The sequence below is a fragment of the Puma concolor genome, chromosome B1, assembly GCF_028749965.1.
Source record: "Puma concolor isolate L17-30 chromosome B1, mPumCon1.1.hap2, whole genome shotgun sequence".
NCBI lineage: Eukaryota > Metazoa > Chordata > Mammalia > Carnivora > Felidae > Puma > Puma concolor.
The window spans coordinates 206,868,081-207,006,312 of record NC_141670.1 but is presented as its reverse complement, the minus strand read 5'-3'; the positions used below and the strand labels follow the sequence as shown (position 1 = coordinate 207,006,312).

The window sequence follows — 138,232 nt, the reverse complement described above, 5'->3', positions numbered from 1 at the left end:
AGGCTTCTGAGCACTAGTCACACAGCTCAGCCTGAAACCCACCCAGAGCCCGGCAGTGTGCGCCCCCACCTGACCGCCCCGCCCTCCTCTCCTCTGCACAGAGTACCAGCAACGGGTCTGCGCCCAAGTCTGGATCTGCTCTAACGTCCGTCCGTGGCCCTCGAGAACCATGGCGAATGTTCTTCTGTCCAAAACCACAAAAGCCCCAGAGGCAGGTTCTTCAGAGCAGGGGACACGGAGGGTCTCTGTGCTGCTCCCCACACCCGGACACTGAGGCTGAGAGCCGGTGGCCACGTTCATGTTGATCTTCCGGAGACGTCGTGCTGTTTCTAGACGCCCGAGCATTTGTGTCTTGCAGACAAACCACCACCACTGTCAGGGCGGCTGCTGGTTTGGGGAAGAACCCCTCCCTCCCTCTCACTCTTCTTTCTTTCTTTCTGGAAACCTTTGCTGAACACGTGTCCTGGGCCAGGCCCGAGCTGGGCCCTGGGGTCCCGGAGAGGCCACAGAAGGCCCATCCTTCTCTGGCTGGCCACCCTTAGGAGAGCTCAGCTGGTCCAGGCAGCCCTGGGCGCTGTCCCGGTAGGGGGAAGCGTCTGTACCTGACCCTGACCCTGACCCAGAGGCAAAAGCTGGGCCAGTCGCCAGACCCCTCAGCCAGAGAGGAGACTCAAGACGGTCAGCGTCCAGACGAAGCAAAGAGGGTGGGCAGGGTTCGCAGGGCCAGAAGGCATTGGGAGGGCTTCCTGGAGGAGGCAGACCGGAGCTGGTTAGGTGGCAGATTCAGAGGGCTTCCTGACAAAGGGAGACATGTTTTCCGGGGCCCAGGGTCAACAGTGACTGCGCACCCCTCGTGTCCAGGGGCAGTTCTGGGTCCTGGGATTGTGCTCTGTGGTTGGGTAGCTAGGAGTCCAGTGAGGAGAGAAACAACTAGACCAGCGGAGTGATACCTTCGAAGTGAAACCACCTGAGGGAGTGACTCCCTGCGAAGAGAGATTAAGGGGGAAGGGCTGTTGGAAAATGCAATCACAGAGGGCTTCCTGGAGGAGGAGGCAGCAGAGGCCAAAACTAACACGAGCACTAAGGAAGGCAGCACAGTCTTGCTCAGAGCCGTGGGCACAGGATGTGCACTGAGCTGCACACGGCTGCACAGTCCACTCTGGGGGTCCTCACCCGGATCCATGCCCTCAGTGAGGGGGGGGGGCAGCCACAGCAGGTGTCCCCAGTCCTCCCTTTCAGGCAACGGACAGCTGGTTATTGGGCCTCAGCGTCCCTGCCCCGTCTTCCAGGGGCCCTCATCCAGGAGGGCTGCCCCCCTCCCCAGCCTCCCTGCTGCCTTGGAGTGACCCCTCAGGGCCCACAGCTGTTCCCACGCCATCAGGACCCCTCCCCAGCCCTGCCCCTGCCCCAGGACCAGCGAGGCTGGCACACAACGGGTGCCCGATGTTTGCACTCCAAAGGAGTGACGATCGGTGAGGAGATGCTCCTGTAGTTAAAATGCCACTGAGGGTTTGGGGTTTGTTGGAAGACCCTCGTTCATGGAAACGCCCCACTGAGGCAGCCACGGTCTGGCAGGCACGGTGTCCTGCGGGCGGGACCGGAGCTCACCGCGGCACCCGGGGTGGCGGCACCAGGCTGCCAGTCCAGTGGGCAGGGCGGATGCCGTGTTCGCCGCTCACGCTAGCTTCCACCCCGGGCACCTGACCTTGGCCCCAGAGAGTCGCTTCCCCAAGGTCGCGCCCTGCCCGAGCAGCCACACCCGGCTACGAGTCCCTGAGGGCTGCAAAGGGCCCTTGTCCCCGGGGCGGGGGGACCTGCAGCCTCTACGGAGACCCCGTTACCACCCCGCTCTCGCCTCGCCGCCCCTACCTCCATCACCGCCACCACGGATGTCGAGCCCCAGAGCCTCCCTGGTGAGCATCCCACACGCTCACCCCGTCTCAGACTCCCACCAGGCTCCAGGCTGTCACGGGAGAGGCCGCAGCAGGAACGGGCTCCCTGACAGCAACGGGCACCAGGATCCCGAATAACAGAGGCCAGAGGGGCCCTCGGGAGCCCTCGGAGTGAGGCGGGAGCGAGCCACAGTGATGGGCAAGTTTGGGGGCACAAGCTGCTGGCAGAGGGCTCCGGAGAGGCTGTCGGAACACGGGGTCCCCGGGGGACACAAGGGTGTTGTTCAGCGCGTGCAATCACGATGAATCAAGGCTGGGCGGCCAGGAGGCCGGCGACCCCTCCGGTAAAGGCCAGGGTCCCTTGCACGGTGTCTGGACCTGAGACGTCCTTCGGGTGTGACCAGTGGCTAAGGGGAGGCCGGTCCCCGGGAGGAAGGGTCTCCACACTGCGGCTAAAGCGTCCTAAACCCCATCCCTCCTACAGCCCCTCGGGAAACCACACACCGGGCAGCACGCGGACACAAAGTGCAGGTGGTACGGTCACCACGGTGCCTGTGGAGCAAGTGACACGTGGGGCCGGACGAACACTGGTCCCCGCAGGCCGCAGGGCTTGCCCCCCGCCCGCCGCCCCGTGTGCGTGCGTCCCGCTCGGGCAGCTGATTCCTCCCCGTCCGACTCGCTGGCAGGATGTCGGCAGCAGAGGGGGCCACGAGCTGCTTCCTGGGCCGGCGGGACGGCCGCCGTCAGCGTGACGCAAAGCGCAGGACGAGGACGACACAGCCCGTGCACGGGTCCCTCTGGCCCTCTCAGGTAAAAGCAAACCGCTTCCCCCGCTGCCGGTTAAACGGGGGGCCTGACGGGGACCACCACCCAGGTCCTTTGTGCCTGGGGGAGGCGCACGTCTCTGCAGCTCCCCAGGGATGCGGTCCTGCCTTGGTTTACCGCCTTGGTGGGGAGGGGGGGCCGCAGGGGCCTCTGCTTAGTGCCCCCGCCACTGCCCTTGCCCCATGGGCACAGCCCCCGGGGGCGTTCTGCCAGTCGTGACCGTCTTTTCCGGTCGTGCGCCGAGAACTGGGGCCACAGACCACCTGTGAGGGGCCCGGCCTGCCCACAACTTTGCGGGTGGGCCAGGTGGCACCTGTGGTTGCTGGGGACCAGCGGCAGCTCCGAGTGGACATCTGTCATCTACGCCCCCCGCCGCCAGAGGTCTGGGGATGCTTCCTTCCTTCTGCGCGGTCACCGGGGAGCGGCCCCATGTCCCTGGTGGAAAGCTCGGAGGAAGGAGGGCGCCCCCGTGGCCCTGTGGGGGCCTCCTCCTCGGGCCGACGCCACCTCCCGGCGGGCCTGGGGCTCCGGCCCGTGGGCTACAGCAGGCTTCCGGCTGGCTGGCCTAGTGTTTCCTCGCTCTCCCCAGCCAGCACGCCTCCAGCAGGCCACCCGCGCCTCGTTCCGAGCTCCTCTGCAGGAAGTCCCTGCCACTGGCCGTGGCCGACGTGCCCACCTGCCTCTGACGTGCGGTCGGCGGCCTGGCCTCCGCATCCTGGGGTCCCATCACCCCCACTGAAACCAGAGAGGGCGCCGCAGTAGCCCCGGGCCCACACGCTGGCGGTCCCTGCACCCTCCCTGCTTCTGTTCAGGACAGGTAGGACTTCCCTGAGCGCGTCTCGGGGTCACAGGCCTCCAGCGGCCTCCTGAGCTTCCTTGGGACCACACCCGAGTGCAAGACGCTCCCACCCCGGCAGCTGCCTTCACGGGACTCAGACCAGGCTGTGGCCCAGCAGCTTCCCAGCGCCGCCCGGCGCGGGGTCGTGAGAGGAGGCAGTCGGCCTGCCCTGAGGACCGAGGTGGGAGTGGGGTCCGCGGGGCCCACAGGGAGGCCGGGCCCCCGCAGGGAAGGCAGCCAGAGGACCTAACCGTTAGAGCCTAGGGCTCCAGAGATGCTGGGCTGGTCGGCCAAGGCACGACCGTTAATCAGAGGGCAGGGCTTGGTAGGAGGGCCCGGGACCCCCCAAACGTGGAGGGGACAGTGGATGTGGTTCTGCAGACCCCCTGAGCCCCTGGGCTTACAGACGCAGCCCACAGAAGCTGCGCTCACAGGAGCTGGCGCTCGTGGTGTTGAATACCAGGCAGAGGCCGTCCCCGCCCCCCCTGCTGCAAGAGATCCCTCGGGGGGTGTCTGGTCTTCCAGCGGCCAGGACCCAGGACCCAGGACCCAGGACCAGAGCCTGCGCTAAGTCCCAGCTGGGAGGTCAGGCCCGGGAGGGGCCCGAAGGCCCTCGAGGAGGGCTGCCCTTGGGACTGGATCAGTAGGCCCTTTGCTCAAGGGACCAGACTGGGGGAGCAAAAACGCGTTGACCTGGGGCTCTTTCTTGGTGAGGGACTTAACATCGCGGCGAGGACCCAGGGGATGGGACAGACTTGCCACAAGAGTGGCTCTCAGGAGCCTGGACGAGCGACGGTCAACTCAGCAAAGTGGCAATGCCCGGGTGTCCCGGGCGATGGCTGAGGAAGGGGTGAAGACGTACCGTGTGGATCCAGAGACCGCCAGGATCCCGCCCACAGGAGGCCCGGGGCACAGCCTGTCACTGTGGCTGGGTCGTTGGGAATGTGGGGGAGGGGACCAACAGCAGGAGAAGGGGGAAGGGCAGGGTGTCCCCGGCAGGGGGAGGGAAAGGGGAGGACGGACAGAACAGTTTCGTGGGTTCTGTGCAGGGGGTCCTGCGTGCCCCCCATGGGCGCCACACTCACCCCTCCGTGTTTGGTCCGAGGCGAGCCGAACAGCGCCCAGCAAGCTCTCTGGACGGATTCTTTCATTCCATCCACACTTGCCCCGGACACCCGTGTCTACCTCCTGCCGCGACGCAGGCCGGGAAGCGAGGCCCAGGGAGCAAGCTCGTGGCCGCAGGGGCGGGATCCCATCTGGTGACCTTTGTGCCACGCTGCCCCATGACCTCTGCACTGGCGGTCTGTGGGATCACATCAGATGTCGCGGTGGGCCGTCAGCTTGCAGCCGGGAGCGCGGACCCCTGGGCCAAGTCAGCTGCACCGTTTTGCTGGCCCTGGGGCGGACCCCGCTCGCTTCCACAGCCTGCTGCCGGGTTGCCGTCGGAGGACCCCGCGGCCGGGCCGGGGCCCTCCCCTCCTGACATCCTGGCACAGACTTGGAACAGCGCAGTTATCAAACTTTTGCTTTTCTGGCACGCGGACTTGTTTTGGCTGGAGTCCTCTGGTTGCGGGAGGCGAACCTGCCGTTCGCCGTCTCTCAGGTTCATGCCTCCCATCCACTTTGCGTTAGGAGCCCTCGTCCTTTTCAAGCTGACCTTCAGCGGTTTCCTGTAGTACAGCCTATGAAGCCCTCGCTATGTTCAGACGTTGCAAATGTCGTCTGTTAGCCTGGCGCCCACGTGCTAACACGGTCTATTGAATCCTTTATGGGGCAGATCCTTCGTTCCATCACTTTCACACCTTATGATTTTTTATTTTGGAGTCTTAGGAGGTCTGTCCTATGCAAGGCGTCCTATTAGCCTACAGTTTTACTGTCTACATTTAGGTTTCCCTTCGTGTATGGTGTGAGGTAGGGAATCCTACTTTCTGTTTTCCGCAAAGCCTGTTTTCCCCATATTATTTGTTCCAGTTCCTACTTTTTTTAAGTAGGCTCTATGCCCAGCATGGGGCTTGAACTGACGACCCCGAGATCAGGAATCACATGCTTCCAGACCGAGCTGACTGGGGGCCCCTCCAGCAGATGCATTACAAGCTGTCCCATCATGTAGCAGCTTAAGGCAAGCGTCTTCTTTTGCCCACGTTTTTGAGTTTTGGGAATTGGGGAAGGGCTCTGCAGGATGTGTCTCTTAGGGGCTCTCACGCAGTCACTCAGCTGGGGCACAAGGCCAGGCTGGCCACTCACGTGGCTGTCTGTGCATTGTTGAGGGTAGACAGACTTCTTGCCTCATGCCTGGCTGGCCTCAGAGAGGGTGTCCCGAGAGAACCAGGCAGGGGCCACATGGTCTCCTCTGACCTAGCCCAGGACGTCTGTACCTCATTTATCTCATCCTGTTGATTACAAGCAAGTGACAAAGATCAGTCCAGGTTCAAGAGGAGGAGACATAGACACCACCTCTTAGTGGGGGGATGTCAAAGTATTGCAGACCTGCTTTGAAAAAATACTATTCATTTAGGGGCACCTGGGCGGCTCAGTAGGTTAAGCATCTGACTTTGGCTCAGGTCATGATCTCGCGGTTCTGTGAGCTCGAGCCCCACATGGGGCTCTCTGCTGTCAATGTGGAGCCTGCTTTCGATCCTCAGTCTCCTCTCTGCCCCTTCCTACTCACATATGGTCTCTCTCTCTCAAAAATAAACACTAAAAGATAAAATGAAATAAAAAATCCTCTTTCCAAAGATTTCCTATATCACCTCTCTGGTATGTCAAGTGGGCACAGATACATGGATTTGTTTGGGGAAATCTGTATTTAGGATTTTGTTTGTTTATTTGTTTGTTTGTTTGTATTTATCTGTTCCAGTGCCGCTGCCATTGGGTTTTTCTCCCTGTGTCTTGGGGGCATATTTTAATAACCGTAGGGAAGTCTACGCTCCGTTAATTCTTGCTTTTCAAAAATGTCTAAGAGGTTCTCTAATCCATTACATTTTTCAAAACCTTTGATTTAAATCCTATTGAATGGATGGGTTAACTCGGGGAACACCGGCATCTTTACGATGCGAAGCCAGCCGTCCACAAACACAATATAGCTTTTGTTTCTCTCATGCCTTTTTGGTGAACGTGAGGCTTCCAATTTTCTGCACAAGGACCTGTGCACTCTTCATGAGGTTAACGCCTAGGTGCTTTATTGTTTTCATGTCGTTGTAGTGGTTCCTTGCTGTTTATATTTTCCACCCATACGTAGCTGGTTCAGAGGAGCTCTGTAAGATAATCATGGTGGTTTTACAAATATGGCCCCAGATACTTTGATACTCTTCCCCTCAAGAAGCGGAGGCTGATCCCCCCGCGTCTGATTGTCAGTGGTACTTAGCGATTCACTTAAGACTAGAATATGGTGGACGTGGCCGACGACCTCTGAGAGCAGGTCACAGAGGCACTGTAGCACCCACCCTCAGGTCACCCACTTTGGGGAAGGCTGGCTGCCATGTCATTTAGATGCTCACATAGCCATATGGACAGGTCAACACGGTCAGGAAGCGAAAGTTCCTGCCAAGGCCGGCAGAGCTAAGGACTTCCAATGGGTGAGCCATCCCGGAAAGGCGTGCTCCAGCCCCAGTCAAGCCTTCAGATGATGCGGCCGCAGCAACGTTTGGTCTCCTCTTTGTGACGGTCTCGGAACCGGAACCACCCAACTAGGCTGCCGCCAGGTCCCTGACCCCCAGAAGTCATGAGACTTTGATGTTTACCGTTTTAAGCTGCTGAGTTTTGTGGCGATTTGTTACACCGCCGTGGACAATGTGTCACGTCTGCTGGCTTGGCTATGGGCTCTCACCGGTTCCAGTGACCTACTGTGGGTTCTGTTGGATTTTCTATGTGGTAATCATATCGCCTGCACCTAATAGGGTTTTTTCCTCCCTTTCCAAGCAAATAGCCTCCTGTTTTTCTTATTTCATTCTTCTTGGTGACTAGTTCAAGTCATAGAAATGTTAAGTCCTTATCACATGTATGTGTATATATATGAGAGATTCACATTTTTTTAAAGTTCATTTATTTTAGAGAGAGAGAGCGACGGCGTGAGCAGGAGAGGGAGACACAGCATCCAAAACAGGCTCCAGGCTCTGAACTGTCAGCACAGAGCCCGAGACGCGGGGCTCAAACCCACAAACTGTGCGATCACGACCTGATCCGAAGTCGGATGCTCAACCCACTGAGCCACCCAGGCGGCCCTATAAGAGATTTATTATAGGGAATTGTCTCACGTAATTACGGAAACTGAGAGGTCCCGAGACCTGCAGTCGGCAAGCTGGAGACCCAGGAGAACCAGCGTATCGCTCTGGTCCAGGCCTTGAGGTCTGAGGACCAGGACGGCCAACTCTGGACAGCTCCAAGGTATGACAGGTTTCTAGTTTGAGTCTGAAGGCCAGAAAAGACCGATGTCCCAGCCCAGACAGTCAGGCAGGAGGGGTTTCCGCTTACTCAGCCTTCTTGTTCTACTCAGGCATTCAACTGATTGGCTGAGGCCCACCCACACTGGAGGAGGTGGGCGCGGGAGGGGACACAGTCTGCTTTACCCAGCCCACAGATGCAAATGTGAATCTCTTCCAGAAAAGCCCTCAGAGACACACCCACAATAACGTTCGGTCAGATGTCTGGGTCCCCCATGGCCCAGTCAGGTTGACACGTGTAATTAACCATCACAGTGATCAAGTTCTCTTTTTGGGGGGGGGTGGTGGGGGAGAATCTATTCAGATTATCACATGATTCTTCTCCTTTACTTCATTCAAGAAGTAAATCACATTGACAGATTTTCTGATTTTGAGCCATCTTCACATTTCCGGAATAAGCCCATTTGATATATTTGATATACTTTTTCAAATAAAAAATATTTTTTTAAATACATACTTGTGGTTGATATTACTCTATTTATGATCTTTTTTACTGAAAGGGCTATGATTGTCTTTTTTTTTCCCCCCTGATTCTGGAATGAGGGTATTGCTAACCCATAACATGAGCTGAGAGACTTTTCCGTCGTCTATCCTCTGGAAGAGTTTGCATAAGAAATAATTTATCTTTCTTGAAAGTTAATGAGGAATTATTCATTTCCCATTTCAGGTTCTTTAATGGATTTGGGTCTATTGAAGTCTTCTATTTATTTCGGTGTCGATTTTGGTATTTTTTATTTTTCCAGAAATTTACCCATTTTACCTAGGTTTCCTGATTTTCGCTAGGTGTATGTATAGCCATTCATAATTTGCCTTTAAAATTGTTTCAGGGGCGCCTGGGTGGCGCAGTCGGTTAAGCGTCCGACTTCAGCCAGGTCACGATCTCGCGGTCCGGGAGTTCGAGCCCCGCGTCAGGCTCTGGGCTGATGGCTCAGAGCCTGGAGCCTGTTTCCGATTCTGTGTCTCCCTCTCTCTCTGCCCCTCCCCCGTTCATGCTCTGTCTCTCTCTGTCCCAAAAATAAATAAACGTTGAAAAAAAATTTAAAAAAAAAAATAAATAAAATTGTTTCAATTATTTTCCACTTTCCGTTCTGCGTTTACTTGATTTGCTTCTTCTCTTTTTGTCATTGGACTTGCCAGGAGTCAGTTTTATTATATTTACAGAGACCAGTTTTAGCTGTAAATCTTTTCTAGCTTTTTAATGTTAAAGATGTTCTCTAGCTCGCTGATTTCTGCTCTGTCTTCTTATTTACATACGTTCTTTAGTTGTTTTTAAAGCCTCTTAAGCTGGATGCTCAGCTCACTTCCTTTCGATCTTATTCTATTTTCTGATAAACATATTTAAAACCATAATTTTTCCGTAGGTACTGCTCTAAGTATATTCCACAACTCTTGACGTGTGCTGCTTTAAATATTTATAATTACAAGGGGCGCCTGGGTGGCGCAGTCGGTTAAGCGTCCGACTTCAGCTAGGTCACGATCTCGCGGTCCGTGAGTTCGAGCCCCGCGTCGGGCTCTGGGCTAATGGCTCGGAGCCTGGAGCCTGTTTCCGATTCTGTGTCTCCCTCTCTCTCTGCCCCTCCCCCATTCATGCTCTGTCTCTCTCTGTCCCAAAAATAAATAAAAACGTTGAAAAAAAAATTTTTTTTAAATAAATATTTATAATTACTTTATGATTTTTCTCTTAACCCAAAGGTTATTTAGTACTTGGGTTTTTTCCTTCTCAGACAGCTAGAGTCATTATCTTTCACTATACTCTTGTTATTTATTTCTTTACATGACTGTCAGAGAATACATTCAGTATTATGCTGATTCTTTGAAACTCACTGCATTTTCTTTTGAGGCTGTAGTGAGCAGTCTGACTCCAGTTTTTGATGTCTGATGCCGACAGTTTTTAAGAATAAGAACTGGTTTTGGGGTGCCAGGGTGGCTCAGTCGGTTGAGCGTCCAACTTCAGCTCAACTTCAGCTCGGGTCATGATCTTGCAGTTCGTGGGTTCGAGCCCCGCGTCGGGCTCTGTGCTGACGGCTGGGAGCCTGGAGCCCGCTTCGGATTCTGTGTCTCCCTCCCTCTCTCTGCCCCTTCCATGCTCACACTCTGTGGTTCTCTCCCTCAAAAACAAACATTTAAAAAATTACAGAAAAAGATTATATCATTCAGCGCATGTATGTGTATGATCATTATATCTTCTTGACCTGTCGTTCCTTTGAATCAATGTCTCATATTCTTCTTCGTTCCTTATGATATTTTTGGCCTTAACTCTATGTTGTCTGACATTAGAATTGCTATTCCAAATTCCTTTCTGTATCTTTTTTCCATCTATCAATTTTCTTTCTTTCTTTCTTTCTTTCTTTCTTTCTTTCTTTCTTTCTTTCTTTCTTTCTTTCTTCTCTTTCTTCTTCTCTTTCTTTTTCTCTTTCTTTCTTCCTACTTTATAACTCTCTGTATTTTCTGAAATTTCATAACCAGCATGTATTACTTTGTAATTAAGTTATTACCGCTTGTCAAATAAAAAATGGAGCGGCTCCTGGGTGGCTCAGTCAGTTAGTTGAACATCCAACTCTTGATTTCGGCTCAGGTCACGGTCTCGTGAGATCAAACCCCTTGCTGGGCTCTGTGCTGGGAGTGCAGAGCCTGCCCGGGATCCTCTCTTTCTGCCTCTCTCCGCCCCTCCCCTGCTCGTGCTCTCTCTGTCTAAAATAAATAACCTTTAAAAATTTTTTATTATTTTTTTTTATTTTTTTTTCAACGTTTATTTATTTTTGGGACAGAGAGAGACAGAGCATGAACGGGGGAGGGGCAGAGAGAGAGGGAGACACAGAATCGGAAACAGGCTCCAGGCTCTGAGCCATCAGCCCAGAGCCCGACGCGGGGCTCGAACTCACGGACCGCAAGATCGTGACCTGGCTGAAGTCGGACGCTTAACCGACTGCGCCACCCAGGCGCCCCTAAAAAATTTTTAAAGATTAGGGGCACCTGGGTGGCTCAGTTGGTTAAGCATCTGACTTTTGATTTCAGCTCAGGTCATGATCTCAAGGTCCTGGGATCGAGCCCCACATTGGATTCACCTTTGGAGCAGGAAGCCTGCCTAGGATTCTTTCCATCCCTCTCTTTCTGCCTCTCTCTCTCTCTCTCTGTCAAAATAAACAAACATTAAAATAAATAAATAAATAATTGGAAAATAAGAAACGGAAAGAAACAACCCGAGAGCACTGTGTTGTTTGTGCTTTTTCACACGGATGCCCCGGGAGGGAAGCCCGCTATTGAAGAAAACCGCGGTCTCCTCTCGCGAGACTCGGACGCTGTCGTGCGCCGGGTGTGGCCTGGTTGTGAGGACGCGGCCTTCAGAGCCTGCCGGGGCGGCCTTGACGGGAGCTGCGCCATCCAATGACAGAAATGCATCTACGTGCTAAACCTCAACACTGAGAAACTTTCAAAGCCGGAGTTTGACAGACATCGGGTCCTTTCAAGACGCCAGGTCAGCACGTGGCACAGATGTTTCCCCGCCCACCTTCAGTTGACACGGGCCCCACATCCACGGGTGGCTTAGTCACAGCACCTGGATGCCCAGGCGGCAGCTGTGGGCTCTGGGGAACGACGGGGACCGCCCACCTGCCCACCTGCTCTGGCCCAGGGCCACCCGGGGGCTCCTCGGAGTGTAGCAGGCCCGCATCGCCGTGTCTGGTGGGATGGCTGCTGGCGGCCGCGTGGCCACCCGCGGGCCACGTTTCACGTGCTACCGACGCTGCTCCGGTCTGGACAAGTTTGCAGTAACGGCCCTTCGACCCGCATCCAGAAGACGTCCCTGGCTGTCTTTCCGGAGGGGCCCCGACGTCTGGGATCCGCTTTCTGAAGGACAAGTGGCTTTCGACGCCGTCACTGCTGCTGCTCGGGGCTGCCTTCCACCTTTGTGCCTGCTCTGTCGCCTTCTGAGCCCTTCCCTTTAAAACGCGTCCCATGAGCAAACTCTTGGGTCTCGGCTACGCCGTGCCTCTCCTCGGATCCCTGGGTCTCACTCAGCTATGTTTATGGCACTCGGTCCATTAAGGCTGATTTATGCCGTCCAGCATGGTTTCAAATTCCCGTACGTGGTTTATTGTTTGCCCTTCTCCTCTCCTGCTTCCCCGGGGCCGCGAGGACCCTGCCTCTGCCCGCTCTCCACTCAGGCCAGCCCCTCTCTGGACACATGGGCCTCGGCCCGCAGGGCCTTTCGTCCGCCTGGAAAAGCCCGCCCTCCCCGCCCTCGCCAGGGACGGGGAGGCGAGAGAGCACACCCCGCGACACGGTTCCTGCCCGGAACGCCAGCCGGGATGGGGGAGCTGCAGGGGTGGGCGGCCGCCGTCCGTGTCCCCCCGCAGCTGCGCAGCCGAGGGCCTCCGTCCGTATCCTGGTGACGGAGCGAGCGAGCGAGCGGGTGGTTCCGCAGTCACGCTGGGCACACGGGCGGCTCTAAGGCCCTGCCCTCCCGACGGCACCTGCCAGCTGCGGGTCCGGGGTCCATCCCTGGTGGGAACAGCGTGAGCCCCTCCCCCTGCAGACGTGGTCGGGGAGGGGTCTCCACAGGAGAAGGAACCCACGTCCCTGGACCGGCACCGCAGCAGGGTGTGCAGGGGCCCCGCTTGTTGGCGAGTGGGGACACCCGGCCCACCTCTGCCCGGCAGCCTGCCCCCGGGGCACAGAGCGGAAGAGAGGACTGCAGGAAGAGGGTTTGGTGGGGAAGCACGTGCTCAGGCCCGAAGCACTCGGTTGCCCCGGCCGCGGGCGCGGGCCCAGCACCACCCCTGGATGACAAATGCGTTTGCTGTGTTTAACGGGAGACGCTGCAGAGATCATTTCTATTTGTTTGTGTGGGGTTCGGTCCGCGCCGTGTGCGTGCGTATTAACGCAGCTCTCTGAGGGAGATAAACGGGAGGCTGAGCCCTGAAGCCACACGATACCATCGAGCTCCGCAGGGAAAAAATGCCGCTTAATAATCTCGGGAAGCTTTTCTAAATTAAGACCAAACAGATGACCCGTGGCATATCGCCTGCATCAGCCACGTCCAGCGGGCTGCTCCCGTCCGTCTCCGCGGACTCAGAGGGAAGACAAGACAGCCCCACGTCTCAGCCCCCACGTGGCCCAGGACGTGTCCGGCTGGAGCGCGGGGCCTGCCCACCACCCCCTCCCCGCCCTCGCCCCCCGCCCCAGGAATTTGCCGGAGGGGAGGGTCCCGAGCAGGCCTGTCCCCGCCTGGAGTCCCCGCCCCCGGCCCGTCCGCCTGCCAGCCTGCCAGTTCTCTCTGTCGTGATGCTCACTCGGGGCTGGTCCTCAGGAGGCTCCGGGGCCACTTGGAAACTTCCAGGGGCCGTGGCGGTCCCCCCACCCCAGCACCTGCTCCCCTGGCCCTGTGCTAGGCCATGTTCCCGCGCCCCTGGACCCAGCTCCGCAAGTGAGATCGGGCCGGCTGCAGGCCCCAGACAGTGTGGAAGCCATATGGAGCTGACTGGCGGGTGTGTGACAGCCATAGGTCGTCAGGAGTGCCCGGGGGTGGAGCTCCATTGGGGGTCTGGGGGGTCCCTGGCTGAGGTCAGGCTGCTGCCCGGGGCACTGGGCCTCGGGGCAGAATCCAGGCTCGGGGTCGGTGCCCCTGTGCCAGGCAGGCCCTTGGGTCGGTCTCTGCTCCGGGGTGCCCACGGGCATGCCGGTGTCACCGTCTGCCTCTCGGGGTGCCCCGGAGCCCCGACACACCTGCCTGTCTGTGCCCCCGACTTCACGGCGCCCCATGGGTGCCATCTCCTCTTTCAGGCTCCATGAGCTTCGGACCCCAAAGCCAGGACACTCCCCTCTTCAGCTTCCCGGGCTTCCCAGGCACTGTCCCGGCTCAGAGCCAGCAGGTGCCGCAGCGGGACTGACGCTGCGCCCGCGCACACTCCCCCTGCCGGCTTTCGGCGTGGCGGTGGCAAAGTGGGAACGCAGCCCGGGGCCTCTGCTGGGGTGTCACTGAGTGCCCTGCCCGCCCAGCCCGGGGCCTCAAGGCGAGGTCGTGGCCTGAGGCACAGCTTGGCGGGCCCCCAACCTGCGCCCCCCCGGTGCACACAAAGGGTAGAATATTAGGCGGCTGGGGTCAGGGGACACACAAAGAGAAGGCCCCAAAGCCCAGCCCCCCTCTCGCCCCAGGGGTCAGGCCACTGCCCTTGCTCTCCCAGGCCCTGGCCGGCCTCTGGCCTCGTGGAAGCGGCTCTTGGGGCAGGTTTGGGTATCGAGGTCCTTTCTTCCTTCCACCCCCGACGGGAGCCTGGTGGACCATTCGTTGTCCCACAGGCGCCATCTTGGGTTGGCACGAGGGGAAGGTTCTGGGGAACCAAGGACAGTCCACTCGCTGCCCACAGCCCAAAGTCCTGGGAGCACCTGAATGGGCACGGGCACCCGTGGGGCGGAGGGGCATCACCGAGGGCTCTCACAGCTGGGCGAGGTGGGCGGGGCCACTACCGCCCCATCCTGGCTGTCACAACATCGTGGCCGCCTCTGTGTCTCACAGGGGTTCCTGTGCCAGCGAGAGGCCCCACCTGGACCGGCCAGAGCAGGGAGGGGGTCGGGGGCCATGGGATCCCCTCCCCTGGTGCCTGGGCACGGAGCCCCATCAGCCCCACCTCTGCCCCAAGGGTGCCCCCAGGCAGGCGGCCCTCACGGGTGGAGCCCGGCCACTGGCACCAGGCCCGGCCTTTCCGGGAAGAGACTCAGAACAGCTCGATACCCCATCCTCCGAAGCGCCCATCGCCCTAACGCGAAGTCCTGACGGATTCTGGGCGCAGACCCCAAAGGCTGCCACACGCCTGCCCCGGGACACCGTGGAGGCTCAGGCGTCTGCCACAAGAGGGCACAGAGGTGACCTTCCTCACGGGACAGGTGGCCGTGAGCAGAGAAGCAGGTACTGGGTCAGCGGCCAGTGGTGCTGGGCCCATCCCACCTGGGTCAGCTCCCACTGAGGCCTCGTGCCATTCAGGGGTCGGTGGGCACTTTGCAGCCCGCAACTTCAGGGCTCAGCAGGGGCACCCGCCCGCCCACCTGCCCGTCAGCACGGCCTCCTCGCCCACCCCAGGGACGGAAGCTGGTCGCGTGGCCAAGAGCTGGCACCTGCGGCCGGGCCAGGCGGGGGTGGGGGCCTGCACGGCGGCTGGGGAGGCCACACAGCCCCCCCCCCCCCCGTGCAAGTCTCCACGGCGTGGGCGAGCTGGGGCCCCGGGGCTGCCCCTTGCCACCACACCCCACGCCCCGGCCTGGCTCCCCCTCGGTAGATCAATAGCTTTGGAAATCTGAAGAGAGCCCAAACAAAGAAGTAGGCTTGTAAGTACCCGGCTTGTATCAGCTGATAAATGGGCCCCTCTTTAAGGGACTTATCTCTTTAGGGCTCGCGGGATGAGGGATGGCGTCATTTGTCCTGTTGGCTCGTCTGGACCAGCCGAGCCGGATCTATTTAAAAGATAGTGCGATACTGTCGACAGCAATAGACAGGGTAATTGCAGAGCGACTGCCGGGGTATAAATTACACGGCTCTAAGTGGCGGAGTGGCCGCGGGAGAGTGGAGAAGTCCCTGACAATTTACTTGTCCCTCTGCCCCGCTGCCTGCTTATCACGGGCCAGCAGAAGAAACGCACTCCGGGTGAAAAAATTAAGTATTGATCAAATTAACAGTTTTTACTGATCTTTTTAAGGGAGGGAAGGAGCACAACAATTAAATTGAGAACACAAACGACGGGTCCGGATAACTCCTGACCCCAGCGTGGCAGAGTCTTCGACACCAACAAGCAGGAGATACGGTCTCGGCAGACCGCCGTCCACTCAAAATTTACGGACAGAGAGCTCCCAGCCGGCGATCGCGCGGTCACGCTGCAGCCGCGGGTCGGGGCGGCCGTGGGGCGGCCCCCGCCTGTCCCCCAAAGACCAGCCGAGCCACATCCTGAGCCCCTCCCGGGCGGAGTCCCTCGTCCCCCACCCACCCCGGTTAAGGAGCCGGCAGCTGGGGACCCCTGCCGCAAGGCTGCAGAGGTGGGTAGGCAGACAAACGCAGGGGCCACAGCTCGCGGCACAGCCTGGAAGGCTTCCTGGACGCAGAGGTGGGCAGCCGGCCTAGAGGGGCAGACGGATGTTGTGGAGGGTGAGGGGAGGGAGGAAGGGGCTCAGCAGCCCTCGGGGGGCCCCGGGGGGCCCGTCATGGGTCAGAGGCTGACCACACCGCCTGCCAGACGGAGGGGCACATGGGGAGCGGGGGAGGGGCGGGTAGTGGAGACCGCTATGATCCTAACAGCTACTACTTCGGGGCTTTGTCTCTTTCTCCTCTCAAACTTCCCAAAATGCGGGCCTGTGACACCACAGTTCCGACCGGGGTTTCAGATCCGGAGGCTCACACCTGCTTCATAAGCGAGCACTGTGCTGTCAGGCCTCCTTCCTTCCCCTCACCAGCTTCGGGTGAGGGACGCCCTGCCCAGCAGCACCCTCGGGGCACAGACGGGGCTTGTCCCCAGGGCAGAAGTGCCAGTGGGGCCACAGAACCCAGAACCGCTGGGGTCAGAGGGCAGGATAGGACACGTGGGGACCCGGGGGCCACAGAGAGACGGGAAGACGGACACAGGGCACCTCTGTTCGCCGAAGGCCGAGGACAGGGTGTGCGGGGACAGCAGGCCCCAGCCACCAGCCCTCCTGGGCCAGGTGCAGGGGCCCTGGGTCTGTCTTTCCTCTGGTCGGTCGGCCCAGACCACCACACAGCTGCCCCCTCCCTGGGGCCTTTGAAACGACGCACGTATTAAGTGGCCATTGGGCAGGGAAGGGAAACGGCCCACCGGGGTAAACTCGTGCCATTGAACCCACAAGGCTGCTCAGGGCCCACCCGAGAACGTGGTCCCCACTCAACCCAGCCAGACCAGGAAGAGCCAAAAGGCCTCTCAGCGGGGCCCGGCTGTGATCTGCTCAGGCCCTTTGTCTCCTCCTCTCCCTTGACCCCTTGAAGGACAGCCCCAACCCAGCACCCGGGCTGCTCCTCTGGGCCACCCAGATCCTGATGGGGGCCCCTCAGGACTGGGTGGGGCCCTCGGGTCACCATCAGGCCAGGCTGAGCACAGGACGGATGAGGGACAGAAGAGGGTGGCTGTCAGGCCTGAGGGGGCGTGTGGGGTCCCTGCCTCCAAGCCAAGCTAAGGACCCACACAGTGACAGCGGCACAAGGGGAGGGAAGACACCGATGGCTCAGGGCCACCGCAGGCTACACCAGACAGACGTACCCTTGGGCTGCCTGGTGAGGGGTGCGGCAGCGCCCCCAGGCTGGAGTCAGACCCTCGCCCGCCACCCAGCTCCTCCCTTCGGTCATCCAGGCTGTGGCAGGCCCTTCCTGTCCCATAGGAAGGTGTGGCACGGGGCGTGTCCCCCCCTCAGCCTTGCAGGGCTGAGCCCTCTCCACGCCGCACGCCCAGCCAGCCGCTCCCCCAGCTGGTCTGTATCACCCTCGCCAGGCCTCCCGCACTGGGAAAGGGTCCGGGACACACCCCCCCCCGACACACGGGAGGAGGCAGACGCTAGTGGGGGCGGGAAGGGGAGCCCCAAAGTCCCTTCCCTGTGGATCACAGCTGTGATCCCTGTGGGTAGTGCCCGAGCTCCCACCGGGCCACGCGCGGGCCGCAGCCACGGAGTCTCACACAGAAGCCGAGTGGAGGAAGATCTCCCTCCGTCGGGTGCTGGGTGCCGGGTTCCAGGTGCCGGGTGCTGGCAGGCGGGGCCCCCCTGCATCTTTCCATCTTCAGTTTTTATTACACCTGCTGTACAACTTGTTTCTTGTTTTCTAAAACTTGTTTTTTGGGGCGCCTGGGTGGCGCAGTCGGTTAAGCGTCCGACTTCGGCCAGGTCACAATCTTGTGGTCCGTGAGTTCGAGCCCCGCGTCGGGCTCTGGGCTGATGGCTCAGAGCCTGGAGGCTGTTTCTGATTCTGTGTCTCCCTCTCTCTCTGCCCCTGCCCCGTTCATGCTCTGTCTCTCTCTGTCTCAAAAATAAATAAAAAACGTTAAAAAAATTAAAAAAAAAAAAAAGGACAGAGATGGACGCAGAGACCGGCCACTCAGGGGCCGGGAAAGGCTTGTGTTGGGAGCCATGCCCACAGCCGTCACCCCACTTTAATGAGGCTCAGACAGGAGACACCCCCACCACCCCCCCCGTAGTCTTGGGTGGGCCCGGCAGCTCCCCTGAGCACACCCCGCAGGCCCTGGAGGTCCAGCCCCCCCTGGTGACACCAGCAGGCCGTCTGGGTCCTGTTGGGGTGTGGCTCTTGCCCCCCGCCCCTCCGCAGGGTCTCCCCACCACTGCCCCAGGGGTAGAGCAGCTTCCAAACGTCACTGCGGCCTCGGCTGAAACAGGCCGACCGATCAAACCTGGCCGGGGCCCTCCGCCAGCTCCCAAGCGCTGCCCCGTAAGAGCCCGTCTGTCCCCTCCACAGGCCCCACCCCAAACACTAGCAGATGGGACCGGCTCTGTCCCCATGGCCAGGCAGAGGCCTGGAGGCCCTCGTGTGGTGGCGACCCACCAGGCGCTGCCCCCCCCCAGACTCCCACCTGCCCGCCGACCTGACCCCTGGCCCCTTTCTCAGAACTGACCACACACAAACCGTGCCGTGCCCTCAGAGGGGGCAAGTCAGGGGAAGAGGCAGAAACGGCCGAACGTCCTTGGGGGCCGTCAACCCTCCGGGACATTTGCTCCTTGCAGAATGCAGTCCTCGAGTTTCAGAGGTGACGCGGCCGCGTGTGCCCGCCCGTCCCCGACAAAGGTGAGGGTGTTGGTGGAACGGGGGGAGTCGTGGCCGGCCCCCCGGCCTGGGTCCCCTGAGCCCTGGGACTGCGCCCCCCGGGCTCAGGCCACGGGCTCTGGGACACCGGTGCCGTGACTGTCACGCTGCGCCCACGGACGACGGCTGGAAGGGTCACGGGGGGCGGCGGTGTTTGAGGAACGTGGGCGATTCCTTCCCCGGCGCAGAGGGGCGGCGGGGGGCCCGGACCCCCCCCCCCCGCCCTGGCCCAGCCGCTCAGATCTCCTGTCCTCACACCTGAGGCCGGTCTGGAGCAAAGCACCCCCAAACCAGGAGGGCGAGAACAGAAACCTGGAAAAACACGGAGCGAGGGGAGGGAGGGAGGCGCGGAAGGCGCCCTCGCGAGCGGCACGTCTCTCCGAGACAATTTTTAAGCGTGAAGAGTCCCTGCTGCCGGATCCTTCTGGAATGCCCCCTTCCTGCTCGGGTGCCTTTTCTCTGCATAGTAATGTGTCTTCAAAAAAACAAGAGCCGCTGATATATGTTACAAGGAGTGTATCTCTTTCACCGAGACAGAACATTTTAATTCCCCGACACCTTTTAGTGATTGCTTCAATTTCCGAAGATTTTGATAAAATCGTGCGGTTTAAGAGGCTGGGGACGGAGCGCCCGGCGCGGGCAGAGCGTAATGAAATGCTCCCGCCTCGTACTCTTCATGACACAGCCCAGCTCCGGGGGCTAATAAACGCCGCGTGATAAATGTTGGAGCCACGATTGTAAAAATATACTTGTAATTGAGTTAATATGCCTTAAAATACTGCCCATCAGTTATCTTTCTCTCTCCTCTCTGCGGCGTGCGCAGGGGTGCGTGTGGGTGCGGCGCTGCCTCTCCGTCCCACCCCCGTCCTGCTTCCCTCCACCCCTTCCCTGCCTGGCAGACCCTCCACGTCTGTGACCAGATCATCTGGGGGCGCTGGAGGAGGCGCTGGAGGGCAGAGGCCGCCCCAAGCCCCGCCTGGCGCTCTGTGCGAGCCAGAGGGGTGGCAGGGGACAGGTGTCCTCAGGCGGGAGAGCTGGGTGCACAGTGGGGTCTGGGGAGAGGGCCTCCCTCACTCAGCCCCGACTCTGGGCTGTCCCAGAGACAGGCCCCGGGTGCCGACCAGCAAGGTGGTGGTGAGGTGGGGTGGGAGGGGCAGCCCAGGAGAGGGCAGGGCCGTGTGCCCGGAAGGCCTGGGCTCTGCCCCAGAGCAGGGCGAAGGGAGACACTGAGGCTGAACTGAGGGGCTGGGATGGGACCCCAGTGACCCCATGGAGGGCTACCAGGCCCAGCCCAGGCCTTCCACCTCCCTCGTTGCCTGCTCCTGTGTGCAGAGGTGAGTCACGAGACAGCGTTGTGTTCTCTACAGCAGCGGACAGCCAGGGTCTCGCCCTCCGAGTTCCCAGTGCCCAGACCACGGCCTGGCCCTGTCAGTGTCCTAAGCACGTTTGTGGGCTCACTGATCGGGTGGGCAGGGGGACGGACGGATGAAAGGGCAGATGGGTGGATAGATGGGTGGATGGACTGATGGATGGATAGACGAATGGATGAACGGATGGGCAGATGAACAGACAGCCTGATGTATGGATAGTGGAGGGAGGGAAGCAGGGGCTGGATGGACAGATGAACAGATAGAAGGATGGATGGAAGGATGGATGGACAGATGGGTGGGTGGATGGATGGACATGTGGACAGATGGGCAGACGAATAAGCAGATGGGCAGATGGATGGATGGATGGATGGACATATGGACAGATGGGCAGACGAATAAGCAGATGGGCAGATGGATGGACAGTGGGGGAGGGAAGAAGGAAGGGGGGATGGATGGACACATCTGGGTGGGTGGCGCCGGTGGAAAGGATGCTGGATGTCTATCGTGGAGCACTGCAGAGTGCCTAGGGTCGACCCGGATCCATGGGCTAGGTTGGGAGCTACTCTGCAGAGGCCAGAGCGTTGAGGACCTCTTGTTCAGACCAGGAGGGGACTCCCCACACTCCGGAGCAGGGGCCCCAGTTTCTCCCGGTCCCTGCGGCCAATGCTCATAGCTCACCCCCTCCTTGCTCCTGGCTGACCCCCTGCCCGCCACCCCTGAGGAAGCAGACACGTGAGTCCCCCAAATGGGGTGGGGGCTGGCAGGGACCGACAGGGCACCAAGGGGAGACCGGAGGCTCAAGGCCAGCTTTGTGGGGAAGGGGCCCCCTGGCCAGTGGAGCAGGTGGAGAGGAGGGGCCGCGGCTTCCACGGAGGAGACCAGGGGAGTGGGAGTGGTCGGCAGAGCCAGACCCCAGCGGTCTCAGCTTGCCCCTGGCCCCACTAAGGTACTTGGAATCTTCTGGTAGCTCTACTCCTGAAGAATGGGCCAGCCCGTGGGAGCCCACTGCCCGGACTGTTCCCTGGGCCACGGACCAGGACAAGCACGTGGCTTGGCCCCTTTCACGGGCCAGGAGGCGGGGGCCAAGCGAGGAACTCTGTCGTGAGGGCCGGGCAGGCGGAGGCCAGCGGAGCTGCCAGGCTCGCCCAGGCCCGGGCGTGTTGTATGGTGAAAAATTATTGTGCAGATGGCAGGGTATTTTGGAAGGATGATTCCGCTCCCCCTCTGCGGGGACCGGCGTGGTGCCCGCAGCTCGGCCCTGCCCGGAGGCCACACTCCCCCCACCCCAGCCCCCACACACCACAGACAGACAGACAGACAGACACGCACACACGCACCGCCCTGCCCGCTCCGTGCAGGGCCCTGGCTCCGCCCCACCGCGCACCCCCAGCTGCTCTCAGCTGCCGTCACCCAGGCCTCCCCACCCCCCATGGGCGCACGACCACCCCCACCCCTACCCCGTGCCTGGGGCCCCGCCTCCCGCCCACACACTCACCCAGCTGGGAAGCCCCATGACTTCCCCCTTTTCAGCTAATTTTGTGGAGCCCCACGGCCTCCAACGGTTTCTCCCAGAAGGAGATGAGTTTCACGTGGCCACTGGAGCTGCAGGAGCCGGATGGGGTGTTGAGGGCGGGGGTGGGGGGGAGGGCAGCCGCAGGGAGCCCAGCCGGGCGTGCGTGGGGCCCGCGCTCCGCCTCCTCAACCCCGGCCATTGGGCCCGCGAGGCCACACCGTCCACAAGACCCGCCATCGCAGCCCTCCTGCTCCGGGGACACATGACACCCGGGGCTGCCAGGGTGTGTGCGCTCCCGCGGAGGACGCCAGCCAGCACCATGCTGGGCTTCCTCAAGCTGCCACTCTGGGGCAGGTGGGCAGGCGGGCAGAAGGGCAGGGTCCCTCCAGGCTTGAAGGAGCAAGAGGCTGCAGCCGGGCTGGCCCCAAGCGCATCTGGAAGGCGGTGCCCAGGAGAGTGGCAGTCTCCCCAGTGGCTCCCTGTGTGGGTCCTGGGAGGCCCAGGTCACGGGGGGCAGTCCGAGGGTGAGGCAGAGGACCGGGAGGTACGGCCACCCCCCAGGTCACCCGGGACCTGTAGGCAGAACTCACATCTCGGGTTGGCTTCCCCGCTGCTGACCCCCCAGGGACAGATCACAGACCGCCAGGCACCAGGCAGCCCGGGTGGCTGAGAGTGACTCTCCCTCACTCTGGGGACCAGGCTCAGTCACTGCCATTCAGGGCCGATGTCGATGGCGGGGCCTGGTGGCTGGGGCTGCACTGATCACCTGCTAACCTGGGGCTAAGGGTTGGCACGGTGGGGGTGACCCCCCGAGGTGAGGGGGCAGGCCGGCCCCTGATGTTGGGAGAGCCCCTCTCCTGGGGCTGGGGGAGCCTGCCCTCTGCCAGGGGGGTGGGAGGGGGTCTCTGCAGCAGCTGCGTGTGCACCCAGGTGCCCACGGAGGCAGACCATCATGTGAACAGGTGGGCACAGCAGCCCCCAGGCCAGAAGGAGCCAAAAGCACCACACGGGGCGGGGGGGGGGGGGGGCAGATAGGCCAAGAGAGGAATAGCCCTCAACACCTGTGTCCTCCGCTTGCGCCCCAACCCCGGCATCGAGTCCCAGACGGCTCCCTGCCCTGTGCACACCATCCGGTGCCCCCTGCCCCAGGCAGCCCTCGGGGACAAGTGTGCACGGGGAGCAGACCGCTGCGTCTTCCACTCCGAGCGCTGTGGACCGAGGTGCCTGGCGCCGCCACCGCTCGCTGCCAGCCCCGCCCCCGGCCCCACCTGCTGTGTCACCCCACTGCCCTTGCCCCAGGGCCACCGCGGCTGCGGCATCTTCCTGCCCTCTAAGCATCTGCACGCGTTGCCCTAAGCCGTCTCCAGAGTAGGTGGCCTATGAGGACAGACGGACGGATCCCTCAGGCTCAGGCCATGCAGGGCATTGGACATCAGGGACTCCAGGACCCAGCCCTGTCCTTGGGGGCCCATGGCCTGGAGGGAGGTGGAAAGGGGGCGTGAAGCTCCCACACCAGCAGGTGGGCACCCCAAAGGCCCCAGAGACGCCCCAGTGCCACACTGCCACACTTGGGCACAGCAAAGCAAGGGTCACCTGGTCTCGGGGCCGCCTGTCCTCTGGGACCGAGACATTCCCCGCCCCCCCACCCACCCACCCACCAGGCTTCACTGTGGGGCTTTCAGCCCAGCCCTACGGCTGCCGCTGCCACTGGGCCTCAGCTAAACGTGGCGGGAGGAGCTCCACGGTCCCTCGGAGCCCCAGGCCCCCGATCCCACCCTCAGCCCCCGATCGCATCCGGGGCTGGTCCAAGGCCAGTCTGCAGCCCCACGGGCCGGCCTGCCTGGGAGGGGGGCCAGGGCGGGGTGCATAATTGGATAATTCCATCTTAAGAGACCAGGCACGGGAAGGGCCAAGCTGGGGCTCCGGCTCCCCGAATTGCCTCTAAATGAAAGTCTGTTCAGGTTGGGGGGCGGCGCAGGGTGTCGGGCTGGGCGGGGGTGCGACCCGCCCGCAGGGGGCGATGGCCTCGCTGTCAGTTCCCAGGCCTGGAAGGAGACGACGGGCCGGGGCTCTGGCCCACACAAAGGCTGCGGCAAATGAAACCGTGTTTGCCTGCTTATGTGCAGCGATGGAACTTTAAATGAATCGCTGACCTTTCTGGAATGACAGGTGACCCGAGCCATATCTGAGGTGGGTATCGAAAATTGCTGCTGCTGCCCGAAAATAAACAATAAGAGAGCAAATGTGGTTTGAAAAAATTGACTCACTTCAACACTGGGGGGAGAGAGTGAATTATTTCAGGCCATCGCTCAGAGCCCTCAGCTCTGCCCTCCCCCCAGACGGCAGCAAGGCCAGCCTGGGAGGAGACCCCGTGTAGGGCATCAGCCCCCGTCCCCAGGGCTCGTGGCCGGTCCCGCGTGGGAAGGATGGGTCGGAGGGAGGGGACATCGTGCCACCCTGCGTCCCGAGGAGACGGCCCATCCTCCCGGCTGGTTCCACCACCAGCCACCTTCCCAGGGCTCCCCGTTACAGGAGCGGGCTCTGAGGGCAGAGGTCCGCTGGGAGCCCAGCACTGGGGGACTAGCAGGGGGCCCGGGACCATGAGGAACCTCTCCGGCTTCACTTTCCTTGACTAAGACACAGGTGACAGTGTGTGGGCTGCTCAGGGCAGTAAGCTCGAGGCCAAGGTGCCCCTTTGTGACAGGTCTGCGTCACACGCTGGAACGGCACCCTCCGGGCCAGCAACAGCAACGGAGGGCTGAGGACGCCCCCTCTGCAGGTGAGCAAAGGCCTCCTAGAGGTCAGGCGTCCTGGGCGCGTGGGCAGCAGGCAGCGCTGGGCTAACCAAGCCCATCATCAGAGCGGCCAAGGCCGAGGCCACTGCTGTGCTGGGTGCCCAGACCGTGGGCCGGCCAGGCCTCCACCTGGGCAGGCGGGAGCCTGAGGCCACTCGGGCCCCGGGAGGGCCCCAGCAGGAGCGCAGCACAGCACTGGGTGACCCCGTGGCTCCCCTGCCCCACACCTTCCCAGAGAGAGGCCCGGTTCCCCGGATCAGCCCCAGATCTGGCCCCCGAGCAGTCCGGTCGGCTTTCCTGGAGCAGGTCCACCACCTCCCAAGGGTCCCTGATCCTGGGGCTATGGCTCCCACAATAGGAGGACCCCCTACTCTGGGCAGCCCGTGTCACCTGCACGTGACCTCTGACATTGCCCCCGAAGCCCCCACCTGACCCTGGCACCGCCTCCCCTGCTTCCACCCCACACCCATTCCCCAAGAGGAGACCTCTCCCCTCAGGGGACTGGCTCTGACATGCCACCGCCGAACCCGATGGCCCTGTCGAGGGGGCCACCACTCCCAACTAGGCCTGAATGCAGGACTCGACGTTGGGGGGTCCCTTGGGGGCTCAGTGGAGGGAACCAGTCCCCTAGAGCCTGTGGACGCCCAGAGGTCATCCCACACCCTTCCTGCGGGGTCTGCCAAAGCGACAGCCGAGTGTGGGCCCGCCCTGTCCTGCAGCCTGGTCCCACTGGCGGCCCTCACTCGGGGGCCTCTGCAGGGACGGGCCTCCACTGTGAAGCCCCTCCACACGCGGCTGCCTCCGGGGACTGTATAAACCAGAGACCGCGGCCGGCCAGCTCCCCACGACCCCAAGTGCCTGGACCTCGGTGAGCGGCCGCCCACCGCCCACTGCGCCAGTTTCCGTGGCCACTGACCGTGTGGCTGGGCCCACAGGGCATGTACCTCCCTTCTGCGTCCTTCACCCCGGAGACCCTCGGAGCTCCCCCACGTGAGGTCTGCCGAGGCCGGCCGGCCCGCCCCTGTGCTTCCTGAGTACAGAGCAGCTCCCCACCCCCCGCCCCCCGCCCCCCACCCAGGTCCCAGGCCTGGCTTTGGGAGTCCTGAGGGTGGGGCCCCCACCCCACTGCAGTAGGCCCGGCCCAACACGTCAGGGCCAGCTTGCGGAGCCGTGACATCCAGACCACCAGGCAGGCACCCCACCCGCCCTGCTGTCCACCAGCAGTGCCCACACGGCTGGCACCCTATGGGTTGGGGGTCATGACCACAAAGGGCTTGGCAGACGCTGTGGCCACGTCAAAATGTGGCCAAGAGGGGCTCTCAGAAGAAAAGATTAAAGCAAATTTAAAGAGAAGGAAGATGGGGCCCTGGGTGGCTCAGTCAGTTAAGGATCCGACTCTCGATTCTGGCTCAGGTCACGATCTCCCGGTTTACGGGATCGAGACACATCGGGATCTGCACCGAGCCTGTGCGGGATCCTCTCCCTTTCCCTCTGCCCCTCCCCTGCTTGCAGTCACTCTCTGTCTACAATAAAAAGAGAGAAAAGGGAGAGATGTCACAAACTTGGGCCTCCTAGGGAGTGAGGCCTCCAGGACAGAAGTTGCTGGCTGTGCAGCGTGGACAGTGAGCAACACCCCAGCCTCCACGCTCGCTTCAGCGGCAGGGCGACGGGGCGAGGAGGCCCCACCCACCATCCAGCGCACACGCTCCGGCTCTGAGCGGCATCCAGTAGTGCCACCACCTCTGCCTCCCGCCAGGAATGCCCCCCGGCTGCGGTGAGGACCCCCATGGGAGCCCCCCCCCATGCCCAGGGCCAGCAGAACCCAGGAATGACCCCCCAACTGCGGTCAGGACCCCCATGGGACCCCCCCCCATGCCCAGGGCCAGCAAAACCCAGGAATGACCCCCCGGCTGCGGTCAGGACCCCCATGGGACCCCCCCCCATGCCCGGGGCCAGCAGACGACCCCACGGAGTGGCCACGGCACCCTTCCTATCCAGACATTGGGGTGGGGGCAGTAGCCCTTGGGAAGGCCTTGGGGAGATCCAGAACCCCTGAGCACCTCCTTGGGCCACTTCAAGCTGCTTCATTCTGCTTATATCCCAAGGCTCCATGCAGAGGGCACCTGGGTGGGTTTTTTGGAATGGGAAAGGGGCCTGGGGGGCCTGGGGTTGCTGGTAGAGTAGGGTCCCCTGGAAGTGGGGGCCTGCGTTGTCATGAGCTTTCTGGGAGCAGAAGGCTCTGAATCCACACAGATGGGGACATGGTCACTGCAGGGCTAAGGACAGAGTGGGAGGAGGGAGCAAGGTCGGGTTGTGGGGGACGGTGACAGCCTGCAGGGGAGAAGCAGCACCCCAAGGTCAGCACATCCCCACCGGACACCACGCCCCACCCCACCTGCTCCCGACAGCATTGGAGCCATCTACACGGCCCCCAGCCTCTGCCCCCCACATCTGCAGCTGAGTCTCCGCCCCTCACACAGGCCTCGGCTCCCTCTCAGCTGCAAGGGCGCCACATTCCATCTCTCCTGCTCCCCGCGTGTGTAGACACTGACGCCCCAGGTGCCGTCCTGGCACCTCCTCTTCTCTGTCTACACTCGCTCTTTGGCGTTCCATTACCTACTGCAGCAAATCCAACCACTCCAACAGCTAGCGGCCAACACCACAATTTACGGTGCCCGCAGAGCCGCGGTCAGGACCTCGGACAAGACCCAGCAGGGCTGGCGGGCCTCTCTCCAGACTCTGAGCCTCGGAAAGGGTCAGCGTCTGGGCCTGACCGGAAGGCTGGGACCACACCACCTGCAGGGTCTTCTCCCACGTCTGCGGCTGGGACCTCAGGGCAGGGCCAGCCAGAATCCCAACCTCCCCCCAGACTGGGGCCGGGTCCCAGGAGCGCTGTCCCAAGAGAAACGGGAGCAGTCTGGCCCTCACTGACCTTGGAAGTCACTCTGCTTCCAGGGTCGGGAACATGGGCCCACCTCCGGGGCGGTGGGGGGTCAAGACCCACGGAATGATAGCGCGTCGCAAAGCACCCGGTTTGCCCTCTGGTCACAGTTCCCACACACCACGCAAACTCCCCTCGCCCCAGACCCCCAGGGCCTCACCCCACTACCGCCACAGGTCAGGCTCTGGACCCACAGCGTTTCAACTCACATGTCCAGGAAGGGGTTGGGCTCTTTGCGGCGGCCTGAGCAGCTCCTGGGTCCTTCTTGACAAGAAGGCTGCCACGCACAGCCAGAATCTGGCGGGGTGTCTGGTGGGGCACACGGCGGGCACCTGACGGGGGAGGCACCTGGCACACAGCTTACATGGGACCCGCTCCTTCCGAAGAGTCTCCATGGCTCTCCGGACCCTGGTCAGCCCTCTCATGGGCCCTCCTGTTTCTTAAAATTCCGCCTGTGTTAGCTACTGAAGGGTTTCTCACCTTGTTTCCGCCCGTCAGAGTTCAGGGGCCAGGAACGGTCTTCGTTTTGTGGCATCCCTGCCCTTTTTACCCCAAACTGGAAGAGCTTTCTCCTCTCTGAGCAGCTTTATTGAGGTATCTGGTACCCCCTGGGCTCCTGGTTCCCCCTCCCAGACGGCTCCTCCCAGCCTCCTCCCAAAGTGACTGCCCCCCTCCAGCGTCCTCAGCCAGAGACCCGAGTGCCCTGTTCCCTCCCGCCTCCGCGGTCCGCACAGTGGTTCCCAGGGAGGGGGCGGCCTCCACCCTGCTCGGGCCGCTGGCACAGAAGCTGGGTCCACGCGTTCACACGCGGTCACGCGCTCACGCTCTAAAACGCAGCTTTGTTGAGATGAAATTCACACACCATGCGATTCACCCACTTAGACTATACAATCCATTGGTTTCTGGTATATTTCATTATTATTTCTTAATTGTGTTTAATATATTATATATATTTCACCACTGTAACCGCTTTCACGTGGGCAGCTCCGTGGCATTGGGCACATTCGCAGTGGTGAACATCCCCAGCCTCCACCTCCAGAACTCTCTCATCTTCCCAGGGGACACTCTGCTCCATGAAACACTAGCTCCCCGTCTCCCCTGCCCCCAGCCTCTGACCCCCACCATCCACCGTCTGTCTCTATGATCTGCGTCCCCCACGGGCCTCCTGTGAGTGGAATCATCCGGTGCTTGTCCCCTCGCGACCGGCTTATTTCACGGAGCACAATGTCCTCTAGGTCCATCCGTGTGGTGGCAGGCGGCAGGACGTCCTTCCCGTTCGAGGCCGAGGAACATTCCGCCGTGTGGACGGACCACGTTTTCTCACCCGCACGTCTGTCGACGGACTCTGGGTTCTTGCTTGTCTTAGCTGTTGTGAACAGTGCTGTGAACGTGGGGTGCACACACCTCTTGGAGACCCTGCTCTCAGTTCTTCTGGGCTCACACCTGGGCCAGACGTGGGCTTACTGGATGGCAGGGGGAGGCGGGCGTGGGCTTGCTGGGTCACAGGGGGCGGCAGGTGTGGGCTTACTGGATAGCAGGGAGACTCTCTGTTTGATTTGGGGGGGGACCCGCCACATTGTTTTCCATGGCGGCGGCACCAGTTTACGTCCCCACCGACAGAGCGCGGGCTCCCAGTTTCCCCACACCCTCTCCAAGGCCCGTGGACCCGCTTTTCGGAGGGCCGTCTCCCCCGGGGTGTGACGTGGGGTCTCCTGGTTCTGCTCTGCATTATTGTGGAAATGTTAATAGCTAGACAGCAGTAGTGTCCCTGCGTGTCCCCACGCCCTGGGACAGGATCAGTGCCAGCACCTGGTCTGTCGGGGCCCGCCCAGGCCCAGGCTACCTGCAGTGCCCTCCCCCACACACACCTGGTTCCATCTGCCTGTGCCTCGGGGAACAGTTCTAAGAACTAAGGAGACTTCTACCGTGACCACAGTGTGCCATCCGCTGAAACGACCGCCTCTAAATCTCCAGTGTGGTCTCCCGGTGCCTCCTGGTGTTCTCCTGACGCCTGGTTTGCTCACAGCAGGACCTCAGTGAGCCCGACGCCACCCCCCATGCCACGGGAGACTGAGTCCAACCAAGCACCCGCCTGACACCCTCCCTGCACCCGGAGAACAAAATCCCAGAATCCCCAGTGCCCCCGCCCGTCCTACCCTGAATTGTGTGGTGCTGCGGCATCCGGGGTCCCGGCCCCCTCCCCGCAGAGTGCCTGGAGGGCAGGGTCAGGGGACACTGGATAGTGCAAGGTCAGAACCCACCAATACCCCGGCAGGGCCCTGGCCTCAGAGCGACACACAGTCGGTCCTCAGTAAAGGCCCAGTGTTCCTTGAAAGGTTCCAAACCTCTGAGCACCACAGGCTTGGGTGTGGCCAGTCTGCCAGGGGGAGTTGGGATAGCCCCCGGACAGGTGGACAGGGACACAGGGAGGCCCTTGAACCTGGTGTGGGGGGAGGGGGTGTAGCTGGGGGAGGAGGCCGTTAGGGACCTGCGGGCAGGGTGGCGCCTCATGGAGCCCCGATGGGATGCTGCCCCTCCTTCTCCACTGCCCTCCTGCTTCCCAGGGGCCAGAAGAGGTGGGGCCGGGGCCCCAGAACCTCGGGCCCCTGCCCAGCTGGCAGTGCCACCCACGAGGCACCCCGAGCCCAGCCTCCTCCCGGCACTCACCTGGTCAGATAGGAGGGCTGAGTGTGGGCAGGGCCCAGCGCTCTGAGCTCCTCGTGGGCGCCCGTCGGCCTCTACGGAGGCTGGGACGTTTATCACCCGCTGTCCTTCACCGGCCCCCTGCTCCTCGCCTGAGGGAGAGCCATTTGGACCTGCCCAAGCTGAACAATACAATATTTCTGTTGAGCTGTGAAGTTGATTAATAATTTGGAAATGAAATCAATATGGGCTCTGCTTCTCATTCCTGGCGTGTCCCCGTGCACAGGGACGCCGCCGAGGCAGCTGGCCTGCTCAGACGAGGGCCACCGGGCAGGGTGGGGGCAGCACGGGCCCGGACTCACACTCGCCTCGAGTTCAGGGCAGAGCCCTCTTCACCTCGGAGAAGGGCGGCTCTCCAGCCTTGGCGACAGGAAGCCCCCACCTGAGGGCCTGGCAGGGGCCCTGTCCCCTCCCCCCTCAGCTCACGGGAAGGCCCCGACCGTGCCCACGCAGGCGTCTCCAGGAGCCCGAGTTTCCACTGAGGCCACTGAGGTGGGTGCTCCGGCCACACCCCCCTGGGGCTCCCCTGAGCCTGAGCTCACCTGTGACCCCGGAGGGTCGCTGCTGACCTCCCCGCACGATCCCCACTGCAGCACTCAGGCTGCCCTGCGTCCGACTTGCTCCTCCCCTGCCCGGGACCCCCCTGCAGGGCCACCGCACCCCACCCACCGGCACACAGCCGTACGGTGCTGCTCCCCAGAGCCCCCCACGCCTCAATCCACCTGCCAGCTCTCAACTGGGGGTCCTAGTCGGGCAGGGTTAGGGTTCATCTCAGGGCACAGAGGAAGCAAACAGCTGAGGGATGGGTGAACAAATGAATGAACGATGGAACGAACGAATAAATGAATGAACCAACAAGTAAGATACACCCAGTGCCATGCTGAGGCCGGGTCCTGGATGAGCACAGGGAGTGCTGGCAGGGGGGAATGGGGAGGAGGCCCAGATGCAGTGGGGCAGGTCATGGGATGGGGGAGAGAGAAGCATCCTGAGGGCCCCTCCTGCCCCAGGGTTGGTACGTTGGGGGCCAGTGCACCTGGCCCAGAGTTGCGGCCCTCAGCTGCCCCCCAAGCCATCTACCTGGCCGCGTCGTGCCCAGCAGTAAGGGCAGGGAAGCCCAGCACCCCTGCCTGTAACGTGTCCCAGGCCCTGGTGCCCTGGGACCATCCTTCCTGCGGCCCCGAGGGTCCAGCGTGGCCCCTCTCCGGGACAGTTATGTGGGGGCAGGGGCCTCCACCAGGGCTGTCACATGCCCAGTCACCGTGGGCACTGCCCCTGCCCCCTAATGATGCTGCTGAGAATGGCCCGGCCTCTCCTGCCCACTCCAGCTGCAAGGCACTAGCCCAGACCTCGTGGCTTTGATCCCTGTCTGATGACCTCGGGTGGGTCTTAGAGGCCCCAGCCACCTTGCCTAGGAAACAGGGCACAGGACAGGGCCCCGGGCCACCTGGGGCTTCCCACTCGGTGCGGGCCAGGCACACGGGCAGCACACGACGTAGGCAGTCGTTTCCTTCCTCGCCCTCGCGTCACTTGCTCAGCCTGGGCCGGGGGTCCAGCCCCTGGACCCCTGGAGACCCTCCCGCTGACAGACCCCAGTCTGATGCCTTGATATCTGCAGTTCGTCTGCCTCCTCATCTGTCCCAGAGACCAGCCCTCGGACCCAGGCCCCGGCCATGGAGGGCGGCTCTGGCCTGGCCCGAAATGCCCTTTAACCAGCTCCCAGGGTGCAGCCGACAGGGCCTCTCCTGGGCACCGCAGGCTCAAGAGAGGACAAGCAACTTTGCCAGCCGGACAGTCTCTGCCCCAGGCTGGGCCCCGAGAGACACAGCCAGACGCCCACCGGGCCGGGCTGCACCTGTCAGCTGCAGGGCCGGGCCTCCGTGGAAGCCCGGCTCCCGAGCCCCGGGGTCTCGTCCGCTCAGCGGACAACGGGCCGGCCCCGAGGTCAGCCTGAGATTCTCGGCGGGCCCCCTGCCGCCGGGCGGGCCGCAGCACAAGCACAGCGGCCGATGACCCTGTCCGAGCGCCGCATCCGCCGGCCGGCAGCGCCCCGAGAGCCAAAGTCCCTTGACCCGCGCCGGGCGGGGGGGCCGGTTTTATAGGAGCCATTGACCGGCAGCATTGATCCCCGAGAATGTATCGCACAAATCATTTTGCACTAAACTGCGGAATCGATGGAGAAATCTCCCGGAAAATTTATATTAAAAGTCTCTGTTTGCCTAAATGAGTTCCCTGTGCCCCATATTGAATATTTGGCTGATGAATTGAATGGGTTTAAATTTGAACATTGCAGACCCATTAAAGAATGAATTCTTAAATCAAACCCTGCCATTTATGATTGAAATAGGATTTCCTCTGTGATGGGCCAGCCGCTACATAAATCAGCTGTGCGTTTTACACCGAACCATAAACAAGATATAATTCTTTTAATACACAACAGGTGCCTTAAATCTTTTGATGCATCTTGTATTTACCTGAAGTTGGGATTGCTGTATTTACACCAAGTCCCGTGGGGGCCTCTGATGGTGAAGGGGACAGCGGCCGTGCCCGGGGGATCCCGCCCGAGGACCTTCCAGAGAAGCCCGTGGGGGGCCAGGTGAGGCCACGCCCAGCGTCCACCTGTGCCCACAGCCGGGGCCCCTCCGACACCCGTGAACCGGCACACGCACGTGCTCACACGTGCCACGCACAGGCCACACGTGCACACACACGCAGCCCTTGTGCGTGCACACAAGGGAACGGACACAAGCACACACAGGCTAGTGGGTTTGAGTGTGCTGCAGTGACCTGTGTGTGTGTGCACACATTTGTGCAGGCGAGTATGTGCATGAACACGCTGTGTGCACACACGGAGTAGACCCACAAGTACACGCTCACACACACACACGCCCGTACCATTCTGTACGGATGCGGGCACACGCTCGGTCGCTCCAGCACGCCCACACATGTGTGTTCACACCCTCAAACGCACACTCAGGCCCACACACACGCGGCAGATGGCAGGGCACGGGTACCTGCCCAGCTACACCAGTTCACTAACACACAGTGCACACGCACACGCCCCCGCCAGTGGCTCTCGCTCCCCAGGGACCGAGGGTCTGAGCAGTGGCAGGAGCAGGGCCAGCCCCACGTCGTGCGTGGTCCCCTTCCGGGGCCGCGGGCTCCACCCCCACCGGACCTGGGCTTCCGGGGGCTGAGAGAAGCCTCCCCATCGAGGTACCCAGCTACCCCCCTGCCCACGCGGGCAGGACGTACGCACAGGTGCCCCCCGGGTCCCCGTCCCCCCCCTCAAGCCAACGTGTCCTCTGGCAAGAGCTCGGCCGGGCACCAGGAACCTCCAAGTCATTAGAGAAGCCAGCTGGGCGCCCAGGAGAGCTTCCTGGGGGAGGCGATGCCAGCAGCAAGCCTGGAGGATGAGAGGGCTCCCTCCCTTGGCTTGGGGGCCAGAGAGGGGCTCCAGTCCAGCAGGGCACATCTCTCTTTCTCCGTCCTTGGCCTCTCCAGCCGGCCACCTCTGCAGACTCAGTGTCCCCCCCCCCCAACACCCAGGCCTCCCGCTGGTGGGGGCTCACATTCAGGCAAATGCGCTCAGTGGCCCCAGCACCCCCACCACCAGCGCACCCAGCCCAGGCTGATTCTCCACCCCAAGCCAGCTAGGCCGAGCCCGGCCCTCTCCGAGCCCCCGATGCAGGCATCCTCCCCGCGCTCCTGTTCTCACGCTTCTCACGGCACCCCACGGCCGCCCGCCCCAGCCGGCCTCCCACATCCCCTCCACGTAACCCAGAGCAAGTACTCAAAACGCCATCCAGAAAATGCATCAAAGTGGGTGACTTGAAAAGTCCAGCATCCCCCACGCCAGGCCCCAGAGCCAGCCAGCCCCAGGCTTCTCAAGCCGTTCCGACTCCCCTGCCTGCCGTAAGCCGTTCCAGAAAACACAGAGAAGTCCGCACCCTGGCTCACAAGGCGGGGATGACGCTGATGCCAAGGTAAAGCACATGCAGACAGCACGGAAGAGAGATTCAGAACCCGGACGAGAAAATGCAGATACGTGTGTATACACGTACAGGTGTGCGTGCACAGAGGTACACGTGTGCACAAGTACAGATCCACGCATTTTAAGTGAAATGCTTCTAACTGTGTCCTAAGTGACCCCGTGGCCAAGTAGGGGGCGCTTCAGAAAACACGTCCGCGTCTTCAGCTCCACCGAGAGCCTAAGGGAGAGAAACCACATGATCATCTCAAAAAATGAGAAGAGTGTACGTGCTAACTAGCCACCTCTGGTGTTTTGCTTTTTAATCTCTCAAACACGAGGAATGAAGGGTGATCGGATCATCGCATGGAGAACGACAGAGCCGTATTCATAGCTCGGACCACACGTAGGCTGAGGCCACATCAGCAAGTTTTGGAAACTGGTAAGAAAAAGTTGGAGGGGCACCTGGGTGGCTCAGTCGGTTAAGCGTCCGACTTCGGCTCAGGTCATGATCTCGTGATCCGTGAGTTCGAGCCCCGCGTCGGGCCCTGTGCTGACAGCTCAGAGCCTGGAGCCTGCTTCGGATGCTGTGTCTCCCTCTCTCTCTGACCCTCCCCTGCTCATGCTCTGTCTTTCTCTGTCTCAAAAATAAATAAAAACATTTAAAAAAAAAAAAAGAAAAAGAAAAAGTTGGAAAACAGAACAGAGTAAGTGAGCGGGGGATTTGCAGAGGGAGGCTGACCTCTCCATGAAGAGGTCGACCCCGACAGGAATCGGATTCATGCAAAATCAGACACACTCACTGCTCAGATGCCAGCGCTGGCAGAGTCCCCTGGCCAGGGACCGGGGACCCGGGGTGTGGGCGGACCTCGTGCCGGGGCCCACGTGGCCGGGCTCCCAGGTACCACGGGCAGGCTCATCCTGTGTGGGTCGGTGGCCGCAGGAGGGATGAGAGGGGGACAGAAGATGCACCCAGAACGGCACAGGAGACAGAGCCACACTGGGTCGCAGCTGGAAGGCCGCGGAAGGTAGGCAGGGTGGCCCAATGCCGCGGGTAAGCGCAGAACGTGCAGTCCGTTGGTGGCGTCCGCGGCCGCCGGGCTCCGTCAACGCGGGAACACCGGCTCCCGGGGAAACGCAGGGTCGGCTCCCTGGGAGCGTCGGGTCACGTTTTCATCCGCGGCTCAGCACGGAGCCGTGTTCGGTGCGGACTTCCGTCTGAAGACACTTTATCTAACACGTGGTCGACCCGTTCACACAGAGTCCCCACGCCGGCGTCAGCGGACCTCGCGCCCCGACGGAGCCCGCCTGACACGGGGTCTCCTCCGCGGGCACATCTCGGCCTCTGGGGGGACTTGAGCGGCACGCGGCGGGGGCGGGGAGGGGAGCCGTGTCAAGCCGTGGAGTCACCAACAGAAAGCACAAAACTGCGGGAGACGTCGCGCCAGACGGACAGCAAAAAGGACCCGTGTTTACAGCGTGAGCCCAAGCGAGGAGACGGGGCGTGGCCTCCTGCCGCCTCCGTCCGGGACGGGACATGCCTGTCCCGACACTGATTCCTCGCTGCTCTGTGCGGTCCCCGGATGACCGGGAAAGCGCCGGCAGGGTTAGTCGTGGGGTTACCAATGAGCGTCCGCGGGCAGGTGAATCTGTGTCAGTTGCACGCACGGAAACATTACCAGGCGCTGGAGCAGGAGCCGCGCGCGTAGAGGCACCGACCACATCTGCGGCCTGGGGGGAGGAGCGGGAAGGGGGTACCGGCGGAGATGCTCGGGGGACACCGGGCCGGTTGTTCTGACAGACACCAGCTGGCCTTGACTTCACCGGCCGCCTACCCTCCCCGGGGCGCCGGGCCACCCCGCGGGGCGGCAGGGACAGCCTCAGCCACACGCGTCCCGTCTAGCCACGGCCCGCGGCCAAACTTGGTCACGTGGCTGTGAGGCGGGCCACAGGCTCGCTCCGGGAGTCCTGTTATGAAAAGCAAGGAGGAGATGGTTCCCGGAGGACGACGAGCCACAGCAAATCCAAACGAAATGTGAAACGACAAACGGGCGATGTGCCAGGTGGGGCCTCACGGGCCGGCGCGGGTGTGGGAGCCCAGCCCGACAGGTGCGCGCCCAGGTCGCAGGGCGAGGGGGGCACCTGCAGGAGTTGGCTCCGTCATTCAAAGGCGGTTCGTTATCGTCCTCATTTGTTTAAGTTAATACCCAAATTTAAGGCCAGAGCATGTGAGTTTTGATGTGTAATGTTCTCGATATCATTATTTTCTGAATTGCCCTTAATGGTTGGGCTTTTGTTTCCTGTTTGAATCAATGGTGATTTAAGGAATAAAGAAAGAGATTAAATTTTTAGCTGGCTGTGAGGCTGTTTAGTTGGTTTGGCTTTCGTTATTGATTCTTAGCGTTATTATATTGTAGCCGGAGAATATAAATGGTGTCACTTCTGTTTGAGGAATTCATTGAGATTTTCTTTGTGGGCCGTCAGATACTGCTTTTCAATTAAGGTTCCTTAAATGCTGAAAATGAAGGTGTTCTGGATGCGCAGCGTGAAGCTTGGTACATATGAACACACATTAAATTAGCTCTGAGCGATTTTACTCAGATCCTACACACACACGGGTTCCCATACACCTGATCAGGCCAAGGGCACCACAAGTGTATCCCTGCGGCGGCTCCTCTGCTGTTGGAAGCACCGTTCCTTCAAATGCTTTGATGCCATATTGTTCGTCACCTAGAAGTTTATGCCTCTGATCTCTTCATTGTGGATTTTACCTCCGGTCAATAGAAATTTACCTTTTCTCCAATTTAAAGCTTCTACCTTTAATTACACTCAGCCTGCGGACCTTCTTAAATGCCCACACACCCCTCCGTCCAGCATGAGGCGTTGAACGCCTGTCCCTTGAGTGTGGGCTGGACGTGGTGGCCCGCGGAGGGTGGGACAAGTGATGGTGCAGGACGCAGGCGCTGAGCCCCCCCCACCCCCACCCCAGAGAGACCACGAGTGGAGGAACAGCCACGCGAGCCAGGCATCCTGGCTGCGGACCCCGGCCCCGGCTGGGCCCTCAGATGACGTAGCCCTAGCGGACAGCTTCCCGGCCACCCGGCGCGAGACCCCAGCCGGAGCCCCCAGTTAAGCTGTTCCCAAATTCGTGGCCCCAGACAGTGTGAGAGAATCTACGTTTACTTTCTGAGCTGCTGAGTTTGGGGCTAACTTGCCGCGTGGCAAAGGATGAGTAGCTCCCCTCTCCGTTCGGCTCCGTGTTTACCCGCTTGTTCGTACCCCGTGAGTGCAGTTTTGTCTCCGGCACGCACGTCAGGTCCCCAGCAGGAGGCAGAGGCCACCCCAGCCCCAACGGGGAGGCTGGAGCGAGGGAGCGGGCACCGGCCCAGGCTGTGTCCCGCACAGACCCGGACACAGACACCGCCGTTACGTTTTCACGGGTGTTCAACTCATCACGCCCGCTGCCCTGCCGTGTGAACTCGTCCTCGCCCGCGGTCGAGACATGTGCTTGTCGCGCTTCTGTACCTCAGGAGCCAGGTTCTTCCTGCTTCCTGTTCTCCCCACCTCTGCCTTTGGCCTAAGAGTTAGATTTTCCTTGCTTTTTTCTCATTAGCAATTTTATTTTATTTTATTTTTATGTTTATTTTGAGAGAGAGAGAGAGAGAGAAAGAGAGAGAGCAAGCTGGAGAGGGGTAGAGAGAGAGAAGGAGAGACAGAATCCCAGGCAGGCTCCACACCGTCAGCACGGACCCTGACGTGGGGCTCAAACTCACGAACTGTGGGATCGTGACCCGAGCCGAAATCAAGAGTCGGACGCTTAACCAACCGAGCCACCCAGGCGCCCCTCTCGTTAGCGATTTTAGAAGTGAACACGCATCCTGGGTTTTAAACTTATGTGTGGTCACATGTGCATTAAAAACATGACCTTGGACGCCATTTCTCCTTTTGTCAGCTATCTTTATTTTGATCCATCTTCCAGGAGGACACCTTTAAGTAATTTCTAAAGGAAGGGGACATGGTGGGCTATTCTCAGTCCTTTCATACTTGAGAGTGTATTTCAATATCTTTACACGTTACGGGAATGATTAGATCATAATCTTGTTTCAAAATCTTATCGCTTATTCACTGATGAAATTATTGTTCATGTGGAAAACCCTGGCCTGGCAGGAAGCCTGTGGGACGGCCTGGCACTCACACCTTACGTCCCTTCTCAGTGTGCACTGGACGTTGTGACTCACGTCGGATGGACAGAACCACGTGGGTGATGGGCATCACTGGGGGGATTCAGCCATGAAAGAATCCCCACCCCGCTCCCCTCTCTCTTGGGCCACTCGCCTGGGGCCGCAGCTGCCACGTCAGGGGGTGGGGGGGGTCGCCAGGGGGTGAGTTTGGAAGTGGATCCCCACCCACCCCGCTGGAGCCATCAGATGAGACCGTGGCCCCAGCCAACAGCGTGAGGACAGCCTTGAGCCAGAGACCCCCAGTGAAGCCACACATGGGCCACTGACGCTCAGAAACGGAGATCGTAAACAGCTATTGTTTTAAGCGAATAACTTCTGAGGGTGATTTGTGAAGCAGCAATAAATAACTAACATACCGAGCAACCCACAACACAACTACTAGAACTGACAAATGGCTTTAGCGACATCACAAGAAACAAGGTCAATACACAGAATTCAATTCTACTTCTAGAAGCTGGTAGTTAACAATTAGAAGATGAATTTTTAAAAATCTGTTTAAATGAGCACCAAAAATAAAACGCATGGAGAGAAGTCCAATGAAATATGAGCGAGACCTCACACAGACCCTGAGAAATCACAGAAGGCAGCTAAGCAGAGACACAAACCGTGGCCAGGGGTTGGAAAACTCAACCGCATTGGGACAGAAGCTCTCCCCCAAACTGTATGTAGATTTAACACAGTCCCAATCAAAATACTAACAGCCTTTTTTGGTAAAACTTGCTGAGTCAAATGGGATTGCAGAAAGACTAGAATGGCCTAAGATTTCTGGCAGAAAGGAAAAGGCCGGAAGGCTTCCACCACCTGATTCCAAGTCTTCCTGTGAAGCCACGGTCATCGAGGCCACGTGACGGGGGCGAGACAGGGCAACAGAGACAGGCCCCGTACGCACGCCACCAATTCACTTCTGATGGGACACCAGGGCTCCTTCACGGGGGGCCTTTTCCAAAAATGGCCCTGGGACAGCAGGTGAGTGTGTAACGTAACCCACGACAGACCCCAAATTAATCACAGATCCAAACCTAAAAGCCAAAACTATCAATCTTCTGGGAAAAAGCCACGGGAGACTGTCTCCATGAGTTTGGGGTCATTTACATGTTTATCTAAATGATCTGGAGCATGTCCCTTCACGGCACCATTCAGGCTACCAGGCCAGCGGGTGGCCTCCTGGCTTCGCCCGTGGCGACGCAGTCCTCAACTTGTCCTTCACACTCAGGCTCCCTGTGGCCATCAGAGCGCCGGTGCACGGCGGAGGGAGGCCGCAGGCCCACAGAGTCCTGCACACGTGGGGACTGGGCTGCTGGCAAGGGAGCACCTGGGCCGAGGCTGGGCCCCAGGGCAGAGACCCCGGACCTTTCGAGCCCCACCCCAGCTCCACACCCTGCATGACCAAAGAACATGCCCGCCCCCCAGTGCCCACTTCAGGGAGGCCCCTGACAGGTGACCCAGGAGAGAGGCCCTGCTGGCTGGGGATCCAGGGGCTGGGATATGTGGGGAGAGGGGTTGGGGTGTGGGGAGAGGGCAGGGGGGCGGGTGTGGGGAGAGGGGCTGGGATATGTGCAGAGAGGGTCTGGGGTGTGGGGAGAGGGTCTGGGGTGTGGGGAGAGGGCGGGGGGTGGGAAGAGGGACTGGGGTGTGGGGAGAGGGGCTGGGGTGTGCGGAGAGGGCGGGGGGTGGGAAGAGGGACTGGGGTGTGGGGAGAAGGCTGGGGTGTGGGGAGAGGGGCTGGGGTGTGCGGAGAGGGCGGGGGGTGGGAAGAGGGACTGGGGTGTGGGGAGAAGGCTGGGGTGTGGGGAGAGGGGCTGGGGTGTGGGGAGAGGGGCTGGGGTGTGGGGAGAGGGCAGGGGGCTGTGGGGAGAGGGCAGGGATGTGGGGAGAGGGCGGGGGGTGGGAAGAGGGACTGGGGTGTGGGGAGAGGGGCTGGGGTGTGGGGAGAGGGCGGGGGGTGGGAAAAGGGACTGGGGTGTGGGGAGAAGGCTGGGGTGTGGGGAGAGGGGCTGGGGTGTGGGGAAAGGGCAGGGGGCTGTGGGGAGAGGGCAGGGATGTGGGGAAAGGGCTGGGGTGTGGGGAGAGGGCAGGGGCGTGTGGGGAGAGGGCAGGGATGTGGGGAGAGGGTGGGGGGTGGGAAGAGGGACTGGGGTGTGGGGAGAGGACGGGCGCTGTTGGGGCGGTGGTGAGGCGGAGGAAAGGCTGCTTGGTGGCTTTGGGGTAGGCTGGCCAGCTGCTAGACGGTCACCAAACCTCCCTTGCCCCTGGCACGGAGCGGCCTTGCTGTCAGGTGTGGACAGGAGAACGCGCCAGAACCACCAGGCAGCCCGGAACCGGCCGGGCACAACCCACCCGCCCCCCGTGTCCCGCCGTGGGCCGACCCTGGCTTGACAATGGAAGGAACCGGGTCCCTGACCAGCAGCGGCCTCGCTGGGCTAAGCAGAGACACCCCCGGGCTGTGGGGCCCCGGGGGCTCAGGGACTCCCTGCAGCAGCTGGGAAGTGGACCTTAATGGGTCCGGTACGTAAGCGGGTTCCTGCATTCAGACACCCCGACCTGAGCTGCTGGGTCCGGGTGGGGGCACCGGAAGGGAGACCCTGGGGGTCAGCAGGGGCGGTAACTGGGGACCCTCGGCGGCAGATGGCCCGGGAGCCACGAAGCAGCCGCAAGGGCGGGGGGCTGAGCCCCTCGCCCTCCTAGAGGCCACCCCTGGGCTCCGGCCCCTTCTAAGTAAACAACTCACGAAGCTGGGGAGGGGCGCTGTCCCGCCTGCCCCCCACCCCCGGACGAGCAGCAGTGAGCGACTTTCCCGGAGTGCCGTCAGGCGGGTGGAGAGCATCCCCCTTCCCAGGGCCTCGCCCGCCCTCGCCTCCCCCCACACGGGGAGCGGGTGGAGTGAGGGAGGGGGAGAGCGCCGGGCAGGGCTGGACCCAGGGGTGGGCTGCCCGCGCCTGGCGGGGCCGAGACCCCTGGCACCACTGGAGGGCACAGTGCCTGCAGGGCCCCGACAGTGGGGGCCGGCGCCACGGCTGTCTGACCCTCCCACGGTGGTCCCGGCCTTCATGCGACACAGGGCCTGCCTCGTCTGGGACGCGCCACTTGCCGCTTCCTGGTCGTCAGCCCTGCCCGCCGCCGCCTGCCTTCGGGCTCTGTCCCAGGACCGCCTCCCCGGGCCCCCCGCAGCCATCAGCCCACCAGGCACCAGTGTCTCACCTGCTGGGACCTCCCACGGGCAGGGAGGGCGTGGAGGGCGGCCTCAGCTGGCGTGGGGAGTCCCTCTGAGCCACGCCGGCCTCACCCCGTGGTCTCCCTCAGCCACCTCGTGTTCACATTTTGTCCTGCGTCTCCACGTTTCCCGACGTTATGTTAAAAACCCGGGGACGCCTCGTAAGGCGTCGCTTCATTTTCTCTTGATAGGTGGCTCCCAGTGTTCTTGGCCGCGGCCGGGGAACGAAATGAACCCTCCTTTCACAGAGCCTCCCACAGGCCCCGCCCCGAGCTGGGTCCACTCTGAGCCTCACCCTGTTTCCACACAGGGCATTTCTCCTCGGTTTCTGCCTCGGTTGGGAACGGTGCCGGCTGATAGCCCACCAAAAACACCACCAACAAAAGTGGCTTCGGTAGGACACAGGTTCATCTCTCAAGGAGACAAGAGTTGGAGGTGGCCACACCCGGGCCGTTCTGGGCCCCACAGTCATCGGAGACACAGGCGCCTCTGTCTTCCTGCCCCACCTCCTTGCACGTGGCCTTCTGCCTCGAGTTCGCCTCCTGGTTCAAACAGCTGCCAGAGCCCCAGCCATCACACCTCTGCTCAGGAAGCAGGAAAGAAGAAATGCAAAGGGTAGGGGTGCTTTTCCACTTGTAAGGAGCTTCCCCCAAAGTTCCACCCGACACTTGCACTCACGTCGGCCAGAAGTCACATGGCCACACCCAGCTACCAGGAAGATTCGGGAATGCGGTTCTGGGAGGGTATCTGGCTTGATCCTGACAAGCAAGGACCCCAGCAGCCGCACGTCTGCTCCCCACTCAGCACAGGGCAAGGACAGGGGCTGGGATGAGCCCCACAGGGTCCCCACCACAGAGCCAGCAGCAGCCGCGCCCCGGGGGGCTTGGGCGGGCCCCCCAGCCCTCACCCCCGCTGACCCACGGCCCCACCCTCTCTGGCACCGAGACCGCAGCAGGGCCCAACGACTGGGGCAGACGTCAGGTCTTGCACAGTCTCTGTCGGGGCACCCGCGGCCGATGGCCTGTCGGCCCCACGGTTTTCAGCACCCCTGCAGCGGGCTCCGGATACAGGCCACCCTCGGGTCACACTGTCTGGCCCGTGTGACGATCGAAGCTCAGGCCTGGACACCTGGGCTGGAGACAGATGTGGTTGGACTGGCCCCTTGAGCGCCCCCCCCCCCCCCCGCCGGGCCCTCCAGGGGTGGACCCCCTACCTTTTCCCTGGGGCCTCCCCACCCCCCCCACTCCCTCCACCCCGTGCCCCCAGCCCCCCCACCCCCTCCACCCCGCCCCTCCACCCTGCCCTCTAAGCAGCCCTGCCCCTCCTCCTCGCGGGGCCCCCAGGGCCCCCCCACCGAGATCTGCCTCGGCCTCTCTCCGGCCCAGCGCAGGTCCCAGCCCTCGGGGTCGGCCGCCACACTGCAGACACCTGGGGATCAGGCCTGAGGTCAGCAGGCAGGGTCCCCGGGAGGGGGCAGGACGGAGCTGCTCCTCCCCTCCAGAGCAGCGCGTGGCGGGAAGAGGCCGGACAGCACGAGCCGAGAGGGGAGGTCCCACGTACGGGCTCGGGAGCGTCCGGAGACCCTCACGCTGTGCCCGTGCTGCCACCTCTGCCCCCCACCTTACTACAAACAGGACGCGCGGTGCTACCCCGTGGCACAGGTGGGGAAACCAAGGCACACAGCGCTCAGGTGACCTGGTGACCGTGGTCATGCAGCTGGACAGCCCCCCACAGTGGCCCTTCCCAGGAGAGGGACACTTGGCTACCGTCAGCTCCCCGGCTCAATATCAGCCGGGTCACCGGGGACCGGGGTCTCCCGAACAGCAGGCAGCTGCTCCGCGCTGGTCGGCGCTTTCCGGGGGGGGGGGGGGGGGCGGGCAAGGCTCTCGCCCCTGCCCCTGCTATGGAGGGGCTGTGGTAGGTGGACCCCCAGGGGGCGGGTTTCTAATTCCTCGTGAGGCCCAGCCATGGCCTCGGGGAACACGGGCCCCAAGGTTGACTCGCCCGGGTTTTACCGGGGACGGCTGCGCTCCGTCAGCCCCTGGACGGGCAATTTTCGGGAGTCCACTCGGCCGCCCACCTTCCCCAGCGTCGGAGGCCTGGCCGGCCCCTCCCGCGGAGGGTGGCGGCTGCACCAGTGACCTTGTGATAACCCGAGTGCCATCCGTCAGCGGCCGGCCGCCAGGCTCCGGAACACTGCGGCAGCTCATCTGAATTCAAATTACCCTGGGAGACGCGCGAGGGTGCCAGCCATAACTCAGCGTGCGGCAGGAGGAACGCGGCCCGCCCGCAGATTGGACATTACCATACATTCCTGGGGCGTCGGACAGGGCTGCTAATGAAAATATCAATCAAAAACTCGGCTGACTTAATGGTCAATTTAAATTAATTAATTGGGGAGGAGAAAAAAGTCGAGGGGGCAGCGTTGACGGGCTCCGTCTCCGGCGGGCAGCGAGAAGCCCGGTGCCTGGATGGGCACGGCCCCCGGCCCGGGGAGACAGGGCGTCCCCTCCCCAGAGACCCCAGGATGTCCGAGGGCCCAGGGCTGGCCTTCCCGCCTGGCGGTCTGTCTGACTGTCCGGCTTCGGTGTCCACCGGGAGAGCTGGCTGCCTCCGGAGAGGTCCCCCTGGTCGTGCCGAGGAGGAAAAAGCCACTTCGCCCGCAGGACTGGGGAGGGGCTGGCGGAGTGACCCGGGTGGACCGGCTCCAGTTCAAGTCCCCTCCAGGAGGCCTCCCCGCCCCACTGGGCCTCGCCCCTTGTCCCTGAAAGGGGACGGCGGTCCCCACCACCAGGGCACCGCGGGCTGGGGGCAGGAGGGCCGCAGCGGGACTCGCGCAGTGACTTCTGAGGCTGGATGCCCCCGAGATCCCTTGGGAGGGTCAGTAAATTGTCTTCGACCTGCAAAGAGAGAGGGCAGGTCCCCAGAGCTCACCTCAGTATGACAACGGTGGCTGGAGCCCAAGGTATTCCGTGTCCCTTTCGGCCACGTGGCACTGGGGGGAAAGCTCCATAAGCCCCAGGAGATGGGAGAGCAGGGTGCCAGTGGGCCCGGGCATCCCACTCCTCAAGGGGGAAACGGAGCTCACGAGGCACGACCATCCACCCTGAGCCCCAGATGTGGCGACCGAGGGGTTGCTGGGCCAGCTGCCAGGGAGCGGGGTGGAGGGGGAACCAGATCCCGGCAAAACCCACCAGCAGATTCCCACCCCGGACCCACTAGGAGACGTTCTAGGCCCTCGGAAGCATAACACAATCCTACCGGTGAACAAAGGGGAGAGAGGACGGCAGGCAGGCTGGCCCGGCCCCGCTGCAGGGCACAGGCCAGGCTGCTGGGTCTTTCCAAGAAAGCCGGCCTAGAATTCTGTCCAGCGACACTGCCCTTGGAGTCAGGTGGGGCAGAAACACCCCTCCCCACTCGTTCTCTCACAGCCTTTTCCGAAGGCATCGCTCAAGGACATCACCCGCGGCGTGAGAGGCGGCACAGACCCGGGCCTGGCCCGTGTGGTCAGTGCTGGCGGAGCCTGGGTAGAGGGGCCCCAGGTGGAGGGCCGAGCCCAGGTGGCCAGGGGCAATCGAGGGGTCCGAGCCCCCTGCCCTGCCCCCAGTGTAGGCTCCTACAGCCGCTTCCTCTGCAGGAGTCTGCACGGTTGTCTGGGAGGCTGGCCAGGGTGTCCCCACCCCCTGACTCAGGCCAGAGACCTGGCCTGACCAACAGGACGTGGGGGGATGTGATGTGCTGCGTGGTGGGCCTGCCCCCTGCCCTGGCCCGGGAGGAGCTGTGCCTGGCCTGCCCTTCATGGGACATTAGCGACACCCTTGCCATCAGCCCGCATTGGGACTGGCGTTCACGAAGCAGCATCACGACAGAAACTCCTGGGCTCACGGGCCCAACAGGAAAGCCCTCCCTGCCACAGGATCCGGGGGGGGGGTCCCCAGGGAGGGTCTGTCAAGGACTTGGAGCAACTTAGACAGAAACCCGAGGACGACGTCCTGGGCACAGGGGTCGTTCATCCAACAAAGGCTAAAGGAGTCCCGAGGCAGGGATGGGGACTCTGTGCCCCTGTCTGGGGAGGAGGGGCCGGCCCCTCCCCCAGGCCCCCAGGTGGGCAGGCTGCCCCAGCACAGGGCTGCGGGTGGGACACCTGGGGCTTGGCATGGAGTGGCCCCCAGAGAGCAGGGCGAGGCCCCGGGCTGAGATAACAGGTAACAGACAACGGGGTTGGGGCAGCTCCTGCCCATCCCCCGCCCCCCACCTGTCCACCTCCAAGGACTGCAGCCATAGTCAGGAGTGGGCAGCTCCCATTTGGGGTCTCTTGGGCTTTGGGAGGCTGTGGGGAGGGCAGGAGGGTCCCGGACCCCTGACCCCCAGCAGTAGCAAGTCTCAGAGAGGTAACCGGAGGGTAGGACAGGTGGGGTGGGGTTAGGGGGAGGCACTAGGGTGGGGGCGAGCTGGGTGGGCTTGGGATTTGGGATGGGTGGGGGTTGTGGCCGGGTTCAGGCTCAGGTGGGATTTGGGGTCAACCCTGGGGCTGCTGCGGTGGTGGGGTCAGGGTCCCAGGTGGGCTCTAGGCGGTCCCTCCTCCCCCGACACGGCCCGCTGCTTCTGCCGGGCCCAGTGCCTGAGGGAGATCCCGCGGGGGTCCAGAGAGGGTCAGGGAAGGCACCCGGAGGCCTTCGTGTCTGGTGCCGGGCCAGGAGGGTGCGGGGGGCCACATCTGCCCGTGAACCATTAGGCCCCAATCTAGGCGCTGCCTCTGGCCCCTGCCGGGTCTGCAGAGGCTGTGGCCCCCTCGCCCGGTGCCCACCCCAGCCTGGCCCGAGTCCCCCCCGACGGCTTCCGTGGGAACCAGCCAGTTTCCCACAGGCCGAGCACGGGGGACGCGGGACCCTTCCTGGTCCAGCAGGGAGGGGACTCGACCCCCGCCCTCCGCCCCACAGGGCGCGTCTGGTCCGGCCGGGCCTGACCCTGCCAAAGCCACAGGCAGCCGATCAGCTGGTGGCTCGGTCCCTGACCGGTGACACCCTCGAGTGACAGCTGGGATCTGCCATGGACTGCCTCTGGATGGCACACTTCCCAGGACCCTTCTGCGTCACGGTCACTTCTCCGATAGTCTCAGGATCAGTGGCACCAGGGGCCCCAGACTGAGGGAGTCCGAGGGTGCCCAGCCCGCCGCCTTCTGAGCCCACCCCCGACAGGGCCTGGGTCTGACCCTGCTTGTACTCCCCAACCTGTGACAAGAGCCGGTGGCCACAGCAGGCCACGTGGCCAAGAGCTGCAGCCAAGGCCAGTGTACAATGGGGGAGGGAGCCCAGGCGGAGGCCCTCACTAGCACCCTCCCTCTGGGGCTCCCCTCCAGGGGCCCCAAGCCCCTCACGCCTCCCCTGTGGTCCCAGCAGCAGCCCTTCTCCGGCTCTCTGTTCAGTGGGGTGGCCCCTCCCCCCAGGGTCATGCAGCAAGTCAGTGGGGGCCTGGGGCTTAAAACTCCATTTCCTCAGAACCCACATGGCTCCCCCAAAACCACGGAGTGACCCCTGGAAGATTCCAGCTCTGCTGTGAGCTCTGTGGCCTCAGGAAAGTCACCGCAACTCCCTGGGCTCAAGATCCCCTCCATAAGTTACACATGGCCACCGGGACCTCGTATAAAGTCAGCTGGGCCACACCCACAGCCACCGGGGCCACGCCTACAGACACCTGGGACCACACCCGCAGCCATCTTGGGCCACAGCCCACCTGAGCTCACACCTACAGCCGCCTGGGGCCACACCCACACTCGCCTAGGACCACACAGAGTCACAGGGGGCCGCACAGCTGCAGCTCACCCTGCCCCACCCCACCCAGGGCTGGCACACTCAACGACACCCTTGGACGGCTGCGCTTCGCGAGGGTGGGGCCGTCTCTTCCCCATCCACGTCCCCCAGGAGGCCAAACACTCTCTTCTGGGGACAGCAGCACAATCCCGCCCTCAGACCAGCCCCGGCCTGGCAGTAGGAGCCACCGGGGCCGGAGGGACTGACGAGGGCCCCAGAGGGTCTGCAGCCCCAGCCCCCGGGCTCCAGGCCCCCCACAGCCCTGCCCACCCCGGCAGGCTGCCGAAGGAGCCACTGCCAGGGGCGATCTTTGCCGCCACCCCGCGGCCGCCAGGGGCGGTGCGGCTGGGGCTGCAGGGCCCTGCAGGACCACCCACCCAGCCGCAGGGTGGGAGAGAGCAGGGCCTCCAGGGACCAGCCGGGGGAAGCAGAGCCCACCCCGGGCTACAGCCCATGCCGGAGGGCGACCGGGGGCCGAGGGGGGGATCTCAGGCCAGTTCTGGGCAGAGCAGGACACCACCCTCCCCGGGGGGGCGCAGCGGTCACGGCCTCGGCCCGTGGCCATCCTGGCTCCCCCAGTCCCGGGGAAGAGAAGGCGAGCCGTCCGCTGCCCTCGGGGTCCCCCTCTGGCTCCTACAGGTGTGTGTGGCTACCCTTGGAGCGCAGGACTCCCCATCGCTGGAGTGTCACCCGTGCTCAGACGTGACGGGCGGTGCCTCTGGGCTGGCAGACGGCAGCAGGCCGTCGGAGCTGGGGGCCCCCACGCCGCCAGACAGCGCCAGCCCGTGCCTGCCCACTGCATCCCCAGGCCGAGGAGGGCAAGGGGGCGTCCCCATCGTGACCCCGGCCGCTCAGGCCTCACCCACACCCCGGCCTGAGGGCCCAGGACGTCCACAGGCGCTGGGCGAGCATTTCTGGGGTGGGGGCTACTCACTGCAGAGCCCCCCCCCCCCGTGAGGGGGCCTCACGCGGTCACAGCCTGAGATGCTGGCAAGCCCCTCCCACGCTGGGCTTCGGCGGGTCGCGGGGACAGAGGAGCACGAGGTGGCGGCTGGAGCCCAGCAGGCGAGGCGAGGCCCGGCCTCTCGCTCCCTGAGCCCCAAGTGGACGCAGCCCGACATTCCCAGCCTGACGCCCCCAGGCCCACACGCTCCACACCCGAGCAGCCCCTCTGTCGGTCGCTTCCTGTGGGGAGCACAGGCCAATCCACAGAAACAGGGCGGCCTGGTAACCGCCGGGCTGGGGGGTGGGGAGGGAGGAGTGGGGGGGGACACGGACAAGGGCAGGGACTTTCCTTTGGGCCCCGGGACCCAGCGTCTCGAACCGGAGGGAGCTGGTGGCTGCGGCACAGCCATGTGAGTGCACTAAACGCTATGCCACGTGAATTTCACGTCAGAAACAGATTAAGACACAGGGTGATGGGTTCGGAGGTACAATAATATATAAAATTAACACCCAAATGAACAAATGTCGCACGTACTAACAGTAAAAAGGATGTTTCCAGTAAATGACTAGAACACTACAAAATAACAGTAACACAACGGACAGAGACCAGCGCGGTCGCCCCGGGCCTGCAGCCCACCGGGGTCCCCATCGCCCCCACAACACAGGCGCAGGTCCGACCCGGGGCCTCGGGCTCAGCCCAGGTGCCACGATGAGCTCTCACCCCCGCGGGTCTGGGGACGGTGTCATGCGTGTCACTTGGCGGCGTGGCTTCCTGTCCCCCAAGCGCATCCCAGACAGACAGACAGCCCTGGGGGAGCACGCGGCACATCGCGGCCAGCGAGGAAGCTCCTCCGGACTAAAGGAGCCCTCACCGCAGAAAGGGAGGGCTCTGTACCCGCAGCCTTTCAGGTGGCCGCTGAGATGTCCCACGACCCCCACCTCCCGGGGCTCCCGCCAGGCATGGCCGCGCACCGGGGCGCACGTCCGGTGAACAGCGTGGCCGGGCGCGGACGTCGCCGCCAGGACCAGGCCCCACGGACCGCGGCCTCCGCGGTGGGGGCACCATCCCCCACTTGCCGGCTGGCTCGCCCCTCCTGTGGAGAGGCCCACGTGGCAGGAACCGAGGACGACCCTGGAAGAAGCATTTGCCCAGAAAGGGCCACCCAAGAGGAAAGTGCATGGGGACACCAGATGGTCAGCAGCTGGGCACCCCAGGAGTAACAGCGTCTCTCTCGTGGGGTCGAGAACAAAACTGTCCAGAACACAACAGCAGGACGGCGCAAGCAAGCGGGGAGCGGATGGGGTTCAAGGGATCTGAGGTTCTGGTTCTGTCCAAGGGGGAGAGTGTAGACGGAGTCTTTGGTTCTGTCCAAGGGGGAGGGTGTAGACGGAGTCTTTGGTTCTGTCCAAGGGGAAGGGTGTAGACGGAGTCTTTGGTTCTGTCCAAGGGGGAGGGTGTAGACCGAGGCTCTGGTCCTGTCCAGGGGGAGAGTGTAGACGGAGTCTTTGGTTCTGTCCAAGGGGGAGGGTGTAGACCGAGGCTCTGGTCCTGTCCAGGGGGAGGGTGTAGACCGGACAAGCTTCAGCTTTATCACGGAAGGGTGCTTGTTACAGTCTGGGGTGTCCACTTATGGGTCAGAAATAGAATTCAGAGCATCACAAATAAGGGACAAAAGGCACAGTTTTGGGTGACAGAAATGATAAACAAAAACACACAAAAGATTCCAGGTAAAAGCTGGAGGTTGGGTTAAGAAAACTGCTTTAGTCTTCCAAAGACCTGACATGGAAGGCTCCAGAGAGACTCGGCGTAAAAGGATGTAAAATATACACCCGCTGGCTTCCACTTCTGCTTAGCCCTGGGTCCCACAGCAACAACAAGAGGCATCACGCTTCACGTCCTGCTTTGTCACAGGGCCAGTGAGGGAAGCCATTCCGGTGGGCAGAGCCTCGGAGCAGCCCCAGACCAGGGTGGGCACCTCGTTGGCTCTGTGGGTCTGCAGAAAACACGTCCATGGACAGGGACTAGGGCCACGGCAGGAGCCACCAAGTGGTGTAACGTACGTGAAGCCAGAGTCCCAGACGGAAGCAGACAGGGCGCTACGGAAAACCACCCTGAGCTATGACGAGAAAGATCTGTGCTGGCAGCTCAGAGCCTGGAGCCTGCTTCGGAGTCTGTCTCTCCCTGTCTCTCTGCCCCTCCCCCACTTGTTCTCTCTCTCTCCCTCTCTCTCAAGAGTAAACAAACATTAAAAAACATTAAAAAATTTTTGGAAAAGCCTCCAGGAAACACGAAACAAAACAAGACACGTGACATACAGGGAAAACAACAAAATCACTTCGGACTTCTCGTCAGCAGCTATACAAGCCAGAAGGCAATGGAATTGTTTCTTTAAACCTTAGGAAGGAAGAGACAGACTGGAATTCTGTATCCGGCAAAACCATCCTGCAAAAATTCAGGCAAGAGGAATGTATTTTCAGATCAATGGAAGCTGAGACACCATACTTGACTAAGGCAGATGTTAAAGAAAAACGTTCAGGCTGCAGACAAATGACACCCAATGGAACCTCGGATCCACCGGAAGGGAAAAAAGCATGCAAACTGGCCAACACGGTGACTGGAAGAAAGACCGCGTCTATACCAAAGCAAATGGGGTAAACACAGACCACCGGAGACAAACGGGGCCAGTTTGCAATTACAAAAGTTCAAAGCAACAGAAATATATAACGATCCCAAACATGAGTGCAACTAGAAACCAGAGGAGAAAACAGACAAATCAGCACCAGAGTCTAAGTTCTTGGTGCACCAGGTCGACCAAAAACTCAGTAAGGATGGAGAAAATCTGTACAATAAATGTGGACCTTACAGACATACGCAGAAGGCTGCAGACGTTTTTGGAATGTATTTCCCTTTCAAGAACAGGTAGGATATCTATACAAATTGGCGATGTGAGGCCACAAAGTCTCAATAAATTTCCTATTCTAATGCAGGTAAGTCAGGTTTCAACAGCAAAAAACTCCACAGACCCGACGTCACACCCCGGGGGAAGACGGCCCTCAGAAAAGCGGGTCCACGGGCCTTGGCGAGGGTGTGGGGAAACTGAGAGCCCGCGCTCTGTCGGTGGGGACGTAAACTGGTGCCGCCGCTGCAGAAACAATGTGGCGGGTCCCCCAAAAATCAAACAGAGAGTCCCCTGTGATCCAGCAAGCCCGCGACCGCCTCCCCCTGCCATCCAGCAAGCCCGCGCCCGCCTCCCCCTGCGACCCAGTAAGCCCATGCCTGCCTCCCCCTGCGACCCAGTAAGCCCACGCCCGCCTCCCCCTGCCATCCAGTAAGCCCACACCTGCCTCCCCCTGCCATACAGCAAGCCCACTCCTGCCTCCCCCTGCCATCCAGTAAGCCCACGTCTGGCCCGGGTGTGCACCCAGAAGAACTGAGAGCAGGGTCTCCAAGAGGTGTGTGCACCCCACGTTCACAGCAGCACCGTTCACATCAGCTAAGACGAGCAAGAACCCAGAGCCCGTCGACAGACGCGCGGGTGAGAAAACGTGGTCCATCTACACGGCGGAATGTTCCTCGGCCTCGAACGGGAAGGACGTCCTGCCACCTGCCACCACACGGATGGACCTGGAGGACATTGTGCTCCGTGAAATAGGCCGGTCGCGAGGGGACAAGCACCGGATGATTCCACTCACAGGAGGCCCGTGGGGGACGCAGATCATAGAGACAGACGGTGGATGGTGGGGGTCAGAGGCTGGGGGCAGGGGAGATGGGGAGCTAGTGTTTCATGGAGCAGAGTGTCCCCTGGGAAGATGAGAGAGTTCTGGAGGTGGTGGCTGGGGATGTTCACCACTGCGAATGTGCCCAATGCCACGGAGCTGCCCACGTGAAAGCGGTTACAGTGATATATTTTATGTTATGCGTCTTTTACCACAATAAAAAAAAAAACGGAGATAGGGTCTTTAAAGCAGTTATTAGGGTAAAATGACGTCACTGTTGCAGGCCCTAATCCAGTCCGACTGGTGTCCTTAGAAGAAAAGATTAGGACACAGCCATACAGAGGGACGACGACATAGGGATACTGGGAGAGGATGGCCATCTACACAGCACGGAGAGGGGCACCAGAGGGAACTAACCCTGGATCTCAGACCCCAGCCTCCAGGACTGAGAGAATAAATGTGCTGTTTGAGCCCCTCGGGCTGTGGTAGTTGCTACAGCTGCCCTAGAAAACTCATGTGCAGATTAAAAAAGAAATGTCATATAATCATCTCAATAGATGAATAAAAATAGTAAAATCAGGGGCGCCTGGTGGCTAGTCGGTTAAGTGTCCGACTTCGGCTCAGGTCACGATCTCACCGTCCGTGAGTTCGAGCCCCACATCGGGCTCTGTGCTGACAGTTCAGGGCCTGGAGCTACTTCGGGTTCTGCGTCTCCCTCTCTCTCTGCCTCCCCCACCTCCGCTCGTGCTCTGGCTCTTCTCACTCTCTCTCTCAAAAATTAATGAACATTTAAAAACAAATAAATAACGTCAAAACTTAAAAAATAAATACATAAAATTAACATCTATTCATAAGTTTTTCTAATTAGCAGACTAGGAATTAAATTGGACTTTCTGTTTGAGAACTGTCCAGGCCCCCCCACCCCCACCCCACCCCGGCACTCAGATCATCTGTCCAGGCTGCCCTCCGAGGTCGGGGAGGCAGGGGGCAGAATGATCTGAGCCACAGGACAGGCCTGGGCCAGAGACAGCCGTCCCCCTCAACACCGATACTCTGGAGTTGCCCTGCGGCCTCTCCCCAGTCACCCACCGAGGGAGCCCTGAGACGTCTCTGTGCCCTGTGAACAGCAGACCTGGCCGTCGGGCTCTAAACGAGGGGTGTGAGATCGGGAGTATTTGTTGTGAGCGAGGAGGCGGGCCTGTCGGAGCACCGGATGGCGCAGCCCTCACCCGGAGACCCCGGTTCGGGGATGACACTGGAGTGAGGACAAGGGCCTTGAGGCCTCTCACGAACATCCTTGACTGGGTGACACTCGCCTGGTCAGAGACCACAGAACATGCTACGTGCATGTACATGCACACGCACGCGGACACACGGACCCACGGACCCACGGACCCACGTGTGCTCGCGTGTACACATACCTCACCGCATTCCAAAGAGAAAAACGCTTGGGGGCCTCATTATGTAAACCAATGCAACGAACCTAAGAATTAATAAAAGGATCTAAAAAAGAAGCCAGATGATTTGGAAATTTGAAGACGCCTGCCTAAATAACTCCCGGGTCAGGGAGTTAATAAAAGTCACCGGGACAGGCGATTTACAGCCGTGCCGAAAGCGGAGCCGCACGTCCGCCGAGCTGGCTCGGGGAGGGGCCGGCGGGGAATTCACAACCTTAAATGCTTTTATTACTGAGCAAGAGAGACTGAAAATAAATGGACTAAACATTCGACACGAGGAGGGAAAACAGAACAATAAAGTAAATCCACAAGCAGGAGGGGTAAAGATAAAGGCGAATTAATGAATTGGAAACAAGAAAAATGGAAGGGCTCACCAGTAAATCCAGGAGCCAGTCCTCAAATAAATACATTAAATAAACCAACCTCTGACCAGTGCAATCAACGGAGAGTGGGACCCGCACCGTGAGGGCCGCGCACAGGGAGATGGGGCAGCCAAGACGCAAAGTGACAAGCGTACGTCTGATGTTCTCGATGAAATGCACGGTTTTCTAAGACAATAGAAGTTAGCGAAATTAACTCAAAGAGGCCTAAAGAAGTTCTATCCGTAACGGCGGGAAAATAGAAAAGGCGCTGGGCGGCGGGTGACAGCAGGGCAGAAGTCAGGAGGGGTGGAGCTGCGGGGACACAGGGCTGGTGACCCTAGAGGGCAGGGATGAGGGCTGGAGGAGCCAGACCCTGCTTGCCCAGGACCTTGACCTGGGGGTGCCGCGGGAGGGCCCTGAGTCTTCGTACAAACAGGACCCCCTGTGTCCTGGGGGGTGGCTTCGGGGCTTACTGCCCAGGCGGGCCCAGCTGAGGCTCCCGCTTACCCTCCGGGCTCGGTCCCTGGCCACCCAGTCCCCTCCACGCCATCTGGAAGGCCAGCCCCAGGGGGCCTCTGCGCCACCTTGGCCACGGCGGTCAGCGGACGGCCTTCAGCAGCCTCGCTGTCCGCGTCCGGATCTCAGGTCAGGGTGACACGTGCCTAGTTTGCAGGACTTGCCTTAAACGTCAGCTGGCGCTGGTGTTTTCTTTACAGGAAGACGTGAAGTCACCGTTTCATTTTATATCGCGGTTTCCAGGATGAGCCCTGGCTTCCCCTGTCCTATGGCCTCCGCCGCTCCTCGGGTCTGGCCCCCTCCCCATCCCCTCCCCTCCCCGCCTCCCCCCCCAACCCTTCTCCGCGCAGCTCCCAGACTCATCAGGTGGGTCAGAGGGTCTTTTGCTTGGGTCTGTTGACCGGCTCACGCATGCCTGCTCTTATTATCTCCTTCCTTCTTTCCCCTTTGGGTTCATTCTTCCATTGCCCAAATCCAGGGGTCAGCAAACAAGTGTGAGGACGAAATCAGAGGAGGAAGAGGAAAGGACAGACACCACCTGCGGTCCTCAAAATCCGAAATATTTACAATCTGGCCCTTTCCAGGACGTTTGCTGACCTCTGCCTCACGGTTAAACTGGAAGCTTGGCTGATTTTCCACGTTTATTTTTTCTGCCATAATCACGGAGGTTACGAATGCCCTTCTTTTTATAACTTGAGATATATTCGACAGGTTTCAGTATGTGCCATTTTCATGAGCACGCATCAAAGTATTTTGTAACTTGAACTATGGCTTTTCCCTTGGCCTGTGAGTTACATAGAGTGCATTTTTAATTTCCTAAACGCATGAGGTTTTGTTGGCTCTCTCGTTGTTATTGAGGTGTGGCAAGAAAACATGGTCTGTGTGCCGCCAAGTCCTTGAAATATATTGACATTCTCTTCGGGCCTATTAGTGGTCGATTTCCTGCAGCTTCCGTGTGTGCCTGGAATCGATGCAATCCCCCTTGTTAGAGGTACATCCCACAGACGTCCACTGACAGCCAGAGCTCACTGACCAGGGTGATCACATCTTGTGTCTGGTTTCCTTCTGGGTCTACTTAACCAGAGAGAGGGGCATCAACTCACAGCAGAATGTCGGATTTGTGAGTTTCTGCTTGTAATTGTGTGAGCTTTGGCTGTAGCGTGTAACTTCTGGAAATAGCTACACGTGTAGGTGTCCCTCGCGCTCATTGCAAATTTTAGTCTATTTCCATTCAGAGCTTACGAGGACCCCGTCCCACCTGCCCCTCGCTCTGTGCGCTCAAGCCCCTGGCCTCCCGGCTGCCCTCGAGCACCCAGGAGTGCTCTGGCCTGGGGGCTTCTGCAGGGCCGAACATACACCCCAGGCACCCTCCCCTCCCCTCCCCACTCCGCTCCCTGACCTGCGCCCACACCCTCGGCCAGGGACCATTCATCCGCCAAGTGAGCAAGCGTGTGGGCTCCCGAGACCTGGGTCTCTGATATTTCTACAGAGGGGTCTGCCTCTGCCCGCCAGGGCAGGTGTCAGGAGGCCACTGGGGCCAGCGTGGGGCTCGGGACCCTCCAGGGACGCCCCTTACACCCAGAGGCCAAACAGGCCGGGAGCTGAAACTAGTGCTCTCACAGCAGGTGAGACCTTTGACTGGCCCACTGGGCAGAGGACACGCTGGGGGACATGCTGGGGGACACGCCAGGGGACACGCTGGGGGAAGGGCGAAGACTGCAGACACCCCACCCCAGGCCACCACTGCCCTTTACCATTTGGCTACAGCCTGGAGGGAGGCCAGTGGTCTCAGCCTGGGCACTGGCACTCAGGCGCAGGAGGCCAGAGAAAACCCATGTCGGGGACAAGGGGCGAGGAAGGCAGGCTGTCCCTGCAGACCCCGCATCGCCCACCGCGGCTGAGGCCCCCGTCTGCACCCCCCTCCCTCAGAGCCACCCCAGCCGCCCGGTGGAGGGAACTGCAGGCAGGCGCACAGTCAGCGGGGACGGCGGCCACGGAAGGCCCAGGCCCAGGCCAGCAGAGAGAGGGGGGCTGATGACGTGGGCGGGGGTCCTAGGGCCGGCCCATCCCCAAGGGGCTGCCTTCCCTGGACCTGGTCTGCAGAGGTCCCTCAGCAGGGACATTGGGGCCACAGCAGGGAGGGGGCGGCCCAAGGGTGGGGCCAATCCCCCCCCCACCCCCCGTGGGGGTCTCCGGGAGAGTGATGGCTGAAGGGAGGATAGGGCTATGGGGAGCCTGGGCTGTGAGGGCAAGTGGAGGGGTCTGTCCCATTCCCACCCCCAGCCTCAGCCCCCTCCCTGTCCGGAGCCCACCAGTGCCCCCTGCCCTGGGAGGCCCGGGGTGGGGGTGGCCCAGGAGAGGGGATGGGGTCTGGGGGGAGAGCAGGAGCCCTGGGTGGGGGCAGGGAACCGTCTGGAGCAGCCTAGCCTCCAGGTGGAAGAGGTGGCTTCGGAGATCCGCAGCCCAAGCCCTGTCACCTGACACCCGGACCCCTGCCCCCTCTCCAGAGCCACGATGTCCAGCCCTCTAGCCACCGCAGCCCAGGTAGGGGCTGCCCCAACCCAGAGGACCCTGCCGAGGACAGAGTGCTGAGGCAGATGCTGAGGACGGGCCCCAAAGGCTGGGCTGTGCTGCAGGCCTCCTCCCAGGCCTCCCGCCTCGCCCCGTCCCAGGTCCCCAGGAAAGGCTCTCAGCAACGTCAGGCCCGCCCGTGGGTGAGAAAGTGGCTTCAGTAAAAAACAAAACTGCAGGAACTCCTCCCTGTGTGTGCGGGCCCTGCGCCCAGGACCCCAGGGCAGGGTAAGGGCCCCAGGCAGCCACCGGACCTCCCACACCCACAGCTGGCGGAAGTGAGACCCCGACAGAGACAGGCGGGCTCTTAATCCCGCCCCCTAAGCGGGGTGTGGGACACCTGAGGGGGGGGCAGGATGTGCAGAATGGGGGCGGGGAATGGGTGGAGAAGGCAGCCAGAAGCAAGCTCCAGTGGAGGGGGAGGGGACGGGAAGCCCAAGAGAAGCAGGTGAGGTCTCAGAGAGGAGGCCACCCCGCCGGCCGGCCGCCGCAGAGGGAGCAGCCAGGACAGGCTGGGACAGGACAGGACGGGGGAAGGCAGAGGGGGAGGGAGGGCGAGGGAGGGTGCAGGGCCCAGGGCAGCCTCAGGGCTGCTCCGTATCCAGGAGGGGCTGAGGGCACCATCTAAAGGTCGGGAGGGGCGGGTCAAGTTCACAGTCTCCCTTGCCCCCACCTACCCAGAAGAGCAGGCCCTCTGCTCGGTGGGGGCGCAGAGCAAGCTGTCTGATCATGAGAACAGGTGGGACGTGCTCCAGCCCCAGACGAGGGGCTGCTCCCAGGGGACTGAGCTGGGGACGCCTCCCTAAGCCTGCTCACCGTCCGGCAGGAGGGGACACAGGACGGTCACCACCAGGGACGGCAAGGATCCTCCAGGGCACAGGGGTGAGGGGTCCTCAGAGGGAGCTGTGTCCTCTGGGCCCCTCATCTACCAGTAGGGTCCACAGGAGTCCACGCTCCTGCCACCACACAGTCAGGACTTACTTGGCCTGGCCTGACCCCTGTGACACAGGCCCCCACTGTTCTGGCCCTTCCCACCACCCCCCACCAGCTCCCCACTGCCCTCCCACCCGCTCCCCGCTGCCCCCACTGCAAAACCAGCCACTGACACGGTGTAGGCCCTCTCCCGGCCACCTGGGTGTGAGGAGCCCGCCCCCCACCAACCCACCACCTGCCCAGAGTCCTCAGGTCTGGGAGGCCAGCTGGGCCTGCTGCCACCACAGTGCCTGCCCTCTCTGATCCTCTCCTGCTTTTTCCCACCAGGCCAGGATCCCCATCCAGCTACGGCCAAGGAGTCATCCTGGGAGGGCTCTCCAGTCACCTGACACCACCTCCATGATGTCCCCCAAGGCCCCTGCCCATCTCCCCCCACCCCTGTTTCTGCCCAGGCTGCCCCATCCCAGAGGCCATCAGTGACCTGTAGGCCTCACAGCACCGTGACCCGGGCTCTGTCAGCACAGGGACCTCGCCCCACACCCAGCCATCTGGTAGCGCCACCCACCCCCACCCCACCCCCGCCGCGGGATCCACAGGTCAACCCCAGAGCAGAGTGCCGAGTGGGAACCATCAGTTTTATGCAGGTAAGCGCATGGAGCCTAACTCCAGAAATTCACCCCAAAGCACAGCTTCGCGGCATAGAATCTGGCAGATGTGCTGGAAATCCAATGCAGGGGTCCCAGGACCCGAATCGTGTGCCTCCCAAGGGCCTGCCTGCAGATCCCGGAGGCTCTTTGGGCCCCTCCACCCCATCAGCGGCCAGGCGGAGGCTCCGGGGACGCTGATGACACTTTTAGGCACCAGCAGGACCCCAAAGGCTCCTTTGCACTTCAGGTGGCCTGCTGGCTATGGTCCGACTCCAGACCCACACTCAGCCCGTGAGCTCTGGGAGGGGAGCGGCTTCGGCCCCACCCAGACGCCACTGCGGCCCCGCCTGCTGCTGACCAAAGGCGCCCCGCACCGCAGAGCAAAGGGCTCTGTGCCCCCGGATCTTTCATTCTTCCTCTTCAGGTTAAACCCGGAATGCTCCAGAAAGCCCCGCCGTGCAGGCGACACCCCGCGTGGGCCCAGGCGCCACATCTTTTTAAGCTCTGCAGTGGCTGAGAGCCACTCACGGGACAGGCTCTCCACACCCGCCTGACTCGGGCCACAGGGCACGTGCTGAATGCTGCCCTCTGCAGGGACGCGGTCGCCGCTCCCGCAGGAGTCCAGCCCGTGAGCTCCAGGACGGAGCGGTGCCCCTCTGGAAGTCTCAGGGCCCCTCAGACTACAGCCTAGATTCTAGGAAGAGAAAGTTCTCTGACATCCTCAGAGAAGCCATCATGGCCACTGCAGACTTCTGCAAACAAACGTGTCAGACCTGGTGCTGCTGATCGGCCCACGTGGCCAGAGGTCAGCGCAGGGTGGGCCTGAAGGACTGGCCGTGGGGCCCTGCCCCCCATCGTGCGGGGAAGGGGCTGGCGAGCAGTTCCCGCAAGCCCTCGTCCTCCTCCGGGCTCTGGCGCTCGGCCTCAGGAAGGCCAATCCGGGGAAACACACTTCCCAGCTTCACACACCTTCGATGTGCAGTCCGTGGCAGTTAAGGTGGCTTCCACGAATGACTGTCACCTGGGAACGTTTTCTCAGGGGGACAAAAATCAAGAAAATTTCTCCAATGATCGTTAACGTTTTCTCTATCACAAACTCCTTCCTCTTACCCAGAGTTCCTGAGGTCAGGGACTTCGGGAGGAATCCCTGATCTTATTAAATTAGGAATGAAAACTAAGAGACACCCCTCCGTCCTGTGCTGCCCCAGACCCACGGGCCTGACGCCTGACTGCTTTAAACCAGGAAATAAACGCGTGTAACGCAAGGCCTTTTACTAAAGTCACAGAGCAGGCGCTGCCAGGACCACGGTCCTCCCGACCCGGCCAGAAGCCCCTCAGCGCAGAGACCACCGACGGCTGCTCGGAAGGGCAGGCGGGACGCCGGAGGCGGCAGGCTGGCCGTTCGGCACCCACGGACGACAGCGCCCAGCAGCGGGGCCGGGCCTCCGGCGCCTTCACGGCAGGCCTTTTACCGAAGGACACACCCCCGCACCGGGGTCCGCACGCGGGCTCCCGCTTGGTGAGAATTCACTCAAAGCAGAGCCGCTTTCTCCAGAACTGTAAAAGCCATAAAACTCCAAAATACTTCTTTAGGAAAGGCTGGACCCGAATCACACGTCACGTTCCACGCGCCGGGAAGACACGAGGAGGCGGCCCCCCGACACCCAACCCGCCCGCCCGGGCTCAGTGGCTCTGGATGTGCCCCAGGTCTAGCTCTCAGCAGTCGGGAGAGAAGACGCCCTCCTCCCCCGCGCTGTCCAGTCGTGGGGTCTCTGTCGCTCCTGCCCTCACCCTCAGCGGCCATCGGCTCCCGAGGGGCCCACGGGCAGGGGCTGACGTGGCGGGGCCTGGGCACATGCTCCGTGGGCCGGCGGGCATAACGTTGCCCATGAGGCCGCATGGGTCGTACGGGGAGGACACGGCCTCTCCCCCAGGGTGTCATCTTCTTCAAAATCAAGGGAGCAAAGGTGTTTTGAATTTTTTAAAGTCTGCAACATTAAAGATACGGGCTGGGGTGCCTGGGTGGCCCAGTCGGTTAAGTGTCCGACTTCACCTCAGGCCATGATCTCGAGGTCTGTGAGTTCAAGCCCCGTGTCGGGCTCTGTGCTGATCGCTCGGAGCCTGGAGCCTGCTCTGGATTGTGTCTCCCTCTCTCTCTGCCCCTCCCCCACTCGTCCTTGCCTCTCTCTCTCAAGGATGAATAAACGTTAAAAAAACGTTTAAAGAAAAGAAAAGAGAAAAGATACAGGCGTAAAGCATTTCCAGGGGGTTACGCAGGAGGCAGCATCCCACTGGCCCGGAAATGGGTGTCCAAGTTCACATAAAGTATCCGTGGTCCCCTGTGCGCCAGTCACACACCACACTCAAGCCTGCCCCACTCTGCAGGCCCCCAGTGGCTGAGCCAGGGTGCTGTCCCGCTGAGACCCGACTCCCTGGGGGGGGGGGGTCGATTCTTCCCCAAGCCATTCAAGACAGAGGCTCCCAGGGCAATCTCCCCTCAACTGCAAACTGAGCCCTGTCCACTCGGTGGCACCTGTCCTCGGCCGTCCCACAGGGTCTAAGACCCAGCAGGCCCACCCCAACCGTGCGTAGGGTTCCCGATCCAGGGCTGGGCAGAGGGAGTGTGCTGGCTCCCCCACTCTACCTCCTGACCACTTGTGGCACGACCACGGCCCTGTCCCCCTCGATACTGAGCCCCGGCCCTGACCCTGAACTCCTGGTCCTGAACCTGTGCGTCGTCTGCCACGTGCTCACCCCTCTGCCGGAGCAGCCTCCCGCCCGGCCCCACCTGCTAGGCGTGACCTCGGTGACCGGGCGGTCAGCCTCCCCTCCTGGGCCACAGCCACACCGTCCCGGACAGGTGTCACCACGCGGTTCGGGGCTTCTACAGGACCCCCACACATGGGCACCTACAGGGCCCAGAACCCACGCCAGCCGGGCCAGCACCACAAACCTTCCCGAGCGACCGCCTGGCCCGAAACAGGCTGTCTCCCTCTTTGGCAGGAGGACTTCTTAGAAAGAGTTCCACGGGGAACTCAAGTACATGAGCACTTCCCCCTTAGAACAGACTCCCTCTTGGTTTTTGTTTTGTTTTGTTTTTTTCAGTTTTGTCTTGTTTTTTTTTTTTCAATATATTTTTTTCAATATTTATTTTTGAGAGAGACAGAGAGACAGAGAGAGAGAACGAGCGGGGAGGGGCAGAGACAGAGGGAGACACAGAATCGGAAGCAGGCTCCGGGCTCCACGCTGTCAGCACAGAGCCCGACGCGGGTCTCGAACTCATAAACCGTGAGACCACGCCCTGAGCCAATCAGGAGGTGGACACTTAACCGACTGAGGCACCCAGCGTCCCCCGAGTCCCTCCTTGAAAGCAGCCCTTTTTTTTTTTTTTTTCCAATGTTTATTTATTTTTTTTTGGGACAGAGAGAGACAGAGCATGAACGGGGGAGGGGCAGAGAGAGAGGGAGACACAGAATCGGAAACAGGCTCCAGGCTCTGAGCCATCAGCCCAGAGCCTGACGCGGGGCTTGAACTCCCGGACCGCGAGATCGTGACCTGGCTGAAGTCGGACGCTTAACCGACTGCGCCACCCAGGCGCCCCCCGGTTGTTCTATAGTAAGCCACTGAGAAACGATTGATTCAAACCTTTAAAGATACAACTGGCCACACATCTTGCTCACAAAACATGGATTCATGAAGTAATTTCTTTATTCAAATCAAGGGGGACTTGGGGCGCCTGGGTGGCGCAGTCGGTTAAGCGTCCGACTTCAGCCAGGTCACGATCTCGCGGTCCGGGAGTTCGAGCCCCGCGTCAGGCTCTGGGCTGATGGCTCAGAGCCTGGAGCCTGTTTCCGATTCTGTGTCTCCCTCTCTCTCTGCCCCTCCCCCGTTCATGCTCTGTCTCTCTCTGTCCCAAAAATAAATAAACGTTGAAAAAAAAAAAATTAAAAAAAAAAAAAAGAACAAATCAAGGGGGACTTGATTTCACGCCTCTCTGCAAGCCACGTGGCCCACCTCGAGGCCACGCTGGTCTCTGCAGGCCGGTGGGACAGGGCCACAGACGGGGCGGCGGCCCCTCGCCTCCGCTGCCGTGCTGACTCCCGCCCCTGCCTTGGTCCACGCGTGGACGGCGCTGGCCCCACAGCACACACGCAAGCTAGCAGGAGCGTCCCCGGGGCAGTGACGAGACGGGGGCAGGAGAGCCGCTGTGGAGAGGTCCTCCGTCGCCGGGGCACGAGCCCATCTACACGCCATCTGTGAAAGAGACGTGGTGGCCGCCACACAAAAGAGCATGAGCAGAGCAGTGAATCTACACTCGGCATCAGCCGCGTGGCCCGAGACGGGCGTCGCCACCACCTCTCCTGGAGGCGGGCCTTGGCATGTGGCTGAAGACGGCAGAGAGGAAACCAGGGTCTGAGGCCAACTCGGACCTGGCCCGGGGCCACACTGACATGTGCGACCCTTATCACTGGACAGGCCTGCTTCTGGACCATCACTCGGTTTCCTATTACCTGAATCTAAGCAGACAAACATAAAGTATTTTTTCAAGGGGCGCCTGGGTGGCTGGGTCGGTTAAGTGTCTGGCTTCGGCTCAAGTCGTGATCTCACGGTTCGTGACTTCGAGCCCTGCGTCGGGCTCTGTGCTGCAGCTGCTTCGGATTCTGTGTCTCCCTCTCTCTCTGCCCCTCCTCCACTCATGCTCTGTCTCTCTCTTTCTCTCTCTGTCTCTCTCTCAAAAATAAACATTAAAAAATAAATAAGTAAATAAATAAATAAACAAACATTAATTTTTTTTCCAAACCCAAAGGTCAAGACTCGGAGTTATAAGTCAGATTTTGAGTTATAAGTCCTTCAACTAGGGGCGCCTGGGTGGCGCAGTCGGTTAAGCGTCCGACTTCAGCCAGGTCACGATCTCGTGGTCCGGGAGTTCCAGCCCCGCGTCAGGCTCTGGGCTGATGGCTCGGAGCCTGGGGCCTGTTTCCGATTCTGTGTCTCCCTCTCTCTCTGCCCCTCCCCCGTTCATGCTCTGTCTCTCTCTGTCCCAAAAATAAATAAACGTTGAAAAAAAAAAATAAATAAAAATAAAATAAGTCCTTCAACTAGTGTGCCATCTGTGGGGACACACCCAGAGACAGGCCCCGACTTCCTGTCCGGCAAGAGCACCCCCCCCCATCATGTCTCCACCACCCCAAGCCGAGGTCACCAGCTACAGCTGAGCTGGTGAGACTCTGCAGGAAAAACAGAAATGCCCCTGTGAGCCATCCCAAATTCCTTCAGCGAGGATCCAGGGCCTGGCCCACCCCCGGTGCACCGGCTGAGGCAACAGGCCGTCTCCGAACCACAGCACACAGATCTGCGCTCCTGCAAAGCACGGCCCCAGCTATGTGTGTGAAGCTCACGGCGTCTGTGCTGGACCAAAGCAGGCCCTGTCCACGGGGTCCCAGCCCTCCCAGAAGGCCGGGGCTGAGCAGGAGCCCCAGGGTGGGGCGGGGGTCTGGAGCCCAGCACTCACGTGCACTTGGCCATGGGGCCAATGTGACGAACTCCAGTGCCTCCCTCAGACGGCACAGGGAGAAGGCCAGCCTGGCCGAGGCCACCGAGGCCTGTGGGGTTCATAACGTCCCTGCCACAGGTCGGGGCAGAGATGGTCGGAGGTGAGGGTGTGTGTGTGCACAGGCCGGCACACGCGTGTGCAGGAGTGTGTCTGTGTGTGTTGGGTGAGGGAGCTGTAATAAGGAGGCCTCACTGGAGACACAATTGGATCCCTAGACCCCCCCCCACCCCCCACGTCTGGGCCAGCGCCTCTCCCAGCCTTGCTCAAGAGTGGGACACTGAGCCCGGGGGCCCTGACTGTGCTCGCAGCCTGGTCAGGAGGGGGCTGGACACGTTCTCTGTGGAGCCTGACCCCAAAGGAAACCCGGAGAGATGCAGACACGGGGCTCCCAGGAGGCGGAAAACCCAGCTCACCCCCCAAAAGCTCAGGCCAAAGGGCCGCAAGACAGAGCCTCTGGTGGGAAACCAGGAGACGTGCAAATGTCCCAGCAAATGTCCCAGGTGCCCAGGCGCACGTGAACACGGAGACAGGCCGGTGGTCCGGAGGGAAGGCAGTGCAGGAGGAAGAATCACCCCCAGACCCAAGGCTCCGCCCCCAAAATAAGACAGAAGGTAAACAGAGAAACAGGAAATGCGAGGGTCAGCAGGGGCCCAATCTCAGAGTCGGGGACACCGGGGACGCCAGGGACCTCTGCGCCACCAATCAGTGCCAGATAATCCAGGAAGCCCCCCACACAGCCCCCGGCAGAGCCCGGAGCCCCGGCACCGGTCTGTCACCCAGAAACCCCAGAGAGGAAGCAGGGGGCCCAGCGCTCAGCCCTGAAGGCATCCAGAGTCTGAAAAAAGCTGTTCCCACGGATTCACCCCACAGAGACAAGACAGAAGACCCTTTCGGATTCACAAGGTCCCAAACCACACCCTCCTGGCAGCCCCTCTCAAGAAGCAGCTCCATTGAACAGACACGGTGGGACCCTGGAGGGACCCTGGCAGTGAGGGCAGCCAGACCTCGCCAGAGGTCGGACCACCGGGCGCCTCCCACTCCCCGCATCCCACCATTCACAGAGCACCTGCTGGGCTGCCGGGGGGGGGGGGGGGGGGGGCAGCCTGTGTGGATGCCCTTGTCACCACTCAAATATCTGTGCTGACCCCGCAGGAGAAGGCCATGGTGGGCCTGATGGGTGCCCGCTCCCACAACCTTCCCCTACCTCACGCCTGGGGCTGCCACACTCCTGGTGCCTCAGCCACCCGGGCCCTACAGGTCCCACCCCGAGCCTCACCTGGTGCCCACACCTGACCCCTGACCCTGGTGCCCACTTCTGACCCTAGGATCCACTCCTGACCCTAGTGCCCACATCTGACCCCTGACCCCAGTGCCCACACCTGACCTCTCACTCTGGCATCCACACCTGACCCCAGTGCCCACACCTGACTCCTGACCCCAATGCCCACACCTGACCTCTGACCCTGGTGCCCACACCTGACCCCTGACCCTGGTGCCCACACCTGACCCTAGGATCCACTCTTGACCCCAGTGCCCACACCTGACCCCTGACCCTGGTGCCCACACCTGACCCCTGACCCTGGTGCCCACACCTGACCCTAGGATCCACTCTTGACCCCAGTGCCCACACCTGACCCCTGACCCTGGTGCCCACACCTGACTCCTGACCCCAATGCCCACACCTGACCTCTGACCCTGGTGCCCACACCTGACCCCAGCACCCACAACTGACCCCTGACCCCAGGGCCCACACCTGACCCCGGCACTGACTCTCTCAGAAATGGGGAGCAGAGTGTGACCCCGAGGCTTAGCGGCCCCCCCGGGTATCGCCACACGGCACCGCCACCACCTCTGCCCACGGCTTCCACGTGCATCACCTTCCACCTACAGGGAAGTAACAAAACAGGAGAACGATCGAGTAAGAAGACTGAAATGTTAACGCAGAGTCGATGAGACGAACCTCCTATAAAACAGTCCGTCCGACTTCGGGGAAGGCGACAGAAGAAACGATAAAAGAGCGGGTACGAGCCGCTCCATCCGTGACCCTGACGCGTGTGGACGAGAACAGGCCCGACGAGACGGAAGGTCAGCCCGGGAGGCCCGCGGCAGTGGAGGGCTCCCTGGCGAGGCGCGGCCCCCTCACCCCGAACGCCGGCGGGCGACGGGGGAGCGTCCCCACCCCCATTACCCTCCGCCTCCGACGGGACGCCAGGGGCTGGGCCCGCAGCTGAGTCCCGCAGGGAGGCTGCACGGATCCCGCGGCAGGGAGCCACGCGACGCGGAGCAGCTGTCATCACACCGCAGGCGGCTGAAGATCTTCTCTCGGCCACAAAAGCTTCCGAAAGCCGGGAAAACACGCTTCACAAAAACCGGTACCTGTTGCCGGACTCTGCCAGCACCGTGGCTAACTTGCTCACTTCCGGTAACGACATTTAAATTTCAACTCTGAAACACAGGTTTGCCAACAAAAATAGAAAATCCTACACGTTTCCCGTGGAAGCAATCGCTCACCAAGAGTGAGGACTCGGGAGCAGCAGTGCCTCCAGGTGGACCAGGGCCAGCTGTCCCGCTCTCTGCAGACGCTGCGCTTAGTGCAGATGCCGGAGGCTGAGGGCTCCGCCTCACGAGACCCCCCGCCTCCTGCGCCTCCTACCGACCAGCTGCGAATCGGGGTTCCCGTTACCCCCTCCCCGGCCCCGTGGTCGGCCAGCGTGGCTCACGGGACTTGGGAAAGCACCTCGCTTCAGGCACAGGGGCTGGCGGAAGCCTGGGGGGGCGGGCCGGGCGGAGCTCTAGGACCGGGGCGCGGGCCACGGCGACGCACCGACCAAGGGAAGCGTTTCGGAGAGACCCACAGGCTTCACGCGTCCTGGGCTTCGTTCCTCGGCGACGCCGTGCCACGCCTGGCCCGACCCTGCAGCCCGCCCTCTGCGTGTAGCTGGGCCGGCCCACCCGACCGCTGAGCCCCATTCCGCCCTGTCTTGCACGCCGGCCCCCTGTACAGATGGGTTGCCACGGCTGTCCCACCCCCAGGAGGGCAGGGGACGCGAGAACCACAGGGACACGTGGGACCAGGATCCCGACACGCGCACCTGCCCACGCAGCAGGTGTGTGCTCAGGCACACACACACGCACACACACGCACGCACACGCACAAGGGGCTGAGGGCGACCCACACCCTGCCAGGCCCGGCAGGTGGCGTGGCCACAGGTGCTAGTGCTGGGGACGCAGCCACCTCAACCCAGCGAAGCCCAAAGCGCACCCCTGGGCTGCCCACCTCCTGCCGAGGGGCAGAGATCACCACGCCAGAGGAAACCAGCGCCACAGCACAGCCTGCGGCTGGCTGCCAGATCGCACGGCAGAACCTCCCCGAGCCACCAGCTCTCGCCAAGGGGGCGCCCCAGGCCACAGAACTGCCCCGAGCGGTCGGATCTCACCCCAAGCTGCGGGCGGTGCCAGTGGGGCGAGCACACCGCACCGGAGACGAGCCTCACCCCTGTCACTGCAGAAAGTCCAGCGAGTGCCCTCCTGTCACCTGCCCCTCGCCCGGATGAGCCCGGCCACCGGCCCGGCTGCGGGGTGGACGAGGGGGTGCTGCGGGTCAAGAGCAGGGACGTGCCCGCTTCCGCCGGGTGCCGTGACGGGGTCAGAGCGCAGGGCCCTACGGGTCGCCAAGGGGGGCCGAGGTGCCCTCACCGCCAGCCACGAAGCCGCCGCCGGCGGAAGATAGCTGGGGCACCGTGGGCGAGGTAGGGCGGCCCCGGGGAGGGCATGGCCTGGCAATGTGGTGCTCCCCGGGCAGGCTGGCACCGGGCTTTCCCGCGGCTGGCGCTCCCACCACCGTGGCGTCACCTCTTGGACCCCGGAGCCCAGACGCTGGAGCCGCGGGGCACCACGGTGCACGGCGGGCGCGTCTGCTCATCCGGCCCCAACAGGAGCGGCGGTGTCGCCTGGCAGCGGTGCCGAGAGTGGCCCTGCACCGTCCTGGGACCTAAGGCGCCGACTGCACCCAGGCCTGCGTCAGGGCCACATGTGCCCACGGCCGCCTGACTTCCAGCAGCCCGTCCTCCACTCAAGACCTCCACAGAGGAGACAGGGGAGCAGGACACAAGGCAGGTTCTCTGCCCTGCCGAGGCCCCTGACCACTGAGGGGGGACGGAATGCGGCCTGACACAAAGCCTCATGCCTTGCGGGGACGTGGCGGCACCCTGGTCAGCACCGGCCGCGCCCGCGCTCCCCGCTCAGGTCGGCCGCGGAGCCCATGGGCCGTCTTCCGGGAAGACGTGGACAGCACCACACGCACGGGCCCACGGCCAGGTTCCCGGAGGGCGCTGGGCCTGGGTTAGGTGCCGGTGCCAGCGAGGCGGGTTGGCCCCACCCTCTGGCTCGGGGCCACCAAGCTCCGTGTCCTGGCTGCGATCCGCCCCGGGGAGTCTGAGGGGCCCCCTGACGAGCCTCTACTGCTCTGCCTCCGCCGACTCTCCCAGCTCAGCCCCAGGGGTGCCGCGCCCGCAACCTGGGGGCTGCACACGGGCCACCGCCATCTGGCTGGGCCCCCGGGCAAGCCCCCGATGCTGTGGGGACACAGAACCATCTTGCGGGGGTCCGGGAGTGGTGCCACTCGATTTTTTCTGACTTTCTGCTTTGGTTGCCTTTCAACCTGCACCAGCACGTAACCTCGATTACGCCCAGCTTCCTAAGGGGTCATGTCCTGCGACTTCCAAACAGAGATACAATCAGAAGGAAATCTCCGGTTGCTTCCCACAAGGGACAAAGTTACCTCGTGACTCAGAAAGAAGACACTCGTCAGCAGTCCGGCTGGGCAGAGACAGACGGCCGCCCCGGGGCCTCGGCCCCCCAGCAGGGCTGCGTGAAGCTGGTGGGACCTGGCCCAGGCGAGCGGACCAGGTGACCGGAGTTCTCCAAGCCTGAGACACAGTCAGACCCACGATGAGGAAGCAGCCCCGAAACGACCAGGAAACTCCGTCAACACACAAGCCACTCACACCATCAGGGATCCGTACTTGTCTCTCAGCAGCTGCAAATCCTCCCCACAGACCAGCAGCACCCCCACAGTCCCCCCAGGGGCCCCCATGGTCACCCCCGGTCTACCCACAGCCCCCACCATCCCCCACAGTCCCCCCACAGCTCTCGCACAGCCCCCCCAGGGCCCCCCACGGCCCTCCCATGTTCTCCCGACAGTCCCCTCACGGCTCACACCACCCCCCCATAGTCCCCCCACAGCCCCCACCATCCCCCACAGTACCCCCATGGAACTGCAGCCCCCACCACTGCCCCTCATGGCACCCCACAGACCCACAGCCCCCCCACGGCACTCCCATGGACCTTCAGTCCCCCCACAGTCCCCCACGGTGTCCCCACAGTGCTCCCCAGGGACTTGGGCAGGCCAGCTCCTCCGTGTAAGCCTTGGCCTCCCCACCTGGGGCTGAAGTGAGAGTGGGAAACCTGCTGACCGATGGTGGACAAAGGACAGCCATTTCCAGAAAGGCAACCAGGCCCACCACACGTCCACACAGAAAGAAAAAGAAAACCCTCAGGGCGCCCGGGTGGCTCAGTCAGTTAAATGTCCAACTTCCGCTCAGGTCATGATCTCGCGGTTTGTGATTTGGAGCCCTGCGTCGGGCTCTGTGCTGACAGCTCGGAGCCTAGAGCCTGTTTCGGATTCTGTGTCTCCCTCTCTCTCTGCCCCTCCCCCACTTGTGCTCTGTCTCTCTCACAAATAAATAAACATTAAAAAAAATTAAAAGAAAAAGAAATCAAACCATCAGGAGGGGATGTCATGGTCATAATGTGTGATACAGTCACGGTCCGCGGGAAAAGCCAGGGACAGCGCAGCTCAGGACGGCGACCTGGCCTTGCGGACACGTGTGCTGCCCTCGGGAAAGGCACGAGACAAACAATGACCGCTGGAGACAGGTGTGGAGAAGGAAGCAAGCAGCAGGGCAGCCTGTTTCGGGGGCTCAGAGAGTCTCAGACAAGGAAGCCGAGACCGACGCTGACCGGGAGGTGCCAGGAAGAGGGAGGCAAAGCCCAGACTCGGCTTGGGGCCCACACAACGGGTGCCAGTGAGAGAACCAGCCGGCTCACGGACAGACGGGGGTGAAGCGCGGGCATGGGGCTCCAGCCCGAGAGCTACGAGGACCGACGCAGGATGCGTGTCTGGCTCCTGGGCACTTCTGGAAGCACACGTGAGCTCCGACACCCGCTGTGGCTCCGCGTGCTGGGAGCCGTCCTTTGTGACCCCACGTCCCCCCTTAACCGTCTCACCCCTGCAGCCACACAGCACCCGCCTTAGAGGCTCTGGTCCTTCTGTGCAAGCAGACCACTGATTGGGGTCCCCCACCGCGCCCACTGCACCCCACCTCCGGGGGCCGGGCTGTCCCTTCCCGGCACTTGGCGCCCCCCAACCAGCCCAAAAGGAAGCAAGCCGGAGCCCCAAGCCCCAGAAACCCCCTCCGTGGCCGGAGGACAGAGGCCACGATCCTCAGGCTGGCCCGCGGCGCGTCATCTACACACCCGGCTCCTCCCTCCCGTCGCTGCACGCGAGGTGCTGTGGGACGTGCCCTCTCCGCGGACTCGGCCCGGGTGCAGACGCCAGCCCCCCGCGTGCACTGGGACTCCTTAGCTGGCTTCTTCGGCCGCTCTCATTCTCTGGGAAGCTACCTCCGAAAAGGGCACCCGAACGGGCTCTATTTCTGTTTGTCCGTTTCAGTTGATTAAGAGAGTCAGAGGCAGCACTTGCAAAGGTACATGAGTGCCCTGGGGACGTCGTATCGGAGGGCCACGGAGGAGGCGGCTCAGCACAGCGGAGAGCTTCGATGTCGCGGCGCAGAGGCCACGGCGTGGGGGTCGAGGCGTGGGCAGGACCACGCTCCCTGCGAAGACGCTGGGAGGCCGTGACCCCGGCCCTCCGGGGGTTTCTGGCGGCTCCAGGGCCAGTGGGGGCAGGACCCTGTGTCTGTGGCCACACCCCTTCCTCTAAGGCCCCGCCCCGTCCAGTACCGGCTCCTCCTCCTCATCCCACGTTTGGTGCGGTGCCCCATTTCCCAGCAAGGTCACACTCTGAGACACTGGAGTGAGGGCGTCAACATCTGGACCCTTAGGTGACACAGTTCAGCTGCTAATAAGCCACAGATGTTTTACCATGGCAACGCGCGGTCTAAACACCAATCCCGCCGTTTCTTTCACCCACAAGAGGGTCCGCGCCACCAGCTCCGCTCCGTGGCCGCGTTCACCCCTCAGCGCCGCACTTACTTCTGTCGACATCTAATAACCCGTGTACGATGGTACCCTGCACGTTCCAGAACATTCTCCAGACGGTGAGGAAGAAGAGGGTGCAGATCTTGGCAACACGTCCCTATACCAGGTCCCACACGTCCGAACCGCCCCAAATGGCTACATGACCTCTTGACTAGGCCGTCACTCCCAGCTCAGTTCCCCAAAGTTAATAACCCCGCTTTCCTCACATACAGTCTCTGCCCAGTGCAAACCCCTGCCCAAACCCTCCCAAAGAACGATGAAACTCGACCAACACGCTTCATTTGGTCAGAGGCCTGGGGCCACCCTTCAGCCCTTCTGGACCCCCAGCCCCGCTCAGGTGTGGGTGGCGGCTTCCTGAGCAGGGCACCTGGACGCAGGGGATGCCCACGCCCCGTCCCTCAGCAGCTACTGCTGCACCGGCTCAGCTCCCCCATCCTCTCTGCTTGTTCCGGTCTCTGAGATCAGGGTGGAGGCTTCCTCCGTGCCTGTCACCTTGGCTCTCCACTCACGCGGAGAGGGAGAGGGGACTGCCTCCCCGCAGGGGGCTTCACACGGCCGCAGTCCCCTCCAGGTGGCCCCCAGCAGCGGGAGCCTGGCGGACGGACCAAGCCCCTCTCTGCCTCCTGAGTCCCAGGCAGAGGCCTAGCTGGCACCCCACCTGGACCCCCTCACTGGCTGCAAGTCAGACACCTGAGCTCAAGTCCGGGCTCTGGACGGCCCACCCCAGCTCCTCCAGGCTGGTTTCCAAAGCACAAAATCAGAGAACAGCTGAAGTACCTGCCTAGCCTGTTGTGCCCGGAGCCCGCCCCAGAGTTCACGGTCAGCAACCATCCCCAGTAATGAAAGGCTAGGGCCGGGCCCATTCTACAGCCCCAAATCACTAGGTGCCCAGGGTGGGTTTTCACAGAAAAAGACAACAGTCAAGCCCACAGACACTGTTCGGCGGCATGCATTCCTAAAGGAGCACCCTGCAGACTCAGGAGCTCACCGCTCACACAGCAGATCCAGGCCCAGGTCTCGAGTTTTCTCTCAGAGAGCACACGAGCAACCTCGCGGTCTGGCGGGAAAGCAGCCATGTGTGATATGAGCCCGTGCAGCTGCAGAGCCTTCCGCCCGGCTCCCACATGAGGCAGTTCACCTTGAACATGGACAGAGGTGAGGCGACTTCCAAGGCCAAAGTGGGAAAGGTGCTACGACTGCCAGGCTCTCTTACAGGACGTGCCCCAAAGCCACCACTCTGGGGAGATAGAGAGCCCGGGGCCGCCGCTGCTCCCAGCGCGGGGTCCCCAGGTACCCACGGGAGCGGGGACACCCTCAAGGGATGCTCCAGCCCCAGCCCCCCACCGACCAACCCGAGCAGAGGCTGCCAGACAAGTTGCCTGGTAATTCTGGGCCCCTGACACCATGAGCAATAATGAACGATTACTGTTGTTTGAAGCCACCAACTCTGGAGGCTTTGGTAACGCTGCGAAAGTAAGTAAAGCAGTGACACTTAACAAAGCGAATGGAGCCAAAGTTTGGAGCCAGGCCTAAGCCTCACTCCTGCGTCACACAGATGCTGGGCAGGAAGGGGAGAGGAATGTGCTCACACTCACGCTGCGGGGGGATAAGCCACGCAGGCGGCTACTTCGGACCGCGAAATCACAGCTGTCGCCATCGGTGGAGCAGAGGGGCAGGGCTCCGTCCCAGGGGCTCAGCGCCCTCCTGAACGGACACATCTGGATGTCATATCAGCGGCTCCTAGAAAAGCCTCGGCTGAAGCTCTGTGTTGGTGCCACAAAGCTGGTGGTGTTGATAAACTGTGCAAGACCTTTGAAATCTTTTTGTAAAGACTTCAAAGCAAAGAGAGAAAAAAGTCATCCGTCCTAATGAAGTGACATCTTGCTAACATTAACACCCACAAGAGGGTCTGGACAGCCGAACGCATAACTTAAAGGTGCACGAAAACGTCTTTGAAGTGATACCTTTGCAAATCAACAAAGGAAAGAAAACTCACATCTTAAAGTAGAGATTACCATTGTCCCCTGTCTACCAATAGGTGGGAACTGTCCCACGTGGAAGAAGAAAAGCCACAGCAAGTAACTTCATTCTGAGAGCTAGGCCATAAGGAGGGCTCCAGTTGGCTGGAAGAAAGACCATGTTCAGACTCACTGGGATCTCCTAAGCAGGTGACTCCACCTCTCTGGGTCTACTCTTCTGCACTGAAAACAGTAAAGAATCACCGACGCTTGATGAGGCCACAAGAAATTAAATGACATAACACATGTGAAAATGCCCAGGTCCCTGGGACACACTTAAATATGGCCACTTAAATGCTCAAAAGACTGTGAAACTCAACTTTCCTTCAGGAAACATCACTTCAGAAAAAGCCAAAAGGGTGTATATAAAAATTTCAATTTGCTGGTTTTTAAAAAAGTTGTTTTCGGGGCACCTGTGTGGCTCAATCAATTAAGTGTCCGTCTCTTGATCTCAACTCAGGTCTTGATCTCAGGGTCATGCATTGGGCTCTGCCCTGGGCATGAAACCTACTTTAAAAAAAAAAAAAAAAAAAAGTTGTTTTAGAATTTTGCAAGGCACCTGTGAAAACTATCTCTAAGTGTTCTCCTGGTCCCTTTATCTACCAGCAAAAGGATGACAATCTCCTTGTGTAACTAAGAAAGGTCCCAATAGATCCACTTTAAAAAATATATGACAATAACTTTGGTGTTTTCTCCATTACGTGTTTCCAGTAACAGTGAGAACCTGTTCTCTTTTCCATGGTGCCCAAATCCAACGCAAGCCAAGAAAATATAATGATCCATCCGAAGGGCAGAATCGTTTTGACCGCTCCCGTTCCCACCACATGCTGCCCCCCTAGCAGGATGACCCTCAAAGTGCCAGCCCAGGGCACAACAGAGGGACAGAACTTCAGAACCAAGTTCTAAGCTCATGGGGCAGCGAGGAAAGCCAGGGGAATCATTCAAGCCACGGGAGGGCGCCACAACTGACCCCACCACTGCTCACAGCACAAAGGGGACTTAGGAGGTGGACGATGGCACCAGACCTGGGAAATAATATGAAGACTGGAAGTAGGAGAATTGTCTGAAAGAATCACTGTCTAGAATTCCTGCACAAACTGCCTCAATTTTCTTTTAAGCCACTGTTTCTAAACAATTTCTACTTTTATTTCTCTTTCAGGGCAATTTCACTTCCCTTCCTGGAACTGCTTTGATCAGGGACACACTCAAGAGGCCGTGAGGTGACAGCTGTCTGAAGAAGCAGAATGTATGAGCTCAAATCCCTTAACGTGGTGGAATGAACCCAAACTAACCCATCTTCAAAAGCTCTTGGTGCCCAGAGACCTCTCTAAACGTAAGGGAGGGGTCGAATTTGAGTTTCAGAAAGAAAATCCAGAAGTATGTAACGTGGGGGCGGCTTTGGGACCAAGCAGAGGCACCCCGTGATAAAATGCAAAAGCTCCCGAAGCCCCGCTGGAGACGTGATCGGTGGGGGGGGGGGACACAGGTAGGGCCCGGCAGCACAGTGACCCGCCCAGGCGCCTTGCTCTCACCGCGCAGCCTCCGGACTCACACCTGGCCAGTCTACGCAGGGCAGGCGGCTTTGGAATCCGCTCGGGTGGCCGTCCAGGCCCCCGGGGTCCCCTCCCTTCACGGGTTGGCACGTCCACCTTCCCGCTCCCTCTCGCTACAAGACGACCAGCCCCGGAGCGCAGGACCCTCCGGAGCCGCGCGTGTCCGGTCCGCAAGAGGCAGCGCGGCCCCTGACAGCCGGAGGGCGGGGTGGGGGAGGGGCGCGGGGGACCCGGGTTGGCCTGAGGGCCCTTGCGCAAGGCAGGAGACCCCACGCCGGGTCGCGAGTCCCGGAGGCCCCGCGCTCTCGCAGACCTCCCGCCTCGCTCTCCGAGTCCAGCCGCGAAAGCGCTCGACGCTGACGCGGATCTGGGAAAGCACGGGGCCGCGCCGACCGGGATCTGCGCGCTGACAGCGGCGGGGACCGCGGGGCGCAAGTTCACGCGCGGGCGCGCACACGCGGGCGGGCGCGCACACCCGGTAGGAGCCTCGCCCGCCGCGCTCCGCCCGCCGCGCTCCTCCCGCAGGGAACTCTGCGCCTCAGCCCCGACGGAACACCCGCGCGACCGGCGCCCCGCCCCTCCTGCCCATCTCATTGGCCGCCGCTGCCGCTGCCCCCGCCGCGCGCTCGGGGGGCGGGGCCTGCACGCAATGTCAGGGCGGACGTGCGAGGAGGGCGGGAGCGGCCTCTCGGAGCCCCGCCCTCAGCTCCGCCCGCCGCCGGCAAGGACACCACTCTGGCCCCGCCCTCAGATCGGAGCCCCGCCCACCGCGCGCTCGCCAGCTTGCGCTGGAGGTGAGGTCGCTGGACGGGGCCGCGAAGCCTGGCGGCGGTGGCGACCTGCGGCGGCGGAGGAGGGGGCGCTCGATCAGGGCCAGCGGGAAGGGTCTGACCCCGCCGTCAATCTGGCCATTTAGGGTCCCCACTCCCGGACCGTACGCCGCCGAGGCCGCAGCCTGAGTACCCATCCCTGCCCTGCCTGCGACCCGCGGTGTGACCTTGGGCAAGGCGCTGGCCCTCTCGGGTCTCGTCCAGATTTGCCCCGTGTGAGCGGCAGAGAGAAGCGGGGCTCCCGCCAGCCTGAGCACAATGGCCCGCTGTGTCTGGACCCCTGGGGGTCTCTAGGGTGTGAGGCTGGGCGGCCAGCAAACGCCGACCCTCCCAGAAGGGGTCCCTGCCTGGTCGGAGGCGGCCCCTGACTGCCCCAGGCCCCCATAGCAGGCGCTGTATCAAGCTTCAGGGGCGGCCAGGAGCTCCTGCCCTTCTGCATAGGCGATGCCTCTGTGGGTTTCATTCAAAGGGCACAGGCGGGAGGACACTCCTCAGCCGGGAGGAGTCACTAGGGCTGGGAGAGGCCTTTGGGACCAAGTGGTCCAGAGCTTAACCTGGGGCTGGTGAGGAGGAGAGGAGAGGAAGCTGCCCGCCTGCCACTGGTGTGCTCACCCCGGCCTGGGGGCAGGGGCGAAATTCAGGAGGGGGCTCCACTGGCCAGGCCCTGTGCAGGCCCTGAGGCCAGACAGATGCAGGAGGCCCCTGGTAGAAGGCATCAACAGGGCAGAGGAGGGAGCAGCATTTAGGAAGTCCCCAAAGGAGGCGGAAGCGTGAACCTCCCAGCAGCGTGGACTGGGCAAGGGGAGGTGCGGGTTCTGGGCCTGGCGAGGCAGGGCCTGGCCTGTACAGGCTCTGGGGCCAAGCCGGCTGCTGCCAGGCTGGGAAAGATGCAGCCTGTGGCCGTCTGGAAGAGCAGGAGTGCCCGTGTGGCTGGTGCAGGGGCAGCACCGGCGACACCTGAGGGCCGTGGGGGCAGGTGCTGGCACGCAGGTGCCCAGGCCATCTCCACTGGCAGGCCTGCAAAGCCACAGGTCTTCACTGCTGTCCTTCTCGGCCCTCCGAGACTCAGTCAGCAGCAGCCAGGGTGGCCAAGGGCCAGTGGCTGAGTGACCCAGGCCAGAGCAGGGCTCAGATACCTGAGGGCACCTGTGCCGGGAGAGGTCTCAGCTCGCCCTGACCCCTGACGACCACCTCGAGTCACCGAGGGCACCTTTGTGTTTATCGAAAAGGCTGCCCCTCTCAGCCCTTATCTGGATAAACCCTAAAGGCTTCCAGTGGAACAAGACAGTCTGTGCCACATGAATGTCTCTCACCGGCTTGGTGATCTCACGTAAAACTCCTGCAGCCAGGGACAAAATTGTGGGGACGGAGTGGCAGCCTGGAGGTCACCACTGGGTCTTGGTGCCCACGTGTGGGAGTCCAACGCGATGGGATGCGTGTTCCCATGGGCCGTGGGTTTTGTGTCATGGCAGTGCCACCTGTCAGGCTCCCACTAGGCATTAGCCACGGGACGCTTTAGATCTTCCCCGTGTTACAGATGAGTAGGCTGAGCTGGGAGCAAAGGGAAGTCCCGAGAAAACTGAAACTTTAGGTCAAAGAAAAAATTGTGTGCATTGTTGGTAGGAATGCAAGCTGGTGCAGCCCCTCTGGAAAACAGTATGGAGGGTCCTCAAAAAACTAAAAATAGAACTACCCGACGACCCAGCAATTGCACTACTAGGCATTTATCCAAGGGATACAGGTGTGCCGTTTTGAAGGGACACATGCACCCCCACGTTTATAGCAGCACTATCAACAATAGCCAAATTATGGAAAGAGCCCAACTGTCCATCGACGGATAAATGGATAAAGAAAATGTGGTGTATATATATACAACGGAGTATTACTCGGTGATCAAAAAGAATGAAATCTTGCCATTTGCAACTACGTGGATGGAACTGGAGGGTATTATGCTAGTGAAATTAGTCAGAGAAAGACAAAAATCATAGGACTTCACTCATGAGGACTTTAAGAGACAAAACAGATGAACATAAGGGAAGGGAAACAAAACTAATAAAAAACAGGGAGGGGGACAAAACAGAAGAGACTCATAAATATGGAGAACAAACTGAGGGTTACTGGAGGGGTTGTGGGAGGCGGGCTGGGCTAAATGGGGAAGGGGCACTAAGGAATCTACTCCTGAAATCATTGTTGCACTAGATGCTGACTAATTTGGGTGTAAATTTAAAAAAATAAAAAATAAATTGTGATATATAGTATTAACCTATTTGTCTTTAGACCAACGCTGCCATAAAATGTGATATTTATTTTGTTGTGCTTTTTGGAGGAAGGGCCTTTGAATAATGTGGCTCTGCTGGGGTGAAGCCAGAGGAGGGGCTCCCCTCCCTTCACCCCCATGGGGCTGGGCCTTGGGGCCTGGCTTCCCCAAGATAGGGGGAGGGCTGCAGGCTTCTTGTGACACACGTGCCACGCTCTGTGGCCACAGCATCACCCAGGGGAGACACAACAGCGTGTAGAGTTCTGCAGACTGGACTGAATCTGGACCGCAGGCTAGGCCAGGGCGCTCCAGGTTTGGTGGGCGGAGTTAGCCCGCTGGCCCTGCTGCCTGCCTCCCGTCCCATTGGGGAGTTGTCACTGATGGAAACTCCGAGGGGAGGCAGCCAGCCTCAGCCACATTTAAAGTGACTTTTTAGGCCGTCGACTTTCTCCGAGAAGATAAATGTCCTCACAGGTTGACACGGTTTCGTAATTCTCTCCATGCTTAAGGGGATGGCCTCTCACTTGACCTTTGACACAGGAATTAAAAGCCCCGTTTGAAGAGGAAGCCAGGACCCTGCAGGCCGGGGTCCGAGAGGAGCCGAGTGGGGCCGAGCCCCCGTTTTCAGCTGAGCCCCCCACACCCCGCTGCCGCTGCAGCCGCCGCCAGGACGGCTCCCACGATCCCCCTCCCGTGCCCCCTCTGCGCAGCCCTCAGCCTTCCTGGCATTCAGCTGCCAGCTCGCCCACCTCTCAGCAGCCCTCACTGGGAGACCCCACAGACAGGCCACGGAGGCCTCGCCAGGCGAGGAGATGTCCCAGCCTGCCGACGGCTCTCGCCGGGCTCCACCGCATGCTCAGACTGCCAAGGCCACGACTCACCCGGAAGCAGGAGTCGGGTCACTTTCCTCTGTGCAGCCTACTTCTAACAGACAAGTCTGTGACGGACTCAGCGGGAGGTGCAGACGGGGATGTGAGGCCCAGTAGCCTTTCAAGTGACTTGCCCCCTCTTCTCCCAGGGTGAAGACGCACGGTATTTTCAGGCATTCATTCCACGTACTGTCCACAGGTGTTCACAAAAGAGGTCCTGCCGTCCAATAAGTGCGGGGAACACTTGGCAACTCCACTTTGTACCGACTTCCTTATTACAGGACTTATCAGAGCCTTCAATGTGCTAATGTCACCGGGCAGCTCTAAGGAGATGTGGAACACAGCTTTGCCGGAGTCCTTTGAACTTGTGATGCCAGAGTGCCTGTCACACCAGACTTTGAGGGAAGCTTGTTAGAAATGCCACAGGGGGGCGCCTGGGTGGCTCAGTCGGTTAAGCGGCCGACTTTGGCTCAGGTCGTGATCTCACAGTTCGTGAGTTCGAGCCCCGCGTCGGGCTCTGTGCTGACAGCTCAGAGCCTGGAGCCTATTTCAGATTCTGTGTCTCCCTCTCTCTGACCCTCCCCCGTTCATGCTCTGTCTCAAAAATAAATAAACGTTTAAAAAAAAAAAAAAAAAGAAATGCCACAGGGGACCTAAACGGTTTTCTGACCGGAAGGCAGAAACAGAACTCCTCATTTGAGCCAGGAGCAAAGCTCCAGAAGGGAGAGGCTTACCTGGGGAATGCCCTGGCCTACCCGCCCTCCTTTGCTGTGGCCGGTGCTCACGGGAGCAGCCTACCGTGCCGATGCAAGCTGGTGGCCCGTCAAGTGTCCTTGCGTCCAGTCTTTCCCCTCAGGCTCACGTCAATCCTGGGCATGCCCTCTTCCCATTTTACAGATGAGAAAACTGAGGCTCACGGAGAGGTTGCAACGTGTGTGCCCGAGACGGGCCCGGAAACCAGCCACTCGGAGCCTGGGTCTGGGTCCCCCTCAGGCCCTGCAGCAGCCTCGACGGACACCAGGGTGGCCAGGGAAGCGGGCCGTCGTCCGGACCGCGAGGGGGCTCGGGTGGGGCCAGGGCACCATGCCTGCACCTGCGCCGTGTGAGACGCCGGGGCCTCCCCTCCCGGCCCGCTGCCCGTAGAGCTTTGGGCTCTGGGCCTTTCGTGCGTCGTTGGTTGGCAGAATGCGTCCTGTGCTCTGGCAGAGAGTGTGGGGAGGCCCTCCTCCGGGGAAGTGCGCACGGGCTGGGTGACAGGAGGACCTTTGTGGGGACAGGGACACCCAGGAGCAGCAAGGGTCCCCGTCTGGGAGCCCGCAGGGCAGGAGCTCCGCCAAGGCCCTCAGGCAGGTGAAGCGTGGGGCCCAGGGCTCAAGGGGAAGCTTTCCGTGACAGTTTTCACCTCTTGCGGTAAGAGACGGCTGGACAGACAACCGTCCAGACACCTGCACCCCACGCGGGCTGCTGGCGAGCGAACGGGGGGCTTTGCCCCAGCCGGGCCTAGAAAGGGGGAGGTCCTCCACGTCGCACCCGCCACTGCAGGGTCCCCGGCAAGTGCCAGCCGGTGACCCCCGCCTCACACAGCGCCACGGGACGCACCCTCAGCCAGCCCGCTTGCGGGAGCTGTGCGGGAACACGCACAAACCGCGTGCACCAAGTAAAAGCCCGAGATACACCTTGTCAACACACAGAGACACCTGGAGAAGCCCGGGCGAGTGGGGAGGGAGCCGGGCGCAGGTATGGAGGTGAGGGGAGCCGAGGCACCTGGGGCGGCGCCAGCGAGACGACTCCCAAGTGACCTGCACACACGGTCACACCCGGTGGACCCAGCTGGCGGAAGGCACGTGGGTGGGGGGGGGGGCGGGTGAGCAGATCCATCGGTTTGAACGTCAGTGTCCTTCAGACCCAATCTGTGTGGTTTTGCTCATCTCGTTAAAGATGCTCGCCGTAATTAGTTTCCTTTGATTTTCTCACAGGCTTGTTCAGGAATGCTATTTAAAAAAAAACAAAACAAATCTAGGGGAGCCTGGGTGGCTCGGTTAAATGTCCGACGTTAGCTCGGGTCACGATCTCGCGATGCGTGTGTTCGAGCCCCGTGCCTGCGGAGCCTGCCTGGAATTCTGTCTCCCTGTCTCTCTGCCCCTCCAGTGCTCGCTTGCGCGCGCTCTCTCTCTCTCTCAAAATAAATAAACTTAAAAGAAATTATAGGGGCACCTGAGTGGCCCAGTTGGTTAAGCGTCCGACATCAGCTCAGGTCATGATCTCACCATCCGTGAGTTTGAATCCCACGTCGGGCTCTGTGCTGACAGCTCGGAGCCTGGAGCCCGCTTCGGATTCTGTGACTCCCTCTGTCTCTGCCCCTCCCCCGCTCGCACTCTCTCTGTCTCTGAAAAATGAATAAACCTTAAAAAATTAAAAAAAAAGACATTATCAACACATCTGTACTCCTCTCCCCTTATTTTGTCCTGCTAAGAACTGCTTTGCTTTGGTGAACTCGCCCGGCATGCCTGCCTCACAAACGTAGCCACTGCGAATTTTCCTCATCTCAGTGAGTAGCTCGTCTGTGCTTCCCCCTAATGACGTTTTATTCCCTCCCCCCCCCCCCCCCCGTAAGCAACTGAGGTAGGAAAATACACTGTTTACCGTGGTGGGAAAAGAAGAAAAGCTCAGGTAGATACGTTAGCATCTAAGTAGGCTTCAGAGCAGGGAGCGTTACCAGGGAACAAGCAAGCACTTTCCAAGGATAAGACAGGTCCCGGTATCGGGGCTTAAAAACCTGTGAAGTACACAGGTGACAGAACAGCCAGACCTACAACCTCATCCGCAGGTCTCCGCACCCCTCAGCCTGTAGACCTTACGCCTCAACGCCGACGCGGTGCACAGACAGCCCCATCAGCTGCTTTCACCCGATCGACAGGGCGGCCACAGTGGAACGCGCTGTCCAGTGCCCCTGGAACATTCTTCAGCACAGACCGCACGCGAGGTCACAATCTAACACTCCTAAAAGGACAGAAATCCCACAGAGCGTACCCTCTGACTACAACAGGAATAAACAGGGAGTCGGTAACAGACACAGATTTAAAAATACGCGAAAGGCACAAACCATAAAGCAAAAACAATGGTAAGTTGAGCTTTTTCAAAATTGAAAATGTGGCTTTTCAAAAAACACTGCTTTCAAAATGAAATGGCAGGGGCGCTTGGGCGGCTCAGTCGGTTGAGCGTCCGACTCCGGCTCGAGTCACGGTCTCGCGGTTCGTGGGTTCGAGCCCCGCGTCGGGCTCTGTGCTGACGGCTCGAATCCTGGAGCCCGCTTCGGATTCCGTGTCTCCCTCTCTCTCTGTCCCTCCCCCGCTCACACTCTGTTTCTGTCTCTTAAAAAATGAGCAAGCATTGGGGCGCCTGGGTGGCGCAGTCGGTTAAGCGTCCGACTTCAGCCAGGTCACGATCTCGCGGTCCGTGAGTTCGAGCCCTGCGTCGGGCTCTGGGCTGATGGCTCGGAGCCTGGAGCCTGTTTCCGATTCTGTGTCTCCCTCTCTCTCTGCCCCTCCCCCGTTCATGCTCTGTCTCTCTCTGTCCCAAAAATAAATAAAAAACGTTGAAAAAAAATATTAAAAAAAAAAAATGAGCAAGCATTAAAATAAATAAGTAAAATTGCCCAGTATTAAAAAAATAAAAGAAGAAAAGGCAGCCGCAAGGAGCAGCAGGGCGGGTCTTCAAAACCCAAAGAACAGAATTAGCATACGACCCAGCAAGTCCGCCTCTGGGTGCAGAAACACAAAAGAACTTAAAATTGGGTCTCGAAGAGATATTTGTACCCTATTCTTGGCATCATTCACAACAGCCGAAAGGTGGAAAGAACCCAAATGCCCACTGATGGGTCGATGGATGGATGGATGGACGGACAAAATGCGGCCCATCCATACATCAGAATATTAGTCAGCCTGAAAAAGGAAGGACATTCTGAGACCTGTCACGACACAGATAAACCTGGGGACATTGTGCTCAGTGAAATAAGCCAGTCACAGAAGGGCAGATTCTGTCTGACATAAACACATATATATCTTCTTGTACGAAAAAGGGGCAGATATTGGAATATATGTACACGTCTCCCCATGTCCTATCGGTCCTCTTTCTCTTGAGAACCCTAACATAGATGCTAAAAACAACGGATGGGCGGGATATTTACGATTTCAAAGTACCGCCCCGAAGACCCCTGCCCCTGCCGGGAGGAAGAGAGCAAGTTTGGAGCGGGCGCCCCGGCTGACTGCTGGGCGGCCGGCTTGGCCAAGGCAAGCGCCCCGAGCCCCGCGGCGATGCCCAGAGGGCCCGGTTCAGGTGTAGATGGTGGCCACCTGGCCGGGTGAGAGGACCTCGCGTGCCCCCGGGGTCCCCTCCTCCGGGCGCCTCACTGGCCGGGTTTCTCTCACACAGCTTTTTAGAAAGCAGCCTGGAGATGCTCTTGGCGGATGAGGACGACGGGAAAAGACAGCTTATATGCTGTGGGTGCCCCTGACCTATCGACTCTGGCTTTTCTATTGTGTCCAACATTCATTCATTTTTTTTCTCCAGAGTATTTCGAGAGCAGATCTAGGCTCACAGCAAACGTGAGGGAGGCACGGGGATGCCCCACGCCCCCTGCCCCCCCACAGCCTCCCCCGCGACCCACATCCCCACCAGGTGGTGCACCTGCTGGAGCTGATGCGTCGTCATCGCCCCGAGTCCACGGCAGGGTCACCCTTGGTGGTGCGCGTCCCGTGGGTCTGGACGAGCGCGTGATGGCAGGCGCCCACCACCCTGGCGCCACACGGAGCTGCTTCGCTGCCCTAAAAATGCCCCGGGCTCCAGCTGTTCACCCTCCTCCCCCCTCCCCTCCCGCCGTAGCCCCTGTGGTTCCGCCTTCTCCAGAATGTCCCACAGCTGGACGCCCGCTCATTTTTGATACTTACGTAGTAAAGAAATGATGTGGCTTCTTTTTCTTTTTTCTTGGCTTCCGTTTCTCTTGCTTTACGATTATTGAATCATAAACAGGAGGTGCGGGGATATTACCCTCAGAGACAGATGTGCATTAGAGCCCTGGGAAGAAGGGCTGGGTCTTGGACCCAAGCTGTGCAGCTTCCATTGCGCTCCAGTTCCGACAGCTTGGTTCCTGCCTGTTCCTCTTGCCCCGCCTTGGGGCTCAGGGTTCACCCCACTCCCTCCGCCCAGGGTGGTGGCCCCTCCTGCCCAAACCACCCCCCACCCCCCGGCCCAAGGCCGTCCTCAGAAACTCCTTTTAAGTTCATTCCTGCCTTGCGCGTCTCCCTTCCCCATCCCAGAGGTCATGCGAACTTTCCCCAAAAAGCACCTTCTCCCATCTGTTTTACACTGAAATCCGTAGACATCTGAGGCCTCCCTGGGCTGGCTGCTCCCCGGCGTGAGTGAGCCAGCCCTGCCCCTGCACCCCCCGCACGATCACCTCCGCTTTCCTTACTTGCACCCGACAGCCTTCACGGGTCACCGCGTGCCTGGTGAGCGAGCAGCGTGGGCCTGCGCAGGGGCCGCCGGCGCCCAGACCCGAGGGGGAGGCCGGGGGCTGCAGCGCCCTGAGCAGTGGGGACGGGGGACCCAGGCCACACGGAGGCGAGGCAGGGGCCAGGTCGCGCTGCTGCACCCCCAGTCCTGCGTGTGCTAAGAGCCGCTGAACCGTGCGTGCACTTGAAACAAGCAAAGTGCACGGAGCACGGACTCGATCTCAAGGCTGTGTAAGAGGCGCACACCCTCCACCTCGCCAAGTCGCCATCAGCCTGGCTCCAGAATCCTCACTTCCTTGCCTTTACAAACAGTTGGAGGGCCCGGAGGTGACAGCCCAGACACTGCCTGTGTCTGTACCTGATGTCGCCCTGGGGTCTCGGGCCCGCAGAGGTGCGATCCGTCCCTTCTCTTGTACCGTGATGGACCGGGACCACAGGGCCTGTCCCTGGAGAGGCCCACGGTCAGCACGTGGCTGCCGCATCCTCTCAGCAAAGGCCGGCATGACCTCCTTCCCTGTGACTTCCTGCCTGCTGACAGCTAGGTCCAGGGCCTGGGTCGGCCTCCGCTCAAACCAAGGGCGGGTCGAACGGCAGGCCAGCACCGGCCGCAGGGTCCGAGCAGCCAGTGACGCCGGAGCCTGTGCGAGTCACACATGCTGACACTCCAGGTCCCTTTCCAACCCGTGCGCCGACCCCGTCAGAAGGTGGGGGAGGGCCACTAGAGCGTCCCCCAAACTGAGAAGTCACTTCAAGACCACAAAGGAAGCAGGCCACTCCGTGCCACCTGGTCTCATTCAGGGTAACTTCCTGACGGGGCATCGGATGGACGATGTGAACAGCTGTGGTCACTCCCTGAAAACCCAGACCCGAGTCCCAGGTGGTACAGAGCGAGGGGACACGCAGAGGGGCAAGGAGTGAGACCCAAGGGCTCGCACGCACCCCGAGAGCTAACCTCGTATTAGATCTGGCGGGGCCGCCGGTGCCTCAGGAGGGGGATGACTGTCATCTGTAAGATTCACAGAGGCAAAAGCAAGTGTCCCCACATTTTGGTTTTGGCGGGCACGTTTCGAGGGTGTGTCAGTCTCCAAGGGGCCCCGAGAGAAGTCATCCAGAGGACACGTGCACAACGGAGAGCCAGACCTGGCCAGGAGGGTCAGCAGTCGGGCAGACCCCGTGGCACAGCTCAATTAGGTCGGGCCAGAGACAGGTGGTTCCCCCCCCCCAGGGCCCTCATCGTCTTCCAAAAGGGACCCATTTCTGGCTTTTCCCAAAATATCGTTATGAGCTCTTTAATTTAAAACATTTCGATGGGTTTTAATTCGTTGCGTCTCTTGTCCCCACTGGAGATCAAACTGTCCCAGTTTGGGGCACTGAGGGATCGCTTCAGGTCACTGCTGAGTCCTGTGGGTGTGACCCTCCTGGACTTTCAAACCGTGGGGTGGTCGGCGGGACGCAGGCCCGGGCTCATCACGGGCACCCCGCCCCGCACCTGGGATCAGCCATTTTTCCAAGAGGCCCTCAGAGTGAGCGATGGTATTTCAAGACCACGGTACGGGGGCAAAGGATGGTCACTGCGCTGGGTTGGTCACTGTCTCTACAGCTTTTCGGCAGAAAGAGGTGGAGGGGAAACAAAGACGATACAGAGGAGATACAGACTACGGACATGTGGCCACGTAGTACGCCCAACAGACTGGTGGCCGGTTACAGATAAGATACGGAGCAGAGGGAAGTATGGGTTGGACACAGGCTGCACGACACCTTGACGCACAGCGTGTCCACACCCCGTGGGAGGACATCTGGGTCATTCCCAGCTGGCCGCGACAAACACCACGGTACTTTCTGATGCTTTCTGTGCACACGGACACCACAGAGCCCCTTCTGGAAGCCCTTCTCCTCCGGGTACCTGCGTCTCTCCTCCCACACGGAGGGCACAGCAGACGTGGGGGCCGGAAGACCCCGTAACGTCTCCCTGGGTTTTCCCAGTGGTGCGAGGAGTGCCGACACCCACGACAGGATCACCACGAACGTGAAACGTTTCTCTGCGTGGTCCGCCTTCCCCGCTCCGTCCGGTCAAGCGGCTGCCAGAGCAAGGACCCTCCACGTGCTCACCCTCTGCACCTGAGCTGAGGCTCCTCGCCTTGTGTTGGCGCGCCAGCCAACCGCACGGGTAGCACGCTGATCGCCAAGAAAACCACGTCCCTGATCGTGTTAGCCGTCGGAGCCCATCTTCCAGCACATTCCTCAGGAAGGGCTCCCAGGAGCATGTTCTCGGAATTCGGCCTTCTCCCACGTGGGTGACCTTCTGCACCCTTTACGCCAGAAAGTTTTCTGGATGTAAAATCCTTGGGACACGTTTTCTTTCTTCAAATCTCTTAAACATGCTACTACTCCATTTTCTCCTGGCATAAAGCATGTTTGTCGAGAGGTCTGATCATCTAATGCTTTCCCTTGTAAGTAATGTGCTTTTTTTCCAAGATGTCCAAAGGTTTTTCTTTCTTTCTTTCTTTTTCTTTCTTTCTTTCTCTTTCTTTCTTTCTTTCTTTCTTTCTTTCTTTTTCTTTCTTTTCTTTTCTTTCTTTCTTTCTCTTTCTTTCCTTCTTTTCTTTCTTTCTTTTCTTTCTCTCTCTTTCTTTCTTTCTTTCTTTCCAGTCTAGTAATTTTACAAGCATAGGTCTTGGGGTTGGCCATTCTGGACGAATATATTCAGGAACGTGGCATGCTTTCAAATCCTGTGTTTCAGGAAGGTCTTCGTGAACGGTCATGTCCCCCTAGGATAGCATCTTGCAAAATCACAGCACTCTCTCACAACGGGGACACCGGCACGGACAGTCGGTCCCTGTGGGGACCCACGCACGCCCGGGTGGCGCTCCTGGGTTTGCCCATTCACCTGCTGAAGGGCATCTGGGTCATCTCCAGTTTGGGGATGTGAACGCTTGTGTCCAGGTTTTTGTGTGATGTGTGTTCTCGCTTCTGGGAAAAACGCCAGGAACACAGCACACTCTCCCCCGTGCGCTCCTTCGGGGAGACCTCCCTCTACACCCTTTAGCCCACTTTTATTTTTGAGAGAGAGAAGGGGAGAGAAAGAGAGAGTGCGAGCAGGGGAGGGGCAGAGAGAGAGGGAGACACAGAATCCGAAGCAGCTCCAGGCTCCGAGCTGTCAGCACAGAGCCCGACACGGGGCTCGAACCCACAGACCGTGAGATCATGAGCTGAGCCGAAGTCGGACGCTTCACCGACTGAGCCACCCTGGTGCCCCTCACCCACTTTCTAATTAGACTTCTTTCACTTTTGCGTGGACTGTTTATATACTCCATACACAAGTCCCTGGGCAGATGTGTGGCCAGATGTGTGTCTGCAGTTTTTCTTTCCATCCTGCAGCCGGGTCTTTCACAGAGCAAAAGCTTTTAGTTTTGATGAGGTATATCTGAAGAATGTTTCCTTTCATGGATCACGCTTTCGGGGTCAAGACTTAAGAACTCTGCCCAGCCCCAGGTCCCAATGACCTCCTACAAGTTATTACACTGAGGTCTGTGGCTTATTTTAAGTGAACCTTTGTACAAACGTGAGATCTAGGTTGTGGCTCGTGGCTGTCCGCCTGCCCGGCAAGCCCCCCTGAGATGTGCAGACTTCTAAAACGGCTCCAACGACCCACTCTCGTGCGATCCCCTCTCCCAGAGTGCCCGCTGGCCAGTGACTTGCTTCTTAATCAAACTAAGTGACAGGCTGTCACTTCCAAAAGTAGGCGATACAAGCCTGTGACTCCCATCTGGGCTGGCATCTGCTCGCTCGCCCTGCTCTAAGCAAGCTGCCATGTGGAGAAGCCCGCATGCCGAGGAACAGAGGGCAATCTCTGACCAACGGCCACGAGAGTGAGGCTGGAACAGATCCCTCCCCGGTCAAGCCTTCAGAAGAGACCCCAGCCCGAGCCAACATCTTGACTGCAGTCCTGCAAGAGACCGGACGAGAGGATCAACTAAGCCACAGAAACTGAGATACTGTTCTTGTGATCCACCAAGTTCCAGGGAAATCCGTTGTGCAGCAATGGGCCTGCCTGTGTCGACGGCAGGCCCCCACCCTGGCAATTCTGCCCAAGGAGGGGGAGGAAGTTCCTCAGGAAACTCAAATTCTGCCTTTTCCCTACGGAGCACAGCAAGTGCACTGATGGCCATCACACTGAAAACCACTCTCAAAATCACATTCAGGGCCACCGGGCGAAATGCCACTTGCTGCTCACGTGGCCTGGCATTCACTTGAGGGAGTAGCTCCAGGACCCCTCCCTGGGCACATCCGACCACCTCTCGGCCTCCAAGAAAGGGCTAGCACGTCTCTGTAATCGACGTCCCTCTTCCTGAGTGCCTGCCTGATGACCATCCTCGCTCTGACTGGTAGTGAAGGAATGAGCCAATGTGCGGGGCCACGGGCATGCACTGAACGGGTCCCTCGGCAACCACAGCAGATTCTTAAACGTGTGGCACCCGCTGTCTCCTTTAATCCTTAGAGACATCCTACGAGGTAGGCGCTGTTACCCCAGTTCTACAGATGGGGGCATGAAGGCCCCGCCCCACGGCTGGAAAAGCCAGAGCTGGGACTGGGTGGCAGGTGTGCGCCCCACCCCCACTGCACACACCGAACGGCCCCCAACGGGCCAGGCCAGGCGGAGAGCTGAGGACACGTACACAGTCGGTGCCTCTGTTGCAGCTCCAGCCACCAAAGCCCTTAGTGCCGCTATCTGGGGAGCTGGCTCCCTGTGCTACACTGAGGGGATTATTTTCCTGAAAAATTTCATATGCGTCTTTGAAATGGGAGTTTTATGAGGTGGCAGAGGTCCAAGCGAGGCCTACACATTAGAAAGCAAACAAGACGGCCACAACACAGCACGAAACCACACACACGCGCATGCAGGCACACACACGAAAACCACCCTTGAATACAATCTGCAGGCTTTAGGATCAAAAAGGTGGGGCGCCTGGGTGGCTCAGTCGGTGAAGCACCCAACTCTTGCTCTCAACTCGGGTCACGATCTAGTGGTTCGTGGGTTCGAGCCCCGTGTCGGGATCTGTGCCGACAGCTCAGAGCCTGGAGCCCTCTTCAGGGTCTGTGTCTCCCTCTCTCTGACCCTCCCCCACCCACGCTCTCTCTCTCAAAAACGAACATTAAGACAACTTTTTTAAAAAGGCACACTTCCTCCCACCCAGCCAATCCAGGTTCAAAGAGGGCAGCTCAACTATTAACTTGCCAAGGCATTTTCAGTTTGCCAAGTACTGTGACAGGACTTTGCCTAGCAGACTTTTCAGAGTTGCTAACCTGGAATAAAAAGACCCTGTAACCACTCCATTGACCAGAGGATCCACCCGCATGGGTCCAGAAAGCCAGAAGCGCAGGCTTTTGGTTCAGGCAGGCTGCGGACTCACCCGAGGGGCTCCGGCGAGGTCTTCCTACCAAAGGGAAAGGATCCAGATAGACCGGCAAGAAACAAGAATGGTTCACAATGCAGGAAAAAAGTAAGTTGGGGACGGAGGATGACAGCCCTGATAAGCGGACCCCATCTCTGCGTGGGGAGATAGGGAAATGAGTCACCAATGGGAACGAGATAGCCATCAGCCTGGAATTAATCATGGCAGACAAACTTAATTTAGTTCTGACACTTCTAGGTTCGATGTACAAGAGTCAAGAATAAAGACGACTCAATTCTAGCCGGTGGTTATTTGTAACCTCGTACAGAAAATACTAGATTATGTTAACAGCATTAAAAGGCAAGAACTAAAGCCTGAAAGGTGACTTCCCTGCCGCTTAAGGGGCAGGGAATTCAAATGCAAAGCAAAAGCTGGCAGTCAAAATGATTCTTCTAGAACCTAAATCAGAGGGCACGTCCCCTGCTGCCCCCCTCACTCAAGAGTAAAGCCCAAGTCTACGTGTGCAACACCCCGGCTCCAGCCAACCGGCCTCCTCGCCCTCGTTTAAGGCCACTTCCATCCACCCTCTGGCCACAGGTTAGGGACAGTCCCCTCAAGGCCTCCAAGTCGCCTCCTCCCACGCCAGCCCAAACAAAGGCCCGAATCTCCTCCCCGAGAGGGGCTCTCAGTCTGAAGGCCTCCGAGCTAGAGAGACGTCGGCTCTGCCGTCCGTCCCCAGCCCCCACCACACACACCGCACAGCAGCAGGCCGGGCTGGACCCGTCCGGAGCGGGTGGAGACACAGGCGCCACCAGCCATGCGGCTCCCGCTCCGTCAGGGGGTCTCCACGCTTCCCGGCTCTGCCTCTGGGCTGCCGGGTCCACCCTGTGAATTCTCGCTTTTCCACAAAAGGCAGCGTGTGTTCTTTGCAGCCGTGAGCCTTCCTCTGCCCGCTTCCTGCCAGGTGAATCGGGAGGATCCAAAGGCCCCTTTTCATTTCCTGCTGCCCGTGCCTCTCAGTCCAAACTCGCGGCTTTCTAACAACCCAATTCTCTCAAAAGCTTTCCGGGTCTCCGGGGAAACCTCTTGGGGTACGATTCCTTACACAAGAGCCACAAGCACAGGTCTCCTCAAAACAAGCCCCCTGGGTCTCGGGGGTCTGCAGAGGGACAGCTCCGGAGCGCCTCGGTCCTACCGTTTGGCGGTCTCACGCCGCACGCCCACAGCTTCATCACAGACCCGACCTTCCCGGCCGCCCCGCACTGACGTCTGCTCGAAAGCCACTTCTGAACGTCAGCCCCATGTGCCACCGGGAAGGCGGAGGGTGAGGCGGCCAAGGGGTGCCGCTCCCGTGCACCCAAGCCCCGTCCCCGGCTTCCCGCTCCACCCCTGCCTTCCAGCCTCGGTGGCAGGACGCAGAGGTGCCCTCGGCACCGCCTCAAAATCCTGTCCGGACCAGCCGGTCCGTCATCTTCCACCTCCACGATGAACTGCTGCCACATGGCCAGGACCCACTCCACTCCGGTTCCTAACATTCTCACATCTTCCCACCCACCCCCACTGGGTCTCCCCACAGCCCGAGGCAACCCCCAGAACTTTCCTCCCCAGAGTCCCGTCAGCTCCCGACCAGCTACAAACTCTGTCCCACACGTGAGGATTTTGCTAACAGTCTATACACCAAACTCCTACCTCGGGGCCTCTGCGTCTGCTGCCTCCTGGGGTGGACGTTCTTCCCGGAGAGCACATCTGTTCACACGCCACCTTGTCGGGCATCTCTCACCCAGCCTGAAAAAAATGGCAACCTCCTGCCTCCCGGGCATCCCCCTGCCCCCTGCCCGTCTCCACTCACCCCTTAACCCGACTCTGTATTTGCTATCTTCTGTCCCCATGGGAGTGTGAGCGCAGACTCTGGAGCATCCCATCTCCTGCACATCTCCAGTGTCTACTAGAACTGACACGGCACGGGCTCAACAAAGGGCACGAAGAGGGCCTCCTGCCCTTTTGAAAAACCGTGAACAAAGTTGCCAAACCCCCCCCCCTTGGCCTGAAGCAAGTTCAGCATCACTTCGGAGGGACCATCCTTAGGGCACGTGGCCGTGGCCGAACAGCAAGGTCCGTAGACAGAGTTTCCAGGGTTTCAAGTGTACGAGTACCGAGTACGTGCGGGGGGGGGGGGGGGGGCCACCCCTCGAAACCCAGGTCCATTGCCCGCTCCGCTCCAGGGTAGAACGTGCAGCCTGGGTCTGTCTCGGAAAGAGGGAAAGGCCGCGACACCCCAGGTGCCCCGTAAGCGTCCAACCTGGGTCCCCAGCTTCTCTGCACATCCGCCGGTCACACGCCAAACGCGGCCGGGCCCTGCCGCGTCAGGTCTGGATGGTTCCAGCCTGACAGAGATGCCCCAAGAGCTCCAAACCCACGAGGTCCCCTCCTCACCGGGTAGTTTCCTGATCCTGGGTCAGGCTTCCTTCACCCCCATGTGCTTCCTTCACCCCCATGTGCCGTCCCCCAGCGTCACGTGACAAGGAGATACTTAGATCCTCCAAACGCGGGAATTACCTCAGCAGGCGCCTAACTGGCAATAAATCAGCTAAAGAAGGTTCTTTTCTTTTTATTTTTGCAATATCGTTCCATACAAAAGCAATAGAAACATAACAGTCTTAACAAGAAGTTTACAATTGAGTATTTGAACAGAAAATCTGTACACATTATCATTTACAGCAACTTTACATGGTGAATTAACTGATTGTAAAAAAAACATCCATTCTAAGCCCCTCTGCTGGCAGCCTTACTCTTGGAGTGTTACGGGTGGAAGGCCTCCCTAGTGCTATTTACAAGTACCAAATTAAGACTGTATAACTTACATAAAATCCATTAACTTAATGGCTCAATTTACTAACTTTGACTATTCAGTGCTCTGGGTGAGGCAAAAAAACACACCTTGACATACTGACAAAAGACCCAAAATTTAAGTTTCCGTAACGATATTCAAGTTATCCGATTATGAGAACACTCAGTCAGCTACCGGAAAAGAGAGCCGCCATGAGACTGGTCCTGTGAGCGTGTGGTTAAACCCAAACCAGCCACCTGACAAGTGGAGACCGGGTGTCTAACTTACTGGTGGAGAACCAGTTAAAAGTATGTTTGTCAGGGTAACTTGGAGAATGGCAGAGATTAAGCAATTAAGTTTTCAAGTTCAATTTTCCTTGGATTTAGTTCCATTTACAATTTAAAACATGCAAAATACACTCGCTATACATAAAATTAACGCTTCTTAAGAAAATAAGGCAAGAATAACAGTTCACCATGAGCTAATGTGATAATGAACTCTGAACAGAAGCCATCCGGTTACAAATGCAGGACACATGCTTGGCCGGTCCCCAACCTGCCGGGCAGAGGCAACTCTCGCTCCCAGTGGCCTCTAGGTGGCACCAGTTAGCTCATGGCTGAGAAATCTTTCAAGGGCTCCGTTAAACAAGCTTCCAAGTCAAATTCGTCCTCCACTCCGCAGTCCACGTGCCTGACTTTAGTGGGTGTGCCAGAGTACACATCCTAGAAAACAGGAGCACGGTCACGGCTAGCCCCCAAGACACGTGGGACTCGCTGCCGCTGGCACCAAACCCAAAGCTGTGCGCCCCAAGGCAGGGGGTGCCTGCCTCCACCTGAGGCCACGGCCCCGGAGGCCGGAAGTCCATGCGCGCTAGGATGCTTGGGAGAGAGAATTCAAACCATCACCTACTTCAAACTCACGGGCAACATCACACTTTCTTGGAGGTGGATTTGTCAAATCCCTACCCGCTAAGCAACCCCCACCAGAGGCTGACTAAAAGCTGACACCTTTAAGGCGTCCGAGCCCCGGCCCTTTGACCCCTAGGGGGCCGCAGAGTGGACTCAGCCTACCATCACCCACGCACCGTGCCTTGTGACGCAGAATCGCACCAAACCCCAGGGCACGTGCTCACCGGCCAAGGAGGATCTGTCCTGGCTGCTCCTTCTCCAGCCCACCTCACCCCCAACACGGGGGCCACTTCCTACACCCACATTTGGGAATCAAGTGAGAGAAAACGCACGTCAAGCTCTTTGCCTTCGCTCACTCTTTCTAATAACTGTGCTGCCAAAGGGACCGTTACGTACCATACACAAGGCACTGTGTAAAACAAAAAGTCCAGATATGAACACCCACGTGCATCTTTTACAAGCACAGAACAGATGCTGAAAAGCTAGACAAAACGCAAACAGTGGCTCTCAAGGCAGGATTTGGTAATGGTGTGTAATACATTTCTGACCTGCTTCAATAAACAGGCGTTGCTTTTTTCGTTAAAAAGTTTAATTACAAGGTCATACAATCAAACCTTAGAGTTTACAGTCTAGGGCATTTAAACCCACTGAAGTCCAATGTTTCATCCAACTTAAACCAAAGTTGTAAATGAAAAACTTTAAAAAAAAGTTATTTTGGGGGGGCGCCTGGGTACACCCCCCACCATGGTCATATTCTTGCCTAAAGGGTTCGATCTGAATCTAGTCCTTAAAGAAACAGAACTCCCAAATGAGGAATTCCGTGTTATAAAAACTAGCCTGAATCTCCCCAAAAAGCCAAGGTCATGGGGGAAAATGCAGGAAGACTATTCTAAGTTAAAGAACATGTAAGAAATGGCAATTCAGACAAGTAATCCTTGATTCAACTGTGGATTTAAAAAAAAACCAAAAAAACAAAAAACAACAACTTATAATAAGGACATCATTAGGGCAACCAGAAAACCCAAATGTGGATGCTGATGAGACAGTGTTCTGTCAACATGGCATTTCCTGAGCACAGTGACACCGTGGCTGTGTCCAGACTTGGTGGAGTGGGTAAGGGATACACACAGTTCTGGGTGTTCACAACATGAAATAAGGTACCCAGCCCAGGCTTCTCTTCCTTTAGCAAACCCAGCCATCTCTGAACCACCTCCTCCTGGACCCCCCCAGGACCTCCCACCAGGAGGACCCCTGCCTCTGATCTTTGTGGTCTGGCCCCCCCTCCCCTTGTCCCCTGGGCCTGAGCCATCTCCCTCTAACTTCTGATTTGGCAGGTGGCATGTTCAGAATCTGTTTCTTGAGCTGGGACAAGGGTTCCTCTTCATCCAAACTAAGGATACCACCAGTTGACATTTTCATGGGTTCCTTTTTAGTCCTGCATACGTGTGAATAAATATCCATAAAACTGGGATCATTCTATCATTAAGCAACCTGTTTTTACTTATCTCAACAATTTCCCGCATCATTAGTCCTCAAAAACCTTATGACAGAAACATAACTTTGCTAGTCTTCTATTGTTTGACATTTGTCTTATTGCTCACCTCACAGTCACAAAAAGTGGGTCAACAGAGGGTCCACAAGATGGGATGGACCTATGCCGGGCTTACCCAGGAGGTGACCCAGATGAAGGGAAAAAAGGCAATTATGCACGTTTAATTTATAGGCTTCTGAACTGTTCAAACACAGTGCAGGACGACCTCACACAGGATGACCTCACGTAAAGCGTAACTGCTCGTGCGTATATCTGCTTGTATACACGCAGAAAAGTCTGGAAGAACATGCACCCAACCAACAGAGACCCAATCAATACTACCCAACTGACAGCTGAGATAATTTTATATATTGCTTTTAATCTTTGTAGTTTTTTCCTCCAAAAACACATCGTTTTTAAAAATTGGAAAATATGGGGGAAACCCTAGGCCCAAAACACACCTTTATTTTATAACAATTAGCAAACGGTTCTTGTACTAACAAATCACCAGCACAAACTGTATACAGCTTAAAATTAATGCCCGTGACAAGACCTACGTAAGCACTGGAACCAAAAGGAAAAAAGCCTTACGTTTTTCTTCTTAAAGCTTATTTTCATTGAGAGAGAGAAAGGGACAGAGAATCCCAAGCGGGCACAGCACTGTCAGCACAGAGCCCAAGGCGGCGCTCGATCCCAGGAACTGTGAGATCATGACCCAAACCGAAATCAAGAGCCGGATGCTTAACCACTTAACGAGAATGAAGCCACCCGGGTGCCCCAAGGCTTTTTACTTTTAAACTGAAAATGGTGGGGGCACCTGAGTGGCTCTGTCGGTTGGACACCCCACCCTTGGCTTTGGTCTAAGTCATGATCTCACAGTTCCTGGGATCGAGCCCTGTGTCGGGCTCCGCGATGACAGCACGGAGCCTGCTTGGGATTCTGTCTCCCTCTCTCTCTGCCCCTTCTCCACACATGCGTGTGCTCTCTCTCAAAATAAACTTTACACTTGATCCTAGCCAAAAGGCCGAGAAGCAATAATAAACTTCAAATTAATTAATTAGATGAGAATAAGTAAAATGAAAATGGTAGGACGAACTAGGTGGATCCAACCAAAAACCTAGATTAAGGCCAACAGAGAGGGACTCCACTCAATCTGACACTCTGATGACAACAGGAGAAAGGGATAAGGAGCCCCTTACTCATAAGCAGCAAAATCAAACTCTGGCCTCAATGTCAGTTTACAAAGTGGCACACATTGTCAACAATTAACTGGAAACCAAGAAAAGGTACTTACAAAGTTATCCTGAGAGCTTGTCTGGGATTCAGAGCTGCTTTCTGCGGACTCAGTCTCCATTTCCCCGAGGTCCACAGGATGTCTGCGAAGTGAAACCAAACGGGTAAGTCAGCTACCAAAGCCAGGAGGCACGTGATGCAGGAAGGTGCTCCAAGGCTGCTCACTAAACACAAGCACAATCAACACCATGCTGCCCTCTGACAATGGTCACTCGTGTCTCCTCTGCTCCTGAAAGCATCGAGACAGTTTTCAGTGAACCCTCCCTGCCCCAGTGCTGCCCAGTCAACCAGCACAGGGAGAGCTGGCCACAGCCACTGCAAGCGGAGACATCCACCTGGCTCAGAGCACACAACCTGCCCGCTCCCAACTATGGTGCAACTGTTTACACCCCCAACGGCATCCTACCAGGTAGAAGCAGCAATAACACGCCCAATGTGGGGAGGCAGTGGGGGCGAGTGCACACCAGAACAAACCATACAGCAGACGATCACTAATATTTCCAATTTTCCACTCATAAAGAGCACAGAACAACAGCGGCAGTGGGAAAAAACTGTATGACAGGATGACATCTGTGAGACCAACTCTGTAAAGCCATGTTAGAAATTATCTCGGGGACTCCTGGCTAGCTCAGCCGGAGCAGCAGAAGACTTCTGAGTTTGAGCCCCACATGGAGTCCAGAGAGCACTTACACAAACAAAACCTTAAAAAATCATTTCAAACGTGAGTTTATTAATTTCCCCAGCACAAAGCAAAAACTCTAGTGTTTGCTAAATGAACAAATCTGTTTCTGAGGAAGGGAGAGGCTCAGGTCAGGAGGGAGCTGAGAAGAGGTGCTCCAAGGGGGCACAAGTACAAGACCATTCTCTCCAGCTCCCTGTCCAACAGCCAACCCTAACCCTAGACACAACCCTAGGGCAAAACCCCAGGCCTCAGGCCTCTCCAACGAGGCTCCAGTTTAAAAATCAACAGGGGCAGGGCACCTGGGGCAGGACTCAGTCGGTTGAGCGACAGACTTCGGCTCAGGTGACGGTTTTTGAGTTTGAGCCCCATATCGGGCTCTGTACTGACAGCTCAGAGCCTGGAGCCTGCTTCGGATTCTGTGTGTGTCTCTCTCTCTGCCCCTTCCCCACTCCTGCTCTGTCTCTCTGTCTCAGGAATAAACATTAAAAAAAAAAAAAAAAAGAAGACAAGCAGACTACTTAAAAAGAAAAAAAGAAAGAAAACCAACAGGAAAAAGATAAAAGGTTTCCTGGACTAAAAGAGACCTTTTATTTTCATAGTTCAACATAAGTTACTCAAACACCTTTCAGAATGTTGAGTTTAAAACTTAATAGACCACAGCCCACATATCAGTAGGTTTATTACCAAGCCCTCCTTTCTCTAGCTACAAAAAGTAAATCCAGGAAGCGTACTTTTCCCTCCACCACCTGTGCAGCCACGCAACGGCACACACGTGTGCATGGGGAAAACAGACATGAGGCCGGGGCAGCGGACTATTCTGCTCTCAGAAAACTTCCAGGGGCACTTAGTACGAGGCCAGCGTGCCACACAGGTGATCAAGCGGTATCGGTCACTGCACACGTCGCAGAAACAGAGGCCAAGAGTGCAATAAAGACATACATTTCTTGCAGATCACATCCTTCTTCAGGTGGAGGATCCCAAAAATGCAGTGCCACCTTCCAGAGTTTGATCTGCTGGTCCCACGATCGCCGACTATACTTCTTGAACTTGTTGGGGGTCTTGGGATGGATGCCAGGTTGGCGAAGGTGTCTGCAGGAAACAGGGCAGTTATTCCGACACACACTCTGCCCACATCAGCTTGAACGTTAGCCAAACTATGAGATCAGTTACCAAAAAAATACAGATCAACGGAGACTCTATAAAATGAGCAAAACTAACGTATACAACAGCACTGCCCCTTTGATTCTACTATGCTTCTGCTACGTGCGCTCCAAAAAACTACATCTGAAGCCCAGTCCCACTGAGAAATCGACGCTCCAAGCTTCGCAACCTGCGTGTGAGGGAGCAGCGTAGCAAGAGCGTGCTGCTTGGACAAAATGAGGCAACGCTCATGCTTTCCTCCAGCAACACCTTCACAACCTGCAACCCGAACTTTACTTTCTCCCCCATCATGCGTGTTAATAGCTTTACATTTATAAGACCACTAGAAGTCTGACGTGAAGTAAGACCTGAAATGTCTTCCAACACCCTGAACTATACAGTGTATTTTCTTATCTTCAAGTCCCTGGGGATCCCATCCATGCCTCTTCACTCATGTAAGTGCCTCAGCTGTTCAATGGTCCTCAGCAGACGTGAGCTACGCCCAGACTCAGATTCACCCCTGAAGTAACCATCCAGGCTGCAAAGCCCCGTGCTCCATCAGGATGTGCCAGGGAGACAGGACTACCTTGGGACTTCTTTAATATAGCGGTCATAGGCGATGGTATTCTTTCCGTAGTTGATCTGTTTCTGCCTCCTCATGAGCACGCTTTCATCTGTCTCTAAGTCAGCTGGTGCTGCGGACCCCGACTCCTTCGAATCAGAACTGAAGAGGAAAGGAACAGAACACACCTTAAGATCACTACGTAAGAAAACGGTGAAACACAACCATGAAAGAACATCTGTCCTCTGGATTCCAAACCATGTTAATCTTAAACAGTCTAGAAATCTTTGTGTGTGTGGGAATTTATACACAATCGGTACAGCTTCCAACGCAGTGAGGAAAGGACTAACCCAGTACATGCCACTGAGACAACCAGCACCTCATGCACAGTTGTTTCTACTAACAGACTGCAGGCCCATCAAATTAAAAAAGAAACCTTTACGTGGCATTTACCTTCCCGACGAGGACTTTCTCTCTCTCCCAAAGTCATTTATGAGGAGTTTTCTTTTATATCTGAAAGCAAAATAAACATCACTGATTTTAAGGCATAACTGAATTAACTGAATACGATGCTTTTAGAACTGAAACAGCCCCCAAGGATAAGGTCTTCTTCCTGAGCAGTGTAGTCTGGATTAATGAGTACAGGTAACAGCACCGTTGGGTGGCTTATTTTTTTTTTTTTTTTTGAAGTTTTATTTATTTTCGAGACAGAGACAGAGCATGAATGGGGGAGGGGCAGAGAGAGGGGGAGACACAGAATCCGAAGCAGGTTCCAGGCTCCAAGCTGTCAGCACAGAGCCCGACGAGCCCGACACGGGGCTCGAACTCACGAACCATGAGAGCGTGACCTGAGCTGAAGTCGGACGCTCAACCGACTGAGCCCCCCAGGAGCCCCTGGGTGGCTTATTTTCAATCTCCCTCAGTCATCTTCTCTCACAAGAAGAGAAGTTATACACCAAGATCACACCAAGTGCTTAGGGCAACCAGGCTCTATGAGCAACTGCCTCAATGCCCTTGGGCACCACCACATGTGATGAGGCAGAGGTTCTCTGAACCAAATAAAGTCCCTAACAGTTTCAGGTTAGGTCCTAAGAGCCCAGTTTCAAAGAAAATAAACACAAGTTGAAATAAAAAGTTGACTTCTGACACCACAACTAGTTAGTTGCTAACAAGACGCGTGTGCCCGAGTCCCGCGAACCTCCTCCTATACCTGGAAGGAGAACGGCACCACCACCCCCGTTGTGTCCCCGCAAACTGCACCAGGCATCTGACTTCTATCATCACAACAACTACCAAACCCCAGCTCTGCCCGGGTATGTCGGCCCGAGGACTGTACACAATCTACCACTGAAACCACGAACCCCCTCAAACCAGAAGCTCATTTGTCTGAAGTAGGTCATCACTGCATCTCCTTCCCAAATCCCCACCCCCAAGTTTGCTGAGGCATCCAACAGTTTGGGCACCGGAAGAAGTAATGCAGGAGTTTACTTCCTGTGAGCCCAGGAAACATCAATTCTACGCCAGCCTGTGACAACACGGAGAGGAGGCCCTCGGATCACTTTCTCCAGGGTTTCGCTCTCTGTGACTCTAGTTGAAAAAGACTGGCTTCAGGTAGGACTAAAACTCACTTCCCAATTTTCAGAGAGCTGGTGTGTGGTACGTGTTACCCTCTTGAGAGCACAGTGAGTTGAATTCTCGTAAAACGTACAGCGGGCCGCCACCACCGGCAGCTCAGACCACCCAGGCCTTACTAAAGCAGCAGCCTTCCACCAGGAAAGGTGTGATCCAGGAACAGAGTGGCCCAAAACTGAGCAGGCCTGTTCTGCAAAGCAGAACGACTTTCAGAGGCAGGCCCGTGAGACAACTGAGGAGAAGGAGCCACCAAAGGAGTGTCCAGACAGACCAGGATCTCCACACATAGCACGAGGGCCACGGACGGTCCCTGGCAAGGGGAGAAGGGGGGTCAGGACACACAGGTGAGGCCATGACAGCTGTTATAAACCTCAGGAGCGTCGCACAGAAACTACACAGACCAAATCAAACATCCCAGCTCTACAGTTGGGAAAATCGAGATCTACGTCAATAACACAACTAATTCAAAACACTGGAGGGGCACCTGGGTGGCTCAATCCATTAAGCGTCCGACTTTGGCTCAGTTCATGGGTTCGAGTCCCAAGTCAGGCTCTGGGCTGACCCCTCGGAGCCTGGAGCCTGCTTCGGATTCTGTGTCTCCCTCTCTCTCTCTGCCCCTCCCCCACTCATGCTCTGTCTCTGTCTCTCTGTCTAAAATAAATAAACATTAAATCTTTTTTTTCTTTTTTTGAAACAAAACACTGGAGCCATACCTGTTAACTTCCAGCTCACCTTTCCAAGAGGTATACTGCCCCCCCAACACACACACAACACGTGTGGTCATAACCAGCTCCCACACTGCCTGTGCCTTTCTTAAGGAGGCAGCTAGAAATACCATCAAGCTGCAGATTCTGTGTTTCCCTCTCTGTTGCAGACGTGCAACAGGCAATGTGGCCCTGCTTCTCTGCAGAGAGGACACATTTTCATAAGAATTAAGAACCAATGGACTCAGTTTAACATTCTCCAGCTAATCATGAGCCACAGTATTTTAACTCAAAATTCATTCAGCTGGGGTGGATGGCATATATCAAGGAGGGGAACAGAATTTGTAATCAAGAGAAATAAACGGTGTTTAGGAGTGCATATGAGTACAGGAAGTGGCTTGGCCTTTGTGAGAACTCGGGACACACACAAGAATTTTGGGTACAACTGCAAGGGGTTTAGAGGCCCCCAGTTGGGGACCCCTCACTGCGCCCTCCCACTTCCAAGCTGACATCTGAGCCAGGTGTCAGACAACACACTTCGCTGGGGTGGCAGAGCACAACGCGGTAGGTCAGAGCGCATCACGGTGGAAGGACGGCCGCTAAGGCAGGCGTCCTCAAACTCTGGCGAGCAGCCTCATCTGGAGGGCTTCTTCAAGACCTGGCCGGACCCCACCCAGAGTTTGCCATTCAGCGGGCCTGGGGTGGGGCGTGAGAAAGTGCATTCCTAAGAAGTTCCCAGGTACTGCTAACATTGTGGTGTGGGGACCAAACTCTTAAAAATCATCATTCTAAGACACATCTCAGATTTAACACATAATTGAAAGCACAATAAACAACATTCCAAAACGGTCTGCAACGTATACCTTGCAATTTCCTTGTTAACTCGGGTTCTCATCTCATCCTCTTCGACTGCACTTGCCCAGTCTGAACATCTAGAACGGGGTTTGGGGCCCTCGGGAGTGGTAAAACTGCAATAAGATAAAAATGTACGTGTGAACCACGGCACACACTTTCCGTCTCCTTTCAAACAGTGCGTCAGGGAATGTCCACATGCTGTTTGGAGGGTGCCAAGGGAAAGGGCTCTGGGCCAATCTCTGCTCCATAACTTACTAGATCACTGAGTTTAGGCAATTTACTGAAAGCCTGTCTGGGCTTCATTTATCGAACTTCTGGGCACCTACCATGTGCCAGTGTTGGCTAAATCAGGAGGAAAAAGTCTACTGGGGGGAAGGCAAAGTCAACAAGGCATCTTCAGCCCTGAGAACGGCACCTAATACAATTTCCTTTATTTGTAAAATGAGAAGCTACTTTTCAGCATTTTAAAAAACCGTTAGGTAATACTTCATACTAAGCAAAGTGCCCAGCACGTGAAAGGTACTTAATAAACAGTGCATACTAGTTAGTTTCAGATGCACGTAATGATTCAGAATATACCACATAATTAAAACAAGAGGGTAAGAATTTACAACTGAGTCCCCACTACAAGAACTTAGCGCACTGATAACAGTGCCCCCCCCCCACCAGAGTTGGGTTAAGCGTAAACTAGGGGTTCAGTTCTATCTAGAGATCAAGGAAACCTTCGGCCAAGTTAAATCTTTGCTCAAATTAGGGAATTTGAAATCTGGCAGTCAGAATTGCTGGTATGTCCATTATCTGTAGATTAGACATAAACTGATTTTTTTCTACTGGCCACCACGGGCGAAGCCAAGCTGGACACAAACTTCAGCTGCAGCTCTAAGCAGCCTTCAGTACCTGAGCTGCAAACCAAACGGCGTGCTTTGGAAGCGCAACTGCGGTAACAAATGAATAATCTCTTTGCACAATTATCGTTTATTCTCTTACGGTTTCCTCACCTAGAAAAACTAAAATTAGATTTCTGAAAGAAAATTTCCAGAATCTAAAAATGCGTGGCAGTGTCTGAAGTCAAATTAATGAACCAAAAGTTAATGTGACTCAGTAACCGTATCCCAGACACAGAGAAGAATCAAATGGGGGGATTGTCCAGAGCTGGACATGGACTTCTCACTAGTCTATCAAGGGGTTCAGGTCTCCACCATGGCAGTTTCCTGAACTTTTAAAGGGTGCTTACAAATGACCTTTTGCTACATCACATATTTTTGTAGAAAAGAAAATGCCTCTTGCAGAACTGAAGCCTCTTTTTATTTTTTTGACGTTTATTTATTTTTGAGATAGAGAGACAGAACACAAGTGGGGGAGGGGCAGAGAGAGAAGGAGACATAGACTCCAAAGCAGGCTCCAGGCTCCCAGCTGTCAGCATAGAGCCCGACGCGGGGCTCGAATGCACGAATGGCAAGATCATGACCTGAGCCGAAGTCGGATGCTTAACCGACTCAGCCACCCAGGCACCCCAAGCCTATTTTTCAGATTAAGTACATCAGAGTCACCAACCTATCCTATCTCAGAACAAACACGTTTTTTGGGAAGGTGCTGGAACAGAAAACGAAGCCTATTTTACACAATAAGCTAACCTCCCTCCACAGGAACTTCTCACATCCCGCGACAGATCTACTGCAGGCACCTGTATGCACTCCCCACTCCTCACCATGGCGGACTGGGGAGAAAAGCACTGCCAACGGCAGACACAAGGGCATTTCTGCCACATTAGATGAATAAGGAGGCCCACGTGGCTAATGAGCTACAGGGGAACCCACAGGGACACCAAAGACTTTTAAGGCAACGTAAGGATTTAACATTTCGTCTTCAGCTAAATGGGAGACCACTGGAGGACTCAGACCCTGACCTCAACGATGTCTGACAGCTTCTGTTCACATCCACTCCAGCCCTGTCCAGGGCCTCTCCCACACTCAAGACCACTTCCCAAGTATCTCTTCTAGTCCTAAGTCTCCAAAAGGCATAGAACTCACACTTGTGCAAAACGTGCGTGGCCTCCCCATCCACACCCTCAGGTCTCAATACCATCCTGACACCTTCTCTTGCTCACGGGAGAAGCTTCGGCCTGACTATGGACTCCCCCCCATGCCAGCTCTGCTCTACCCACAACCTCCTCACCTCAGCACATGGTTCCACAAGAAACAAAGGTGTTCACAGCTAACACTGGAGTCATCCTAGACCCCTCTCTGCACCCAACCCATCAGCAAACATCAGGAATCCTGCTTTAAGAAGTCAAACGTGAGGGGCGCCTGGGTGGCTCAGTCGGTTAAGTGTCCAACATCAGCTCAGGTCATGATCTCGCAGTCCGTGAGTTCGAGCCCCACGTCGGGCTCTGTGCTGACAGCTCCGAGCCTGGAGCCTGCTTTGGATTCCATGTCTCCCTCCCTCTCTCTCTGCTCCTCCCCTGGTTACGTGGTCTCTCTCTCTCTCAAAAACAAACATCAAAAAAAAATTTTTTTAATAAAATTGGATTTTAAAAAGTAGAATGTCAACCACATATTTCTCCCCATCTTTATTTTTCACCATCCCCTTCCACCTCAACGTAACAGCCCACCCACCTTGTCCCCCTCCATTCAGGCTTCAAACAGGCCAAACGCATCCCCACCCGGGGTGGGGGGGCCTTGGCACACGGATGCTTGTGGGCCGGTTTGTCCCGTCACCACACAGAGGTAACCCAACAAAGGCCTTCCTTCCCTGTGGCCTCTCAAGAGCACCCTAGCCCTCGTCCCTGCCCTGTCTCCACCCACACCCTGTCCCTCTGAAATACCCTGACCAGCTGAGCCACCCGCATCAGTACAAGCACAAGGAAAATGAAAGCGTGGTTTCCGAGGTGTCCTAACCTCCCCAGCACACAACGCGCTCTAGAAACAACTCACGTGAATGCTGCAGCAAAGGCTCATTCAGAGAGAAAATACCTGGAGTCATCAGAATGAAAAGAAGGGTCTAGGGAGGAAGGGAGGAATTTGATGTTCCAGAGAATAAAAAACACGCCCGAAAAAAAGAGGAGGAGGAACAAGAGGAGGAGGAATCTAGAGGTGCAGACTCTGGTTCAGGTCATGATCTCACAGGTCTTGAGTTCAAGCCCCGAGTTGAGCTCTCTGCTGTCAGTGCAGAGATCCTCTGTCCCCCTCCCGTCTCTGCCCCTCCCCCACTTGCACTCACATGCACACACTCTCTCTCTCTCAAAAATAAATAAAACTTGGGGCACCTGGGTGGCTCAGTCGGTTGAGCGGCCGACTTTAGCTCAGGGAGCCCCGCCTCGGGTTCTGTGCTGACAGTTCAGAGCCTGGAGCCTGCTTCGGATTCTGTGTCTCCCTCTCTCTCTGCCCCTCCCCCATTCATTCTCTGTCTCTCTCTGTCTCAAAAACAAATAAACACTAAAAGAAAAAAAAACTTTCTAAATAAATAAAACTTAAAAAGCAACAAGGATCTGGAACTCAAATCTCGGTCTGCGGCCTGGCACCTACGCCGTTTTCGCTGCGGTGCGCCGCCCAACTTCTCTAAGCGGAGTCTTCTGAGACCCAACCCAACCAGCTGCACTGAAACGTGCTAAAAGCTTCCCAGTGTCCCTGAAACACAGGAAGGCTCGCTGGCTGAGGCGGAGACCTTTGTTTGTTTGTTTGTTGACACTTATCACCGGAGGTCCTGTGGGAACGTCACCTACCCCAGTCACGTGACACAGGGTGCTTCACACAGATAATGAAAATGCGGGCACCTTAACCAAACGTTTGGGGCAACAGCTGCCTTCACTAGAACTAGTCAGGCGCTACGCCAGAGGTGACATGACTAGCCAGGTGCAGTGACCCTCACTCGCCGTGACTACCCAAGTGTCGTAGCACTTGGCAGCGCGACCACTCAAAGAGTTGTGACCCCCCCCCCCAGCACCCTAATTAATCAGAGTCCAAAACCACAAGCCCCTTAAATAATCAACTAATGCGAGGCACAGACACCACGAGCGGATCAGGGCGGTAACCCCGAGGTGCCATAGGCAGCCAGGACGGGGAACCCGGGAGCCTTAACCAGTCGGGACGGGGGGACCCCAGGTACCTTAGGCAGTCAGGACAGAGTCCCCCCAGGCGCCTTAACCAATCAGGACGGGGACCCCAGGAGCCTCAAGCAGCCCGCTGGGGCCCGGGCCCACCTGTCGGGTCTGCAGTCTCCCGGCGGCTTCGCGGGGCCCTCGGCGTCCTCGGGCTTCCTGCGCCTCCCGTCGGCTCTGCGCTTCCGTCCGAGGCTCCACCTCGCGGGGGGCGGCGGGCTGCGGACGAGAGGCCGCGTCGGTGGGGGGGGGGGGAGGCGGGGTGGGAGCGGCCTCGAGCCCCCCGCCGCCCGCCCGCCCGCCGACCCCCGCCCCGGCCCGGCCCGCCCGGAACGCCCCGGGACGCGCGGCCCGCCTCACCTGGCGTCGCCGTCGCGGCGGCTCCCGCAGCCGGAGGGGCTTCGCGGCCGGCAGGCCATATCGAGCGCAGCGGCGGGGTGCTGTGGCGCCGGGCTGCGTCCTCGGGCGGGGGTCGGGGGCCGGCAGCCGCGACCGTTCCCGCGCCGGCGCTGACAAGCTCTGCGCGCGCGCCCCGCCCCCAACCGCCTTTATGCGCCGGCGGCCCCGCCCCTCCGAGCTCCCGCGCGCGCCGCGTCGGGCGAGACCATCGGGCCCGGGCGGGCGGGGGAGTCCAGACGGCAGAACCCGCTCCGCGGGCTGCCCGACCCTGGGCGGGGCGCCGCCGGCCCGCAGCCCCGACGTTGCCTTCGGGGAGGCGGCGGACCGACGTCGTCCGAGTGGACGAGGAGAGGCCCGAAGAAAGGTTGCCCCCCTCCTAGAATTGGAGCGGCCGCGCCTCCGCGGGCGGGGGAAGGGGGTCTTGGCGGGAGATTGGGGCGCGCGCGCGACGCGGGCGCTCCCGGGGGGGAGGGGGTGCGGGCAGGCGGCGGGTCTCTGATTGGTCGGCCCCGCGGGGGCGGTCTCTGCGCTGGCGGGAAACGGGAACCCGGAAAGGGAGGCTGCGCTGACGCTGCGGTCTCGGCCCACAGCCGCCGCACCGGCCCGGCGCCGCTGGCCCCCCCGTCAGCCCTCCCCGCTGCGCAGTTTACTTCCGCCGCTTTCAGCGCCGCCTCCGGCTCTCTGACCCTCCCCCTCCCCCCCCCCTCCGTGCTCCACGGGCCCTCCATGACCCCGACCCCTGCGCTTGGAGGCCTCACCCAGGACCCACGCCCTTGGGCCACCACAGCGTTCCCACGGGGGCCCCTACATCTAGAGTGCCTGCATGCTGACCCCAAGGGCCCTGGCCACAACCCCCTCCCCAGAACCGCAGGCCCAGAACTGCTGGGCCCACTCCCTTGGGAGCCCTGGAAACGGACTTCTTGAGACCCTGGCCTGCAACGGGAAAAACGGAGGGCAAGGTTCCTACAGCGCCTGCCTCCCTTCGCATTTTAAGCAAAAATGGGTACGTTGAAGTGGGCACAGTGCTGCTCCTTCTCAGCTGGCTTCTCCCCGTTACCAGTTCGAACATCAGGAAAAACAAAATACTCCATTTAAGTCGGTATGTTTTCAGACTATCATTTTATTAAATACCGTATCGCTTAGCTACAATACGTTTATCTTTATAAAACTAAGTTTCTTTTGTAATAAAAATAACCTGACCTAGCCCTCCTTTGGCAGCACCGGAAACTGGGCTGGCTGAGGCTAGGCTTGTCCTCCCCTCTGATGGCCAGCCTTCATTTGCAGAGTACCCTGGGGGTCCACAAAACTGAGCCACCTCCACTGCCAAATCCCTGGGGTTCCGGTGTGGCCTTGGGCAAGTCCAACGGCTGGGTCCATCACCGCTGCTTAAAACAGCCAGGCTTAGGGGGCTTAGGACTACGAATGTGAGGGCTCCAAGCAAGGACCCCCTCCGGCAACCACATGGGCCCGGGACTGCCCTCTCAACTGTGCCACCAGAAATTGGGAAGAGGCACACATCCCTTTCTGACACAGGAGGACCCTACTGGCCGGCCCTGTGCTGTGTCCCAACAAGCTTGTTGCCTGGACGTAGGACGTCGCTGTGTGTGTCTCCAGCTCAGTGCCCCCTCTACCCAGAAGTCTGAAGCTTAGCCTTTCCCTGGACTCATGGGGGCAGCAGGAGGCAGGGAGGTGCATGCCTCTCCAAGAGATAGGCAACCCCACAAGCATGCAACTAAAGAGCGGGAGTTGAGAGAAGCCAGCCCCTCACCCAGCCTCTAACAGGAAGCCCAGGATCTCCCCCAGGCAGGGAGCAGGTAGGGGCCACCCCATCCAGGAACAGCCACCAGGAAGCCCCAGACAGTGCTCTCGCCCTGGACTTGCACCCCAGGCCTCTCCCTGCACCGTCAGACTCTCCCCCGGATCATCAGAGCAGCCTGGTGGGGTGCGGAGGAGACACAACACCACAAGGCCAGCAGCCAGCTTGGAGATGGGAGCCCGGAGGACGGACTGCAACCAGTTTAGATAAACCTGGGTCTGGTACGTAACTAAGAGGCAAGTGTGCTGCATAAAATTAAGGCAAGTGGTTCAGGGTAGAGCCACAGGGGCAGACTCCCGGTCTCCCAGAAGACAGCTCAGGTGGCCTCAGAATGCTCCAGAAGCAGGCCCCACACCGCACCGAATTCTGTGTCCAGCACCTGTCCCACCTGGTGAAACAGGAAGCAAAGGAAGCAGAGGCACAGAAGTCCCATCCCACGGTCACTGGCAGAGCTGCAGCAGAAAACCTCCTTTTTAAACAAAAACCCTCCTCCTACGTCACGCCGGAAAAAGAACCCTTGGTTGACAACACAAACGGGCCTGCAGGCCTGGCTGCTCCTCACGGTGGCTGTGGGGTCCCCAAGGCCACTCCCTCGCCCAGCCGGCCGGCTCAGCGCACGGCGCACACATCCAGGATGCAGAAGCGAGCACGGCAGGTGGGGCAGGGCACGCGGCTAGCGAGCCACGTGTCCGGGCGCTGCGGGTCCTGGCGGCTGGCGAACCACTTGCCCATGCAGGTGAGACACCACATGGGGCGACAGTAACACTGCTGGCACTCGCCCTCGTCCGCCTCCTGGCAGGTCTTCACCAGCTTCACGCTGGCACGCGTCTGCATGCAACCGATGCAGGCCTCCAGCTCCTGTGGGCGGGCCCAGAGGGTCACCAGCAGTGTGGCCGCGCGGCCTTGTGGGGCCACCCCCCACCCCCGACCCCCGGCCCTGAGGGAGCCTGGCCTGTGGGAGTCCACCTACCCCGCCCGGCCCTCACCTGGCTGCTGGGAACCGAGTAGGTCGGATTGACCTCCACCAGAGAAGCAAATGTCTCCAGGAACAGGTCGCCCAGGCTCTGACGGATGACCACGTTGGCCGCACTGCGGATGGGCGCGCGGAGTTTCTCACACAGCTCGCCATACTCCGTGGAGTTCAGCCTGCACAAGGTGGGGACTGCTGGGCTGGGGCCGTCGAACCAAGGCCCTTCTGCAGGGCGGGGCTTCGTTCCTAATGGGGATGCCAAGGCGCCTCTAGGGTGACAGGGCACCCACGACCTCCCAGAACGCCAGGGGGCTCAGACACAGCCCAGCTGCCTGATGAAGACCAGCCAGCAAAGACAGCCCTGAAGCCAGAGCCCACAAAACCAGCACCACCCACCTGCCCCAAAGGGATGCAGCCAAGGGCAAAGAGGGACCGAGGGGGGGGGGGGGTGCAGCCGAAACACAGGACACCTGACCTTCAACGGGGTCAGGCCCAAAGTGGGTCCCGGGAGAGGGACAGCAGACTGGCTGCAGCCTGAATGGGATGGGAAGACCCCAGCTTGGGCCCCCAGAGCCAAGGCAGCCACCAAGCCTTGGTCCTGTACCACCCCCAAATGTCCCCAGTGTGCTCCCCCGAAAAGAGCTGTGGAAGGCGGCTCAGAGTGCATGGATAAAGCAGCAGAGAATACCTGGGAGCGCGAGGGGGTGAGGCGCCCGGAGGGAGGGTCCCGCTGGAGCGGTGGCCAGAAGAGCCCGCTCTATCCGTCATGGCCTCCCAGAGAGGCGCGAGACTGGAACCCAGGCACCGGGCACCGGCCGCCTCTGGCTGCACCAGCCTCACTTTCACCCTAGCCACAGGCACACCTACCGGATGTCGAAGGCCTGCACAGCGGGGCTGGTGCTGGCCACGTGGATGGTAAGGAGCTGCACAGGCAGGTTGGAGTCTGGTGAGAGCTCGTGCTGCTGCGATTCTGTCACGGTCAGGTGCACATCCTGCTGCTGAGCCACGTGCACACGGTATGTGGTCACCTTCATCACCCACGTGTCCGTCACAATCACGCGAGCACCAGGTGCCCCTGTGGCAAACTTGTCGATCCGCCGGAACTCGGTGTTGACGGAGGAGGCGACGGCCCACCAGCCTGACTGCGGGAGGGCATAGAGGGCCAGGGTGCGGGCCAGTGGGTGGCAGGCCCACCGATCCCAGGACCAGTAGTAGATCAGGGTGCAGGCAACGGTGGGCAGGGTCACTGCCAGCAGGAGGAAGAGCCGCCAGGTCTCCGGGGCCTGGCTGGGGGAGTAGAGTTGCTTTTCTGAAGCTGCAAAGCACATGCCCACGTAGTACCCTACAAAGGATGGGGAGGGTCTCAGCAGAAATCGGGACTGCCAAGCCATTGTTCTCCCCTCCCAGTGCCCACCAAGGGCCACAGTGCTGTCCCTGTACCTCCGGGGGGAGGGGTGCTTCCCCTCATCCCCAGCCCCGGGCCTGGCCCTCTGCCCTGTCGGCTCCCACAGCCAGGCCATGGTACCCCAGGGCAGGCGAGCCTTACCTGCCTCCATGGCTGGCCCAGTTCAACCCTTGCCCATGACAACGGTAAAATAAACGAGGAAAAAACATTTTTAATTTACATCTTCAGTTTTACATAAGTAGTACACAATTACTGAAATAGGAAAAACTAAAAATGCCAAAACAAATACGAGAATTTTGTGTCCCCCCCCAAGGCAGAGCTGCACACTGGCCCTCCCAGGGGTGGGACCTTGGCCTCTCAACCCCACCCCTTCTGAGGAGGCAAATAAGAGCGTGGCCCATCCCGGAGCACAGATGTCCTGTGCCAAACAGTAAGCAAAGAATAACGGCGCACAGCACACAGTCGTGGGGACGCTCCAGGGCCCCTGCAGGCCAGATCCGGGCCAATGTGCATGTCAAAACAAAGTAAATAGTGAAGGGCTGTGTGGGCACCCTTAAGGTTCCAGAAATAATGGTGACCTGTTTGCTGTTGCTCAGGCTGCTACATTTAAGGTAACTTACTAGGTAGCAGCAGGTAATACACAATAACGTTTCAAAGCTTTTCAAAACAAGTTCCTAAAAGACAGACTCCAGGACTGGCCACAAGGCCAGGCTGCATCATCTCCTCCACCTGCATGAGTCACTCAGCTCCCCAAGTTCTGGTTTCTGTCCGTCTGCAGCATGGTGATGGCTCAGCTCCTCACAGGTTATAGGAAAGGTGTAGATAAAGGGACTCCAGAAAACTGTGGGGGTCCTTAGTTCCCGGGAGCCCAAGTTCTGAACTGCACTTTCCTCATCTGAGGGGTACTAAGGGGGTACTGGGGTCTCAGGCTGGGAAAGCCATAGTTACCCTGACAGCAGGTGGAGAGCCCAAGCTGGTCATGGAGACCACCAGCTCATCACGAAGACCCAGTCTCCATGCTGCCATGGGCTCCCCTCTGCTCACCTTCCCCATTAGGCAGGCAGCTCTCCTGTTCATGCCTGGCCTCAGCCCAGCCCCTTCCAGGTGGCTCTCCACACCTAGCCCAGGCTGCTGCGCCCTGCTGGCAGCTAGAAACTCCGGAGTCCACAGAGCCATAGACAGGGCCCCCTACCAGCCAGCCACCTGCCCTTCCAGACCTGCTTCTGCTCTGTATCCTCCAGACCACTCCCACACACACAGGTAGCAACCGGCTTTCCAGCCAATTCCCGGTGTCCGACCAGTTGGCAAACAAGCCTCGGAGAGGCCCGATAGCACCTGGATCACCGCCCAGCCCAACCCCTGGGCAACGTGTAAGCATCTTGCCCCCGCCCTTTGCACCTGTGACACCCCCATGGGGCTACCCATCTCTGCCGCCTTCTCACTTCCACCTTCCGTTGGAATCTCACCGCCTCACGTAATAGCTCACGACCTGCCCTGGCTGGGCGAAGCATCACTATGCTCCCCGCTAGTATTCTAAGCCTACACTTCCGCCACCTGCAAGCGACCAGCTGCCGCCAGCACCTTCCTCTCCACTCCTGGGAGCAGCGGACGCGAGAGGCCCGGCTCAGAGCGCACGGGGCGGCCGGCCCACAGCCTCGGCTCTCGGGGTCAGCCGTTTCTCCCCAGCTCGGGGCGACCGGGGATCCGCTCACTCTCCCCCGACTCTTCTCCACAGGGAGGTAATCCCGCGCGGCCCAGCCACCTCTGGGATCCCGGAACTCGGCCGCGAGCCCGAGGGGCCACTTCTGTCCACCAAGGGGGACACAGGTCGGCGCCCCGCCCCGGGGACTCTCTGGGGGAGGGTCCGGCCTGCTCACCGAGCGGCAGCAGCGAGTGGCACAGCAGCGTGGCGGACGTGCGGCGCAAGTGGTAGGATACAAAGGCGGCGTCCTCGCTGCCCAGCCAGCCCGACAGCAGGTTCTGCACCGTGAGCCCGGCTGAGTGGAACTCAGTGGGCGTGAACACGAAGCACACGGCGAACACCAGGTAGGCCAGCGTGAAGGTGACCTCCGGGCTGTCCATCGCGCTGTCGCGGCCGCCAAGAAGCCGTCAGGGGGAGAGGCCCGCAGCACCCGACGGGAAACAGACCCGACAGCTCCGAGCCGGTGGGCGCCGGCAGGTGGGCGCCGGCCGGCGCGGGGCGCTCTGGGAGATGGTGTCCCCGCCCGCGGGGCATTCTGGGCCATGGGTCCCCACCCACAGATCGGCGTGGGACGCTCTAGAAGACGTCACGTCGACGCGGGGCCCCCTGGGGAATGGAGTCCCGCCACCAGGTCTACCGCGGGGCACTCTGGGAAGTGGAGTTGCAGCGCCCCGCACAGCACAGCCCGAAGTCGCGAGTCCGCGACAGTCCTCGCGAGGGTTTGGCTCTATCCCACGACCCGCCTTGGGGGCGGTGTTTCAGCTAGCCCCATTTTACAACTGGGGAAACTGCGGCTTGGGCCAATGGCTGTCATGCCCTGGCCTTTCCGCGGAACCCAATCGCGTCCGTAGCCGAACCCGAGATCCCCGGGCGACGGCGAGCCCAGGTCACCTCCCCGCCCGCCAGCAACCCTTCCCTTCCCCTCCGCAAGCTAGACGAGCCGCGATTCTGGCGGCTTCCGGCGCCCAGCGTGCCCCGCCCCCGGAAGTGGAGCCGCCGGCGTCCCGTGCGTCCCGCCCCCGGCCGCGCGCTGATTGGCCGCGGGCGCCAACCGTCGGTATTTGAATCGGCGGCGGGCGGACGGTGTTCCGGACTCGGCGGCGCCTCCCGCTCCTTCGGCTTTGTATGGCCGCCGGCAGGTAGGCGGCGGCGGCGGCGGGGTCCTGGGCTTGGGGCTCCATCCCCGCCTCTTCCCCCGGTCCCGCGCCCCGGCTCCCGACTCCGCGACGGCAGGGCTACGCCCGCCCTTGACAGGACCTCCTCCCTCTCCGGCTTCTCCGGAGGCTCCCGTGTCCCCTGTCCACACGGCACCCCTTCACCCTTGAGCCCAGCCCGCCGGCTTTTACGGCCGCCGTTGCAGGGGCACCTTCCTGCCGGGGCCCCTAGCAGCCCGCGTGTCCTGTTGGTCTCCGGTCACAGCCCGGGAGTGGAGCTGGCTGACTTCTTCCCCGCTTCCCGACGCCTGGTGGGCTCCTGCCTACTGGTGCCTCCCTGCTCCTTCGTCGCCCTCTGGGAGGTCCACGTGTCAGGGTCCTTCGCGGCCTGGTCCGCTGGCCTCCCCTCCCATCACCCCCTGACCTCGTCCAGCCTCAAATACCACCGGTAGGCGTGCCTTGCAAATGTGCACCTCCCACCCTTAACACCACCGGCTCGCTGCGTGGTGTCCGAGACTGGGCTCCTAATCTCCAGTGCTTCCCGGCTCTGCGGGGCAGCTTCATGCTGCTTTCTCCACACCCCACCTGGGAGCCATGGCTGACTCCAGCTGCACCTGCCGCAGAAACCTAGGCTCCAGCCCTCCCGGTATTGCCGATTCTCCCCACCTGCTCCACGCAGCTCCGCCCCCCCGTTTCCTGCCCCGCACTTCGGCTCACCAGGCCGTCTGGGCTGGCGGCCTCTGCTCCCGGCCGCCATCGTCAGCGGAAGCCAAACCCGACAGACCCCGCCAAGGTCTCGCCACCTTCCTCAGGGGAGAGAATGCCAGAAAGGTGTCCTCTAGACCCTTCCCTCATTCACCCCACCGCCATCCTGCCCCCTTCTTGCTTTCCCCAGTTGTTCCCCAAAAACCTGAGTCGTCCTTGCCTCCTGTTTCTCTCCCACTCCCAAGTGCCTCGTGGGCCTGCTGGCCAAGCCAGAGCCTATCATTCCACCCCTGACCGTCTGCAGGAGCTTCTGACCCCACGCTTCCCTCCTGCCCATTCCCCAACCTCCACACACACGGCCCCATCCCCACATCTTCCGGGGCATCTCGTTACCCTGACCTCGCCTCTTTCCAGGCCACCTCTGCTCCCTCTGTTCCAGCCACCCTGGCCTTGCTCTTCAAGCTGCAGCCTCCAGCAAAACACCTGTGATGTTCCCTTGGCTAGGTCCTCCTGTGACTCCTGGGTTGGGAGTGTGATGCTGGTAACCATCATGAGGACCCTGGGAGGGCGGAGTGGGACTGTTCTAGAGCCCCCTGGGCCTCAGTGGAGGTCCCTGGTGCACGTCTCTAGACTCCCAAGTCTCAATGTAGAAGCTCCTCAACCCCTACCAAGTAATTCTTCACCTTGCTGGTCGCTGCCTCGTCCCGCTCTTCCTCTGGGCCTTGGCCCTGGTGTATCCCCAATTCCCAGCCTGTGGTGGAAGAGAAGTCACAGCACCCCTCTGCTTTCCTGTTTTCTGCTAGCTTGGCAGCCTTCTCCAGCTGTGCTGCGGCCTCGGTGCCTTCAGCAGAGGCCTGAGGGGAGACCCAGGTTTCTGAGAGGCCAGCACACCCGTCTTCTGACTTTTACCCACAAAACCCAAGTTGTTTTGAAAACCCGACTCTTCCTCTTTGCGCTGCAGGCCGAAGGTCCTTCTAGCTCTTTGTCTTGGGAGGCGGCAGGTCCCCTGACGCAGTACAAAGACTGCCTGGCAGAAGATGTGCTGCCTGGGATGTGACCCACCTGCGCAGGAAGGGGACATCTGCCTTGCAGGGCTAGCTCGTTGTCGTGTCTTTTCATCCGGACTACACAGCCCTCACGCTGACACGCACTGTTTGCTTTTCCAGGATGAGTCTGCAGATCTGCAACGATGAAAACGTCACTGGTGACAAAAGTGCAGAAAACTGTGAGTTCCTGTTTTCGCCACCAGAACCTACCGGAAGATTATCTGTGCTTCGTCTGTCCCAGAAAGAAAATGTGCCACCCAAGAGCGTAGTCAAAGCTACGAAAGTAAGCACGTTTTGCCTGCGTCACATCTACCGCGTGTCACATGTCAGGCCGCCCTGGGACTCGTTCTCCTGGGCACGTCAGGGTGGGCAGGGGGGGCACTGCCGGCAGAGTGGTGAAGACGCCAGCTGTTGAACGGGTCTCCTCCTTCCCCAACAGGTGACTTTTCAGACTCCTCTGCGAGACCCACAGACGCACCGCATCTTGAGTCCTGGCATGAGCAGCAAGCCCGAGGCTCCTTTTGCTCTGGAGGACACTGTTGGGCTGGAAAATTCTCACCAAAACTGGGCCCAGAAACAGAAGTAAGTGTCGGTGCTGCTTGGCGTGCTGCCGTTCGCATCCACTCCAGCAGACGCGGCAGGAAAATTCTGTCTGGTCGAGTTCCTCCTGGTTTCCTCTGTAAGCGTGTGCAGTGCGGTGCCCAGCGCGCTCGCGTCGGGAGTCATTTGTTAGTAGAAAAGCAGACAATGAAACGCTTAGGATAAGGTTAAGTTTCGTGTCTGCTTCCTTCCTATGCCTTCGCCAGCAAATTGGCCTGGGCTTTTCTTTCATGAAAGGTCTGATCGCATCTTTAAGGAAGGACACTCTGGCTTCTTCCTGGTTTCACACCCCCCTGGTCACCTCTCTGCACGCCCGCTTGGACACTCTCGCTGTCAAACCCTGCTGTGTCTGCGGGCAGAGTTCTCGACCTTGCCTTTCTCTGCAGTGAAAAACCTTGATCCACCTGTGCCCTGTCCCTGACTATGTAGCTAGTGGTCCTGGCTGAACAGGGAAGATAGGCTAGCACAGAAAACCTTAACCATGACTATTCGTTTGTCTACGTCTCTCAGAAACCCATGTGACCTAGTTGGCCCGGCAGTGTTGACTTATGAGGAAACGCTTGAGAAAGTTAATCCCAGGAAGAAGATCGACTAAACATTCTTTTCTTGTCTTTAGCTCATGTTTTCTTACTAAAATCTAGTGACAAAGCTCACAGGTTCCTTAGCGTTAACTAAGTTCGTTTCTAAAAAGCCAACAGTTCACCAAGGAAGTTGACACCAAAACGACCAATGGAATTGTCCAGAAACCATTGATGGGCAATGCCAGCCTGCCTCCAGGGGACGTGAGACCAGCCTCTGAAGATAGGCCGTATTCCAGTGGACCCACCTCTGCTCCCCTGGCCAGCCTGGGTCCCTCAAGCTCTCCCCAGATGCCAGAAAGTCTTGAAAATCAAGTGGCATCTCTAGGACAAACGTCTAGGAGCCCTGAGCAAGCCTTGGAGGAAAATTCTTGTTCTTGTTTCTTCGAGAAAAGTATTATATCCACCTCAGAAATCCTAGAAGACCCTTCCCAGATGGCTCTCCAGGACAGAAGGGAAGGTCCTCGTGGGGCTGCCAGAGAAAGTTCCAGCCAGGTCCCTGCTTCCTCAGCCGGGGCTACTTTGCCCCCAGCTACTCTCCTCAAAGGAGCAGGTGGAGAAGGGCCCCTCGAAGACCTGCCTGGCGAGGCCCCCGCTGGCCCTGAAGACACTTCTGGTCCTGGGAACACCATCCTGGACAGCCCCCTGAACGCTGGAGGGGCCACATCCCCAAGTCCTCAGAAGGAAGAAGCCGACGGCCAGCAGGCTGCCTCTTGGAGGCGCGGGCCCACAGGGCTAGAATTTGATTTGTCTCCCAATGCCGTCAGCAGAGGGAAAGCGGGGAAGGGACCCAGCCTTAAACCTCCCTCTAGGATACCAGAGCCGAGGCAGGAAAAGGCACCCGAGGAGGCAGGTGAGGGGCCCGTTCCCCTCCCCCGGGGGTCTTACGACCTGGATTGGAGCAAGCTGGATGACCCGACCTTTAACCCATTTGAAAGTGGAGGAGAGACCCTACCCCCAGAGTGCCCCCAGAGCAGGCCCGCAGGGACTGTGACCAAGCAGCCGCAGGCCGGCCTGGAGGCCACAGGGCACTGCCCCCTGAGCCAGTGAGTACTTGGTGGTGGTGGCGGTGGGGTGGCTGGTCACTCAGCACACCAGAGGACCCCAGGCCAGAGATGCCACTTACACGTGCCCCCGAGGAGGGGCCTCGGAGCATACATAGGCTGCACAAGGCAGCTGCCGGTCGTGGGTCCTGAGACTGAGGAGGGGGCTCACGGCCACCTTAGACCGCTGGTGAAAGATCACAGAGGGGAGTGCACAGCGGTGCCCCGTTCCGTCCACTCCACAGGGGTGTGGGCAACTCTTGTGCTACTTTTTTGTTTTTTCAATTTTTTTTTTTTTTTTTTTTTAATTTTAGAGCGTGTGCACAGGCAGAGGAGGAGAGGGGCAGAGAGAAACTCTTAAGTAGGCATCACACTCAGGGCAGAGCCCAATGGAAGTCAAGAGTCAGATGTTCGACTGACAAAGCCAACCAGGCACTTTTTTTCCCCCCAAGTCTTTGTGCTTTCTTAAGAGCATTATCTGTAATGAAACTGGAAACCTAGAAAGATTTCTAGCAAGTTCTGTCTACTTCCAAAGCCGGTGGAGTGGCCATCCACACTTGGGGTGGTGTTTCATGCTCTCTCGCACTCTCTGGGGACTGCTGCTGAGTGGCCACCAAGTGCTGGGTCCCCGAGAGAAGCTTAGCTGGTGCCCGGCCCCCACACTTGTACACACGGCCTTGGTGGGCATCCGGGGACTGCCCCTCTGGCACGTGCACCCTACCTGCCCGGTATTGGAACCACACCGGGAGGGCCTCCTGGCCCCAGCACCCACTTCCCCTCCCTCCAGTGTGTTTTGCCAGTTTCCTAGTGAAAAATGAAGGCTTGGGGTTTGCTTTTTGAGTTGAAACAGCCCTGGAGCTCCTGGCCCGGGTGTCCTTTGAGGTTTGTGGTTCTTGTGCAGTTGAGGTGGGCCGGGCTGCAGGCCTCACCCCTGCACCTGGCTGGTGGGGGGACAGGGGTGCAAGCCCGGCTGACCCCATCTCTTCAGGCAGGTGCCTTCGGCCTCAGCAGATGACATACCCGTGACGCAGACCACGGCAGGGACCCCAGGCGCAGGGGGCGAGGTAGGGCTGCGTGCACGTGTGTGCTGTCATCACGTTCATACGGGGGCCGGGTGGGACACAGTGCCCAGACAAGACTGGGTGATGCAGGGGTCCCGTGCAGGACCTTCGGCTGCCCCAGGGTGCCCCCACGGAGCCATCCTCCTTCCAGGAGGGAGCCGCGGGCCGTGCCAGTGCGTCAGCGCCGCCCCCTCCTCCGCACGGGCCGGAGCCCCCCTCGGACCTGGATGAGGAGCACTTCCGAGACCCCGCTGAGGGTACGTACGTTGTCCCTGGTCACTGGTCTGTCCCTGCTGGCGGCCTGCCGTTCCGTCCGTGCCTGTACCTGGCGGCGGCTTCCCGGCAGCTCTCTTTCTGGGCTTTAAGTGATCCACGCAGGGGCTTCGGGTTGAGCAGAAGGTGGTCGTTCTCGGGGCACAGCCGCAAACCCAAAGGACTTCTAGGAACGGAGGTCGGAGGCTCAAGGGAGTAGACGGGAGTCACGCAGGAGGTTCTGTGCAGATTCACAGGGTTGCAGAGTTGCTGTTAGGACAGAGCACCCAGGCTGATGTACCGGAAGCTCTGAAGCTTCAACACGGGTGGGATCGAGTTGCCCTAGTAGACGTTGACACAACCTGCTGGGGTCTCCATTTCGGTTGCTTAACCTCCGGGCAGAGGGAAGACTGGCAGTGGCACGTAGGGCTCGTCTGTGGCAGGATGATCGAGGGTCCTCACCGTACGGGGTCCCAAAACCGCGGACAGGCTCGGCTAGGGCAGGCCCGCGTCCCCACAGGGACCCTGGAGTCCCGTGACGCGGGGTCTTGTGTCTGGTTCCTTTCACCGAACGTGACGTTCTCAAGGTTCATCCACGTTGTAGTGGGTGTCAGCGCGCCCTTGTCACAGCCGAGATCGTTCCACTGTGTGGATGGACCACGCTTGCAAAGCACTCAACGGCCGGTGGCCGCGTGGGCCGTTTGCTCTGGACGGCCGGTAGAAGGCTGCCGCGAACATCCGTGTACACGGATTCGTGTGGACGTCAGCTTTCCGCCTCTCTTGGGCGTAAACCTGGAAGGGGTCCGGGTCCGGGGTCGCAGTGTGTGAAAGTGCAGGGGCCACCGCCGAGTGGCTTTCCAGAGGGGCGGCACCATTTGGCGATCGTACAGCCGCGGTGTTTGGGGGTCCCCGTCAGCACCTGCGCGTCTCGGACTTCGATGCCCACCGTCCTGGGGGCGGTGAGGCGCCACCTCGGCGCCTCCCTGGGGACCAGCATCTCTTCACGTCCCCTCACAGGTTTTGTGGAAGGCCTGCTGGGTACTCTGTTGTCTTCCTGGAGTGTTCCTCTTTGTTACCCAGTCAGGGTTTCAAACCTGTCCCCGCTAAGCGTTTCCTGTGAGATCTAGGGCTTGGAAAATGTTCTTTCCGGGGGTTGTCTTTTCTTTCTCGGTCCTTTGAAGCACAAACGTTGACCTGGAAGTCTGATCGACCTGTTTTTTCTTTTGCTATTGGTGCTTTTGGCCTGAGGTCTGGGAAACCATGGTCAAATCCAACACTGTGAGGATTTGCCCACCGGCTTCCTAAGGCTTTCGCGTTGTTCTGTTTGGGTTTTCGATTCATGTGGGTTAATCCGTGTGGTGTGAGGCGCCCTTAGGCTTTTTAAGGACGGGGGGATGTCCTCAGGAACTCCAGGAGTCTGGACAGTGGTTCTAGAGAGCAGTTCCCGACTTGGGCGGTCCGGTCCCTTGGGAACCCCGGGTTGTCCCTCCTGGAGAGCTGCCACTCTGCTCCCTGCGGCACACAGGACAGCCCCACGGCGTGACGTGGCCCCAAGCGCCGTTAGAGGCCAGGAACCCCGCTTCAACGTGAAGGGTGGTCGCTCCCGGCCGCAGGGGTGGTGGGGGAGGGTCACGGCCCGGGCCGGCCCGCCCCGCCGACGCCGACGCGCCGCCTCTCAGTTCTAGGCACGGGGGCCGACGTGGACTATCTGGAGCAGTTCGGGAGTTCCTCGGTGAGTCCCCGGCGCCGCCCCGGCAGCCTCTCCCCGAGCGCGGCTCTCCCAGAGCGGCCCTGTGCCACTGTCGCACCCCCGAGGTCACGCGGGTCCTGGCGCTCGAGCACCGGCGGCCTCCGCACCTTCCCGGGATGCGGGACCGGTGTTGTGACGGCCGCGCGGGTCTCCGGTGGCCCCTCGGGGCCCCGTCTCGGGCCCCGGTGTGGACGTGAACTCCGCCCGGGAGGTGGCGGCTCCTGGTGTGCTGCGGTCCCCCTGTCAGGGACCTCTGCGACCCCGCTGACGTGCCCGTCCCTTCAGTTTAAGGAGTCAGCCCTGAGGAAACAGTCCCTGTACCTCAAGTTTGACCCGCTCCTGAAGGACAGCCCTCAGAGACCAGTGCCCGCGGCCCCGGACGCCAGCAGGTAGCCCCCGCCCCCCACCGTGGCCGTGGGCTCCGAGCAGCAGGGGAGGTTTCCGGACCGAGTGGGGACACTGTGGCTCGGCCTCGGGAGCCGCCAGGTGCGGGCAGGACGGCGGGGGGGGCCTTGCTCATGAGGCTCTGTGGGCGCTCGGGCGCCCTCTCCGTCCCGTGTCTGTGCGGTGCCCGCGTCCCCGTGTCCCCGTGCCCGTCAAGAGGCCGAGCCCGAGCACTTGCAACAGGGTTCGTGCGACCCACGAACCCGAGGACGGTTCTTCTCTGGGCTCGGGGGGAAACGGGTGCGATTACCTTCCCTTGTGGGGTCTCAGCACACAGGACGTGGCTGCGCCGTCCTCGGGAAGCCTGCCCGAGGCGAAGCTGCTGGACCTGGACTTCCTAGGAGCCCCGGGCGCTGCCGTAAGTGACGCACAAGTGCATCTTGTCGAGGGCCTGACTTCATGCTGGGCGGGTGGGGAGGGGGCGGTGAGGGCCCTTGGTCGCCATGCGGCACCAGAGGCCCCCGGCCTCTGCGGGCCTCTCCCCCGATGGCAGGGTAGAGCTGGAGGTGCGTGTCAGAGCATGTGGCCCAGCTGCTGTGTCCCCTCTCCCCACCCCCGCAGGTGCTGGACGCCCCTCCGTGCATCTTCGGGCCTGGGGGTCCCCTGCTGCCCACGGGCCCCATCGTGGGCTCCATCGTGGAGGTGCCACAGTATAGCCAGAAGGACATGGACGCAGCGGTGAGGACGAGGCGTGGGGCGGCCGGCTCCCCTCGTGCGGCTGCAGGGAGGGTCGTGGGTGTCGGCTTGCTGGGGCTCCCGTGTTCCCACCCGGCATCTCACAGAGCACCTGTTTGCACACGGAGGGTCTCGGGTGTCCTCCGAGGGCACTGCTTTGAGCCACCCCAGGGGTCGTAAAGCAGGACCGCTGGACCTTGAGCCCCCGAGTCCCCTTGCTGCCCCCACCGTCCCCTGGGCAGTGTTTAGCCGGGCCTCTGCTGGGCGGCCTGCGTGCGGGGCCCAGATGGGGACATCGTCTGCCAGCAGCAGCGTCCTGTCCAGTCCTCTGGCCCCCTGGCCCCCTGGCCCCCTGGCCCTGCTCGGAGCTGGCCCCATCCCTTCTGCTGGCTGCTCTCTCAGTCTCGCCTATAGTGGGAGGCATCCCCCACAAACAGGCATACTTCCCGGGGGCCGTGGGGACCCCTGCTATGTGCCTGCCCACCAAGGGGGACCCGCCCGTCTCTGACAGACAATGCCCCCAGGGGACTTGTGCTCTCCCTGGGTACCAGCTGGCCTCGCCCCTGCAGTGCTCTCCACCGCCCATCCCCCCTCACCCCTCACCACCTGCCGTGTGGTCTGTGCAGGTGGAAGCCACACGACAGGAGAACGTGCTGCTCAGGAGCAGATGTGAGACGCTCCACGCGAAAAACCTGGAAATGGGGTAAGGCCCGTGGCCGGCTCCGCGCAGCTCAGGGTACCCACTGCGGGCCACCACAGGCACGTCTGTTCTCCCCGCAGGAAGATAATGGACGGGTTCGAGGGGATCGTGTACCAGGCGATGGGTGAGTGCCGGCACCTTGCAGCCCCGGCGGTACCGTGGGCCTGGTGCTGGTCAGCCCCAAAACGGGCCAGACCCTGGGCTGGTACCTGGGGCCCCTGCAGGCATCAGGGCAGCACGCCGCCCTGGGCGCTGTCTCTGCGGTCTGCCCCTGCACCCCCAGGGGGCTGTGTGTCAGGCGGGGCTCGGAGGGGGCACCAGTCTTCACCCGGGGCAAGTCTTGAGCCCCGTGGAGCCCCCCCCCCCCCCCCGCCCTCCCCGGCAGTGGGGACAGACCGGTGGCTGCAGGCTCCGTGGGGCCCTAGGTTCCTGTCGCCTGACCCTGGGCGCTTGTGCCCCCCCAGGCCCTGCTCTGGAAGGTCACCCCAGAGAGGGGCCCCGTCGCCCAGTCACTAGCAGGACCATGCGGGACCATGGGTGGGGTCGCCCGCCTCTCCACCCCTCCACCCCTGCTTGCCCTCGCCTGTGCTCCTCTGATCCCCAGTGCCCCTTCCTCTTTTCTCAAGAGGAGGCTCAGAAACAGAAGGAACTCGCAAAAGCTGAGATCGAGAAGATTCTGAAGGAGAAAGAGCAGCTGACTGCAGACCTGAGCTCCATGGAAAAGTCTTTCTCTGACCTGTTCAAGCGGTTCGAGAAACAGAAGGAGGTGATCGAGGGGTACCGCACGGTAGGTGGCGGCGAGCGGGCACGTGCCTGTCCTCCCCCAGAGGGTCCCTGGGGGGCTGTGGTCAGCCCCCGACCAGGCCTGTCCTGGGTCCTGACCTTGTCCAGGAAGCTGCAGTCTCTCCACAAAGATCACTCAGCTGGGCGCCGGGCTGTGTCTTTCCTCGCCGGTGGGCCCAGGTGGGGGAGTCCGCCGTGCGCCTAGGGACGTGCGGGCACGTGAGCAGGGGCGCCGAGGGGCCCAGACTGGAGGCAGAGCCCCATGGGCCCCAAGGAGTAGGCGGCTGCCTTCTGGAGGAGGGCCTGGCCCGTTGGGCACGGTGGGCCTGCAGGAGGGCAGAGGGAGGCCCCCGCGTGGTAGAGGGACGGCCCGGCGACCGCGAGATGCTGGGACCGGCCTGTGCCGGGGGCGGGAGCGGTAGCCTGAGGCCCCTGAGGAGGGCCGGACGGGGCCTGGAAGGTGCCACCTGCCGGGCAGGAGGGAGCCAGCCACACAGAGAGCTGAAAGGCAGGGCCTGCTGCCCTGAGGAGCGGGGACCTGAAGGGCCCTAGAGGACGGGGACCAGGCCGAGCTCGCGCTGTCTCACCATGACTCTGGGGCAGCTGGTGGTGTTCCTGCTGTGCGGAAGAAAGTCCTTAAAGCTCGAAACTCCTTGAAAGATAGCTGACTAGATAGTTAGCACAGGAGACCGGAAACACCTGAGCCAGGGTCACAGTCCATAGAAACAGACCCACAAGGTGGCAGGTGAGGGACCCGGGTGGGGTGCGCCTGCACCTCTCGGCTGTGGTGGGGGAAGCCACCCGGGCCGGTACCCCCACCCCCCCAGCTGCCTCCTCCCCTCCAGGCCTGTCCACCCCCGCACTGCCCTCAGGTAGGCACTGCCACAGGCCGACGGCGCCTGATCCCCGTAGTTACGAGCGTCCTTGCGGCAGAGCCCTCGGGAAAGGACCGGGTGGAGGCTCGGGCCCAGGACTAAGGCGGAGCATGACTTGGGGGACACGGCTGAGCCCGGCTGCCGTGAAGCACCAGCACAGGGGGTGCGGGGGCCTGACTGCAGCCCCCAGGGCGGGGGGCTGGTGGGGGGGGAGGCAGCCTGACGCAGGGGGGGACCCGAGAGCTGTCGGGCCATACGCCTTGCGTGGAGGGAGCTGGCAGAGAACCTTCTACGACCGGGAGACGGTTTAGGAGCTAACGCTGTTCTTAAACATGGGGCCAGGGGACGGCGTGGGACCCCGGGGGCATGGGCCCTCAGCCTCTAGCCTTCCCCCTGACTGTACCCCTGGCCACACCCCTGCTCCTCATCTGTGGGTTCTGTCGTTGCCTGAAACCAGGCAGAAGACTGGCCGCACGGCTGTCCCCACGCGGCCCTTAGGTAGACAGCCCTGTCCGCGTGCCCTGGTGTCCGCCCGTGGTCAGCGGAGAGACAGGGCCGTACCCGTGGGCTCTGCGCGCCGGGCAGGCTGAGGGGGGTGGGTAGGGGGGCCGTGGGCGGCCACGGAAGCCGGGAGGGGAGGCCTGCTGCTGTGTCCACGCAGCCTGCCTTGTCAGAGCTACTGTGTTAACACCCCAGAGCCCCTTGGTCGTGGGCGCATCCACACCTGACCCGGGATCCCCCAAAAGCCAGGCCTGACGGGCTCCAACAGAGTTAGCGGTTCCTGTCTGCTCATTCTTTCAAGAACGAAGAGTCACTGAAGAGATGTGTGGAGGATTACATAGCGAGAATTGAAAAGGAGGCCCAGCGGTACCAGGCCCTGAAGGCCCACGCGGAGGAGAAACTCCAGCGGTGAGTGGTGGCAGGAGGGGCCCAGCGGGGCTGGGAATGGGTGGAGAAAAGTCCGGCCAGCCTGGGGAGGGAGACCCTCCAGCTCCCCCGGACCCCGGTCCTTGACCATCTCAGCCCCGCCCTCTGCGTCTCCAGCGCCAACGAGGAGATCGCCCAGGTGCGCAGCAAGGCCCAGGCGGAGGCCTTGGCCTTCCAGGCCAGCCTGAGGAAGGAGCAGACGCGCGTCCAGTCACTGGAGAAGACGGTTGAGCAGAAGGCGAGCCCCCGGGGCCCCGGCCCCTGGGTGGGACGTGAAGGGAGGGACCCTCCTGGCTTGGGGACCTGCCCCGTAGCAGGGGCTGGTCGCCAGTCCCTTCTAGCACTGGGCCTTCTAGTTCTAGGCCCCGTGGTCTACTCCCGGGAATCGTGTAGAACCCAGGATCCGGTCCGGCCGGCTTGGGCAGTGGCAGTGGAGCACGTGACTCTTGATCTTGGGTCGCGAGCTCAAGCTCTACGTTAGATGTGGACACTAAAATCTTTATATTAAAAAAGTCAAACCCCTGTTTATTTGTTTTTCTCCTTCAGACTAAGGAAAACGAGGAACTGACCCGAATCTGTGATGACCTCATTTCCAAGATGGAGAAGATCTGACCAGGAGGCCCCTTCTCAGCACCCCTGCCCCGTCTGTCTGTCTGTCTGTCTGTCTGTCTGTCTGTCTGTGGAAGGTGTCATGTTCTTTCTTTTTTCTTAACTTCAGCTCGTTTTTAAATTAGATTGCTTTAACAAGAAGACTAATAAAGTTTCCCTTCAGTTCAAGTGTTGGAGTTGCTCTGGTTTTGATGACATTGCAGGTTTCTGGCTTCGGCTGGAGGCTGACCCCACCCCGCACTGCCGCCCCCGCGACCCTGCCTTCTCCTCCACGTGGCCACTCGGTTCCCATGGTCCCCACGGGGGACTGAGTGTCCACCTCACGACCACAGGTCAGAACCCAAACGGACGAAGGTTCTCATGTGGAAAAGCAAACTGTCAACAGCCTGGGTGACGGTCAGCCTGTGTCCCTTGCGAGACTGCTGTCCCTGCGGATGGAACTCTGGCCAGGGGTCATGGGCACTCTAGTGCAGTTGACAGACAGCTGCTAGAAGGCAGGTTTCCTGGGCCGGAGCCCACGGCCCCCGTGGGCCGGTTCTGCGAGCGCCGCCTCCTGGACCCCACCCCCACCCCCCGCCCCCAGAGCAGACCTTTGTAACTGGCGAAGCCACGGTGTCTGAGTCCCTCACCCCTCCGGCCCCCAGGCTGTCCCAGGGGAGGGCCCCCTGGACCCTCGGACATTGGCCTGAGCCCGAACCTTCCCCGCATCCTTCCCCTACCTGCTCGCTGACCACATGGTAACGGGATGGGCCCGAGAGGGGGGTTCTCGGGGTGGGACACAGAGTGGGGCTCAAAGCAGCCCCCAGGAGCCTTTCTGAACCGGGCGGCAGCCAGGCCTGCAGGGGCATCAGGGGACCCCGGCCCCTGGACGTCGACGGGCGGAGAGCTGGCCAGACACCGGTCTCCAGGGCTGCTGATACGTGACTTGAGTGCCCCGGAGCCGTGTCCCTAACACCACGATCCCCACAACCAGCCGGCGGCACAACGCCTCCTTAGCACCTGACTTGGTAGGTCTGGGCAGGCTGAGGACCCACACTTGTGACCTGGTCCCAGCTGGCGCCAGTGGTGCCAGGCCCAGAACGCCCCATCCTCAAGCGGGCACAGGGCCCAGGCGAGGAGACTGCAGCCGGACACGGGCAAGGAGACGCTCATGCCCAGGCCTGGAGGAACTGCCCACGAAGGGGCATTTTCTCTCATGAACACCGAGCGGGCGTCCCGACACAGAGACCCAGGCCGAGGCCTGCCCGGCCGGAAGGCCTCTGAGCGTCTCTGTGCCCCGCACCCAGCTGAGACTCAGGCTGGCGAGGACCCTCCCCGGAATGGACCTGAGGGCGGGCAGCAGTGACCTGCCAGCCACCACCAGAGGTTGCTGCCCGGGCCAGGGCCCGAGGCCTGGGGTAGGAGGTGACTGAGGGGCCAGGACCCCTTACGTGGAGGACACGTTTGTTCTCAGAGCTTGTGCAGGAAAGTGCCCGGCTCTGGGACAAAGGCCGGGCTGGGGGCAGGGACCGAGGGGCCACTCTGCCCCAGGCTCCAGGGCTCTCACCTGGCTGTGGCCGCCGGGGGTTCCTTCCGCAGTCTCCTGTGTTCCAGAACCTGCTCCGGGCTCTGGCCGGCAGGAGGCTGCCCGTGGCTGTCACCGCGTGCTTCAAAGCCACCTTCTCTGGCCCCAACCAGGTCCGTCTGGGAGCCTCTCGCTGGCCCTGCCCAGTGCTCAGTTTAGGGGGGCTCGGCCCCTGGAAGGCGTCTCCTTAAGAGCAGATGTGGGTGTTGCAGGAGGTGTGGGCGAGGATCAGGGGCCCACCTGAGCCCCGAAGCCGCTCTCTGGGCCCCCCTTGTCATACCGGCCCCTTCCCCCGAATGACCCAGGCTTCTGCTCTCGGCGTACAGTCCCCCACCCCCGTCAGCCCTAACCCTGTCCACCCCTCCACCTGCCCCTGCACGAGATCCTGCCCCATCCCACCCCTCCCCTGCACAAGGACTCCACTCTTCTCTCCCTCCCAGGAGAAGTTTCAAGAGCCAACTGAGAGCCACGGGGACCAAGGGCCGTTGGCAGGGAAGAGGCCAGGCAGGGCACGGGCTGCAGACACCAGTCTTCTGCGGGGGACAGGGATGGCAGGGGGCGAGCGCCTTTAGGCTCAGCAGCTGCTTCTCCTCAGTGTCATCACCCACCCACGGGCTCAGTGTCATCACCCACCCACGGGCGCGTGCGGCCGAGGGGGCAGGGTGGCCACGTGGCCGTGAGGCTCCCGTTGCTCTCTGCAGGCTCAGGGCCGCTCGAAGGGGTCTGCGGTGGCAGGGCCTCGGCCGGCGCAGCCCGCCCGGCCTCTCTGGCCGCTCTGCGCGCCGCCGCGGGGGCCCTGACCCCCACCGGGGCCTCTCTGAGCCGGGCCGGGAGTCTGCCCAGAGAAGGCCACTTGGGGCAGCTGGCCGTGCTGAGGACACGGGCCGCCAGGCAGCATCCTGGGCCAGGAAGCTCTCTTCGGGACAAAGGGGCCTTGTGCGGCTGAATGGGTGTTTATGCTGGAGCCGGAGTTCGCTCTGGGCTGCGAGGCCCGGCAGGCCTGGCACCGGGCTCGCCCGGGGAAACGCGGCCGGGCCAGGCACGCAGCGGCGGGGCTGAGCTTCCGCACCCCTGTGTTCCCCGCGCGTGATACCCACAACGCCCCGGGACCTCCTGCCGGGACGGGGACGTGGGCAGATGGGGAGCCGTCCTGGGGCGCTGCCTCCAAGTCCCCGGTGCCGAGCAGGAGGGAAGTCGTGTCAGCAAGGCAGCTGCGGCAGCCACAGAGGCCTCGTGGACCGGGCACCCCCGGGGCCGCCTCCCGGGCGCAGGGCCGCCCCGGCCTCCCGGGGCACGGAGGTGAGAGCCCCTGCTGTGGTGGCCCGGACCCCCCAGCCTGCACTAGAATCCCACTCCTTTGACTGTTTGTGTCCCCCAAGCCCCTATGTGGAAGAGGGGGGCCTCTGGGGCGGATGAGGTTAGATGAGGTCATGAGGGTGGGGCCCCGAGGTGGCGCCAGTGTCCTCACGGAAGAGGGGGAGAGGGGACAGGTGTCTCTGTCCTCCGTGTGAGGACACGGCGAGAAGGCGGCCGTCTGCAGGCCACCTTCTTGGCTCCAGCCTCCAGGACCGCGAGAACGAAACGTCCGTCGTGTAAGCCGCAGCCCGTGGGCTCTACCGAGGGCGGCCCGAGCGAGGAGCGAGCGAGACACCGGCCGACCTGGCTGCCCAGCCCGAGGCCCGCCCACCGCCCCGCCTATGACCCCCGCAGCTGCCGCGTCCACACCCCTCCGGCGGGAGGGTCCCTCGGGCGGAGCAGATGTGGGCGACCTGGCCAGGGGCCGCCACGTGGCTCGGTTCCCATGGGGAAGGGGGAGGGGGAGGGGGAGGAGCGGCGGGAATGGACTGTCCCCGCCGCCCCCTGGAGTCGAGCGCCGCCTCCCCTCACGGCTGCCCCCGGCCCAGGCTGAGCCCCAAACTCTCCTTGGCCCCTCGAAGGGAATGAGGACTTCCACGTGTCCGAGCGGGGGCCCCGAAGGTCCTTCTTTGGGCTGGCCGCCCACCTGTGCCACCCTGCCCTCTGGGAAAGACCAGGTCACGTGCCACGTGCGCCTGTGTGACCGGCGTGCAAACCCAGGCTCCGAGCCCCCTCACCGGCCCCTCGGGCCGCCCGGGGGGCGAGGGGTGGGGGGGCCTGGGCTCGCGTCACTTGTGTCCTGTTGGGAGGAGGTCCTGGCGGGCGGGGGCCAGCAAGCCACCACACCACTTAGGAACCGGGAGCGGGGCCGAGGGGGCCGCACGGGACGAGGGAAGGGGGGGGTCCTGACTCAGCCGAGGCCGTCTTTGGGGGACCCTGCTGGGGTGTGCTTAACACGCGGGGGGCACCGTCCGCGCGGTGGAGACATGCCAGGAGGGGGCTGCGCGGGTGGGGACGGCCCCGCGCACCCTGGCCCCAGCGTCTGGAGGGGCCCATTCCCGGGACCCCCACGCTCTCTGCCGGGGCCGTGGAGGCTGCGAGAGCGCCGCGGGGCCAGGCGGCCTGCAGGGGGAGCCATTGGGCCGGCCCGAGCCTCCTCCAGCCTCGGCAGCGACCTTGTCCGAGCGGTCCGGCCCCACCTCCAGGCAGGGGGCGGGGGCGGGGGGCATCCGGCGGCCACCTGCCCGGGCCGCCCGCCCAGCTGCCAGGGGCCGCCTGTCCCCTGTCCCCCCGCCCCCCGTCCTGTGGACCCCCGTGCGCCACCTGGCTAGGCCCCCACAACTCCAGCCGCTGCAGGGGTGCCGGGCGAGGGCCGCCCACAGAGGTCCCTGGGGGCGGAGCCTGTCACCCGCGGGGCCCAGCCCCTTCCCTCCTCCCCCCCCCCCACCCCCAGTTCCGGGTGGGGGGAGGGTGGGCCTTGCACTGGCGGCCCCTTGAACCACCACCCGGGCCCGGGGCTCACGGCCCCGCCACCTCAGCGCTACTTTGGGAGCCGGCCGGACTCCCCAGAGGGACACCCCTGTCCCCCGCCTGGCCCCGGGCCCCAAGCCGGACGGTTCGCAGGCGTCTGTAGAGTGAACAAGGGTAGACAGAGGGGCGCTAAGAGGCCCCCCAGCCCCCCAGGCCCCCTCGCTCTAGGACAGGGGTGAGGTGGGGACGCCCTGCCCCCCGGCGCACAGGCCTGGGGCGACAGGAGTGTGAATGAGGGAGGGGCTGTGTGAGTGAGTGTGTAAGAGGGTCAGTGTGGGAGACAGTATGTGAGGGAGCCTGTGTGCAGGTGAGTGAATGTGAGTGTGAGGGGGGGTGGGGGGGTATGTGGGTGAGTGTGTGAGGGGTGTGTGAGCAAGTGTGTGGGTGAGGGTGAGTGTGGGGGTGTGGGCGAACATGTGGGTGGGTGTGTGAGGGAGCGTGTGGGCGAGTGTGGTGGTGAGTGTGAGGGGAGTGGGGGGAGTGTGCAAGGGGTGTGTGGGCGAGTGTGAGAGGGAGATTGGGCAAGTGAGGGCGAGTGTGAGGGAGCGTGTGGGCGAGTGTGAGGGAGCGTGTGGGCGAGTGTGAGGGAGCGTGTGGGTGAGTGTGAGGGAGGGAGTGTGGGCGAGTGTGAGAGAGGGAGTGTGTGGGCGAGTGAGGGCGAGTGTGGTGGTGAGTGTGGGGGGAGTGGGGGGAGTGTTGAGGGAGTGTGCGAGGGGTGTGTGGGCGAGTGTGAGAGGGAGAGTGGGCGAGTGTGTGGGCGAGTGTGAGGGAGGCAGCGTGTGGGCGAGTGTGAGGGACGGAGCGTGTGGGCGAGTGTGGTGGTGAGTGCGAGGGGTGTGTGGGCGAGTGTGAGAGGGAGAGTGGGCGAGTGTGAGGGCGAGTGTGTGAGGCAGTGAGCGAGTTCCAGGGCTGCGCTCACACAGGGGTGCCAGGTTCCCTTAGGCGGCATCCCCCGCACCCCTGCCCCCCCCCCCAAGGGCCGTCGGTGTCCTGAGTCCCCCTCCCGGTGGCCCTGCTGCTGTCCCCCGTCCCCCAGCGGATGCAGACTGGACTGGAGCGCGCACCCAGCGCGGGGCGCGGGGCGCGGGGTGGGGGGGGAGGGGGGCGGGAGAGGCAGGGAGAGGTGTGGCGCCCCGGGAAGCTTCCCGGAGGAGGGGGCTCCCGAGCTGGGCTGCCGAGAGAGGCCCAGTGACGAGTGACGCTGCTGCCGGCTCCCCGCACCCGCCGCTGTCCAAAGGCACTGTGCCCGGCGCTTGCGGGACGGGCCGGCCCTGCCTGGCGGAGGAGCTGTTCCGGCAGAGGACCCGCTGGGCGGGGGCGGGGGCCCGGGGGTGGGGGGGGGCGGGTGTCGCACACGGCGGCCCCGGAGCCAGGACCACCGCCGGACACCCCCCCCCCCCCGCCGGGGGCCCCAGCAGGGGGCGGTGTTTCCCCGGTGTGTCGGGCCTGCAGGGCCCCCCCCCCCCCCCCGGGTGGAGGGGTGGGGGCGGGGAGGGGAGGGGGGTGCCGCGGGGTGCCGAACCGGGAGCGTCCCGCCGGCGGCGGCGGCGGGGCTGAGGGGGACCCGAGGCGCCCCAGGGCTGCAGCCGGGCCGGTCTCACGACGCCATGGGGCCCTGGCCCATAGCCAGCCGCTGGGGCCCCGCGGGACCCTCTCTCCGGTGGGCACGGATGACCAGCGGGCAGCGGCTGGCGCTAGGGGGCGGGGCGGGGCCGGCAGCTCTGGGGAGACCCCCACCCTGACCCCTAGCAGCCCCTGAGAGGAGGTGAGCCCCCAGACTCTAAGATGGCCTCACAGGCTTTGTCACCCGTTCACTCCCACGACGGATGCTCGGACGCTCTCGCAGAGCGCCTTCTCCGTTCCCAGCGCTGTTCCGGGCCTTGGGGGAGAGTCTCCGCCCTGACCAGCCGGCCTTCCGGCTGAGGGTGGGGAGCGGGACAGACGGCGAAGGAGTAGGGTCCCCGAGGTGAGCATGCTGGGGGTGAGGGGCACAGACTGGGGCGGAGGGGGTACAGGTGCATCTTGGGGGATCTCCAGGTGCCCCTCCGGCCAGTGAGGTCCAGCGGCTGCTTCCCAGCACCCCTCGCTCCCGCACACCGCGGACGCTAACCCACTTGTGTTAAGCTTCCTGGGCTGGGGTGCTCGCCCCCCTCCCACGCCTGCCAGGCCGAAGCTCCACCGCCCGCCCCCCACCCGATGAGTTCACGGGCAGAGCAGCAGGGAGCCCGGGGGAGGGGCCAGGGTGGTCTCGGAGGGGCTGGTCCCGCACCCTGGCCGGTGGAACATTCCCACGAAGAGCCTCCGGCAGCCCCCTCCCCCAGCGGCTCAGCCAATGAGCAGGTGGGTGGGGCAGAGATGAGGCGGGCCTGGCTCCGTCCCCTGCCCTGGGAGCGCCGGCGGGCACTTCACCCTCTCTGTGCGACACAGAAGTCGTGGGCCAATGGCCCTCAGGCGGCCTCCCGCTGGGATCCAGACCCGCACCCCTCAGACGGGCTGGGGCCGCCGGGTGTGTGTTCCCTCCCACCCACCCCACCCCCCCCCCACCCCCCCCACCCCCCCCCCACCCCCCCCACCCCCCCCACCCCCCCCACCCCCCCCCCCGCCACCCCGGGCACCAGGCCAAGTGGCCAGAGCAGGCCGGTCACGGGCCTGCCCCTAGTTGGGGAGTGCATGTTGCACAAGCGCCACGCCGGGAGGCCCCAAGGAATCAGAAACACACGGCCAAGCCAGCTCGGTGTCCCCGCGTCTCTGCATCAAGCCCGAGGGCATCTCACCCACAGAGCAGAGCCGGGGCGGGGCCTTTGGGGCGGGACCTAAAGGCGGGCCTCCGCCAGGCCTCCCTGCCCCCACCGCCTGTCCCCGCCTGGGACGCGCCATCCAGTCTCCGTGCCCTGCTCTGGCCTTGTCAGCTTGAGGTGGGCCCTCAGAGCTGCAGGTCAGGGGTGCTCACCGGTGAGCAGTCCTCCTGCCCCCGCAGCCTGGCCCCTGCAGGACCCGGGCCTCTGGGCTTCAGACAGTCTTCTGAGCACCAGTCCTGGCCTTCCTGGCAACCACGGGGCTCCCTGCACTGGAGGACAACCCCCCCCCCCCCCAGCAGGCTGACCCTGCTGCTGCCTCCGGAGCAGTGGGCTCGGCGACCAGGCCTTGGGACCCTGTCACGCTCTTTGTGGGTACAGCACTACGGACCAGCCCAGCGCTGCAGGGCTTCCTGGAGGAGGGGGCTCCTGAGCTGGGCTCTGTGGGGGGGGAGTGGGCATTGCCAGCAGAGGGCCTCTCTCCGGGAAGACGCTTAGAACGCGGGTCAGTGCCTCACGCGCCCGGCCGCCTAGGGGTCGCCGTGTCCCCTCGGGAGGCCCCGCCCAGCCCCGGGGCCACCTGGGCCGGGCAGGCATGGGCCGGATCTGTGCCCGCCCTGACGTGCCCACCGCGCGGCTGCTTCCCTCTGGGGGTGCGCCCTACTCGCCAGGTGCCGGCTGGCCTGCCAGCTGCGTGATCTCACTGCGCCCCCCCTCGGTGAGGCGGGCGGGCCGGGGCAGTACCGTACCCCACAGGCGACGTGACTTGCCTGAGGTCCCACAGCCATCTCGGCCACACCCGCCCTGCCCTGCCCTGGAATACCCCAGGGCTCCCGAGCCGACGTGTCTTCACTTGGACAGGGACGGCCCAGAGCGGGGCCCTGCCGGGGCCAAGGACGGCCAGGTGGCCGGTGGGCACGGTGGACAGAAGCACAGGCGGGCGCCGTAGCACCAGAGAGTGCAGTGACAGGACCCTGGCTGCGCCAGGGGCGCGGGACACGAGCGGCTGGGCCTTGTCCTGTCAGGACGCCTGGGAGGGCAGGCCTTCCGGGTCTTGGGCAGAGGGCGGGCTCCGGGGCTTTGGCGGCCAACCCTCCCCTCGGCAGCAGGATGAGCCGGGCTCTCCCGTGGGCCACTGGCCAGGCCTTCTCGATGATTCTGGGAACCCCCTCCCCATATGCTCAGAAAGCAGGAATGTGCCTTCGCCCTGAGCCCAGGCTTGTCTGGCATCAGGAGCCCCACGGGGCCCAGGCTGACACGCCCCTCCCTCCCGCCAGGGACAGCTGTGCAAGGCTGCCTCCCTGGAGGAGGTGCCCTGAGCCTCGCTGGACACCAGCCCGAGGGGAGGCTGGCAGGCAGGGACTCTGGACAGAGAGTTAGCTCAGGCCAAGGAGGAGGCAGGAGACAGAGACCGCGTGATGAGGCGTTTCCCTCTAGCTGTCTTCCTGACCAGGCTCCGGACCCCATCTTCACACTAAAGTCCCCGGGCCCTGAAACTTGGGTTCCTGACCACCACCTGCACGGACAGGGACAACAGGCAATGGGGCCGCATCCTCCTGCCGGTCAGGCCAGCTGCCACCTTGCTCCTGTCTCCAGCCTGTCCGCACAGCACTGTGCCCACTCTGCCACCAAGCCCTGCTTGGCGAGCTTGGCCAGGGCCTTGCCCACGGGGGTCTGGGGGAGGGGGCTTCTTGGAGAAGCCCCCTCCCCAAGAAACACCCCGACGGAATGTGCCCTTCCAAGAACTTCTGCTTACAGACCCCGGGCTCCCCGAAGCAGCCCAGAGGCTCAGGGAGAGTCCGGCAGGTGAGGGGCTTGGACGCAGAGTTGGGGGTGGGGGTGTGCAGAGGCGGCGCCCTGGCCTCAGGACCCAAGTCCACAGGAGGAGCTGGCCTCAGGGAGAGACAGTGTGGGCCGAGAGGGTTCTCAGAGGGTGGATGGCCGGGGCTGTGACCTTTGGGAACTGGCCCCCACTTGGGTGTGGGTTGTGGGCACCGACAGCCCCGGGGGCGGGGGGGGGGGGGGGAGACGTGGTAGGGCCCAAGGGGAGGCAGCCGCCTGCGCCCCGGGGGAGGGATCCTCAGAGTGACCGTGGCTCCCTGAGCCCCTCCTAGGGCCACACCAGGGCCGGGCAGGCGGCCCGCAGCCCGAAACCGCTGGAGCGTGTCGTCCGGGGCTCTGTCCAGGCACTCGCCCTGGGTTGTGAATGTCACTCCGCCAGCCCCCGGGGCTTCCTCCTCCCAGGGAGACCCTCGAGTCCCACCGCCAGGGGCCAGCAGGGTGCGCGGCCAGGCCGGGTGGGGTGGCAGTGAGCGACTGTCCTGGGCCTGCACTGAAGCTCTCTGCTCGGGCTCGGGCTGGGCGCACAGAAGGCCCCGGTGGGAGCCACGTCTCAACAGGGCCCTCTACGTCCCCTCCCCTTCCTGAGTCCCTGAGGGGCTGTGACAAGACACAGCAGCTGCTTCCAGTAAAACTGTCCCAACATTCTCAGGTGGCCCCCGCCCTGCCGCCCCCCCCCCCACCAATGCCAGCTCCGGACTGGGGAGAGGCCAGCAGCCTGGGGCCAGGGGTTGGGAGGGGGACAGGGCCTCAGGGGAACTGGAGTCCAGGGTGGGGTGAGTGGCCCAGCACTGCAGGCTGAAGGCTCCCTGAAGGAGGAGGCGGCCGGCCCAGGGCCCTGCCCCTTGGGCTGCCAGCTCCCGAGGCTTCCGCGGGGCGGTTCTCATCAGCCCCCGGAGCCAGCGGTTTGGCGCGCGCCTGGGCTGGGGGAGGGGCTGGCCTCAACCGGGCAGGCACCCCTCCGAGGCCCCCTCAGGCCCCAAACCCTTCCCCGCCCCGGGCAGGATGACCCTGGAATCTCAGAGACGGGGCTGTGTGGGGAAGGGGGGGCCCCCATTCCACAATGGGGCTGCCAGCTGGGGAGGCTTCCTGGGGGAGGCAAGGCCTGGAGGATGAAGAACCAGGAGAGGGAAGGCAGCTCCCGGGGAGAGGAGCAGGACGAAGCTGGGCAGACTCCCTGCCGCACAGACAGCAGCCCTGACCAGAGGGCCGGCCGGGGACGCCCCCAAGAACAGGGTCACCCAGAGATGGGAGGCGGGGGGGGGGTGGGGGCAGGCAGGACTGAGACACCACCACCCCCTCCCACCCTCCCGTCGGAGTTTCGCCCGAGGCCATGAAGACAGGCAGCCGGGGCTGGGGTCAGATAATCCCCGTGCCTACCGTCAGCACGATCCTGTTTCATAACCAGGCTGGATTCCACCCGGCCAAGGAAAGAGCATAAAAAGCCAATATATTTTAATTATATCTTTGAGGGCCACGAGCACAATCGTTTCCAGATGGGGACCCCAGCGATGGCTGCTTTGCGCTCGGCCTGGGGTGAGGGGAAGAAGGGAGGACGGGCCGGGCTCCCTCCAGGGTGACAGTGGCTGCAGGGGCACGGGGCTCGCTGCCCAGATGGCAGTAGTTCTTATCGGTCATGATTGCCGGCTTACAGATGGGGAAACTGAGGTCCGGACCCGCTAGGCTGCGCAGCCTGAAGCAGAGCAGCTGGTACCCTGGCCCGGGGGGGCCTTTCCGAGCAGTGGCCTCCCTGGAGTGGGCAGGCCCAGACCCCAGAGCAGGGGCCAGCAGGAGACCAGCGAGCGTGTCAGGGACGTCCGTCACTAGCCCGGGCCCCAGGTCAGCAGAGGGTCTGGACGGCACCGCCTGGCTGACCGCCGAACGCAGCTCCGTCCTGGCTCCCAGTGAGCACAGTGCCGTCCCACGGCTTGTGTCCCGGCTGCTGCCTGGGCCCCCTCCCCGGCCGAACGGGCCTCCCCGTGCCGCTCCACGCAGGGAAGCGCCCAGAGGCCAGCATCGTTCCCAGCTTCGAGAGACAACTGGGGGCCGGGCCAGGACCAGAGTGGGAGCTGGGGGCCCTGGTTCTGCCCGCTCGGGGAGACCCAGCCCCAGAGGGCGAGGGCAAGGGTACGCCCAGGGCGGGCGACGGAAGAGAAAGGTCAGTAGGTGGTCAGCGCTGAGGCTGCAGAAGCCTGCCTGGTACTAGGATTTTCCTCCTCGTGCCCCGCCCACTCCACGACCCCGGGATGACCCCGAGTGAACCGAGGCTGGCAGGGTCACGGCGGGGACCCGGTCCAGCACCAGGCAGAGCACCCCTACCCGCCACACCTCTGGGGCTCTATGCCTGCTGCCAGGCCCTGGGGCGCCCGCGGCAGACGTGATGTCATCCTGCGGCCTCACCTCCGCGGGGAATGATGAAGGTGCTCCATGGGCCCACTGAGGCAGGTGTGGGTGTGCTCCTTCACCCGGGCTCCCCAAGGCTGATGACTCACCCCTCTCCACCCACAAACAGCCCTCAGCTCTGCGCCAGGCCTCCCCGGACCCTGGCCAACGCTGGTGGAGTCCGGCTTCCTCCTGGTCCTTCCCCAGCCCCCCCCCCGAAACCCCGCACCAATGACGCGAGCAGCCACCTCCCAACCTGAGGCCACCTGGCACCAGCAGTCCCGACACATCATGCTTTCTGACACCCAGGACGGAGCAGACCAAGCGTGCCTCCCCTATGGACTGTCACCAGCAGCTCAAAAAGCTATACTTTCTGGGTGCGAACTCCCAGGATTCCGGCCAACACTGACTTCCATTTCCATTCTCTGTCCTCCATATCCTCACCCCTCCCCCGCCCGCCACCCTCCATATCCTCACCCCTCCCCCGCCCGCCACCCTCCATATCCTCACCCCTCCACGCCCTCAACACCCACCTGCCTCCCACGTACGAGAGCCCTGTATGCCCAGCAGCCCTCCCCATCTCTTCACCCCACAGTGTGTACGCAGCCCCCCATGCCACGGGCCACCCACAGACCCACTGGCTCACCAGACAGCTGTGTGCACTCCTCTGGTTACCATCCCCTCACTGCGTCCCCCATCCTGCCACTGGACCAGTGGCGGATCCATCCACCGACAAACATTTACTGACCATGCGTGTGGACCCAGGCACTCCCGGGGCAAGGTCGTGCCCAGGAGCTTCCACGCCAGCGGCGAGGACACTGCCAGTGGGTCGGCTGAGTGGGGTGGCCACCGGCTCTGAAGTGGGTGTGGTGTGACGCGAGGCGGGCGGGAGCACGGGGGCTTTAGCGGGGCAGGTGGCAATTGGCGGGTCCTGAGGGGGGTGGGCCGGGAGGCGTGTGGGGGACAACAGACCTGGTAAGTGGAGTCTGGGACCCCAGGAAGGAGCCAAGGGCCATCTTGGGACAACTGGGTGTGGGGGTGAGGGAAGGGTCCTCCTCCACCCCACCCCCGGGGTGTAAGGGCCACACCAAAGGCTGGAGCTCGAATGGGGGAGGGGCGACCAGACACCCCCACCCCCCGCCCCTCCAGGGCTGCAGCCTGGGGTTCCGGGAAGGCCCGGCCCGGACAGGCCTGAGCAGGCACGATGGAGGCAAACCTCCCTCCCATCCCGCTCCCCCCTCCAGCAGACGGTGGGCCGGGGCCGACACCCCCATCGTGACCTGCCT

At 60.7% G+C, this 138,232-nt stretch overlaps 3 protein-coding genes and 1 long non-coding RNA gene across 11 annotated transcripts; 2 read left to right on the top strand and 2 right to left on the bottom strand.

The window, feature by feature from the left end:
* Nucleotides 1–30,155: 30,155 nt before the first annotated feature.
* On the bottom strand, nucleotides 30,156–106,508 carry SLBP (stem-loop histone mRNA binding protein). 4 transcript variants are annotated; one of them, XM_086705646.1, is made up of 8 exons: nucleotides 106,347–106,508; nucleotides 106,089–106,205; nucleotides 101,899–102,003; nucleotides 99,153–99,212; nucleotides 98,724–98,861; nucleotides 97,937–98,086; nucleotides 96,317–96,398; nucleotides 30,156–30,236 (listed from the first exon to the last, which is right to left on the bottom strand). In XM_086705646.1, the coding sequence occupies exons 1-8, from the start codon at nucleotides 106,403–106,405 to the stop codon at nucleotides 30,171–30,173; spliced, it is 777 nt and encodes a 258-aa protein (XP_086561772.1). In that variant the 5' UTR covers nucleotides 106,406–106,508; the 3' UTR covers nucleotides 30,156–30,170. The 4 variants fall into 4 exon arrangements, with proteins under 4 accessions (XP_086561772.1, XP_086561770.1, XP_086561773.1 ...); XM_086705644.1 differs by lacking the exon at nucleotides 30,156–30,236 and adding an exon at nucleotides 92,349–93,305 and having other exon boundaries at nucleotides 106,347–106,507; XM_086705648.1 differs by lacking the exon at nucleotides 30,156–30,236 and adding an exon at nucleotides 93,313–94,926 and having other exon boundaries at nucleotides 106,347–106,507.
* Nucleotides 106,509–106,616: 108 nt separating this feature from the next.
* LOC147582159 (uncharacterized) lies at nucleotides 106,617–107,480 on the top strand. The gene is made up of 2 exons (XR_015250658.1): nucleotides 106,617–106,749; nucleotides 106,976–107,480. It is a non-coding gene; the product is annotated as an uncharacterized LOC147582159 (long non-coding RNA).
* Nucleotides 107,481–107,487: 7 nt separating this feature from the next.
* Nucleotides 107,488–115,359, bottom strand: TMEM129 (transmembrane protein 129, E3 ubiquitin ligase). Of its 2 annotated transcripts, none has more exons than XM_086705643.1 (4): nucleotides 115,200–115,359; nucleotides 110,039–110,513; nucleotides 109,188–109,347; nucleotides 107,488–109,059 (listed from the first exon to the last, which is right to left on the bottom strand). In XM_086705643.1, the coding sequence occupies exons 1-4, from the start codon at nucleotides 115,216–115,218 to the stop codon at nucleotides 108,811–108,813; spliced, it is 903 nt and encodes a 300-aa protein (XP_086561769.1). In that variant the 5' UTR covers nucleotides 115,219–115,359; the 3' UTR covers nucleotides 107,488–108,810. The 2 variants fall into 2 exon arrangements, with proteins under 2 accessions (XP_086561769.1, XP_025777860.1); XM_025922075.2 differs by lacking the exon at nucleotides 115,200–115,359 and adding an exon at nucleotides 112,454–112,848.
* TACC3 (transforming acidic coiled-coil containing protein 3) lies at nucleotides 113,263–125,648 on the top strand. 4 transcript variants are annotated; one of them, XM_086705640.1, is made up of 16 exons: nucleotides 113,263–113,417; nucleotides 115,304–115,466; nucleotides 115,623–115,765; nucleotides 116,475–117,407; nucleotides 118,393–118,468; nucleotides 118,617–118,722; nucleotides 120,397–120,449; nucleotides 120,753–120,856; nucleotides 121,182–121,269; nucleotides 121,473–121,589; nucleotides 122,213–122,289; nucleotides 122,367–122,410; nucleotides 122,913–123,073; nucleotides 124,747–124,853; nucleotides 124,989–125,109; nucleotides 125,418–125,648. In XM_086705640.1, the coding sequence occupies exons 1-16, from the start codon at nucleotides 113,404–113,406 to the stop codon at nucleotides 125,481–125,483; spliced, it is 2,373 nt and encodes a 790-aa protein (XP_086561766.1). In that variant the 5' UTR covers nucleotides 113,263–113,403; the 3' UTR covers nucleotides 125,484–125,648. The 4 variants fall into 4 exon arrangements, with proteins under 4 accessions (XP_086561766.1, XP_086561765.1, XP_086561768.1 ...); XM_086705639.1 differs by having other exon boundaries at nucleotides 118,569–118,722; XM_086705642.1 differs by lacking the exon at nucleotides 116,475–117,407.
* Nucleotides 125,649–138,232: the final 12,584 nt, after the last annotated feature.

Bases quoted from the DNA above. Each gene is read 5' to 3' on its own strand.
- SLBP (XM_086705644.1), bottom strand. From the start codon at position 106,405: ATGGCCTGCCGGCCGCGAAGCCCCTCCGGCTGCGGGAGCCGCCGCGAC. The intron at 102,004-106,088 runs GTGGGCCCGGGC...ATCTTATTGCAG, and splicing joins GGAGACTGCAGACCCGACAG to TTTTACCACTCCCGAGGGCC. The intron at 96,399-97,936 runs GTATGTCTTTAT...TTCACTTCGCAG, and splicing joins GGATGTGATCTGCAAGAAAT to ACATCCTGTGGACCTCGGGG.
- TMEM129 (XM_025922075.2), bottom strand. From the start codon at position 112,658: ATGGACAGCCCGGAGGTCACCTTCACGCTGGCCTACCTGGTGTTCGCC. The intron at 110,514-112,453 runs GTGAGCAGGCCG...CATCCTTTGTAG, and splicing joins CCACTCGCTGCTGCCGCTCG to GGTACTACGTGGGCATGTGC. The intron at 109,348-110,038 runs GTAGGTGTGCCT...CACCTTGTGCAG, and splicing joins GTGCAGGCCTTCGACATCCG to GCTGAACTCCACGGAGTATG.
- TACC3 (XM_086705639.1), top strand. The intron at 115,766-116,474 runs GTAAGTGTCGGT...GTTTCTAAAAAG, and splicing joins AACTGGGCCCAGAAACAGAA to CCAACAGTTCACCAAGGAAG. The intron at 120,450-120,752 runs GTGAGTCCCCGG...CCGTCCCTTCAG, and splicing joins AGCAGTTCGGGAGTTCCTCG to TTTAAGGAGTCAGCCCTGAG.